The sequence below is a fragment of the Nycticebus coucang genome, chromosome 20 (genome assembly GCF_027406575.1).
Source record: "Nycticebus coucang isolate mNycCou1 chromosome 20, mNycCou1.pri, whole genome shotgun sequence".
Taxonomy (NCBI): domain Eukaryota; kingdom Metazoa; phylum Chordata; class Mammalia; order Primates; family Lorisidae; genus Nycticebus; species Nycticebus coucang.
In genome coordinates, this window is record NC_069799.1 from 2,084,342 (window position 1) to 2,217,972 (window position 133,631).

Sequence of the window (133,631 nt, forward strand, 5' to 3'; positions counted from 1 at the left end):
CAAATAATTACAATCATTATGAAAAAGCAAAGTAAATCTAAATCAGGTTTTATATTTACTGACAGGAAGTGCCCTAATGGCCCACTCTGTGCTTCTTCCTTTCTCCGATTTGCAAAGGTCTCCCTGCACCAGCTGCAGAATGCAAAATCACAGGCAGCAAATATACAGAGATAGTTTATGAGAGCACTGATTTGAGTGTGCAATCAAATCAAACTGCTTGCACCCTATAAATTATGTTTTGTCTTCCCTCCCAACTGTTTCCAGAACTAGGGTCCCTAATTCCAAAATCAACCTCTGGCTTCCTCCCAAGGTCTGTTGAGCTGTTGCTTCAGGCAATAAGCGATGACTATGCTCAGCAAAGTGCCAGATCAGGTGTTGATAGTGGACTCTGTCCAGGCCCGAGAACTTTCATCCTTTAGACTGGAGAGTTTTCTCTGAGAGAAGGGTTCGAATCCCAGAAGTCTGAACACTGCCACCCGGTACTTCTTGGACATTATGTTGTAGAGAATGGGGTTGATGGCAGCACTGAGGTAGAAGAGGACAAAGGACACGAGGTTGCAGTACTGGCTGATCTGAGCAATCTCCAGGGAGCCCGGCTCAAAGGATTTGGAGAATAAATACCGCCCTACATGGAAGGGCAGCCAGCAGAGGATGAATGCAAACACCACTACAGCTAAAAGGACAATGGGAGACAGGTAGTCAGTTCAAGAAACGTTAGAGCAAATCACATTCTATTTTTAAGAGTTAGGTTTGTTTTGATTAAGTAGCATGGCTATTTACTTCAGAGAAACACTGCTTTCACCTACATTTTAACAAAGAATGATTCTGTGTGGACCAATAGTTCATCAATTTTTACTGAGCTTCCCAGCCATTTCTATTTAAGAACTATTTGAGTGATTTTGAGATTGAGTTGACATACTTACTCAACTGACTAGACTATTTGTTCACAACCACTTTCTGTGTGTTAAGATGCAACACAGACATGGGAGGCAAAGTGGCTGCATGCAACCAGAGCTGTGTATCAGAACTTTTGTATTTTTTAAAAAATCATGCAGATTCCTTGGATGTAATAAAGATTCACTAAATTCAAATCAGGACTTTTTCTTTTCTTTTCTTTTTTTTAAGTTTCACAGAGGACTGAATATGTGGTCAGGATTAAGGAGCACTGGGTGGATGATTGTCTGCCACCTACAGTAGACATATGTAAGGTCGAGAAGGCCACTGCACCGACTAACACTGTCATCCACCCAAGTCTTCATTTTGCATATGCAAGATAATTTTTCAAGACTTTTAAATTTTTACACTAAGGTTTTAAAATTCAGAAATCAAAGGAACAATAAAAAAAATATTTTATTCCTCATACCACTTTGGTAATCTCCTTCCAAGTGTCAAAGGATAAGCAAAATAACATTGATGTTGAGACACCAATGAGAAAAATAATGGCTTAAAAATAAAACTGGTGAAAATTATTCCACTTGTCCTTAAAAATAAGTTGCATAGTAGCAATTTAACTGCCATAGTCACAATGTGAGTGTCATAGATGAGAGCTTATAGTCCCCTGGAGGTCATTAGCAGGTTCACAATCTGTGAGTCACATGAGAGTCACAGTCTAGAAAATAAAATCTGACATTCCTTGAATAAACTATATCACTTTAATACACAGGAACCAGGAATTATAAAATTGCAAATATGAAATTATCCTGGAATGACTCCTAAGAAACATTAAATATACTGAATATAAGTATTGACTATAATATCCAAATAATAAAACACACAGACCCTGGCTCTGGAAAAGTGAGTAGAAGTGGTATTTTGCTTTGATGTGAACACATTTTGTATTACTTCACTTGTAGCAAACATACACTTAAAGAAGCTGAATTTGTGCAGTAAATATTCAGCCCACTGCAGTAGTGACGTTGCACCCAGACGTACCTGAAGGGCCATTTGGGACGAGGGGTACTAAGCCTCATCGGTTTCCACAAAGTCTCCTTCTCTCTTGTTGGAGCCTTTCTTGTCCTACCTATCCTTAGACTACCCTACAGGTGATCATGAAAACAAATAAAGAGCCCCCATTGGTTTGTCAGGACCTCTTACAAAGCTGTATGAACAGTGGCAGTGTAAACAGAATTGATGCGATTGTCTGAAAAAAAAATGCGGAGCAGAAAACAAATCACAATATTGAAAGAATAAATCAGCTCTAACAGAATTACCCAGATTGACCTTATCTTTGGTTACATTTACCACTGAATATTTTCTAGAATGCTTGCTTGTTTTCATGAACTTAGATATCCACAGATTCTATTCGAGGCGGGAAGCTTAACCTCACATTTAACAAAGAGTACAGTACACTTTTAGGAAATTTCTCAGTTGTGAAGCAAATGTGCAGGGTGATGTAAAATTCATTTTAGGGAAATAAAAAGGTGGGGGCATTTTTCCACGAAAGAGAGAAAAGAGACGGAAAGAGAGACACAAACAGCAAAAACGGAGCCAGGACCGCGACCGAGGCGGCGGGGGTGGAGGACGCCGGCGGCGGAGCCCGGGGACCGTACCTACCCAGCATCTTCACCGTCTGCGTGTGGCTCTTGTCCCGGGACGAGACGCCCACCGCCGCGCCGCCGCGCCGCTGCCACAGCTTCCTGCCGATGAGACCGTAGAGGACCGTGAGGCAGAAGACGGGCAGAAAGAAGAAGACGCTGGACACCCACACCATGGCGGCGAGCAGCCCCGAGTGCACCGCGAACTCGGTGGGGCGGCACTCACTGGTGTCGCGGGGGTCGGTGCCGTTCTCGTGCTCCACGCCCACCAGCACGAAGATGGGCCCGGCGCTGCAGCAGGCCACGGCCCAGATGACCAGGAGGATGACTCGCACCCGGCCCTTGGTGACCACCACTTTGGCCCGCAGCGGGAAGCAGATGGCGAAGTAGCGCTCGACGCTCAGCGCGGTAATGGTGAGCACCGTGGCGTAGGTGCAGCTCTCGCTGACGAACTGGAAGAGTTTGCAGAGCAGGGCGCCGAAGTTCCAGGGCCGGTACTGCCAGAGGCGGACGAGGTCAAGGGGCATGCAGAGGAAGATGAGCAGGTCGGAGAAGGCCATGCTGGATAGGTAGAGGTTGGTGGTGGTGCGCAGCTCGCGGAAGCGCGACACCACCAGCATGGTCAGCAGGTTGCCGGCGATGCCCACTACGGACAGCGCCACGCAGGTAGCCGTGACGCCCGCCAGCACCGGCGCGGGGAAGAGCGACAGCGACTCTCCCGCCAGCGAGTCGTTACCGAGGGGACCGTCCCAGCCTCGGTCCGCGATCGTGAGGTTGGGCCCCGACTCCTCGTTCGGCGTCGCGTTCCGCATGCTGCTCAACTAACCTGCTCCAGCTGCGCCTGGAGCCCAGATCCCGGTGGTCCCCGAAGAGGTCTCCTTACGCACCAGGCAGTGAGAGGGAGGAGCCGGCGTGGGCGCAGGATGGAGGCTAGGAGAAGAGAAAGCGAAGAGAGAAGGTGGGATGTGGAGACAGGGACTGGTGGTAAGAGGATGACAGAATGACCCCCAGCTCTCTCTGGCACCTCCCCTTTCCTCAGCCCTTTCGCCCCCAAGGCTCTCTTTCTCAACCCCGCCTCTCGCAGGCGCCCACACATCACCTGTCACCGAGTAAGCACGCTGGCCAGCCCTGCTTTCCCCGCACGTCCCGGCTCCAGCCCCACCTCGTACTTCCCACCGCGCCCTGGAGCGCAGTGACAGCGAAGATCTGAGAGGCAGTGTTCTGAGCCGTGGGCACCCGAGGGCTAGCGCGGTCGGAAAGCAGGTCACAGCAGGGTAGGGGTGGGGACAGTGGCGGCGGCGGGGCAGGACCCCGTCAGCGCTGGGACCTCAATTCTTCCTGCACAGGGGGAGAGAGCGCGAGCGTGCGGATCTCCACTTGGGAAGGGCCACCCTTCCTGGACCAGGAAGGACCTCAGAGAAGGGCGGTGAGCGCCAGGCCGGAACCTCAGGCAGTCCCAGAGCCGATGGCTAGTCGGTTCAGAGCCGCCGCCACTCGTCCGAACTGGGAGCTCAAAGCCCAGAGCCCGCGCCCCCGCGGCTGCACTCCGAGAGCGTAGCGGCAGGATGCCGGAGTCAACCCCGTCCCGCCTTCCAGGGCCGCCCAGGAGGTGCTGCCTCCCGACCCAAACCTGAAAGGTGGGGGCGGGAGGGGCGCAGGGGCGGGGTGGAGGTGTGCGGAGCTGGCGGGTTCGCAGTAGCCGTCCTGTGAGGCGTGATTGAGAAAGATCAGTCATTTCGTGGCTGTATCCCTTTGATCAAGGTCTTCAACGTTCGGAGCTTTAGTTCTTTTTCTTGGAATTGGGCAGATGTTGTGTGGATCACTAGGAGTGGACGTCCAGTGTCGGGGACACAACGAACACTCGGTGAATAAATACCGGACGTGCTGTTGAGAGCGGGAGCTGCGGGAACCAGTCGGAGGCCGCGCCTACACTGGTGCGGTGACGCTCCTTGGACAAGGCCTCTGCGTCTCCTGCCCAGAGCTGAGAATCGGCACCCGAAGACCCAGACCCGCGGTCGCCTGCCAGCTCACATGCCCGCGGTCCCCCTCTGGCCCGCCAATGCTGCGGCTGCCCCAGAAGTGAGTTCAGCACCGCGGTCAGCGCCAAGTCCCTAGCGCGGCGACTCAGCTGCGGGTCTGCACCCGGCGCAGCTCTTTCAGCTGGCGCTGCTGACCCTCAGTTCTCCTGCTCCTCGCGCGCCCTAGCGATGCTCCTCCGAAGTCCAGACTGCGTCAGGCACCGCCTGACCGCGCCTGCTGGGCGCACTGTCCCTGGCTTCCACCGGAGTTCCCGCACTCGAGTTTGTACGTGCCTCTAGCTGGAGGTTTGGACCTAAGTTGTTCATGTTTAAAAGTCCACGGAGACCTAAGCCTGATGTACGCACATGTGCGTGACAGATTCCTCACGGTGAGAGACCGAATGAGGAAAGTTTAGTGTGGGCAACTTACTCTGAACACGCTACATCGTGGCTTGGTACCACTGGTGTGTTACACACCCTGGCTCAAATTAAAAATAAATTCAGATTACTATTTTAATCATAAAACTAAGTCAAACCACCAATTACTAAAACAAGTTTTGTTTTAAAAAAAATCCATAATTTGCCTTTATTACTCTTTGCCCTACATTAATAATGGATTTATGTGTGTGAATAGAAAATGAGAGAAAATAGACCATGATAAATAAAATACTATTGGGAACTATTGTCTAAGAATAAGAATCAAGAAATGTTGTGGGCTGTCTTTCCAGTCTACTCAGCACTAAAGCTATGACTGACATGAAAAAAAGTGGGAGAAAAACACTCAAAACTATTGTAATACGATCTTGTAACGTTAGCTAAGATGGCCCTCTAACTCGTTCAAGCATTTTCTAAAATAGAGACAAATCTGTATTGTGTGATCAAGAAGAAACAGAGGCCATTCTTGAAATCAATCTGTTTATTCACAACATATAATATTACATAATATTGTATATCAAATTATTTTTACCATGTGGTAGGCATTAGGAACAACAAAATAAATACAACTCAGACAGAGCTCGTATTTATAAACCAATAGTCTGGAGAGAAAAATACTGTTAAGCAATTTCAGTACAGTATTGACAGATGTGTTTAAAGGGACACATATAATGAGCTTTACTGGAATGTAAAGTATCATAAACTAGTAGAGGTTTTAGGAAAGGCTTCTCAGAGTAAACACCTTCTGAACTGGATCTTGAAAAAGTTGAGTTGTCAAAAGAAGCAAAACTTGCTCAACTTTTCAGACAAGGAATACAAAAACATGTAGGAGTGAAAAAACCCAGTATGCCTTTTCCTACAAATGATGTAGGGAGTATATTCTCATGGATTTTTATGTAGGCAATCAATGATGGCTACTTTTTTTTAAGACAGAGTCTCACTCTGTTGCCCAAGCTAGAGTGCTGTGGTGTCAGCCTACCTCACAGCAACCTCAAACTCCTGAATTCCAGTGATCCTCCTGCCTCAGCCTCTGGAATAGCTGGGACTACATTTTTCTATTTTTGGTAGAGATGGGGCTTTGCTCTTGCTCAAGCTGATCTTGAACTCCTAATTTGAGGGACCTTCCTGCCTGGGCCTCCCAGAGTGCTGGGATTACAGGCATGAGCCAATGCGCCCAGACTATTTTCTTTTAGATACTAAATTGTCCCATCTTTGGCCAATGGGATCCCCTTCAATCTGGCTCTAGAGTCTTTTAGACATGATTCAGAATTTGAAAACTTCCTCATTGTACTTTATGGCACAATGAGAGGCTCCAAGCTCACCTTGTAAATTCCTTCTCCACCTGGGGGCAGCTATCACTCCAAGAATCCCTGAGACTGGGGAATAGCATGTAGAGACCTAATTTGAGGCCACAGTAGTGATTATTGCCCCTGGAACATTATGGACTAGGTCCTAGCTCCTTTATGTGGGAAGACCTAAGCTATCTATTGTTTAAATCAAGAGATGACGCTGATAAAGTTAGACACATCAGATACACCCTGAGCAGATATCAAAATTAATATCACCACTATGATACCCTGGGAAAGGCACAGTGTCACTTCTATAGTAGTCTAGATAGGAACGCCTAGCCTCAATCTAATGGCAAGGAAACATCAGACAAACTCAAAATGAGGAATAGTTTATTTTAAAAGTTCTTAAAGGTCAATGCTATATAAGACAAAGAAAGACTGAGAAAATGTTCCAGACTAAAGGAAACAAAAGAGACTTAACAACTAAATGTAATTCCTGATTGTAGGCTTGATTCTAACCTGGAGGTAACACAGCTGCCATAGAGGACATGACAGGCCAGTGGACATTGTTAGGATATAGAGTAGATTAGGCTTGTTGTGCAGTAGTGCTGGCGGCTTTTACGTTTGGTCTTCGAAGCCGGCAGCCGCAGGTTGTGCTGAGGTGTTGTTAGGAAGCCCTGTCAGCGAGCTCTTAGGAGCTCGAAACCTTCATCACGCCTCCGACACGCCGAGAACAAAAATGGTTGAAGCAGACCGCTCAGGAAAGCTCTTCATTGGTGGGCTTAATACAGAAACAAATGAAAAAGCTCTTGAAGCGGTATTTGGCAAATATGGACGAATAGTGGAAGTGCTCTTAATGAAAGACAGAGAAACCAACAAATCCAGAGGATTTGCTTTTATTACTTTTGAAAGCCCAGCAGACGCAAAGGATGCAGCCACAGAATGAATGGAAAGTCTTTAGATGGAAAAGCCATCAGAGTGGAACAAGCTACAAAACCATCATTTGAAAGTGGTGGACGTGGACCACGTCCACCTCCAAGAAGCAGAGGCCCTCCGAGAGGTCTTAGGGGTGGAAGAGGAGGAAATGGAGGAACCAGGGGACCTCCCTCTCGGGGAGGGCACATGGATGATAGTGGCTATTCTATGAATTTTAACATGAGTTCTTCCAGGGGACCACTCCAGTAAAAAGAGGACCACCACCAGGAAGTGGGGGTCCTCCTCCTAAAAGATCTGCCCCTTCAGGACCAGTTCGCAGTAGCAGTGGAATGGGAGGAAGAGCTCCTGTATCACGTGGAAGAGACAGTTACGGAGGCCCACCTCGAAGAGAACCCCTGCCCTCTCGTAGAGATGTTTATTTGTCCCCAAGAGATGATGGATAGTCTACTAAAGACAGCTATTCAAGCAGAGACTACCCAAGTTCTCGAGATACAAGAGATTATGCACCACCACCAAGAGATTATACTTATCGTGATTATGGTCATTCCAGTTCACGTGATGACTATCCATCAAGAGGCTACAGTGATAGAGATGGATACGGTCGTGATCGTGACTATTCAGATCATACAAGTGGAGGTTCCTACAGAGATTCATATGAGTGTTATGGTAATTCACATAGTGCTCCTCCACCTACAGGAAGGCCCCCGCCATCTGATGGGGGAAGCAGTCACTATGATGACTACAGCAGCTCACGTGACGGATATGGTGGAAGTCGAGACAGTTACTCAAGCAGCCGAAGTGATCTCTACTCAAGTGATGGTGATCGGGTTGGCAGACAAGAAAGAGGGCTTCCCCCTTCTACGGAAAGGGGGTACCCTCCTCCACGTGATTCCAACAGCAGTTCAAGCCGCGGAGCACCAAGAGGTCGTGGCTGTGGAGGAAGTCGATCTGATAGAGGGGGAGGCAGAAGCAGATACTAGAAAGAAACAAAACTTTGGACCAAAAATCCCTGTTCAAAGAAACAAACAAAAAGTGGAAACTACTGTCATAACTACCCAAGGACTACTAAAAGAAAAAATTGTGTTACATTTTTTAAATTTCCTGTTAAGTTCCTCTACATAATTTTTATGTTCTTGTGAGGAAAAAAGTAAAACATGTTTAATTTTATTTGATTTTGACATTGCTTTCAATAAGCAAATGTTAAATGTGTAAGACTTAAGTTGTTGTTCTAGTGTTGTAATTTTCCAAGTAAAAGTGTCCCTAAAGGCCACTTCCTGATTTTTTTCCCCAGTAAATGAGGCAAGCAATTCTAAGATCTTCCACAAATATCTAGTCATCTAAAATGGAGAGATGAATCGTTCTGCCTATACAAACAAGCTAGCTGTTAGAGGGTGGTTGGGGTACACTACTCTTAGAATTTCAGGGTGTCTTCAAACTGAAATCTCAATGTTCTCAGTATGAAAAGCCTGAGATCAGATGCCTATGTAAGGAAAGTACTATTCACCCAGTAAACCTAAAAAACAAATGCATAATGCTGGCCATATTTTGCCTTTCTGACATTTCCTTGGGAATCTGCAAGAACCTCCCTTTTCCCCTCCCCCAGTAAGACCATTTAAGTGTGTGTTAAACAACTACAGAATACTAAATAAAAAGTTTGGCCATAACAAAAAAAAAAAAAAAGAGTAGATTAGATAGAAGTATTGAATCAGTGCTAAGTTTATTGATGTCAATGATATTCTTACTCTTAGACACACCCAACCATGGCTTATGCAACTTACTGTCAACTATTTCAGAAAAAAAAATGTGTAGATAAATAGAGCAAATAATAAAGTAAATAAGGCAAAATGTTAATAGTAAAAATGTCTGGGAAATGGCGGCGCCTGTGGCTCAGGGAGTAGGGCGCCGGCCCCATATGCAGAGGGTGGCGGGTTCAAACCCAGCCCCGGCCAAACTGCAACAACAACAATACAATAGCCGGGCGTTGTGGTGGGCGCCTGTAGTCCCAGCTGTTCGCGAGGCTGAGGCAAGAGAATCGTGTAAGCCCAAGAGTTAGAGGTTGCTGTGAGCTGTGTGACGCCACAGCACTCTACCCGAGGGTGGTACAGTGAGACTCTGTCTCTACAAAAAAAAAAAAATCTGGGAAAATGGTAAAATGATTTTCTACATTATTCTTGCAAATTTTCAGTAAGTTTAAAATTATTAATAAAAAATTTAAAATGTATTAAGTTTATACAGACACTCTCAATTTAATTTACAATTATTTAACTTCTTTGACTTTATATTTGTATTGAACATCTTGGTTTCTAAAAATATAAACATAATTATTTTATAATATTCTCTAAATAATTTTAAAGTAGCAACATCAGCATCAACACTAATAATAAAATTGACAAATAAAGTTTGAGATTTTTTGTAGTTTTCTTTCATCCTTACAATATATCCCACTGTGTTTGTACAACTATTGTGTTCTAAAAATTACTTGAAATAATTGCTTTTCTGCATATTGTTGTTACCAGTTATTTCTTTCTTTTTTTTTTTTTTATTGTTGGGGATTCATTGAGGGTACAATAAGCCAGGTTACACTGATTGCAATTGTTAGGTAAAGTCCCTCTTGCAATCATGTCTTGCCCCCATAAAGTGTGACACACACCAAGGCCCCACCCACCTCCCTCCTTCCCTCTTTCTGTTCCCCCCCATAACCATAATTGTCATTAATTGTCCTCATATCAAAATTGAGTACATAGGATTCATGCTTCTCCATTCTTGTGATGCTTTACTAAGAATAATGTCTTCCACATCCATCCAGGTCAATACGAAGGATGTAAAGTCTCCATTTTTTTTTAATGGCTGAATAGTATTCCATGGTATACATATACCACAGCTTGTTAATCCATTCCTGGGTTGGTGGGCATTTAGGCTGTTTCCACATTTTGGCGATTGTAAATTGAGCTGCAATAAACAGTCTAGTACAAGTGTCCTTATGATAAAAGGATTTTTTTCCTTCTGGGTAGATGCCCAGTAATGGGATTGCAGGATCAAATGGGAGGTATAGCTTGAGTGCTTTGAGGTTTCTCCACACTTCCTTCCAGAAAGGTTGTACTAGTTTGCAATCCCACCAGCAGTGTAAAAGTGTTCCCTTCTCTCCACATCGACGCCAGCATCTGCAGTTTTGAGATTTTGTGATGTGGGCCATTTTCACTGGGGTTAGATGATATCTCAGGGTTGTTTTGATTTGCATATCTCTAATATATAGAGATGATGAACATTTTTTCATGTGTTTGTTAGCCATTCGTCTGTCGTCTTTAGAGAAAGTTCTATTCATGTCTCTTGCCCATTGATATATGGGATTGTTGGCTTTTTTCATTTGGATTAATTTGAGTTCTCTATAGATCCTAGTTATCAAGCTTTTGTCTGATTGAGAACATGCGAATATCCTTTCCCATTGTGTAGGTTGTCTCTTTGCTTTGGTTATTGTCTCCTTAGCTGTACAGAAGCTCTTCAGTTTAACGAAGTCCCATTTGTTTATTTTTGTTGTTGTTGCAATTGCCATGGCAGTCTTCTTCATGAAGTCTTTCCCCAGGCCAATATCTTCCAGTGTTTTTCCTATGCTTTCTTGGAGGATTTTTATTGTTTCATGCCTTAAATTTAAGTCCTTTATCCATCTTGAATCCATTTTTGTGAGTGGGGAAAGGTGTGGGTCCAGTTTCAGTCTTTTACATGTAGACATCCAGTTCTCCCAACACCATTTATTGAATAGGGAGTCTTTCCCCCAAGGTATGTTCTTGTTTGGTTTATCAAAGATTAGGTGGTTGTAAAATGTTAGTTTCATTTCTTGGTTTTCAATTCGATTCCAAGTGTCTATGTCTCTGTTTTTGTGCCAGTACCATGCTGTCTTGAGCACTATGGCTTTGTAGTACAGACTAAAATCTGGTATGCTGACGCCTCTCTTTTTGTTACAGAGAACTGCCTTAGCTATACGGGGTTTTTTCCGGTTTCATACAAAACACAGAATCATTTTTTCCAAATCTTGAAAGTACGATGTTGGTATTTTGATAGGAATGGCATAGGTAGATTGCTTTGGGAAGTATAGACATTTTAACAATGTTGATTCTTCCCATCCATGAGCATGGTATGTTCTTCCATTTGTTAATATCCTCTGCTATTTCCTTTCTGAGGATTTCATAGTTTTCTTTATAGAGGTCCTTCACCTCCTTCGTTAGGTATATTCCTAGGTATTTCATTTTCTTTGAGACTATGGTGAAGGGAGTTGTGTCCTTAATTAGCTTCTCATCTTGACTGTTATTGGTGTATACAAAGGCTACTGACTTGTGGACATTGATTATATATCCTGAAACATGACTGTATTTTTTGATGACTTCTAGGAGTCTTGTGGTTGAGTCTTTGGGGTTCTCTAAGTATAAGATCATGTCGTCAGCACAGAGGGAGAGTTTGACCTCCTCTGCTCCCATTTGGATTCCCTTTATTTCCTTGTCTTGCCTAATTGTATTGGCTAGAACTTCCAGCACTACGTTGAATAGTAAAGGTGACAGAGGACAACCTTGTCTGGTTCCAGTTCTAAGAGGAAAAGCTTTCAGTTTTACTCCATTCAGTAAAATATTGGCTGTGGGTTTGTCATAGATAGCTTCGATCAGTTTTAGAAATGTGCCACCTATGCCTATACTCTTCAGTGTTCTAATTAGAAAAGGATGCTGGATTTTATCAAATGCTTTTTCTGCATCTATTGAGAGGATCATGTGATCTTTATTTTTGCCTCTGTTAATATGGTGAATAACGTTTATAGACTTGCGTATGTTAAACCAGCCTTGCATCCCTGGGATGAAGCCTACTTGATCATGATGAATGACTTTTTTGATGATAAGCTGTAATCCATTGCCTAGGATTTTGTTGAGAATTTTTGCGTCTATATTCATGAGTGAGATTGGTCTGAAATTCTCCTTTTTGTTTGGGTCTTTTCCTGGTTTTGGTATCAGGGTGATGTTTGCTTCATAGAATGTGTTGGGAAAGATTCCTTCTTCCTGAATTTTTTGGAACAATTTCTGCAGTACAGGAATAAGCTCTTCCTTGAAGGTTTGATAGAATTCTGGAGTGAAGCCATCTGGACCAGGGCATTTTTTGGTTGGAAGATTTTTTATTGTTTCTTTGATCTCAGTGCTTGAAATTGGTCTGTTCAGGAGCTCTGTTTCTTCCTGGCTGAGTCTAGGGAGAGGGTGTGATTCCAAATATTGATCCATTTCCTTCACATTGTCAAATTTCTGGGCATAGAGTTTCTGGTAGTATTCAGAGATGATCTCTTGTATCTCTGTGGGATCAGTTGTTATTTCCCCTTTATCATTTCTGATTGAGGTTACTAGAGATTTCACTTTTCTATTCCTCGTTAGTCTGGCCAATGGTTTATCTATTTTATTTATTTTTTCAAAAAACCAACTCCTTGTTTCATTAATTTTCTGAATGATTCTTTTGTTTTCAATTTCATTGATCTCTGATTTGATTTTGGATATTTCTTTTCTTCTACTGAGTTTAGGCTTAGATTGTTCTTCTTTCCCCAATTCCATAAGATCTCTTGTGAGATTGTTGATGTGCTCTCTTTCTGTTTTTCGAATGTAGGCATCTAAAGCGATGAATTTTCCTCTCAAAACTGCTTTTGCAGTATCCCACAGGTTTTGGTAGCTTGTGTCTTCATTGTTGTTATGCTCAAGGAAGTTAATGATTTCCTGTTTTTTTTTCTTCCTTCACCCATCTGTTATTCAACAGAAGATTGTTTAGTTTCCATGCCTTTGGGTGGGGTCGAGCATTTTTGTTAGAGTTGAGTTCCACCTTTAGTGCCTTATGGTCTGAGAAGATACAAGGTAAAATTTCAATTCTTTTGATTCTGTTGATAATTGTTTTGTGTCCCAGGATATGATCAATTTTGGAGAATGTTCCATGGGGTGATGAGAAGAATGTATATTCTTTATCTTTGGGATGGAGTGTTCTATATGCGTCTATCAAGCACAGTTGTTCTAGGGTCTCATTTAAGTCTCTTATATCCTTGTTTAATTTCTGTTTAGAGGATCTGTCCAGCTCTGTAAGAGGAGTGTTAAGGTCCCCTGTTATTATGGTATTATCAGTTATCATATTGCTCAGACTAAGGTCTGTTTCAAGAATCTGGGAGCATTTAAATTGGGTGCATAGATATTTAGAATTAAAATGTCTTCTTGTTGTATTTTTCCCTTGACCAATATAAAGTGACCATCTTTGTCTTTTTTGACTTTAGTTGCTTTAAATCCACATGTATCTGAAAATAAGATTGCAACTCCTCTTTTCTTCTGAATTCCATTTGCCTGAAAAATTGTCTTCCAACCCTTGACTCGGAGCTTTAATTTGTCTTTTGAAGCCAGGTGTGTTTCTTGCAGACAGCAAATGGATGGCTTGTGTTTTTTAATCCAGTCAACCAATCTATGTCTCTTCAGTGGGGAATTCAAGCCATTAACATTTATGGAGATAATTGAGAAGTGTGGTAGTATTCTATTCGTCTTATTTTGTGAGAGTCCATTGCTTAGTTTTATCTTTTGCATCAGTGTGGAGGTTTGGTTCTGTCCTTTAATTTCTGAGTTCTTACTTTGCTGCTGATCCATTGTGGTGGTCAGTGTGCAGAACAGGTTGAAGTATTTCCTGTAGAGCTGGTCTTGTTGTGGTGAATTTCCTCAATGTTTGTATATCCGTAAATGATTTGATTTCTCCGTCAATTTTGAAGCTTAGCTTAGCAGGGTACAGAATTCTGGGCTGGAAATTGTTCTGTTTAAGTAGATTAAAGGTAGATGACCATTGTCTTCTTGCTTGGAAAGTTTCATTAGAGAAGTCTGCGGTCACTCTGATGGATTTGCCCCGTAGGTCAACTGGCGCTTACTCCTGGCAGCTTGCAGAATCTTTTCTTTTGTCTTGACTTTGGACAGGTTCATCACAATGTGTCTTGGAGAAGCTCGGTTAGAGTTGAGGCAACCTGGGGTCCGATAGCCCTCTGAAAGCAGTGTGTCAGAATCTTTGGTGATATTTGGGAAATTTTCTTTTATAATATTCTCTAGTATGGCTTCCATTCCTCTGGGGCATTCTTTTTCCCCTTCTGGGATTCCTATAACTCGTATGTTGGAACACTTCATAAGGTCCCATAATTCTGATAGTGAACATTTTGCTTTCTCTCTCTTCTTTTCTGCCTCTTTTACTATCTGAGTTATCTCAAGAACTTTGTCTTCTATCTCTGAAATTCTTTCTTCTGCATGAAGTATCTAACCTGTTCTGATACTTTCCATTGCATCTTTAAGTTCCCTAATTTACTTCTTCAGTTCCTTCAGCTCTGCTATATCCTTTCTATATTCTTCATATCATTCATCTCTGATTTGATTCTGTTTTGGATTTCCTTTTGGTTATTTTCCACTTTATTAGCAGTTTCCTTCATTGTTTCCATCATTTCTTTCATTGTTTTCATCATGTGTATTCTAAATTCCCTTTCTTTCATTCCTAACATTTCTTTATTGGTGAAATCCTCTGCAGTAGCTACCTCATGGTCCCTTGGAAGGGTTGTTCTGGACTGGTTCTTCATGTTGCCTGGAGTTTTCTGCTGATTCTTCCTCATGAGTGATTTCTTTTATCTATTTCCTTGCCCTAATTTTCCTTTCACTTCCTCTTGCTCTTTAAGTTCCCGTGCCTGTGGACTAAGGTTTCGATGAGTCCTTTTTGTATAGGACCAGAAGGATGAGAAGGTTGAAAAGGAAGAAGGGATGAAATAAAGAAGGAAATAATGAAAAAAAATATATAGAAAGGAGAGGGGGTGGGTAAAAGGGAATATTGACAAAAAGAAGAGATGCACAGAAAGAGGGAGACACAGCAGTATAGGTTTACAGTAGGGTACTTTGACACAACCTTAAAAAACCCCAACCTCTGGGGGTGCCCAGTTGGGTGGTTCCCTTGAGGTCATCAACTCTTTGCTACCCTGATCAGACACAGTACCCCACCTCCACCAATTAGAGAGGAAAGACAAAAATGCTATAAATCAAACCAAACCAAACAAACAGAAAACTTTACAGGATAAAATTTCGTGAAAAACCAAATGATAGGGGTAAAAACACTAGCAAAAATGAAGTTCTAGTTATTGAAAAAGGCAGCAATGTGAAATAGTATTTATACTAGAAAAATGGAGAAAGAAAAGAAAAAATCTGTACGGAAAATGTTGAAATTAAAAAACAAAACAACAACAACATCAAAATAAACAAACAACTAAAAACAAAGCAGTATATATATCTTGTTGACTATTGTCTGGGCAACAGGTGGTCTTCTGGGGTATGAGATGTTAATTACAATGCTCATACGACTGGAGGCCTCTGCTGATTTCTCAACCCCCACAGGGTAGACACCCTAAGTCTCTCTTCAGCCCTCTTAAAAGGCACTTTAAGCTTCTAAACTTGCTAAGCAGAAGCTTTCCCAGCAACGTGCTTGTCGCTGGAATCACTGGTGCAGTGGCTATCCACTTACCCAGTGTGCCAAAACCGGTCTCACTCTGCCCCTGAGGGTTAGGGCTGTAAGGTGGCTCAGACCCCACCTTTAGGCTGCTCAGTCACTAGGTTACTAGTTCCCACCTGATCCTTGTTCTGCAACCCCTAGGGCGGACCTTGTTTGGGGCAGTTCTCTCACAATGGCTCCTTGAGGCCCACAGCCAGACACTATTAGCTCCATCTGTCCAGCTCAGTAGTTCAGTTTGGGGTCCCAGACAATGCCCAAAGTTCTTCACACTCCTGCTCAAGCTCTCCCCAAGGCAGTTCAACTGAGTGCCAAAAACACCAAAACAGTTCACAGGTAAGGCCTTTCCGGTTTGCAGTCTCACTGCTACTGCACTTACAGCTGTCAGTGGGATTAGACTGATTGAACACATGCGATTACTTGCCAGTTTTCCACTGTTTTTTGTCCTCCTCTTGGGGTCCAGAAGTCTCTTGCTAACTCCCTGTATTCTCAAAGGGATGATTATAGGCAGATCCCACCAGCCAGGGATGCCTGGAGTCTTATCTCCCCAGACTCATGGTGCCCAGATGCAAGCAAGCTGTTACTCGGCTGCCATCTTGCTCTCCTGTTGAGTGGTGCTGTGCAGATCCTAGGTAAGATAAGGGGCCCTGAGATGGGCAAGGCCAGTCTGGAGGTCCTGTGTTACCTTTTTAACTTAACATTATACCCTGAGATTCTCTCATACAGATATTCTTTTTTTACGATTTTTTACTACTCCATCTAGAGAAAGTTCATAGTTTCCATTATGGAGGTATACCTCAGTTTCATTCAACCAATGTCTGTTGACGGGTATTTGTGTGTCTTAAAAATCTTTTGCTCTCATAAAAAGTGCTATATATGCAATTATATAAAATACATGTGTATTACAAAATAATATAAAAATAGTTAAATAAAAGAAGAAATGGCACTTGGCAGTATATGATTCATTGAATGGCACAAATAAAGCATGGAGAATTGGTTGAGTGCTAAGTCTGGGTTCTAAAGATACATTTATAAATTCAGTATAAATTAACAGATGTAGCATTACACATATTCATATTCAATCAAGGGGTAGAAGTATCTGTAAGTTTGTTATATATAGCCACATTCCTCTCCAGGGAGTTGTTTCAAATTGTATCTCTACTAGTAACATATGAGAGTGCCTGATTTACCCAAACTTCTACAACACAGTGTTGTCAATTTCTGAATTTTTGCCAATTTATATTCTGTTGAAATTTTGGGGGGAGTTTAATTTTATTTATTTATTATCTTTTATTAAATCATAACTTTGTACATCAATGCATTCATGGGGTTCAGTGTACTGCTTTGATATACAATGTGAAATGCTTACATTGAACTAAGTAACACATCCATCACATTTATACTCATTTCTTAATCATTTTGAAATGTACCATTGTATCATTTTGAAATGTATTAAGTGAGATCCCCCAATATAACCTCCCTTGTCCCATATCAGCCCTCCTCTCCCCTCTCTTTCCTCTTCCCTTCTACTTTCTGGACTGTAGTTATGTTTTGCCATTCATATGAGTGTGTAGGTGATTATACATTGATTTCATCATAATATTAAGTATTGGATACTTTTCTTTCCATTCTTGAAATATTTTACTAAATAGAATATTTTCCAGCTCCATCCAGGTAAACATAAAAGATGTGAAGTCTCCATCCTTTCTTATGGCTGTATAGTATTCCATGATGTACATGTACTATAATTTGTTAATCCATTCATGGGTCAATGGGCACTTGGGCTGTTTCCATGTCTTGACTATTATGAATTGAACTGAAATAAACATTCTGGTGCAAATGTCTTTGTTGCAAAATGATTTTTGATCATCTGTGTATATACCTAGTAGAGGAACTGCAGTATCAAACAGTATGTCTACTTTTAGTTCCTTGAGTATTCTCCAGATTTCTTTCCAAAAAGGTCATATTAGCTTGCATTCCCACCAGCAGTGTAGAAGTGTTCTCTTCTCTCTGCATCCACACCAACATCTGTAGTTTTAGGATTTTGTGATGTGAGCTAATCTTACTGGAGTTAGATGATATCTTAAAATGGTTTTGATTTGTATTTCTCTGATGATTAAAGATGATGAGCATTTTTTCATGTGTCTGTAGGCCATGCAGTTGTCTTCTTCAGAGAAGCTTCTGTTCAAGTCTCTTGCCTACAAAGAAATGGGGTTATTGGGGCTATTTTTCTTTTCTTATTCATATGTTTGAGTTCCCTGTAGATTCTAGTTTCAGACCTTTGTCAGAAGCATAACCTGCAAAAATCTTCTCCCATTCTGAAGGTTGTCTGCTTCCTTTACTTACTGTGTTCTTGGCTCTGGAAAAGCTTTTTAGTTTGATCAGATCCCAGTAATGGATTTTTAGTGTTGCTTCAATTGTCTGGGGGGGTTGTCATAAAATATTCTCCCAGGCCAATTACTTCAAGTGTTTTCCCTGAACTCTCTTCTAGTATTTTTTAGTTTCATGTCTTAAGTTTAAATCATTTATCCAGTGAGAATCAACTTTTGTTAATGGTGAAAGGTGGGGGGTCTAGTTTCAGTCTTCTACAGGTCACCATCCTGTTCACCTAGCACAATTTGTTAAATAGGGAGTCTTTCCCCTACTGAATATTTTTGGTAGGCTTGTCAAAGATCAAATGACCATAAGTAGCTGGGTTCATCTCTTGGTTCTCTATTAAGTGCCATAAATCTACCTCTCTGGTTTTGTGCCAGTACCATGCTGTTTTGATCACTATAGATTTATAGTATAGCCTAAATTCTGATAGCTTGGTTCCTCCTGATTTGTTTTTATTTCTGCATAATGTATTGGCTATTCAAGGTTTTTTCTGATTCCATATAAAATGAAGTACTGGGCGGCACCTGTGGCTCGAGGAGTAGGGCGCCGGTCCCATATGCCAGAGGTGGCGAGTTCAAACCCAGCCCTGGCCAAAAACCAAGAAAAAAAAATGAAGTACTATTTTTTCAAGTTCTTTAAAGTATGACAATGGTGCTTTAATAGGGATTGCATTAAATCTGTAGATTGCATTGGGTACTATGGACATTTTAACAATGTTGATTCTTCCCAGCCATGAACATGGTATGTTCTTCCATTTGTTAACATATTCAGCTATTTCTTTTCTCAGAGTTTCAAAGTTCTCTTTATATAGAGATCTTTCACATCTTTTGTTAGGTAAATTCCCAGATATTTCATCTTCTTTCATACTAATGTAAAAGGAGTAGAGTCCTTGACTATATTTTCAGCTTGACTATTGTTGGCATATATAAAAGCTACTCTACTGATTTGTAAGTATTGATTTTATATCCTGAGATGCTGCTGTATTCATGATCACTTCTAAGAGTTTTGAAGTTCAGTCCCTTGGATTTTCTAGGTATAGGATCATATCATCCATGAAGAATGAGAGCTTAATCTCCTCTGACCCTATTTGGATACCCTAGATTGCCTTCTCTTGCCTGATTGTGATGGCTAAGATTTCCCTTACTATGTTGAATATCAGTGGAGACAATGGGCATACTTGCCTCATTCCTGATCTGAGTGGAAATGCTTTCAATTTTACTCCATTCAATATGATATTGGTTGTGAGTTTGCTGTATCTTAAACTGACTTCTATCAGGTTAAGAAATGTCCCTTCTATGGCCATTTTCTTAAGTGTTCTGATCATGAAAGGATGCTGAGTATTATGAAAAGCTTTCTCTGCATCAATTGAGAGAATCATATGGTCTTTGTTTCTTATTTTATTGATGTGATGTATTATATTTATAAATTTGCATATGTTGAACCAACCCTGTAACCCTGGAATAAAGCCAACTTGATTGTGGTGTATAAGTTTTTTGATGTGATGTTGAATTCTGTTTGCTAAGATCTTATTGAATATTTTTCATCCATATTCATTAATGATATTGGTCTATAGTTTTCTCTCTTTGTTGGATCCTTTCCTGGTTTGGGGATCAGGGTGATATTTGCTTCATAGAATGTGTTGGGAAGTATTTCTTCTTTTTCTATGCTTTGGAAAAGGTTGTATAATATAGGTACTAGTTCCTCTTGAAAGGTTTGATCGAATTCTGATGTGAAGCCATCTGGTGCCAGACTGTCCTTTTTGGGGGAGATTTTGTATTGTTGATGCTATTTCAGTGATTGATACAAGTATATTGAAGATTTCTAGTTCATGGGTTGAGTCTAGGAAGGTGGTGTGCTTCCAGGTATTGATCCATTTCCATCAAATTTTCATATTTCTGGGCATAGATATTTCTATAGCAATCATGGAAGATTTTTTGAATTTCTGAGTGGTCTGTTGTTATTTCTCCTTTATCATTTCTGATAAACAATATTAGAGATTTTACTTTTCTGTTTCTGGTTAGGTTGGCCAAAGTTTTATCAATTCTATTAATCTTTTCAAAAAATCCAACTTTTTTTATTCTTTGATTCTTTTTTATTTACTTATTTATTTTTGAGCCAGAGCCTTAAGTTGTCACCCTGGGTAGAGTGCTGTGGTGTCAAGCTCACAGTGACCTCCAAATCCTGGGCTTAAGCAATTCTCTTGCCTCAGCCTCCCAAGTATCTGGGACTATAGGTGCCTGCTACAATGCCCAGCTATTTTTTTGGTTGTAGTTGTCATTATTGTTTGGCAGGCCCAGGCTATATTCGAACCCACCAGCTTTGGTGTATGTGGCTGGTGCCTTAGCCACTTGAACTACAGGCGCTAAGCCTATTTGTTGATGTTCTGAATGACTCTTTTGTTTTCAATTTCATTGAATTATGTTCTCATTTTTGTTATTACTTTCTTCTGCTGGGTTTGGGGTTGGAATGTTCTTCCTTTTACATTTGCTTGAGATGATCCATTAAGTTTTTTGCTTCCTCTCTTTCTGTTTTCTTGATGAAGGCTTCCAATGCTATAAATTTCCCTCTTAGGACTGCCTTTGCAGTATCCCACAGGTTTTTATAATTTGTGTCTTCATTGTCACTTTATTCCAAAAATTTGGTGATTTCCTTCTTAATCTTGTCTTTGACCCAGCTATCATTCAGCCTAAGATTAGTTTCCATGACTTTGTTTGAGTATGAAGATTCCTGTTGCTGTTGAGTTCAACTTTTATTCCATGGTGGTCTGAGAAGATACAGGAATAATTTCTATTCTTTTAAATTTCCTATGGTTAGACGTGTGTCCAAGAATATGATCTATTTTGGAGGATGATCCATGGGCTGATATGAATACGTTTTATTAGGATGAAATGTTCTGTAAAGGTCTGTAAAGTCCATTTGTTCCAGGGTCAGGTTTAAGTCTAATATTTCTTTGTTTAGTTTTTTCTTGGAGTATCTATCCAAAACTGTCAGAGGGGTGTTAAAATCTCTAACAATTATAGTGGAGGAAGATATCAAGTTGTTCATATCCATTAGGGTTTGCTTTATAAATTGAGGAGCATTCTGGTAGGGTGCATAAATGTTAATTATCAGAATCTCTTTATGTTGGGTGTTTCCCTTGACATATATTATCTTTCTTTATCTTTGTTGGTTTAAAGCCAATTGTATCTGAAAATAAAATTGCAGTGCCTGATTTTTTCTGATTTCCATTTTCCTGTGTTATAGAGTTCATCCCTTCACCCTGAGTCTATTTTTATCCTTTAAGGTATGATGAGATTCTTGTATACAGCAGACATCTTGTCTGAGTTTATGTATCCAGTTAGCCAGCCTTTGTCTCTTTGGAGGACAATTTAAACCATTCACATTTATTGAGTGGATTGATAAGCCTGGTTGTGTTTGGGGTGTCATTATTTTCAGATGTTTAGTGGACATTTTTAATCCTTTCACCACTGTGGAAGTTGGGTTTTATTCAAAAATTTCTGAGTGAGTTTACTTTGGAGGTAGAGCATTGTACTGGTCATTGTGGAGGACAGGTCTGAGAATATACTGGAGAGCTGGTTTAGTGATGGAAATTTTTTTCAACATGTCTATGTCATTAAAGTACTTGATTTCTCCATCATAAATGAAACAGTTTATTGGATACAAGATCCTGCAGGGGCTGGAAGTTGTTTTGTTTTAGAGATTGAAGATTGATCACCATTCTTTTCTGGCTTGAAATGTTTCGGCTGAGAGATCTGCAGTCATTCTGATATTTCTCCCTTTGCGGGTGATGCGTTTCTTATATCTGGATGCTTGCAGAATTTTCTCCTTCATCTTGGCAAAGTTAATCACAATGTCTCAAGATTGAGTCTTGCTGGGGTTCTAAAACTGTCTACTATCTAAAGTTCTGTATCTCTTGCAATGCTTGGGAAATTCTTCTCCAAGATCTCTTGGAGGAGAGCATCTGTACCTTTAGGACCATCCTCTTCTCCTTGGGGAATTCCTATATGATGAATGTTTAACCTTTTGGATTGATCCCACAACTCTCTCAGGGAATGATTAGTTTTTGCTCTCCATTTGTCTGCCTCTTTGAACATTTGGGAATGTTCAAAAGCTTTGTCTTCAGTTTCAGAGATCCTTTCTTCTGCCTCATCAACTCTATTACCGAGGGATTCTATTGTATTTCAGAGCTCCTCAACTAACTTTTTCATTTCCTTGAGCCCTGCTATCTCCTTTATCATTATTTCAATATCCTTGGTGACTTTGTCTTTGAATTCATTCATTTCTTAAGATAATCTTTGGAATTAAATTTGTATTTTTTCCTTCCATTCCATTTATCTTATTTACTATCCATATTCTGAATTTGATTTCTGACATTGCTGCCATTTGTGAATGCATGGCATCTTCATTTGTATCTCCTTTGTCATTCCTTGGGAGGGTTGATCTACTCTGACTATTCATGTTGCCAGAGTTCTTCTGTTGGGTCTCCACCATGTTTATTTTCCATTGTTTGGAAGGGTGGGATTGAATTGGGGTTCCCAGGTAGTAGAGATAGCCCCTTACCAAAGCGCTACACTTTGTAATTGTGACTTATCTCCTACAACCTTACAAAAGGCCCCTTTCAGAGTTTTGGCCAGATACTCTGAGGACCTACTTGGTGAGATAGCACAAGCTAGCTCTGTTTTGATATCAGCCAACCTCTACCCTATCCTATGAAGCCATGGCATTAGGTTTAAATCTCAGCTATGAAGAGATACAAACAGCTGTGGTGCTCAGCCCCCACACTTCAGTTCTTTTCCACTATAGAACTTTGAAGGTCAACCTTCGAATGTCCCCGACTGGACAACCCCAGATACGAGTTCTAATCAAATTGTCTCCGGCAGTGCAAACCTTGCTCAACAGAAAGTGATTCAAGAATCTCCAACAGCACAATTCGAGCCAGGGGTCCACACCCCCACCCAGTATGGACACCACTCAGTCCATACTGTTGACCACTTCTCTGGTCACAGGCCCAGTGGAGCCAGGGGCCCATTGGTCTCAGTCCAGACCCTGCTAGCCTCTGCTTTCCAGATCAGCTGGAGTCAGGAGACCATGCCCCTGCTTGCCAGTCTCAGCCCACTGCCTGATAAGCCTCTGTTCACAGGCTCTGTTGGAGTCAGGGCTCAACACCTTACCCACAGGTCTTAGTTCTCACCCAGTAAGCCTCTGCTCAAGGGTTCTATTTGAGTCAGGGGACCACGCCCTTGGCCTCAGGTCTCTGTCCATGCCTAGTAAGCCTCTGCTCACAGGCCCAGCGGGGGTTGGGGACCTGCCCTGCCTGCCAAACCCAGTGCACACAGGGCAACGACTCTTCCACTGTGGGTGTGCCATCAGAGCTGGGGGTTCTGCACCACATCCCACCAGACACAGCACAAACTGAGGGTCAACACCAGCACTGGCCAGGTATAGTCATAACTAGGGGACTGTTCTCTTCCCACTGAGCATCCCTTTTTCCCCCACATCCTCTTTCTTTTCTGTTAGTCACAAATTCCATCCTGATGGTTGGTGGTCCACTCTCTGGCCAGATCTCTCAGGAAAAGACCAAACACTCTCCGCTCTGAAGGGGGCAGAACTTCAGACCGCATGTGAGGAGGGAAGGGGGAATGGGAGTTTGGACTTGTGGGAAAAAAATATCTGTTCAATTTTATGCATTGCTGGGTGGTGTCTAGGTTCATAAGTGGGACCTCCCTGGAGAAAGAGATCTCGTGTTTAGCAGCTTTCTCCAGTGAGGTAATGAAAGGTTTTTTTGTTGCCTGCTTGTTTGCAGATAGCCTGTAGCAAGCCTCCTCTTGGGTGAATGGTCTCCTGTCCTCTTGTCAATAGGCTTTGTACCTCTAATTTGTTTTCTTGAATGCTTTTCCTTGGAGTTACAGCTTGTCAAACTTCTTTCTTGGCTCAGCTCCCCACCTTTGGCTTCATAGAATCAGATGCCTCCAGATTTTCTCCGTCTGGTCAGAAGCCTATGCAGAGGGTTGCTAACAGTCGGTCACCTTCCCAGAATTCTCTCACAGTGTACTTTTAATTTGCACTCTTTTGTTTTAAGTGAGATCAAGTATCTTTTCATATGTTTAATTTGCTTTTCTTTTTAGGTGACTACTATGGCTTTAGCCTATTTTATATTTCCTCATTGTTTTGCTCTTTAAGATTGACTTTTAGAAACTTTTGACTTGGGGATATATACCTTTGAAATAATGTAAGTTGAAAATGTTTTCTCAAGTTATTTATTTGCCTTTTCAATTTTGTTTGTTTGTTGTTTTCTTTTTGACATGCAGAACTTTTAAATGTGTCATCAATTTTTTTTGATATTTTTATTATTGCTTCTGGATTTGAGTCTTTTTTTTATTTTATTAAATCATAGCTGTGATCATAGCTGTGATCGTGGGGCACCATACACTAGTTTCATAGACCGTTTGTCTCATTTTCATCGCACTGGTTAACATAGCCTTCCTGGCATTTTCTTAGTTATTGTGCTAAGACATTTACATTCCACATTTACTAAGTTTCACATATACCCTTGTAAGCTGCAGTGCAGGTGTAATCCCACCAATCCCCCTCCCTCTGCCCACCTCCACCATCCCTCCCCTCCCTTTCCCTCTTCTCCCTATTCTTAGGTTGTAACTGGGTTATAGCTTTCAAGTGAAAGCCATAAATTAGTTTCATAGTAGGAATGAGTACATTGGATACTTTTACTTCCATTCCTGAGATACTTTACTAAGAAGAATATGTTCCAGCTCCATCCATGTAAACATGAAAGAGGTAAAGTCTCCATCTTTCTTTAAGGCTGCATAATATTCCATGGTTTACATATACCATGATTTATTAATCCATTCATGGATCGATGGGCACTTGAGCTTTTTCCATGACTTAGCAATTATGAATTGGGCTGCAATAAACATTCTGGTACAAATATCTTTGTGATAATGTGTTTTTTGGTCTTCTGGGTTTATGCCTAGGAAAGGAATTATAGGATTGAATGGCAAATCTATTTTTAGATCTCTAAGTGTTCTCCATATCTCTTTCCAAAAGGAATGTATCAATTTGCAGTCCCACCAGCAGTGTAGAAGTGTTCCCTTTTCGTCACATCCATGCCAACATCTCTGGTCTTGGGATTTTGTGATATAGGCTAATCTTACTGGATTTGCATTTCTCTGATGATTAAAGATGATGAGCTTTTTTTCATATGTCTGTAGGCTGCATACCTGTCTTCTTCAGAGAAGTTCCTCTTCAAATCCCTTGCCCAGCCCACGGTGAGATCACTTGTTCTCTTCTTGCTTATACATTTGAGTTCTTTATGGATTCTGGTTATTAACTTTTGTCAGAAACATAACCTGCAAATATCTTCTCCCATTCTGAGGGCTGATTGCTTCCTTTACTTACTGTGTTCTTTGCTGTGCAGAAGCTTTTTAGTTTCATCAGGTAGTGCATTTTTGAAGCTGCTTCAATTGCCCAGGGGGTCCTCCTCATAAAATACTCCCAGACCGATTTCTTCAAGGGTTTTCCCTGCACTGTCCTCTAGTATCTTTATAGTTTCATGTCTTAAGTTTAAATGTTTGATCCAGTGAGAGTCCACCTTAGTTAATGGTGAAAGGTGTGGGTCCAGTTTCAGTCTTCTGCAGGTTGCCAGCCAGTTCACCCAGCACCATTTGTTAAATAGGGAATCTTTTCCCCACTGAATGTTTTTAACTGACTTATCAAATATTAAATAACCGTAAGTAGCTGGATTCATCTCTTAGTTCTCTTTTCTGTTCCAGACATCTACTTCTCTGTTTTTGTGCCAGTACCATGCTGTTTTGATCACTATCGATTTGTAGTATAGTCTGAGGTCTGGTAGCGTGACTCCTCCTGCTTTGATTTTATTTCTGAGTAATGTCTTGGCTATTCGAGGTTTTTTCTGATTCCATATAAAACGAAGTATTGTTTTTTCAAGATCTTTAAAGTATGACACTGGAGCTTTTATGGGGATTGCATTAAAATTCTATATTCCTTTGGGTAGTATGGAAATTTTAACAATGTTGATTCTTCCCAGCCATTTGCATGGTATGTTTTTCCATTTGTTAACATTTTCAGCTATTTCTTTTCTTAGAGTTTCATAGTTCTCTTTATAGAGATCTTTCACATCCTTTGTTAGATAAACTCCCAAATATTTGATCTTCTTTGGCACTACTGTGAATGGGATAGAGTCCTTAACTGTTTTTTCAACTTGACTATTGTTGGTATATATAAAGGCTACTGATTTATGAATGTTGATTTTGTAACCTGAGATGCTGCTGTATTCCTTGATCACTTCTAAGAGTTTTGTAGTAGAGTCCCTAGTGTTTTCCAGATACACAATCATATCATGCGCAAAGAGCAACAGTTTGGTCTCTTCTGACCCTATATGGATATCCTTGATTCCCTTTTCTTCCCTAATGGCAGTGGCTAAAACTTCCATTACAATGTTAAAGAGAAATGGAGACAATGGGTAGCCTTGTCTGGTTCCTGATCTGAGTGGAAATGATTCCAATTTAACTCCATTCAATATGATATTGACTGTGGGTTTGCTGTAGATGGTCTCTATCAGTTTAAGAAATGTCCCTTCTATACCAATTTTCTTAAGTGTTCTGATCATGAAGGGATGCTGGATATTATCAAAAGCTTTTTCTGCATCGATTGAGAGAATCATATGGCCTTTGTGTTTTAATTTGTTTATGTGCTAAATTATACTTATAGATTTACTGATATTGAACCAGCCTTGAGACCCTGGGATAAAACCGACTATGTCATGATGTATAATTTGTTTGCTGTGTTGCTGGATTCTGTTTTTTAGGATCTTGTTGAATATTTTTGCATCTGTATTCATTAGTGATATTGGTTTATAATTTTCTTTTCTTGTTGGGTCTTTTCCTGGTTTGGGGATCAGGGTGATGTTTGATTCATAGAACGTGTTGGGTAGTCTTCTTTCTTTTTCTACCTTTTGAGTAGAAACAGGTTGAGAAACATAGGTACTAATTCCTCTTTAAATGTTTGGTAGAATTCTGACATGTAACCATCTGGTCCCGGGCTTTTCTTTTTAGGAAGGTTTTGTATGGTTGATGCTATTTCAGAACTTGATATGGACCTGTTCAACATTTCCACTTGATTCTGGCTAAGTTTTGGAAGGTGACGAGCTTCCACATATTGGTCAATTTCCTTCAGATTTTCATATTTCTGAGAATACAGTTTCTTGTAATATTCATTAAGGACTTTTTGGATTTCTGAGGAGTCTGTTGTTATTTTGTCTTTGTTGTTTCTGATTGATGAGATTAGAGATTTTACTCTTTTTTTCCTGATTAGGTTGGCCAAAGGTTTATCTATTTTATTGACCTTTTCAAAAAACCAACTTCTTGATTTATTGATCTGTTGTATAATTCTTTTGTTTTCAATTACATTTAATTCTGCTCTAATTTTCGTTATTTCTTTTCTTCTACTGGGTTTGGGGTTGGAATGTTCTTCCTTTTCCAGTTGCTTGAGATGTCCCATTAAGTTGTTAACTTCCTCTCTTTCCTTCTCTTGAGGAAGGCTTGCAGTGCTATAAATTTCCCTCTTAGGACTGCCTTTGTGGTGTCCCACAGGTTCTGATAGTTCATGTCTTCATTGTCATTTTGTTCCAAAAATTTGGCAATTTCCTTCCTGATCTCATCTCTGACCCAGCTATCATTCAGCATAAGGTTATTTAACTTCCATGTTTTTGTATGAGTATGCAGATTCCTGTTGTAACTGAGCTCAACTTTTATTCCATGGTGGTCTGAGAATATGCAAGGAATAATTTCTATTCCTTTAAATTACTGAGATTAGACTTGTGACCTAAGATGTGATCGATTTTGGAGTAAGTTCCATGGGCTGATGAGAAATATGTGCATTCAGTTTTGTTGGAATAAATGTTCTATAGATGTCTGCTAAATCCAAATGTTGGGTTTAAATCTAAAATTTCTTTGCTCAGCTTCGTATTGGAGTATCGATCCAACACTGCCAAACGAGTATTGAAATCTCCAACTATTATGGAGTTGGAGGAAATCAAGTTGCTCATGTCAGTTAGAGTTTCTTTTATAAATTGAGGTGGATTCTGGTTGGGTGTATAGATATTAATAATTGAAATCTCATCATATTGAGTATTACCCTTAACAAATATGAAGTGACCATTCTTATCCTACCTTACTTTTGTTGGTTTAAAGCCTATCATATCTGCAAATAAAATTGCAACACCTGCTTTTTTCTGATTACCATTTGCCTGAAATATGGATGACCATACTTTCACCCTGAGTCTATATTTGTATTTTAAATTAAGATGTGATTCTTGTATGCAACAAATATCTAGTCTGAATTTTTGTATCCAGTTAGCTATCCTTTGCCTCTTTAGAGGACAGTTTAAGCCGTTCACATTAATGGAGAGTATTGATAAGTCTGGTAAAATTTGGTGTATCGAGTTTTTCAAAAGTCCAGTGGACATGTTTAATCCTTTCACCAGTGTGGAAGTTGGAGTTTGATCAAAAATTTCTGAGTGAGTTTACTTTAGTGGTAGAGAATTGGGTTGTTCATTATGGAGGATAGGTCTGAGGATACCCTGAAGAGCTTGTTTGGTTATAGCAAATTTCTTCAACATATGAATGTCATTAAAGTATTTAATGTCTCCATCATAAATGAAACTCAGTTTACCTGGATACAAGATCTGGGGTTGAAAGTTATTTTGCTTTAGTAGATTAAAAGTCAATGACCACCCTTTTCTGGCTTGAAAAGTTTCAGCAGAGAGATCTGCAGTCATTATAATATTTTTCCCTTTGTAGGCAATGGCTTTCTTCCATCTGGCTGCTTTGAGAATTTTCTCCTTCATATTAACTTTAGTGAAGTTAATTATGATATGTCTGGGGAATGTCTTATTGGGGTTGAGTCATGCTGGGGTTCTGAATTCTGTCTGCTACCTGAATTTCAGAATCTCTTGGCATGTCTGGAAAATTCTCTTTCCTAATTTCATGGAAAGGGCCTCTGTGCCTAGCGAGGCCATTTCATCGGTTCAGGGATGCCAATGCGTCAGATATTAGCCTTCTTCAAAATATCCCAGAGCTCTCTGAGAGAATGATCTGTTTTTGCAGGTTACCAGAGTTTTTCCGCTGATTCTGCCCTATGATTGTTTTACTCCATTTGATTTTTCCCTTGGAGCTATGTCAAGGACCCATACAGTGCTGTGACCTGAGAAACTGGGGCCCTGTTTGGTGTGGTGGGGCTAAGTGGTTCTGTCTTGTTTTCAGCTGGTTTCTGTTTGACCCTAGTGAAACAGTTACTCTGGGTTGAAGTCTCAGCTGTGGAGAAATACCAGCAATTAAGTCACCCGCCCACCACAGGCAGCAATCGGAAAAGGAAAATCAAACCTTCCTACAACCACACACCCTGGGCACCACCTGAATAGTCCTCAGGCAATTGGCTCAGTTCAAAAGGTCCAAATCAATTGTCTCAGTCTGCGCCTGTCTTGGGTGGGAGAGTTTAAGAGGTCTCTGGGAACTGGATTACAGGAGTCTGATGACTACTCTGATATGGCTTGCTCCAGTGCTGTGGGGAATCAGGAGGAGCCACCTAGCAAATAGATCAGTTTGGGAAGGTTGATGCCTCCTTCCCCACCTTGCAGCTCTGTCACACCCAGTCGCTGCTAGTCCCGCAGGGCTGTGACCCAGTCAGTTGTATGCAGTGAGCAGATACTCCAGAGGTTTGCACCTGCCTAAATCACAGAGAAGTCTGTATCTGCTCGTCCAGGCTGCTGCTCTCTGCCTCTATCCAGCAGGGGGTCATGAGGCCTGTCAACCTCGGGCACTTGATGGAGGCTGTGGGTGTTCACTCAGTTCCAGTCCCACCCTTAGTTTATGTTACTGGCTGAACAGAACAACCCTGTGGGAGTTTGTTTCTGACCCTGCTAAATTCCTCTGCACAGGAGAGGCTGATTTGAGTTCCCAGAACCTGTTCCTCAGGCCCTTTCTTTACTTTTGCAGGTTTGTATTCACAGCATGATTAGTTGCCAGCTGTAGCCTCTTCGCCTTCTTTGTCTATAGGCTGATGATCCCCTGAGGGCCGGGTGCATCTTAGGCTCAGTAAATCAGTCCTCTGGATCAGCCCCACCCTGGGAGTTTCCCGGCTCTGCGTGTGCATTTTCTAGTCCCGGAGTTCCACCCAGGCCAGTACTGCCTCAGGAAAACCCTTTACTCACGGGGCCTGTGTTTCAGTCCCAGGTCTGTACCTTGGTAGTTGCCATCTGAGAAGATGCCCGGCCTCATCTGGTTGCCCAGGGAGACAGGAGGAGAGGCTATGGGATATCGGGTAGTGGGCCTTCTTATTGCTAAAGACCGCTGCTGCTCTGCACCTCGGGGCACCGTTGGTCAATCGTGATTCCCTCTTAGCTGACCATCGTCTCCTCACTCATGTGTTATAGAATCAGCACTGTCCAGCTGCTGTCCAGGTCCTTGTCTACATCTCTCAGAAATCACTCAAGAATCTGGAATCCTGGTGGCAGGCCTCCAGACCTCAGAGTGGGAGTGGAAGGGAGTGCTGGGAGCTCAGAGTTGCAGGTTGTAACTCCAAACTCATTGAGAGCAAATGAGCAAATAAACAGATACAAAGGCTACCAGACACATGAGCCCATAGATACAGAAACAGACGGAGACACATAGACATACAGACAACACCCACATAAAAACAACTGCAATAAAAATAGTGATAATCATAAAATAATTGAAAAAAAAAGAAAAAAGTGATGTTCATAGAAAAGTTAAAAGAAAAGAAAGGAGAAATTAAAAATAGAAAAAATAGAAATAAAAAACATATCTATATAAAAAGTAATAATAAAAAATTAACAAAAGCTCCTCCAAGAAAATGGTGAGGAAAAAACAGAACAAAAAAAAAAAGAAAAAGAAAAAGAGAAAAGAAAAAAAGGCACCAACCACAAAAATATATTCTTGTATGTAGAAATATACATCTATATGTATGATGTAGGGATCAACTTTTGTAGGAATATATTCATACTGCAATATACTTTCTGGACACCCAGTGTCACTGTGAGTGGTTTCCAGGCTTATACCTGATTCATAGTTTATACTGTTACCATGGTAACCACCTTCCATGGCCGATTGCTATTTTGGAGTTTCTGTAAAAGTTTGTCACCTAAGTATTGTGAAACCTCAGCTGTTCTGCTCCAGACAGCACTCGCGACCGACCTTCCCACTCAGTGCAGGAGTTCACGCTTCTCAAATCTTTCCACTCTGCTCCCAGGTTCTCCTACAAATTGGCAACTGCAATTGGCTGTGGGGGAGAGTGCTGCTGGTTTCGCATGGTTGCTGGCGGGTCCGTGGCTGGAGAGTCCCGCAACTGTAGCCAGTTCTGCAGCTGGAGCGCTCGGGGACCTTATTCTGAGTTTTATGTTTCAGAGTTTCCCTTTTGAATTGGGACCGGCTAGTTTGCTGTGTAGCCTGAACCACCAACCCCTTCCAACATTCTCCGCCAGGAATGCTCTGGTCTATTCAGGTCTGGGGGATGGTGCCTGCCCTTTTGGGTAGTTCAAAATGTCTGTTTCAGGCTACAGTTTTTTCCCCCAGAGATAAGAACTACTTAAGCAAAAAGCTCCTCTTAGAGGCCCTTTGGATATCCTTGGCTTCCCCAATTTTTGACAATCTCCTGAGTGAAATCTCTACCTCGGACAAGATGGCTGACTGAAGACAGCTTTCCACAGACGCTTCCGCCCAGTAGGAGAGTTAAAGGACAAAAATTCAGCAAGTAACCTTGTGGATTTGAGCCGCACTAAGAGAGAAGGTTGAAGAATGCACGTCAACCATGCTGAGGTGAGCTGCGACCACAAGGATACAAACAAAAGGTACAAAATCCATCACCAAGTGGACAGGAGTCCCCTCCCCCATGAGAATGGCTCAGAGTACCCCACAAACAATCGGGAAGAGTTTGAAGGTCCTCCCACTACACTCCATGGGAGACACCCTCTAAAAACTGGACCTACCTCCCATACTAGGGTGCCACGGCGTCCTCCTGCCAGGCATAAAACTGTATAAACTGTATATAGTCTCTACCTGGAATTCTGAGCTCCCAGTGCTCCCTTTTACTCACACTGAGGTCTGGAGGCCAGTCCCGGTTGGTAGAGAGGGGACTGCACTGGAGGGACACTTCCCTGAGGCACAGTGTGACAGCCATCTTTTAGTGACAATACAGCCAGGCATAAAACTGTGTAAAGCTGTGTGTATTCTCTGCCCGCAACACCAGGCTCCCAGCACTCCCCGCCCTCCCCTCTGCTCTCGCTCCAAGGTCTGGAGGCCTCTCCCCCAGGGGTCCAGACTCTTGGGCGATTGCTCGAGGGGTGTAGACAGTACTGGGATGCAACCAGTTTGTGCAGACTCTGGGGTATGGGAGCGGAGAGAGTACAGTTGGCTGGAAGGGAGCTACACTGGAGCAGTGGTTGCCTCAGCCATAAAACAGCAGGCCTCATTTGCTAGCAATACGGCTCACTACCAAATATTCTGAAGCCACACCCCCTGTCTCCCTGGGCAACCAGAGACTCTGAGTATAGGATTTGCCTGAGGAACTCCAACTTGCAAACCGGGGAAACTCCCAGGGCGGGGCTGACCCAGAGGTCCGCTTTACTAAACCTAAGATGCACCTGGCCCTCAGGGGATCGTCAGCCTATAGACAATACAAGAGCAAACACAAGCTGATTTGGAACTCAATTCAGCTCCTTCTGCAGGGGAACGACAGAGTTGGTCTGTTCTATTCTGTCAGTAACATTAATCAGGGGTGAGACTGGACCTGAGTGAAAAACCCCCAACCTTCGTCAAGTGCCCGAGGTTGTCAGGACTCACCTCCTCCTGCTAGAAAGAGGCAGAGTGCAGCGGCCTGGCAGACTTCCTTGTGATTCAGGCAGGTGCAAACTCCTGGAATACCGATTCACTACAGGCAACTGGGTCAGACAATTGCAGGGCTATCAGTGACTGGGTGTGACAGTGGTGCAAGGTGGAGAAGGAGGCAGCAACCTTCACAGACTGATCTATTGGCTGGGTGGCTCCTCCTGACTCCATGCAGCACTGGAGCAAGCCACACCAGAGTAGTCACCAGACACCTGTGATCCAGTTCCCAGGGACCTCTTAAACTCTCTCACCCGAGACAGGTGCAGACTGAGACAATTGATTTGGACTTTTTGAACTGAACCAATCACCTGAGGACAAATCAGGTGGTGCCCTGGTTGCACGGTGGTAGGAAGGTTTGAACTTTCTTTTCCAATTGTTTACCAGTGGGGGTGTGGGGTGACTTAATTGCTAATATTTCTCCACAGCTGAGACTTCAATCCAGAGTATCTGTTTCACTAGGGTGGAACAGAAATCAGCTGAAAACAAGACAGAACCACTTAGCCCCACCACACCAGACAGGGCCCCAGTTTCTCAGGCCACAACACTGTACAGGCCCTCAACGAAGCCTCGGGGAAAAAATAAGAGGGAGTAAAACAACCATGGGGCAGAATCAGTGGAAAAACTCTGGTAACATGAATAACCAGAATAGATCAACCCCCCCAAGGAACGACATGTCAGATGCAATTGAAGATCCCATTCATAAACAACTGACTGAGATGTCAGAAATTGAATTCAGAATTTGGATTGCAGACAAGATTAACAAAGTGGAATTAGGAATTTGAGGAGAAATTCAAAAGTTGTCTCAAGAATTTAAAGAATTTAAAGACAAAACCACCAAAGACTTAGACACACTGAAGCAAGAATTTGCAGCCCTCAAAGATATGAAAAATACAGTAGAATCCCTCAGCAACAAAATGGAGCAAGCAGAAGAAAGGATTTCTGACATCGAAGATAAAGCCTTTGAACGCTCCCAAACTCTCAAAGAGGAAGAGAAATGGAGAGCAAAAACGGATCACTCTCTCAGAGAGCTCTGGTATAATTCAAAGAAGGCAAAGATCTGAACCATAGGAGTTCCAGAAACAGATGAAGTGGCCTCGCTGGGCACAGAGGCCCTTCTGCATGAAATTATGAAAGAGAATTTTCCAGACATGCCTAGAGATTCTGAAATTCAGATAGCGGACAGCTTCAGAACCCTAGCACGACTCAACCCCAATAAGACATTCCCAAGGCATATCATAATTAACTTCACTAAAGTTAATATGAAGGAGAAAATCCTCAAAGCTGCCAGGAGAGAGAAAACCATTACCTTCAAAGTGAAGAATATTAGAATGACTGCAGATCTCTCTGCTGAAACTTTTCAAGCCAGAAAAGGGTGGTCACCAACTTTTAATCCCCTAAAGCAAAATAACTTTCAACCCCGGATCTTGTATCCCGCTAAACTGAGTTTCATTTATGATGGAGAAATTAAATACTTTAATGACATTCATATGTTGAAGAAATTTGCCATAACCAAACCAGCTCTTCAGGATATTCTCAGACCTAGCCTCCATAATGAACAACCCAATCCTATACCACAAAAGTAAACTCACTCAGAAACTTTGGATCAAACTCCAATTTCCACACCGGTGAAAGGATTAAAAATGCCCACTGGACTTTTGAAAAACTCAATACCCAAAACTTCACCAGACTTATCAATATTCTCCATTAATGTGAACGGCTTAAACTGTCCTCTAAAGAGGCATAGGTTAGCTGACTGGATACAAAAACTCAGGCCAGATATCTATTGCAGACAAGAGTCAAATCTTAACTTATAAGACAAATACAGACTCAGGGTGAAAGGATCGTCATCCATATTTCAGGCAAATGGTAATCAGAAAAAAGCAGGTGTTGCAATTTTATTTGCAGATACAATAGGCTTTAAACCAACAAAAGTAAGGAAGGACAAGAATGGTCACTTCATATTTGTTAAGGGTAATACTCAATATGATGATATCTCAATGATTAATATCTATGCACCCAACCAGAATACACATCAGTTTATAAGAGAAACTCTAACTGACATGAGCACCTTCATTTCCTCCAGCTCCATAATAGTCGGAGATTTCAACACTCCTTTGGCAGTGTTGGATCGATCCTCCAACAAGAAGCTGAGCAAAGAAATCTTAGATTTCAACCTAACCATCCAACATTTGGATTTAGCAGACATCTACAGAACATTTCATCCCAACAAAACTGAATACACATAGTTCTCATCAGCCCATGGAACTTGCTCCAATCGATCACATCTTAGGTCACAAGTCTAACCTCAGTACATTTAAAGGAATAGAAATTATTCCATGCATCTTCTCAGACTACCATGGAATAAAACTTGAGCTGAGTAACAACAGGAATCTGCATACCAATACAAAAAGATAGAAGTTAAATAACCTTATGCTGCATGATAGCTGGGTCAGAGATGATATTATGAAAGAAATCGCCAACTTTTTGGAACAAAACAACAATGAAGACACGAACTATCAGAACCTCTGGGACACCGCAAAGGTGGTTCTAAGAAGGAAAATTATACCACTGCAAGCCTTCCTCAAGAGAACGGAAAGAGATGAAATTAACAATTTAATGGCACATCTCAAGCAACTGAAAAAGGAATAACATTCCAACCCCAAACCCAGTAGAAGAAAAGAAATAACCAAAATTAGAGCAGAATTAAATGAAATTGAAAACAAAAGAATAATACAACAGATCAATAAATCAAAAAGCTGGTTTTTAGAAAAGGTCAATACAATAGATAAACCTTTGGCCAACCTAATCAGGAAAAAAAGAGTAAAATCTCTAATCTCATCAATCAGAAACAACAAAGACAAAATAACAACAGACTCCTCAGAAATAAAAAAATCCTTAATGAATATTACAAGAAACTGTATTCTTAGAAATATGAAAATCTGAAGGAAATTGACCAATACTTGGAAGCACATCACCTTCCAGGACTTAGCCAGATTCAAGTGGAAATGTTGAACAGGCCCATATCAAGTTCTGAAATAGCATCAACCATACAAAACCTCCCTAAAAAGAAAAGCCCGGGAACAGATGGTTTCACGTCAGAATTCTACCAAACCTTTAAAGAGGAATTAGTACCTATATTACTCAACCTGTTCCAAAAGGTAGAAAAAGAAGGAAGACTACCTAGCACGTTCTATGAATCAAACATCACCCTGATCCCCAAACCAGGAAAAGACCCAACAAGAAAAGAAAATGATAGACCGATATCACTAGTGAATATAGATGCAAAAATATTCAACAAGATCCTAACAAACAGAATCCAGCAACACATCAAACAAATTATACATCATGACCAAGTTGGTTTTATCCCAGGGTCTCAGGGATGGTTCAATATACGTAAATCTATAAATGTAATCCAGCACATAAACAAATTAAAAAACAAAGACCATATGATTCTCTCAATTGATGCAGAAAAAGCTTTTGATAATATCCAGCATCCCTTCATGATCAGAACACTTAAGAAAATCGGTATAGAAGGACATTTCTTAAATTGATAGAGGCCATCTACAGCAAACCCACAGCCAATATCATATTGAATGGAGTTAAAAATTGGAATCATTTCCACTCAGATCAGGAACCAGACAAGGCTGCCCATTGTCTCCATTGCTTTTTAACATTGTAATGGAAGTTTTAGCCACTGCAATTAGGGAAGAAAAGGCGATCAAGGGTATCCATATAGGGTCAGAAGAGATCAAACTTTTGCTCTTCGCAGATGATATGATTATATATCTGGAAAACATTAGGGACTCTACTACAAAACTCTTAGAAATGATCAAGGAATACAGCAGCATCTCAGGTTACAAAATCAACGTTCATAAATCGGTAACCTTTATATATACCAACAATAGTCAAGTTGAAAAAACAGTTAAGGACTCTATCCCATTCACAGTAGTGCCAAAGAAGATGAAATATTTGGGAATTCATCTAACAAAGGACATGAAAGATCTCTATAAAGAGAACTATGAAACTCTAAGAAAAGAAATAGCTGAAAATATTAACAAATGGAAAAAATACCATGCTCCTGGCTGGGAAGAATCAACATTTTTAAAATGTCTACACTACCCAAAGCAATATATAATTTCAATGCAATCCCTATTAAAGCTCCACTGTTATATTTTAAAGATCTTGAAAAAAAATGCTTTGGTTTATATGGAATCAGAAAAAACCTGAATAGCCAAGACATTACTCAGAAATAAAAACAAAGCAGGAGGAATTACGCTACCAGACCTCAGACTATACTACAAATCGATAGTGATCAAAACAGCATGGTATTGGCACAAAAACAGAGAAGTAGATGTCTGGAACAGAATAGAGAACCAAGAGATGAACCCAGCTACTTACTGTTATTTAATCTTTGACAAGCCAGTTAAAAACATTCAGTGGGGAAAAGATTCCCTATTTAATAAATGGTGCTGGGTGAACTGGCTGGCAGCCTGTAGAAGACTGAAACTGGACCCACACCTTTCACAATTAACTAAGATAGACTCTCACTGGATCAAAGATTTAAACTGAAAACATGAAACTATAATGATACTAGAGGACAGTGCAGGGAAAACCCTCAAAGAAATAGGTCTGGGGGAGTATTTTATGAAGAGGACCCCCCGGGCAATTGAAGCAGCTTCAAAAATACACTACTGGGACTTGATCAAACTAAAAAGCTTCTGCACAGCCAAGAACACAGTAAGTAAAGCAAGCAAACAGCCCTCAGAATGGGAGAAGATATTTGCAGGTTATGTCTCCGACAAAGGTTTAATAACCAGAATCCACAGAGAACTCAAACACATTAGCAAGAATAGAACAAGGGATCCCATTGCAGGCTGAGCAAGGGATTTGAAGAGAAACCTCTCTGAAGAAGACAGGCATGTGGCCTTCAGACATATGAAAAAATGCTCATCATCTTTAATCATCAGAGAAATGCAAATCAAAACTACTTTGAGATATCATTTAACTCCAATGAGACTAGCCTACATCACAAAATCCCAAGACCAGAGATGTTGGTGCAGATGTGGAGAAAAGGGAACACTTTTGCACTGCTGGTGGGAATGCAAATTAATACATTCCTTTTGGAAAGAGATATGGAGAACACTTAGAGATCTAAAAATAGATCTGCCATTCAATCCTGTAATCCCTCTACTGGGCATATACCCAGAAGACCAAAAATCACATCATAACAAAGATATTTGTACCAGAATATTTATTGCAGCCCAATTCATAATTGCTAAGTCAAGGAAGAAGCCCAAGTGCCCATCGATCCACGAATGGATTAATAAATTGTGGTATATGTACACCATGGAATATTATGCAGCCTTAAAGAAAGATGGAGATTTTACCTCTTCCATGTTTACATGGATGGAGGTGGAGCATATCCTTCTTGGTAAAGTATCTCAAGAACGGAAGAAAAAGTACCCAATGTACTTAGCCCTACTATGAAACTAATTTAGGGTTTTCACATGAAAGCTATAACCCAGTTACAACCTAAGAATAGGAGGAAGGGGGAAAGGGAGGGGAGGGAGGGGGGAAGTGGGTAGAGGGAAGGGGATTGTTGGGATTACACCAGCGGTGCATCTTACAAGGGTATATGTGAAACTTGGTAAATGGTCTGTGAAGCTAGTGAATGAGGCCCCATGAATATATCAATGTACACAGCTATGATTTAATAAACAAATAAATAAACAAATAAAATATCTGTTTCCTGGGTGGGATCCCTTCCCTTCAATTTTCCATCAGGTTGCCCAGCTCCCTGTTGTTTTGAGTGGCATTTCTTTCGGATCCCTCCCTCAGTTTAGGAATAAATATTTGTCAATTGGATTTTGTCAGCATTTGCAAGCTGCTGTCCTCCGTAAGGGAGGGGCCTGCAGGCCAGCAAGGCCAAGCAGAGAAGAATCTCCACAACGGAGTCTGTGGTTTTAAATTACCCCTCATATATAGCAATCCGCTGAGCATCTCCAGCTGTCCATCCACACCAATAATCCACACACGGGGAAGGTCTAGACCCCTTTTCCTCTCACCTGATGGCCTGGGAGAGGTGGGCTATGTGTCCATCCTGTCCGACATCATGGTCTGCCTCCTGGAGTCATATTTTTAAAGGCTTTACTCATTGCCTCGTTACTCATGAGGTAATTTTGATTTTATTCTATTATTTTATTTATTTATTTATTTATTTATTTATTTATTTATTTATTTTTGAGACAGAGTCTTACACTATTGCCCAGGCTAGAGTGCTGTGGCATCAGCCTAGCTCACAGCAACCTCGGACTCCTGGGCTCAAGCAATCCTCTTGCCTCAGCCTCCTGAATAGCTGGGACCACAAGCACCTGCCACAATGCAATGGAGGTCTCGTTCTTCCTCAGGCTGGTTTTAAACCCTGAGCTCAAGGGATCCACCCATGTTGGCCTCTCAGAGTGCTAGGATTAAAGGTGTGAGCCATTGCACTCATCCTGGTTCAATAATTTTTTAACATTTATGTTTCTGAATCCATTTACAATTCATCTTGAAACACAAAGTGATGAAATGATCCAATTTTATCTTTTTCCAAATAGTTATCCAGTTGTTTCAACATGATTTATTCAAAAGTTCACCTTTTGAAATGACTCTTTTGTCTTTGTATTAAATTTCTCAGCACTTGAGCGTGCCGTAGCAGCTGTCCATGCTGTCTGTGTGCAGCTCAATGAATTTATATTGCTGTGCACAATTTCTTCTTTTATTTTATTTACCTTTTTATGGTTAAATCGTAGCTGTGTACATTAATGCAATCAAGGGGTACACTGTGCTGGTTTCATATACAATCTGAAATATTCTCATCAAACTGTTCAACGTAGCCTTCTTGGCATTTTCTTAGTTATTGTATGTAGACATTTGTATTCTGCCTTTAGTAAGTTTCACCTGTACCCATTCTAAGATGCACCATGGATGTGGCCCCACCCATTATATTCCCTCCACCCTAACCATCCCACTCCCTTCCCCTTCCTTGGCCCTTTCCTCATAGTCTTGTGCTATAGTTGGGTTATAGCCTTCATGTGAAAGCTATAATTTAGCTTCATAGTAGGGCTGAGTACATTGGATACTTCTTCTTCAATTCCCGAGATACTTTGCTAAGAAGAATATGTTCCAGCTCCATCCATGTAAACATGAATGAGGTAAAGTCTCCATCTTTCTTCAAGGCTGCATAATATTCCATGGTATACTTGTACCACAATTTGCTTGTCCATTCGTGGGTTGATGGGCACTTGGGCTTCTTCCATGACTTAGCATGAATTGGGCTGCAATAAATATTCTGGTACAGATGTCTTTGTTATATTGTGATTTTTGGTCTTCTGGGTGTAAACCTAGTAAAGGAATTATAGGATCGAATGGCAGGCCTATTTTTAGGTCTCTAAGTATTCTCCAAACATCCTTCCAGAAGGAACGTATTAGTGTGCATTTCCACCAGCAGTGTAGAAGTGTGCCCTTTTCTCCACATCCACGCCAACATCTCTGGTTTGGGGATTTTGTTATGTGGGCTACTCTTACTGGAGTTAGGTGATATCTCAAAGCAGTTTTGATTTGCATTTCTCTGATGATTAAGGATGATGAGCTTTTTTGTGTGTCTGTAGATCATGCGTCTGTCTTCTTTAGAGAAGTTTCTCTTCAAGTCCCTTGCCCACCCTGAGATGAGATCACATGTTCTTTTCTTGCTAATCCATTTGAATTCTCTGTGGATTCTGGTTATTAGACCTTTATTGGAGGTATAACCTGCAAATATTTTCTCCCATTCTGAGAGCTGTCTGCTTGCTTTACTTACTATGTTCTTGGCTGTGCAGAAGCTTTTTAGTTTGATCAGGTCCCAGTAGTGTATTTTTGCTACTGCTTCAATTACCTGGGGAGTCCTCCTCATAAAATATTCACCCAGGCTGATTCCTTCAAGAGTTTTCCCTGCACTTTCTTCAAGTATTTTTATAGTTTCATGTCTTAAGTTTAAATCTTTTATCCAGGGAGAGTCTATTTTAGTTAATGGTGAAAGGTGTGGGTCCAGTTTCAATCTTCTACAGGTTGCCAGCCAGTTCAAATAGGGAATCTTTTCCCCACTGAATGTTTTTAATTAGCTTGTCAAAGATGACATAATGGTGAGTAGCTGGATTCATCTCTTGGTTCTCTATTCTGTTCTGGACATCGACTTCTGTGTTTTTTGGCCAATACCATGCTGTTTAGATCACTATCAATTTATACTACAGTCTCAGGTCTGGTAGCGTGATACCTCCTGCTGTGTTTTCATTGGTGAATAATGTTTTTGCTATTCGAGGTTTTTTCTGGTTCCATATAAAACAAAGTATTATTTTTTCAAGATCTCTAAAATATGGCAATGGAGCTTTAATAGGAATTGCATTAAAATTATATATTGCTTTGGGTAGTATAGACATTTTAACAATGTTGATTCTTCCCAGCCATGAGCATGGTATGTTTTTCCATTTGTTAATGTCTTCAGCTATTTCTTTTCTTAAAGTTTCAGAGTTCTCTTTGTAGAGATCTTTCACATCCTTTGTTATGTATACTCCCAAATATTTCATCTTCTTTGGCACTACTGTGAATGGAATAGAGTCCTTGACTGTTTTCTTGGCTTGGTTATTGTTGGTATATATAAAGGCTACAGATTTATAGGTATTGATTTTGTAGCCTGAGACATTGCTGTATTCCTTGATCACTTCTAAAAGTTTTGTAGTAGAATCCCTAGTGTTTTCCAGATATACGATCAGATCATCTGCGAAGAGTGAAAGTATGATCTCTTCTGACCCAATGCGGATACCCTTGATTGCCTTTTCTTCCCTAATTGCAATGGCTAAAACTTCCATTACAATGTTAAAGAGCAATGGAGACAATGGGCAACCTTGCCTGGTTCCTGATCTAAGTGGAAATTATTTCAATTTAACTCCATTCAATACGATATTGACTGTAGGTTTGCTGTAGATGGCCTCTATTAGTTTAAGAAATGTCCCTTCTATGCCAATTTTATTAAGTGTTCTGATCATGAAGGGATACTGGATATTATCAAAAGCTTTTTCTGCATCAATTGAGAGAATCATATGATCCTTATTTTTTAGTTTGTTTATGTGCTGAATTACATTTATAGATTTACGTATATTGAACCAGCCTTGAGAGCCTGTGATAAATTCCACTTGGTTGTGGTGTATAATTTGTTTGATGTGTTGTTGGATTCTGTTTGTTAGGATCTTATTGAGTATTTTGGCATCAATATTCATTAGTGATATTGGTCTATAATTTTCTTTTCTTGTTGGGTCTTTCCCTGGTTTGGAGATCAAGGTGATTTTTGCTTCATAGAATGTGTTGGGTAATATTACTTATTTTTCTATATTTTGGAAGAGGTTTAGTAATATAAGTACTAGTTCTTCTTTAAAGGTTTGGTAGAATTCTGACGTAAAGCCATCTGGTCCTGGGCTTTTCTATTTAGGGAGATTTTGTATAGTTGATGCTATTTCAGAACTTGATATAGGCCTGTTCAACATTTCCACTTCATTCTGGCTAAGTCTTGGTAGGTGGCGTACTTCCAGGTATTGGTCAATTTCTTGCAGATTTTCATATTTCTGAGAGTAGAGTTTCTTGTAGTATTCGTTAAGGATTTTTTTAATTTCTGAGGGGTCTGTTGTTATTTCATCGTTACCATTTCTGATTGATGAAATTAGATTTTTTACTCTTTTTTTTTCCTGGTTAGGTTAGCCAAAGGTTTATCTATTTTACTGATCTTTTCAAAAAACCTACTTTTGGATTTATTGATCTGTTGTATAATTCTTTTGTTTTCAATTTCATTTAATTCTGCTCTGATTTTCGTTATTTCTTTTCTTCTGCTGGGTTTGGGGTTGGAGTGTTCTTCCTTCTCCAGTTGCTTGAGATGTCCCATTAAGTTATTAACTTCCTCTCTTTCCATTTTCTTGAGCAAGGCTTGCAGTGCTATAAATTTCCCTCTTAGGACTGCCTTTGAAGTATCCCAGAGATTCTGGTAATTCGTGTCTTGATTGTTGTTTTGTTCCAAAAATTTGGTGATTTCCTTCTTAATCTCTTCTATAACCCATCTACCCTTCAGCATAATGTTGTTTAGCTTCCATGTTTTTGTATGGGTATGCAGGTTCCTGTTGTTATTGAGTTCAACTTTTATTCCATGATGGTCTGAGAAGATGCAAGGAATAATTTCTATTTTTTAAAATTTGCTGAGGTTAAATTTGTGGCCTGGGATGTGGTTGATTTTGGAGTATGTTCCGTGGGCTGATGAGAAGAATGTGTATTCAGTTTTGTTGGGATGAAACGTACTGTAGATATCTGTTAAGTCCAGATGTGGAATAGTTATGTTTATGTCTAAAATTTCTTTGCTTAGCTTCTTTCTGGAGGATCTATCCAGCACTGCTAAAGGGGTGTTAAAATCTCCAACTACTATGGAACTGGAGGAAATCAGGTTGCTTATGTCTGTTAGAGTTTCTCTTATAAATTGAGGTGCATTCTGGTTGGGTGCATAAATATTAGTAATTGAAATCTCATCATGTTGAGTATTACCTTTAACAAATATGAAGTTTCCATCCTTATCCTTCCTTATTTTGGTTGGTTTAAAGCCTATTGCATCTGCGAATATGATTGCAAAGCCTGCTTTTTTCTACTTTCCATTTGCCTGTAGTATAGATGACCATCCCTTCACCTTGGGTCTACATTTGTCTTTTAATGTAAGATGCGATTCTTGTATGCAGAAGATATCTGGCTTGAGTTTTTGTATCCAATCAGCCAACCTTTGCCTCTTTAGAGGACAATTTAAACCATTCACATTAATTGACAATATTGATAAGCCTTTCGAGAGTCCGGTGGTCATTTTTAATCCTTTTGCAACTGTGGAAGTTGGAATTTGATCAAAATTTTCTGGGTGAGTTTACTTTTGTGGTGGAGGATGACACTGGTCTTTACGGAGGACAGGTCTGAGAGTATCCTGGAGAGCTGGTTTAGTTATGGCAAATTTCTTCAACATGTGAATGTCATTGCAGTATTTAATTTCTCCATCATAAATGAAACTCAGTTTAGCTGGGTACAGTATCCTGGGTTGAAAGTTACTTTGTTTTAGGAGATTAAAGGTCGATGGCCATCCTCTTCTAGCTTGAAAACTTTCAGCAGAGAGATATGCAGTTATTCTAATATTCTTGCCCATATAAGTGATGGTTTTCTTTCATCTGGCTGCTTTCAGAATTTTCTCCTTCATATTAGCTTTAGTGAAATAGATTATAATGTATCTGGGGGATGTCTTATTTGGGTTGAGTCGTGCTGGAGTTCTGAAACTATCTGCTATCTGAATTTCAGAATCTCTTGGCATGTCTGGAAAGTTCTCCTTCATAATCTCATGGAGAAGAGACTGTGTGCCTTGTGAAGCTACTTCATCACTTTCGGAGATCCCTCTGAGACAAATATTGGTTTTCTTTGAATTATCCCAGAGCTGTCTGAGAGAGTGATCTGTTTTTTGCCCTCCATTTCTCTTCCTCTTTGAGAGTTTTGGAGTGTTTGAAAGCTTTGTCTTCAATGTCAGAAATCTTTTCTTCTGCTTGTTCCATTCTATTACTGAGGGATTCTACTATGTCTCTCAGATCTTTGAGCACTGCAACTTCCTGTCTCAATGTGTCAAAATCTTTGGTCATTTGGTCTTTGAATTCGTTGAATTCTTGAGATATCTTTTGGTTTACTGCTTGGAATTCTAATTCAATCTTATTTGCTATCCAGATTCTGAATTTGATTTCTGACATCTCAGCTATTTGTTTGTGCATGGGATCTTGTGCTGTGTCTGCCCCATTGATCCTTGGGGGAGTTGATCTATTCTGATTATTCATATTGCCAGAGTTTTTCTGTTGATTTCACCTCATGATTGTTTTTCACCGTTGCCTCTGGCCATCCTCAGAGTTGGGGAGGTGTCTCTCCAAGATTAGGCCCCAGCGGGATCACTCTATTGTTGCTGGATCTTTGTAGGGAATGACCCTGTGTAGTTCTTCTGGGGCTGTCCCAGCCAGGGAGTTCTGGTTGTGGAAGCAGCTCCGGAGTGTGACAAACCCGGATCCAGCAACAGGGCGGGAGGTGGTGCACATGGTTCTGGGGGTGCCTGGTGCCCAGTGACTTTGGCACAGAGAGCCCAAGGCTCCAGCAGTCTCTGGCCAGGAGAAGGGCTCTGCACAGAGTCAGGGAGGGCTCCAGAGGGCACGCAGCTACCAGAGTCCCTGGCCAGACGAGCGGGCCTGTGTGGAGGCAGGGAGGGTACAGCAGGGAGGATGTAGGGTTGCCTGGCTCCCACAGTTCCTGGTCAGGCTATGTGGTGGCCAGTAATCAAACACTTTATCTGGCTCTTATAAGATACAACTGCTCTTTCGAAACATCAAACTGAACAGAACTGTTAATGCAAGTATACATAGTACAAGTTTGCAAACTGAATTTCTCCACTGGTTTTGTTCCAATATAGAGAACCTTTAAGTCATACAAAAGGCAGCCTTAAACAAGCTTGGACACTATGAGTTGTGTCTCTGGTAAAAGTCAAAGTATACTTTTTATCTTGTTGATTAAATATAATCTTTCTATTCATGCTTGAAGAGGGCGGAGTGCAGCCCCAACTTTCCATAAATGATTTTTTTTTATTAAATCATAGCTGTGTACATTAATGTGATCATGGGGCACCATACACTAGTTTCATAGACAGTTTGACACATTTTCATCACACTGGTTAACATAGCCTTCCTGGCATTTTCTTAGTTATTGTGCTAAGACATTTACATTCCACATTTACTAAGTTTCACATATACCCTTGTAAGATGCACCACAGGTGTAATAAATGATTTTGTTTAGGATATTTCAATAGACCAGGGAAAGGAGGAGAAAATCCTCCATCTCTTCATATAATGTGACTGGATGCTTCAGTAGAAATTGTTGTATGACTTTTTTTCCATCTTAAAGGTTGTAAAGAATTCTGAGTGTGCACAAAGCCTTTAGTGCTCCAATCTATGACACTTCCATAGGCAGTATTAGCAACTAAAAATGTACTTCCACCTTTACATTTCGTCCAATGCACTCATTCACTTACTTGTGAAAAGCTGTGCATCTAACAAACAGGTAACTCAGGAGAAGCCAAAAAATCATTAAGTTTTGTTTCTTTAATAGGAAGGGCTGCTAAAAGATATAATTTTATCAAGGAGATTTACTGGGATTATAGTTTTTGCTTATCCAAACTTGAAACTGAAAAATTAAGCAATGGGACTGACTGCCAAAGCAAATGACTGGTCCACTGACACTAGTATTATAATTTAAAAGTGTCATTCCTTCCTCATTAGGTTTTACAGGACCACGAGTGTCATAAAGTCCAGGAAGTCAGCTGGATTCAGTAACATAAATTGGTACACTTGGTTCAAACCAATTGACTCCCCTCAGTAGAGAGGATTTGGGATATATGTCCAATATTCATATGATTGAGCACTTACCTGAGTGGTAAGGAGTGAGATTATAGCCAGAAATAAAGTAGGTGTGGTCATGGGTTGTTTATTCTGAGCCACCAAATCCTCTGCTTGATGACAAAACTTCTTCACCTGGCCCCAGGTCATCTCTGGAGCATTCAGAGTATGGGGCAGCACCGTCTTAGTTTTCTTGGTTCATTGGTTTAGGATCATTTGTGCAAATGGTTCACTCAGAGCCTGTGGATTCATCTCCTGGGGATGTGGTCTTTTCTGTGCCATCCCTCAGTTTCAAAGCTTTGTCAAGGACCCAAAAGTTTGATGAGACTGTTGAGATATAAGCATATCCTCTACCCCATGCAACACCTGAGTGGGGATCCATTTATTTGTTTTTTACATCTTTATAAAAAACTGGCTGATTAAGAGGTTCTGTTGTTATTTTTATCCAATGCTTCTGGGCTGGTGTTTTATTATTGTCATCCATGTTCAACAAATTTAAAGTAAATAGAGCAGAGTGAAGTTTATTTCTAGGTGTATTATTATACTGTTCTCCTTTTTCTTTTTGTTTAAGTAACATATTTTTTAGAGCATGATTATGTCTTTCAATTACAGCTTGACCAGTGCTATTGCCAGGGAGTCCAGTAATGTGTTTAATGCTATATAATTGGAAAAAAGCTTGACATTTATTAGAAACATATGCAGAACCATTATCTGTTTTAATTGAATGGGGGTTTCCCATAATTGCAAAAGCTTCGAGGAGATAAGAAATAACAGCATCTGCTTGCTCAGAAGTAAATGCAGATGCCCAAGAAAAATGAGAATGTGTGTCTATGGAATGATGGACATATTTAAGACAGCCAAATTCTGGAACTTGAGTAACATCTATTTGCCAAAGTTGATTAGCTTGTAGGCCTCTTGGATTAACCCCAGAGGATAAAGGTGGCATTATTAAAGGTTGACAAGTGGGGCAAGAGTGAACAATAGCTCTTGCTGTATGCCATATAATACCATGTTGCACTTTTAAAGATTGACCATTATTATAATGTAAAGAATGTTCCAAATTAGCAGTTTGTCTGCTCCAATTAAATGATCAATAGCAGCATTATCTTTAGAGAGTGGTCCAGGCAAATTAGAATGAGATCTTATATAAGTAATATACAAAGGTTGCTCACGAGAGCAAGTGACCTGTTGCAATGTAAAAAATAAAGTAATTAATTTTGATTCACTCCAAAGGAGTGTAACTGTTTCTATATGTTGCATCACATAGGCAGAATATTGTGAATCTGTAACCATGTTTAAAGCAATGTTATAAAAATCAGTTAAAAGTAATAAAATAGCAAATAATTCAGCTTTTTGTATAGATTGATAAGGAGATTGCTGGGTCTTAAAATTATGAGGTCCTAAGTAACCAGAAACACCCATTTTATTAGCATCCGTGTAAAAAGTGGGAGCATTAACTATAGGTTCTTGTTTAACAATTCAAGGTAAAATCCAAGAAGTGTTCTTTAAAAATTGTAAACGTTTATCCATGGGATAATGATTATCAATTTCACCTATGATTGGCAGAAAGGTAGGTAAGTTATTTATCTGTTGATTAGTTAAAGGGACAACAATTTTATCAGGATCCCATCCTGCTAATTGTTGTAATCTAAAATGACCTTTTAAAATTATAAATGATATTTTTTGTATGTATGTTTTCATTTTCTTTGTTGCTTTGTGTGGAAGAAAACACCATTTTACAAAGGCTTCTTTTTGTGCTAACAATCCAGTAGTTGAATGTTTAGAAGGAAAAACAAAGTAAAATATGAAAAATCAGTGATTCTATCAAGCTGAGCTTCTCGTATATGCTTTTCTAACCATTTTAATTCTTTCTCAGCTTCCTTTGTAAGTTGCCTTGAGCTATGCAAGGCAGGATCACCTTCTAACAAGGAAAATAAATGAGTTAAAGTATAAGTAGGTATTCCTAATATAGGTCTAATCCAATTTATATCTTCTAATAATTTTTGAAAATCATTAAGTATTTTTAAGATGTTTTGTCTTATTTGGATTTTTTGAGGAATTATATGCTGAGCTGATAATTTATATTCTAAATAATTTCATGGTTCTTGTGTTTGAACCTTTTCTGGGGCAACATGAAGACCAAAATTAGCAAGATATTGACAAGCTTTAGAGTACATTTTTTGTAACTCATTATTTAAAGAATGAGATATCATCCATATAATGCAAACAAATTTCTTCTGGGAACTCTTTGTGTACTAAATCCAAAAGTTGCTGTACAAATAATTGACAAAGAGTAGGGCTATTTAACATGCCCTGAGGTAAAATCTTCCACTGATAATGCTGAGCAGGCTAAGCATTATTCAAAGATGGAACAGTAAATGCAAAACACTCACCATCTTTGGGATACAAAAGAATATTTTTAAAATAATCTTTTAAATCTACTATGATAATAGGATAATTTTTTGAAATTAGCAATGGGTTTGAAATTCCTGGTTGTAAAGCTGAGCATTGACTTTTCTTAAGTCAATATGTGCCATCTGCCAGATTTTTTCTTAATTACAAAGAATTCCAAGGACTAGTAGATAATTGAATATGATTTTGTTGTATTTGTTCTTTGACAAGAATATGAAGTGCATCTAGTTTTTCTAGAGGTAGGGGCCACTGCTCAATCCATATGGGTTTGTCTGATTTCCATTGTAAAGGTAGGGCGAAGCGCTGTGCAGTGGTCCCTATGGAAAATTCTCTGAAGAGAGGGAAATCTCAAACTAGCTTGGTCACCAGTTTGTCTTGTCACCTCACCCTTAAGAGGAGAGGTGTTTACTGTGGAATCAAAGCCCATATTAAACATTATGTTTTTTGCTGCTGGGGAAATCATGGGAATAGATAACATAGCTCTCCATTGTTGAAGCAAATCTCTTCCCCATAAGGTTAAGGCAATGGGAGTGACATACGGTTGAAACTGAGCTGATTGTTTTTCAGGTACAAAACAATTTAAAATATGTATACTTTGTTCAATATCTGTCATTGTTCCTAGTCCTACAAAGGTGGTTTCAATCCTTTGCTTAGTCCATTTCTTTGGCCACATATGTGAAGCAATAATAGAGACATCAGCTCCAGTATCTACAAGTCCGTTACGGACAGTGTCATCAGGAAAAGTTACAAAACACTGAGGTCGGGGGGCGGAGCAAGATGGCAGCCGAGTAACAGCTTCCTTGCATCTGGGCACCGTGAGTCTCGGGAGATAGGACTCCAGGCATCTCTGGCTGGTGGGAACTGCCTATCATCACTCCTATGAGGATACAGGGAGTCAGCGAGAGACTTCTGGACCCCAAGAGGAGGACTAAAACAGTGGAAAACCGGCAAGTGGTCGCGTGTGTTCAATCCGTCTAAACCCGCCCACAACTTCCACAGGCACAAGAACTTAAAGAGCAAGAGGAAGTGAAAGGAAAATTAGAGCAAGGAAACAGATAAAAGAAATCACTCATGAGGAAGAATCAGCAGAAAACTACAGGCAACATGAAGAACCAGTCTAGAACAACCCCACCAAGGGACAATGAGGTAGCTACTGCAGATGATTCCACCAGTATAGAAATGTTAGGAATGACAGAAAGGGAATTTAGAATACACATGTTGAAAACAATGAAAGAAATGATGGAAACAATGAAGGAAATTGCTAATAAAGTGGAAAATAACCAAAAGGAAATCCAAAAACAGAATCAAATAAGAGATGAACGATATGAAGAATATAAAAAGGATATAGCAGACCTGAAGGAACTGAAACAGTCAATTAGGGAACTTAAAGATACAATGGAAAGTATCAGCAACAGGTTAGACCATGCAGAAGAAAGAATTTCAGAGGTAGAAGACAAAGTTCTTGAGATAACTCAGACAGTAAAAGAGGCAGAAAAGAAGAGAGAGAAAGCAGAACGTTCACTGTCAGAATTATGGGACTTTATGAAGCGTTCCAACATACGAGTTATAGGAATTCCAGAAGGGGAAGAAGAATGCCCCACAGGAATGGAAGCCATACTAGAGAATATTATAAAAGAAAATTTCCCAAACATCACCAAAGAGTCTGACACACTGCTTTCAGAGGGCTATCGGACCCCAGGTTGCCTCAACTCTAACCGAGCTTCTCCAAGACACATTGTGATGAACCTGTCCAAAGTCAAGACAAAAGAAAAGATTCTGCAAGCTGCCAGGAGTAAGCACCAGTTGACCTACAGGGGCAAATCCATCAGAGTTACCGCAGACTTCTCTAATGAAACTTTCCAAGCAAGAAGACAATGGTCATCTACCTTTAACCTACTTAAACAGAACAATTTTCAGCCCAGAATTCTGTACCCTGCTAAGCTAAGCTTCAGAATTGACGGAGAAATCAAATCATTTACGGATATACAAACATTGAGGAAATTCGCCACAACAAGACCAGCTCTACAGGAAATACTTCAACCTGTTCTGCACACTGACCACCACAATGGATCAGCAGCAAAGTAAGAACTCAGAAATCAAAGGACAAAACCTAACCTCCACACTGATGCAAAACATAAAACTAAGCAATGGACTCTCACCAAATAAGACGAATAGAATACTACCACACTTCTCAATTATCTCAATAAATGTTAATGGCTTGAATTCCCCACTGAAGAGACATAGATTGGCTGACTGGATTAAAAAACACAAGCCATCCATTTGCTGTCTGCAAGAAACACACCTGGCCTCAAAAGACAAATTAAAGCTCCAAGTCAAGGGTTGGAAGACAATTTTTCAGGCAAACGGAATTCAGAAGAAAAGAGGAGTTGCAATCTTATTTTCAGATACATGTGGATTTAAAGCAACTAAAGTCAAAAAAGACAAAGATGGTCACTTTATATTGGTCAAGGGAAAACTACAACAAGAAGACATTTCCATTCTAAATATTTATGCACCCAATTTAAATGCTCCCAGATTCTTGAAGCAGACCTTACTCAGTCTGAGCAATATGATATCTGATAATACCATCATAACAGGGGACTTTAACACACCTCTTACAGAGCTGGACAGGTCCTCTAAACAGAAATTAAACAAAGATGTAAGAGATTTAAATGAGACCCTAGAACAACTATGCTTGATAGATGCATATAGAACACTCCACCCCAAAGATAAAGAATATACATTCTTCTCATCACCCCATGGAACATTCTCCAAAATTGATCATATCCTGGGACACAAAACAAATATCAACAGAATCAAAAGAATTGAAATTTTACCTTGTATCTTTTCAGACCATAAGGCACTAAAGGTGGAACTCAACTCTAACAAAAATGCTCAAGCCCACCCAAAGGCATGGAAATTAAACAATCTTCTGTTGAATAACAGATGGGTGAAGGAAGAAATAAAACAGGAAATCATTAACTTCCTTGAGCATAACAACAATGAAGACACAAGCTACCAAAACCTGTGGGATACTGCAAAAGCAGTTTTGAGAGGAAAATTCATCGCTTTAGATGCCTACATTCGAAAAACAGAAAGAGAGCACATCAGCAATCTCACAAGAGATCTTATGGAATTGGAAAAAGAAGAACAATCTAAGCCTAAACTCAGTAGAAAAAAAGAAATATCCAAAATCAAATCAGAGATCAATGAAATTGAAAACAAAAGAATCATTCAGAAAATTAATGAAACAAGGAGTTGGTTTTTTGAAAAAATAAATAAAATAGATAAACCATTAGCCAGACTAACTAGAAATAGAAAAGTAAAATCTCTAGTAACCTCAATCAGAAACGATAAAGGGGAAATAACAACTGATCCCACAGAGATACAAGAGATCATCTCTGAATACTACCAGAAACTCTATGCCCAGAAATTTGACAATGTGAAGGAAATGGATCAATATTTAGAATCACACCCTCTCCCTAGACTTAGCCAGGAAGAAATAGACCTCCTGAACAGACCAATTTCAAGCACTGAGATCAAAGAAACAATAAAAAAGCTTCCAACTAAAAAATGCCCTAGTCCAGATGGCTTCACTCCAGAATTCTATCAAACCTTCAAGGAAGAGCTTATTCCTGTACTGCAGAAATTATTCCAAAAAACTGAGGAAGAAGGAATCTTCCCCAACACATTCTATGAAGCAAACATCACCCTGATACCAAAACCAGGAAAAGACCCAAACAAAAAGGAGAATTTCAGACCAATCTCACTCATGAATATAGACGCAAAAATTCTCAACAAAATCCTAGCCAATAGATTACAGCTTGTCATCAAAAAAGTCATTCATCATGATCAAGTAGGCTTCATCCCAGGGATGCAAGGCTGGTTTAACATACGCAAGTCTATAAACGTTATCCACCATATTAACAGAGGCAAAAATAAAGATCACATGATCCTCTCAATAGATGCAGAAAAAGAATTTGATAAAATCCAGCATCCTTTTCTAATTAGAACTCTGAAGAGTATAGGCATAGGTGGCACATTTCTAAAACTGATTGAAGCTATCTATGACAAACCCACAGCCAATATTTTACTGAATGGAGTAAAACTGAAAGCTTTTCCTCTTAGAACTGGAACCAGACAAGGTTGTCCTCTGTCACCTTTACTATTCAACGTAGTGCTGGAAGTTCTAGCCAATACAATTAGGCAAGACAAGGAAATAAAGGGAATCCAAATGGGAGCAGAGGAGGTCAAACTCTCCCTCTTTGCTGACGACATGATCTTAGACTTAGAGAACCCCAAAGACTCAACCACAAGACTCCTAGAAGTCATCAAAAAATACAGTAATGTTTCAGGATATAAAATCAATGTCCACAAGTCAGTAGCCTTTGTACACACCAATAACAGTCAAGATGAGAAGCTAATTAAGGACACAACTCCCTTCACCATAGTTTCAAAGAAAATGAAATACCTAGGAATATACCTAACGAAGGAGGTGAAGGACCTCTATAAAGAAAACTATGAAATCCTCAGAACGGAAAGAGCAGAGGATATTAACAAATGGAAGAACATACCATGCTCATGGATGGGAAGAATCAACATTGTTAAAATGTCTATACTTCCCAAAGCTATCTACCTATTCAATGCCATTCCTATCAAAGTACCTACATCGTACTTTCAAGATTTGGGAAAAATGATTCTGCGTTTTGTATGGAACCGGAAAAAACCCCGTATAGCTAAGGCAGTTCTTAGTAACAAAAATAAAGCTGGGGGCGTCAGCATACCAGATTTTAGTCTGTACTACAAAGCCATAGTGGTCAAGACAGCATGGTACTGGCACAAAAACAGAGACATAGACACTTGGAATCGAATTGAAAACCAAGAAATGAAACTAACATCTTACAACCACCTAATCTTTGATAAACCAAACAAGAACTTACCTTGGGGGAAAGACTCCCTATTCAATAAATGGTGTTGGGAGAACTGGATGTCTACATGTAAAAGACTGAAACTGGACCCACACCTTTCCCCACTCACAAAAATTGATTCAAGATGGATAAAGGACTTAAATTTAAGGCATGAAACAATAAAAATCCTCAAAGAAAGCATAGGAAAAACACTGGAAGATATTGGCCTGGGGGAAGACTTCATGAAGAAGACCGCCATGGCAATTGCAACAACATCAAAAATAAACAAATGGGACTTCATTAAACTGAAAAGCTTCTGTACAGCTAAGGACACAATAACCAAAGCAAAGAGACAACCTACACAATGGGAAAGGATATTTGCATATTTTCAATCAGACAAAAGCTTGATAACCAGGATCTATAGAGAACTCAAATTAATCCACATGAAAAAAGCCAACAATCCCTTATATCAATGGGCAAGAGACATGAATAGAACTTTCTCTAAAGACGAGAGACGAATGGCTAACAAACACATGAAAAAATGTTCATCATCTCTATATATTAGAGAAATGCAAATCAAAACAACCCTGAGATATCATCTAACCCCAGTGAGAATGGCCCACATCACAAAATCTCAAAACTGCAGATGTTGGCGTGGATGTGGAGAGAAGGGAACACTTTTACACTGCTGGTGGGACTGCAAACTAGTACAACCTTTCTGGAAGGAAGTATGGAGAAACCTCAAAGCACTCAAGCTAGACCTCCCATTTGATCCTGCAATCCCATTACTGGGCATCTACCCAGAAGGAAAAAAATCCTTTTATCATAAGGACACTTGTACTAGACTGTTTATGGCAGCTCAATTTACCATTGCCAAAATGTGGAAACAGCCTAAAAGCCCACCAACCCAGGAATGGATTAACAAGCTGTGGTATATGTATACCATGGAATACTATTCAGCTATTAAAAAAAATGGAGACTTTACATCCTTCGTATTAACCTGGATGGAAGTGGAAGACATTATTCTTAGTAAAGCATCACAAAAATGGAGAAGCATGAATCCTATGTACTCAATCTTGATATGAGGACAATTAATGACAATTAAGTTTATGGGGGGGGAAGCAGAAAGAGGGATGGAGGGAGGAGGGTGGGGCCTTAGTGTGTGTCACACTTTATGGGGGCAAGACATGATTGCAAGAGGGACTTTACCTAACAATTGCAATCAGTGTAACCTGGCTTATTGTACCCTCAATGAATCCCCAACAATAAAAAAAAAAAAAAAAAAAAAAAAAAACACTGAGGTCGATTATCATTTATGAAGGCATGCCAAGAAACTTGTTTTTCTGTACTTCCAAATTCACCTTCTCTTTATAGGAGCTGCTTTGCCCTTATGATATGGGAGAATTAATAACTGAGCAACACGCTATCCAGCTTCTATAATAGATTTAGCAGCAGAAGCCATTATTTGAATTTCACCCTCAAAATCAGTATCTATTATTCCAACATGAATTTGTAATCCTTGTAATGTCAAGCTACTACACCCTAATAGTAGACCTACTGTATTTATTGGAATAGGGCCATAAACACCAGTATGCAATTTTATAGGTAAGGTATTTGCCATAACAGTCACTGTTTCGTTCATTGGCAAATCCAAGGCCACACTATTGTGCGTAGCATAGAATAAATCTTGCACTGAGAGCTTTAATTGTTTTGAATTAGAGCATGGGCTTGGCCATTGCTCACTGGAAACTGTTGAGCAAGAGAGCCTTGTGTTGTTTATCTGCGGGCCCTGGGTCGGGCCCGTTAAAAGGAGTTTCACTGATTTTGTAAGGGAGGGAGAATATTTCCATCTTTATCTTTAATAGATTTACATTCATTTGTCTAACGCTTTCCTTTTCTATATCTATGACACAAACCTGGAGGACTAAAGCACTTTGCATTTGTATTTGCCTTATTTTTCCTGCAATCTTTGTAAACATGACCACAAATGTTTTCACAATTGTAACACTTTGTTTTAGTAGAAGTGGCTGCACCTTTAAAAGCAGCTGCCAATAAATTAGTCTGAAAGGTTCCAGAGCCAACATCTCTGCAGGCTGGTATATAAGGGTCTAAAGTAGCATTTTCCTGTATCTTTATTCCTGCCAAAGCCTTTTTATAGTCAACATTAGCATTTCCATATGCAAATAAAAGCAAAAGCATATTCTGTGTCTCTGAACCATTAACTGTTCTTTGAACGGCTGATTGCAAGCAGGCTAAAAAATCAGTATAGGGTTCATTAGGTCCTTGAATGATTTTTGTAAAAAATTTTCTTATCTCCCCTTGTTCGTCTAATCTTTGCCATGCCATATAACAAATTTCTTGAATTTGTGCCAGTCGTTCATTAGTATAATTACACAGTGCTCTCACATCAGAATGTAATTCTATTCCTATTAGTTGTTCAAAATCAAACGTGGGTGGATTTAAAGCTCAATTACTGTGAGCCTGTTTTTGAGTCTCCTCTCTCCACCAAGATTTGAATTATAAGTACTGACCAGGTGACTATGTGGTTTGAGCCAAGGTGTCCCACTCTACAGGAATCAATAAATGGTCTTCACATATGATTTTAAAACTCTTTGCACATATGGAGAATTAGGTCCACAAACACTAATAGCATCTTTTAAAAGTTTCAAAATTTTCATATCAACTTGAAAATGTGCAACATCCATAGTACCATCATCATTAGGAGTTCTGACTATTGGAAAGACAAATGAAATAGGCATCAGTGTGGAGATAGGAAAATTCTGAGCATTTTTAGAATTTGGTTCAGTTTCATGTAAAATATTATACTTATCATGCCCTAATGGGAAATTAAATACCATTCCCACTCGGGTATTTGGGAGAAGAGGGAGCTGCCAGCTCAGGAGCAGCCGGAGGAAGCAGTGGAGCAGAAGGCAAAGGAGTTGGAGCCGTGGGCACAACCAGAGTAAGCGGTTTTGTGGCTAAAGCTGAAAATGCCCCAGCGTTCTTTTTGGACAAAGGACTATGTTGATGAGAACTCATAATTCGACAATAATGTTCTAAAAGATGTTGAACCTTAGCCATATTATCATCAGACTCATTTGCCTCCATAGTCTCTGATTCAGTTTCAGAGGAGCTGCTATAGCTATTTGAAAGCAGTATCTCTTCATAAGTGGGCACTTCCTCAGTTCTGGCAGCCTGTTCTTGGAGAACTTTTAAAGTCCCAGGCTCTGTTTTTTGTTTTGTACCTGAACTAGATTGTAATGGCTGTAAGGCCAAAGGACCAGATTAAAAGCTGTTCAGACATCTGATTCAATGTGTCTTTGATGGGCTCTTCGCAGAGCCTTCCCTACATCCCTTCAAACCTTTAAATTTAATTTATTTTTCTTTTCAGGAGTAAACCAATAACTTTGCAGCTTAGGTGCTGCAAAGTTTTCCTCTTTACAGAGGTACCTGTATTCCACAGTAAAGTTTTCAAGAGCGTAACCTACTGTTCTTCCAAAGAGGGAAATTTTCCACAACTCCACTTCTATTCCCAAGACTCTCGCATACTACTGTGTGGAACAATTCCTCTTGGTTCCAGCCGTACCCAGTCTTACCTTAAGGGAATCTCGGGAAGTCTGGCACCCTGCTCACTGCTCCAGACTGAGACTCGGCCACAAGGCCCCGGTGTAAATTTGAGTGGTATATGTTAGCTCATTTAATTCCTGCAACACCAGTAAGTAGATAAGAACTGACCTCATTTTACAAGTGAGGAAATTGAGGCTCAGACATGTACAATGTTTTCCCCAGATTTTAAGTGGTAGATGAGTTTCTAACACAGATCTGAAACCAAATTTATGCAAGTCCATTGCACAAGACTGCCTGTTTTCCAAGAGATCGTATTAAGGACTTTGTTTTCGGTTAGGGGCACACCTGTGTTTGCACAGGCACAGGCTGTGTTTGCAGCGTGCTGGTAATGCTCCTGCTAACCCTGTCGTGTTTTTCCCAAAATTTCCCAGATTACTTTGAAATGCTTGTCTTGCTGTGCTTCTGTTCTGGTGCATTCCATCCTAGCAGCAGTTCAACACTCCAACCACGGAATTAGGCACACCTAAGGTTAAGATCTGAATCGTTTAGCCTCCTGTTCTGTGACTTCCGTTTCTTCACCTATAAAGCAATGGTTATCCCCCTCCCTCTGCCATGAGATTTTGGGGGGACTAAGCGAGCATGCAAGCAAGAGCACCAATTCCAGAATAGAGCATGTGCCCTAAGTGTCTCCTCCACCCAGTCCACGTTATCATTAGTATATCGCTGGAGTCCAAGGTGACCCGAGCCAGAAGGCTGCCCGGCTGCAGGCAGCACACCCAGCACACTTCAGTGTCCTGGTGGAAGCTCCCTGGGGCCGGCTCCTCCCCTGCAGTGCACAGTCACAGGGGCGCTGCAGGCCTGGTATTCCTTCCTACCTTGGTCTCTCGTCTGTGCCCTCCAGGAGCCAGGGGCTTGGGAGACAAAGGAGGTGGGCTGCAGGTTGGCAGGTAGCATGAGCTTGCAAGGAAGGGAAAATCTACAAAAAGCGAAGCAGCAGGTGCAGAAGCCAAACTCTCAGCTTCATGATGTTTCCCGAGGATGCCTTCTCCTCACTTCCCAGAGCTGTTGGGAGCAAACTGAATATAATAAGTTGGATAAAATTCTTAATGCAGAAAGGTAACTTTTTAAGAAAGATCATGATAAATCTTAAAAAAAAAAAAACTCTTGAATGTATATTTTGTTAATATGAAGGTTTTATACATCGATTTGCCTTAAAACAGGCAATAATTGTTTCCATTTTAAATAGGTCATTTCTACTTTTGACATAGATATGACTTTCCAGGAGGGCTTAAGAGCAAAGAGGAATCTGAAGTTGAACTCAGCATAAAGGCAAGTAAAATGAGGTTATAATACAGTACCAGAAGTTTTTTTTTTTTAATTGTTGGGGATTCATTGAGGGTACAATAAGCCAGGTTACACTGATTGCAATTGTTAGGCCAAGTCCCTCTTGCAATCATGTCTTGCCCCCATAAAGTGTGACACACACCAAGGCTACAGTACCAGAAGTTTAAAAAAATTTTTCTTTCTTTTTTTTCCCCCAAAGCACTCTATTAGGCCGGCGTCAGGCTCACACCTGTAATGCCAGCACTCTGGGCCGTCTGGGCGGGGTGGGGGTGGGGCGAGGATCTCTTGAGCTCAGGAGTTCGAGACCAAAACAGCTTATTATGTGCTTAGAATTTCCAGGCAGCATCTCAGCCCTACACAAACATTAATCATTTCCTCACAACCCCTCACAAGGTGGGTTTAATTATTGTCCCTGTGTATATGAATAAGTCTTGGAGACACAGGGAGACTAGACAGAAGTACTGGAAGCCATTGGTGGGAAGAACTCAATTAGGGCACATTTTGACATAATGCTCTGAGTATCTCCTCTGCAGTTCTGATTACTTAATAGTCCAATATAAGCCAATCCTCTTCACTTTTGTTTTAATCAAATAAAGAATTCAAATTTTATTCTTTCTCTTTACTTTGGGCTTTGAGGAAAATAAGGGAATGTTGCCACCTGGTGGCTGCTGGAGGTGTGGACAGCAAAGAGACCCCTTTCTGGTCTCAAGGAGAGAAGGGGTCTGCCCCCCTCTCACACCTGCCCAGGCAACTCACCTCTCCAACAGCTGAGCTGACCTTGTCTCAACCGCAATTGGCTTTAAAAATCCTGATAAAAAATGGAATAGCAGTTTTCCCTCTATTCTTCGAGTGAGGTTTTGATGGGACACAATCCAGCCACAATAGGCCAGGGCTCTCCTGACCTTAGTTCTTTTTCACAAAGATGGGTGTTCACGTCCTCTAAGAAGGGATTCACAGTTGGTCAGAATTTCTAAAATATTATGACAGTTATTTTCAAGTCACAGCTGATTTCTGTATCTTAGGCTTTAATTTCTAAAGCAGAGGAAGTAACATGGAGGTGTCATCCCTTGTTAAAACAATTCATGGAACTAAGCTGGGGAACAATGGCAGGTTGTATACATATTTCCCCCACTGAAGTTCCCACTTGTGGCCCTTTACTAGTTTTATAAAGGGCAATTTCAATAGCATTATTTGTAGTGATAAAAGTAATTTGTAGGTCAAAGTAAGGCTTTTTGCCTTATAGGTGAAATAGAAGTCCACTGAAGGTTTTGAGCAAAGGAATGACATGATTTAGATTTTAGCAGGAGCCATCTGGCTGAGACTTGACCAGACAGGGCAAAAGCAGTGAGACCAGTTGAAGGTATTGTAAAAATCCAGGTGAGAGATGGTAGTGGCTCTGACCAGTGTGATGGTAATGGAAAGGGTGAGGGGTGGTTTAATTCTGGGCATATTTTGAAGTTAGAGCCAAGAGGATTTGCAAATTGATCAGATTTGGGGTACGAGATAAAGGGGGAAGTACAGGATGATGCCAAGGTTTTGCCAAAGCAACTGGAAGGGTGAAATTGTCATGAAATAAGATGGGGAAACTGGAACAGATTTTAGAGGCAAAACCAGGAGCTTATTTATTTATTTATTTTAAATCAAATCATAGCTGTGTACATTAATGCATTTATGGGGTATAGTATGCTGATTTTATATACAATTTGGAGTGCTTACATGAAACTGGTTAAAATATCCTTCACCTCACTCACTTAATTGTTGTTAAGACATTTATACGCTGCTGTTAATAGATTTGACACGTACTCTTGCAATATGCACCATAGGTGAGGTCCCACCAATTACCCTCCCTCCACCAGGCTTCCCCCCTCTCCCCTCTCCCCCCTCCCCTCCTCTTTCCTCCTTTCTGGGCTATAGTCGTATTTTATCATTCATATGAAAGTGTGGGTGATTATATATTGGTTTTGTAATAGTACTGAGTACATTGGATACTTTCTTTCATTCTTGAGATACTTTACTAAGAAGAATATGTTCCAGCTCCATCCACATAAACATAAAAGAGGTAACTTGACCAGAGGGAGAAAAACTGGATAGAATCAGACTCTATGAAGCCAAAGGTGGGGAGCTGAGTCAAGAAAGAAGTGAGGCAAACTGTGACTCTAATGAAGAGCATTCAAGAAAACAAATTATAGGTACAAAGCCTATCAACAGGAGATCCTTCCCCCAAGCAGGAGGACCACCGCAGGCTCTACGCTTGCACAGGGAACAAGAGACCTCTCATTTTACCTCACTGGAGAGAGCTGCTAAACACCAGGTCTCTGTCTCCAAGGAGGTCCCACTTATGAACCTAGACACTATCCCACCAGGTGTAAAATTGAACAAATATTTCCACCCACAATTCCAAACTCCCAGTCCACCCTCTCCCCCTCACATGGTGATATGAAGTTCTGCTATCTGCAGAGTGAAGAGTGTTTGGTCTTTTCATGAGATATCTGGGCATAGAGTGGACCCTGAACATCAGTACAGAATCTGTGACCTCTGGGGAAGAAAAAGGTCATGGGAAGAAAGGGACAATTGGGAGGAGGAGGAACAGTCTCTTGGTTATGACTTTGCCCAGCCAGTGGTGGTGTTGACCCTTGGTTCAGACTGTTTCTGGTGGGAGAGAGTGCAGAATCCCCATCTCTGACAGCATCCACAAGAGGGAGAGTGGTTGCCCTGTGAGGACCGAGTTTTGCAGGCAGGGCTGGTCCCTGGACCCAGCTGGGCCAGTGAGCAGAGGCTTGCCAGGGGTGGAGTAAGCACTGAGGACAAGGACATGGTCCCCAGACTCCAACAGAACCCACAAGCACAGGCTTGCCAGGTGTGGACTGAGACCAGTAGGTGGGGTGTGGTCTCCTGACTCTAATAGAGCTGGCAAACAGAGACTTGCCTGGTGTAGTCGGAGACCAGTGTGTGGGGGTGTGGCCCCCTGACTCCAGTTGGGCTGGTGAGCAGAGGCTTGCCAGGTGTGGACTGAGACCTGCAGGCAGAGGTGTGGTCCTCAGCTCCAACTGGGCTGACTAGCAGAGAAGAGGACACCTGTGTGGACTGAGTCTGGCAGGCGGGAACATGGAACCCTGGCTCCAATTGTGCTGTTGGAGACCTTTGTATCCCTCTCTGTTGAGTAGGGTTTGTACTGCCTGAGACAATTTGATTGGAACTCGTGTCTAGGGCTGTCCACCCAGGGACACTTGAGGTTGACCTTTGAAGTTCTATAGTGGAAAAGAACTGAAGGGTGGGGAATGGTGCTGCAGCTGTTGGTATCTCTCCATAGCTGAGATTTAAACCTAACACCATGGCTTCTTAGGATAGGGTAGAAGTTGTCTGATGTAAAAACAGAGCTAGCTTGCGCTATCTCACCAAGTAGATCTAACCAAACAGGCCAAAACTCTGAAAGGGGCCTTTGTAAGGTTGTAGGGGATAAGCCATAATTACAAAGCCTAGCGCTTTGGTAAGGGGCTGATTATCTCTACTACCTGGAAACTCCAATTCAGTCTCCCCCTACCAGTTGTAATAACCAAACAGTGGAAAATAAACATGGTGTGGAACCAACAAAAGCTGTTTATTCATGTTGCCATTCATGTTGCCAGTAGATCAACGCCCCCCCCAAGATGACAAAGAAGATACAACTGAAGATGCCATGCATAGACAAATGGCAGCAATGTCAGAAATGAAATTCAGAATATGGATGGAAAATAAGATGAATAGAATGGAAGAAAAGATAGAAATTGAAACCCAAAGAGTAGTTCTAAAGTTGTCTCAAGAAATTAACAAATTCAAAGACAAAGTCACCAAAAATATGGACACAATGAGAAAAGAGATAGCAGAGCTCAAGGAAATGAAAAAGTTATTCTAGGAGCTCTGAAATAGAGTAGAATCCCTCAGTAATAGAGTGGCACAGGCCAAAGAAAGGATCTCTGAAATTGAAGACAAAGCTTTTTTTTTTTTTTTTGAGACAGAGTCTCAAGCTGTCACCCTGGGTAGAGTGCTGTGGCATCACAGCTCACAGCAACCTGAAATTCCTGGGTTCAAGCAGTTCTCCTGCCTCCACCTCCCAAGTAGTTGGAACTATAGGTGCCTGTCACAATGACCAGCTATTTTTTTTTTTTGGTTGCAGCCATCATTGTTGTTTGGTGGGCCTGGGCTGGATTCGAACCCTCCAGCTCAGGTGTATGTGGCTGGTGCCTTAACCACTTGAGCCACAGGCACCGAGCTGAAGACATAGCTTTTGAACATTCCTAACTGCTCAAAGAGACAGACAAATGGAGAGCAAAAACTGATCATTCCCTGAAAGAGTTTTGGTTCCACTCCAAAAGATCAAACATTCATCTTATAGGAATTCCTGAAGGAGAAGAGGATGGTCCTAAAGGTACAGATGCTCTGCTCCAAGAGATTATGGAGGAAAAATTCCCAAGCATTGCAAGAGATACAGAAATCCAGATAGTAGACAGTTCCAGAACCCCAGCAAGACTCAATCCAAATAAAGCATCTCCTAGACACATTGTGATTAACTTTGCCAAAGCTAAGATGAAGGAGAAAATTTTTCAAGCAGCCAAAGATAAGAAAAGCATCACTTACAAAGGGAGAAATATCAGAATGACTGCAGATTTCTCAGTCGAAACATTTCAAGCCAAAAGTGAATGGTCATCGACCTTCAATCTCCTAAAACAAAACAACTAAACTGAGCTAATCCAGCTAAACTGCATTTCATTTCTGATGAAGAAATCAAGTACTTTAACGACATAGACATGTTGAAGAAATTTGCCATAATGAAACCAACTCTTTACGATATTCTCAGACTCATCCTCCACAATGACCAGCACAATGCTCTACCATCAAAATAAACTCACTCAGAAATTTTTTTTTTTTTATTGTTGGGGATTCATTGAGGGTACAATGAGCCAGGTTACACTGATTGCAATTGTTAGGTAAAGTCCCTCTTGCAATCATGTCTTGCCCCCATAAAGTGTGACACACACCAAGGCCCCACCCACCTCCCTCCTTCCCTCTTTCTGTTTCCCCCCCATAACCATAATTGTCATTAATTGTCCTCATATCACAATTGAGTACATAGGATTCATGCTTCTCCATTCTTGTGATGCTTTACTAAGAATAATGTCTTCCACGTCCATCCAGGTTAATACGAAGGATGTAAAGTCTCCATTTTTTTTAATGGCTGAATAGTATTCCATGGTATACATATACCACAGCTTGTTAATCCATTCCTGGGTTGGTGGGCATTTAGGCTGTTTCCACATTTTGGCGATTGTAAATTGAGCTGCAATAAACAGTCTAGTACAAGTGTCCTTGTGATAAAAGGATTTCTTTCCTTCTGGGTAGATGCCCAGTAATGGGATGGCAGGATCAAATGGGAGGTCTAGCTTGAGTGCTTTGAGGTTTCTCCATACTTCCTTCCAGAAAGGTTGTACTAGTTTGCAGTCCCACCAGCAGTGTAAAGGTATTCCCTTCTCTCCACATCCACGCCAGCATCTGCAGTTTTGAGATTTTGTGATGTGGGCCATTTTCACTGGGGTTAGATGATATCTCAGGGTTGTTTTGATTTGCATTTCTCTAATATATAGAGATGATGAACATTTTTTCATGTGTTTGTTAGCCATTCGTCTGTCGTCTTTAGAGAAAGTTCTATTCATGTCTCTTGCCCATTGATATAAGGGATTGTTGGCTTTTTTCATGTGGATTAATTTGAGTTCTCTATAGATCCTAGTTATCAAGCTTTTGTCTGATTGAAAATATGCAAATATCCTTTCCCATTGTGTAGGTTGTCTCTTTGCTTTGGTTATTGTCTCCTTAGCTGTACAGAAGCTTTTCAGTTTCATGAAGTCCCATTTGTTTATTTTTGTTGTTGTTGCAATTGCCATGGCAGTCTTCTTCATGAAGTCTTTCCCCAGGCCAATATCTTCCAGTGTTTTTCCTATGCTTTCTTGGAGGATTTTTATTGTTTCATGCCTTAAATTTAAGTCCTTTATCCATCTTGAATCCATTTTTGTGAGTGGGGAAAGGTGTGGGTCCAGTTTCAGTCTTTTACATGTAGACATCCAGTTCTCCCAACACCATTTATTGAATAGGGAGTCTTTCCCCCAAGGTATGTTCTTGTTTGGTTTATCAAAGATTAGGTGGTTGTAAAATGTTAGTTTCATTTCTTGGTTTTCAATTCGATTCCAAGTGTCTATGTCTCTGTTTTTGTGCCAGTACCATGCTGTCTTGAGCACTATGGCTTTGTAGTACAGACTAAAATCTGGTATGCTGACGCCTCTCTTTTTGTTACAGAGAACTGCCTTAGCTATACGGGGTTTTTTCCGGTTCCATACAAAACACAGAATCATTTTTTCCAAATCTTGAAAGTACGATGTTGGTATTTTGATAGGAATGGCATAGGTAGATTGCTTTGGGAAGTATAGACATTTTAACAATGTTGATTCTTCCCATCCATGAGCATGGTATGTTCTTCCATTTGTTAATATCCTCTGCTATTTCCTTTCTGAGGATTTCATAGTTTTCTTTATAGAGGTCCTTCACCTCCTTCGTTAGGTATATTCCTAGGTATTTCATTTTCTTTGAGACTATGGTGAAGGGAGTTGTGTCCTTAATTAGCTTCTCATCTTGACTGTTATTGGTGTACACAAAGGCTACTGACTTGTGGACATTGATTTTTATATCCTGAAACATTACTGTATTTTTTGATGACTTCTAGGAGTCTTGTGGTTGAGTCTTTAGGGTTCTCTAAGTATAAGATCATGTCGTCAGCAAAGAGGGAGAGTTTGACCTCCTCTGCTCCCATTTGGATTCCCTTTATTTCCTTGTCTTGCCTAATTGTATTGGCTAGAACTTCCAGCACTACGTTGAATAGTAAAGGTGACAGAGGACAACCTTGTCTGGTTCCAGTGCTAAGAGGAAAAGCTTTCAGTTTTACTCCATTCAGTAAAATATTGGCTGTGGGTTTGTCATAGATAGCTTCAATCAGTTTTAGAAATGTGCCACCTATGCCTATACTCTTCAGTGTTCTAATTAGAAAAGGATGCTGGATTTTATCAAATTCTTTTTCTGCATCTATTGAGAGGATCATGTGATCTTTATTTTTGCCTCTGTTAATATGGTGGATAACGTTTATAGACTTGCGTATGTTAAACCAGCCTTGCATCCCTGGGATGAAGCCTACTTGATCATGATGAATGACTTTTTTGATGACAAGCTGTAATCTATTGGCTAGGATTTTGTTGAGAATTTTTGCGTCTATATTCATGAGTGAGATTGGTCTGAAATTCTCCTTTTTGTTTGGGTCTTTTCCTGGTTTTGGTATCAGGGTGATGTTTGCTTCATAGAATGTGTTGGGGAAGATTCCTTCTTCCTGAATTTTTTGGAATAATTTCTGCAGTACAGGAATAAGCTCTTCCTTGAAGGTTTGATAGAATTCTGGAGTGAAGCCATCTGGACCAGGGCATTTTTTGGTTGGAAGATTTTTTATTGTTTCTTTGATCTCAGTGCTTGAAATTGGTCTGTTCAGGAGCTCTGTTTCTTCCTGGCTGAGTCTAGGGAGAGGGTGTGATTCCAAATATTGATCCATTTCTTTCACATTATCAAATTTCTGGGCATAGTCACTCAGAAATTTTTGAACAAAACCAAACTTCCACATTGGTGAAAGGATTAAAAAAACATCCACTGGACTTCCAAAAAACATGACACCCAAAACACTACCAAGATTATCAATCATCTCAATTAATGTGAGTGGTTTGAATTGCCCCCTAAAGGGGCATATGTTGGCTGACTGGATACATAAACTCAGACCAGATATCTGCTGTATACAAGAATCTCATTTTGCCTTAAAGGATAAAAATAGACTCAGTGTGGGGTGGTGACTGTAGCTCAGTCGGTAGGGCACTGGCCCCATATACCAAGGGTGGCAGGTTCAAACCTGGCCCCGGCCAAACTGCAACCAAAAAAATAGCTGGGCATTGTGGCAGGTGCCTGTAGTACCAGCTACTTGGGAGGCTGAGGCAAGAGAATTGCTTAAGCCCAGGAGTTGGAGGTTGCTGTGAGCTGTGTGAGGCCATGGCAGTCTACCGAGGGCCACAAAGTGAGACTCTGTCTCTACAAAAAAAAAATAGACTCAGTGTGAAGGGACGGACATCTATAATACAGGCAAATGGAAATGAGAAAAAGCAGGAGTTGCAATTTTATTTGTAAATACAATTGGCTTTAAACCAACAAAGATAAAGAAAGAGAAGGATGGTCGCCACATATTTGTCAGGGAAAACACCCCAAAGTGGAGGGAATTTTATAATTAACATTTATGTACCCTACCTTAATTATAAAAGAAACCCTAATAGAGATGAACAACTTCATATCTTCCTGCACTATAATATTGGGGATTTTAACACCCTTTGGCACTGTTGAATAGAGCCTCCAAGAAAAAACTAAACAAATAAATATTGGACTCAAATTGACCCTAAACAAATGGACTTAATAGATCTCTACAGATCGTTTCATCCTAATAAAACTGATTATACATTCTTCTGATCAGCCCATGGGTCATCCTCCAAAATTGATTATATCTTAGGACACAAGTCTAACCTCAGCAAATTTAAAAGAATAGAAATTATTCCTTGTATCTTCTCAGACCACCATGGAATAAAAGTTGAACTCAACATCAACAGGAATCTTCATACTCAAACAAAGTCATGGAAACTAAATAATCTTAGGCTGAATGATAGCTGGGTCAAAGACAAGATTAAAAAAGAAATCACCAAATTTTTGGAATAAAATGATAATGAAGACACAAATTATCAAAATCTGTGGGATACTGCAAAGGCAGTCCTTAGAGGGAAATTTATAGCATTGGAAGCCTTCATCAAGAAAAAGGAAACAGAGGAAGCCAACAACTTAATGGATCATCTCAAGGAAGAACATTCTAACCCCAAAGCCAGCAGAAGAAAAGAAATAACCAAAATTAAAGCAGAATTAAATGAAATTGAAAACAAAAGAATCATTCAGAATATCAATGAATAAAAAAGTTAGTTTTTTGAAAAGATTAATAAAATTGATAAACCTTTGGCTAACCTAACCAGAAACAGAATAGTAAAATCTCTAATATTGTCTATCAAAAACAATAAAGGAGAAATAACAACAAACACCTCAGGCATTCAAACAATCCTCAATGATTACTACAAAAATCTCTATTCCCAGAAATATGAAAATCTGAAGGAAATGGACCAATACCTGGAAGTACGCCACCTTCTTAGACTCAATCAGAAAGAATTAAAAATTTTGAATAGACCTATACCAATCGCTGAAATAGTACCAACTATCGAAATCTCCCAAAAAACAAAATTTCACTACCAGATGGCTTCACATCCAAATTCTATCAAACCTTCAAGAGGAACTAGTATGTATATTATACGACCTTTTCCAACGCATAGACAAAGAAGGAATACTTACGAACACATTCCATAAAACAAGTATCACCCTCGTCCCCAATCCAGGAAAGGATACAACAAAGAGAGAAAATTATAGAACAAAAACATTAATGAATATCGATGCAAAAATATCAATAAGATCTTAGCAAACAGAATTCAACAACACATCAAAAAAATTGTGCACCAAAATCAAGTTGGTTTTATTCCAGGGTTACAGGATTGGTTCAATACATGCAAATCTATAAATATAATACATAACATCAATAAAATAAAAAACAAAGACCATATGATTTTTCTCAACTGATGCAGAAAAAGCTTTTGATAATAATATCTAGCATCTTTTCATGATCAGAACACTTAAGAATATAGGCATAGAAGGGACATTCTTATAGTGATAGAGGTCAGTTTAAGATACAGTAAACCCACAGCCAATATCATATTGAATGGAATAAAATTAAAAACATTTCCACTCAGATCTGGAACTAAAAAAGGATGCCCATTGTCTCCACTTCTATTCAACATAGTAATGGAAGTCTTAGCCATCACAATCAGGCAAGAGAAGGTGATCAAGTACATCCAAATAGGGTCAGAAGAGATCAAACTCTCACTCTTCACAGATGATATAATCCTATACATGGAAAATCCAAGGGACTCAAAAACAAAACTCTTACAAGTGATCAAGGAATACAGCAGTTTCTCAGAATAGAAAATCAATACTTTACACAACAGTAGCTTTTATATATGCCAACAACAGTCAACCTGAAAATACAGTCAAGGACTCTATTCCTTTTACAGTACCATCAAAGAAGATGAAATATCTGGGAATTTACCTAACAAAGGATGTGAAAATTCTATAAAGAGATAGAATTCTTTCTATAATTCTATAAAGAGAATTACGAAACTCTGAGAAAAAAATAGCTGAAGATGTTAACAAATGGAAAACATTCGGGAAGAATCAAGATTATAAGAATGTCCATAGTACCCAAAACAATCTACAAATTTAATGCAATCCCTATTAAAGCACCATTGTCAACTTTAAAGAGCTTGAGAAAATAGTGCTTTGTTTTATATGGAATCAGAAAAAAACTCAAATAGCCGAGACATTACTCAGAAATAAAAACAAATCAGGAGGTATCATGTTACCAGACTTCCGGCTAGCCTATAAATCTATAGTGATCAAAATGGCATGGTACTGGCACAAAAACAGATAGATTTATGGAGCAGAATAGAGAACCAAGAGATGAACCAAGCTACTCATTGTCATTTGACCTTTGATAAGTTTATCAAAAACATTCAGTGGGGGAAAGACTCCCTATTTAACAAATGGTGCTAGGTGAAGTGGCTGGAAACCTATAGAAGTCTGAAACTAGACTACCACCTTTCACTATTAACAAAAATTGATTCTCACTGGAAAAAGGATTTAAACTTAAGACATGAAACTATAAAAATACTAGAAGAGAGTGAAAGTAAAACACTTGAAGAAATCAGTCTCAGAGAATATTTTATGAGGAGGACCTCGTTGACAATTGAAGTAACACCAAAAATCCATTATTGGGATCTGATCAAAGTAAAAGACTTCTGCACAGCCAAGAACACAGTAAATAAAGCAAATAGACAACCTTCATAATGGGAGAATATTTTTGCAGGTTATGCTTCTGAAAAAGGTTTGATAACTAGAATCTACAGAGAACTCAAAGTAGTCAATAGTAAGGAACAAATAACCCCATTTCATTGTGGGTAAGAGACTTGAACAAAAACTTCTCTGAATAAGACAGGCACATGACCTACAAACACATGAAAAAGTGCTCATAATCTTTAATCATGAGAGAAATGTAAATCAAAATCACTTTGAGATATCATCTAACTCCAGTAAGATTACCCCCCATCACAAAATCCCAAAACTACACATGTTGGCATAGATGCAGAGAGAAGGGAACACTTCTGCACTGCTGGTGGGAATGGAAACCTATATATTCCTTTTGGAAAGAAGTTTGGAGACTAATTAAGGAACTAAAAGCAGACCAATACCTCTACAAGGTACATACCCAGATGATCAAAAAATATTTTACAACAAAGACATTTGCACCAGAATGTTTATTGCAGCCCAATTCATAGTTGCCAACACATGGAAACAGCCCATGAATGGATTAACAAATTGGGATATATGTACACCATGGCATACTATGCAATCATAAAAAAGATGAAGACTTCACATCTTTTATGTTTACCTGGATGGAGCTGGAACATATTCTTCTTAGTAAAGTATTTCAAGAATGGGGGGGAAAGTATCCAATGTACTCAATACAACTATGAAATAAATATATAATCACCTACACATTCATACAAATGGTAAAATATAAATATAGTCCAGAAAGTAGAAAGGAAGAGGAGAGAGAGGAGAGGGTGGAGGGAGGTAGAGGGAGGGTATTTAGAGGGAACTCACCTAATGTATATGATGCAATGGTACACTTCAAAACTATTACAAAAAGAGTATAGTTGTGATGGATGTGTTAATCAGTTCATTGTAAGCATTTCACATTGTATATCATATCAGTACATTGAACCCCCAAAATGCATTAATGTACACAGTTATGATTTAATAAAATAAATAAATAAATAATAAAACATAATTCTAAAAGTAAGTCAGGGAAAATATAAGTAAAAAGGTAGTAAAAATGCTTAAAAAAAGTGGATAAAAATAAGAACAGGAACTTTTCAAAGGATCATAGTCCAATGGCCAAAAAACACCAAGAAAAATGCTTAAATCTCTAATCATCAGGGAAATATAAATTAAAACCACCACAATGAGATATCATCTACATCCAAAGAGAAAATAGCACTTATCAAAAAGGCAGAAAACAACAAATGCTGGTATGGATGTGGAGACAAAGGAAACCTTATTCGCTCTCGCTGGGATTAAAAACTAGTACAACTTCTAGGCTCAGCACCTGTAGGTCAGTTAGGGTGCTGGCCACACACACCTGGGCTGGTGGGTTCAAACCCAGCCCTGGCCTGCTAAACAACAATGACAACTACAACAAAAAAATAGCTGAGCATTTTGGTGGCTGCCTGTAGTCCCAGCTACTTGGGAAACCAAGGCAAGAGAATCACTTAAGCCCAAGAGTTTGAGGTTTCTGTGAGCTGTGATGCCATTGCACTCTATTGCACTCTGCTGAGGGCGTCATAGTGAGACTGTCTCAAAAAAAAAAAAAGGCTCGGTGCCTGTGGTTCAAGTACCTTAGGCGCCAGCCACATACACCTGAGCTGGTGGGTTCAAATCCAGCCTAGGCCCACCAAACAACTACGACGGCTACAACAAAAAATAGCCAGGCATTGTGTCAGTTGCCTGTAGTCCCAGCTACTTGGGAGGTGAAGGCAGGAGAACCACTTGAGCCCAGGTGTTGGAGGTTGCTGTGAGCTGTGATGCCACAGCACTCTACCCAGGGCCACAGCTTGAGACTCTGTCTCAAAAAAAGAAAAAACTGTACAACTTCTATGGAAAGTTACATGAAGATATGGAGGTACCCCAGAGAACTTAAGGTAAACTTACTATTTGATGCAGCAATACCACACTTAGGTATTTACCCAAAGGAGAAAAATCATTTTGTTAAAAAGACAGTTTCAATCTGAAAGTTTATAGCACCATAATTCACAACTGGAAAGATGTGGAAACAACCCAAGTGCCCACCAATATATCAGTGTATAAATAAAATGTGATATATGTATTCCATAGAGTAGAAATAGTTCATTTTAAAAACGGTGATCTACTATGTTTTTTAACAACCTGGGTGGAACTGGAGGCCATTCTATGTGATGTATCACAGAATGGGAAAAACACCACACGTACTTAATTCTAAATTGCAACTAGTAGATCAATACTTAATGTGCACATCTGGAACTAAAACTCAACATAAATCAGGTAGGTGGGAGGGGAAACAGGGGTTGAGTAAATTCACACTTAACTGATCCAATGCACACATTCTAGGGGAAGGACACACTTATAACTTTGACTTAAAATGTATAAAAGCAAATTATGTAAGTAAATGATGTGTACCCCTATGATATTCTGAAATAATAAATAAAATATAGCCTAAAAAAAGAGGTAAAGTCTCCATCTTTTTAATGGCTATATAATATTCCATGGTATACATAGTCCACAGTTTGTTAATCCATTCATGGGTCGATGGGCACTTGGGCTGCTTCCATGGCTTGGTAATTATGAATTGGGCTGCAATAAACATTCTGATGCAAATATCATTGTCATAAAAGGATTTTTAGTCATCTGGATATATGAGTAGTGGAATTGCAGGATCAAAGGGCACATCTACTTTTTGTTCCCTCATTGTTCTCCAAACTTCGTTCCAAAAGGAACATATTAGCTTGCATTCCCACCAGCAGTGCAGAAGTGTTCCCTTCTCTCCACATCCATGCCAACATGTGTAATTTGGGAATTTTGTGATGTGGGCTACTCTAACTGGAGTTAGATGATATCTCAAAGTGGTTTTGATTTGCATTTCTCTGATGATTAAAGATGATGAGCATTTTTTCATGTGTCTGTAGGCCATGCCCCTGTCTTCTTCAGAGAAGCTTCTGTTCAAGTCTCTTGCCTACAATGAAATGGGATCACTTGTTCTTTTCTTATTAATTAGTTTAAGTTTTCTATGGATTCTAGTTATCAAACCTTTGTCAGAAACATAACCTACAAACACCTTCTCTCATTCTGAGGGTTGGTTGTTTGCTTTATTTACTGTGTTCCTGGCTGTGCAGAAAATTTTTAGTTTGATCATATCCCAGTAATATATTTTTGGTGTTGCTTCAATTGTCAGGTGGTCCTCCTCATAAAATATTCTCCCAGGCCAGTTACTTCAAGTGTTTTCCCTGCACTCTCTCCAAATATCTTTATAGTTTTATGTCTTAAGTTTAAATCTTTTCTCCAGTAAGAATTAATTTTTGTTAATGGTGAAAGGTGAGGGCCCAGTTTCAGTCTTCTACAAGTCACCAGCCACTTCACCTAGCACCATTTGTTAAATAGGGAATCTTTTCCCCAATTTATATTTTTGATAGGCTTATCAAAGATCAAATGATGGTAAGTGGCTGGGTTCATCTCTTGGTTCTCTCTTCTATACCATAAATCTGCCTCTCTGTTTTTGTGCCAGGACCATGCCATTTTGATCACTATAGATTTATAGTATAGCCTAAAGTCTGATAGCTTGATTCCTCCTGATTTGTTTTTATTTCTGAGTAATGTTTTGGCTATTTGAGTTTTTTTTTCTGATTTCATATAAAACAAAGCACTATTTTTCCAGATCTTCAAAAGTATGATAATGGTGCTTTAATAGGGATTGAATTGAATTTGTAGATTGCTTTGGGTAAGATGAACATTTCAACATTGCTGATTCTTTCCAGTCATGAGCATGGTATACTTTTCCATTTGTTAACAACTTCAGCTATTTTTTTCTCAGAGTTTTGTAATTCTCCTTGTAGAGATCTTTCACATCCTTTGTCAGGTAAATTCCCAGATATTTCATCTTCTTTGGCACTACTGTAAAAGGAATAGAGTCCTTGACTATATTTTCAGGTTGACTGTTGTTGGCATATATAAAAGCTACTGATTTGTAAGTATTGATTTTGTATCCTGAGACCCTGCTGTATTTCTTGATTACTTCTAAGAGTTTTGTATTTGAGTCCCTGGGGTTTTCCAGGTATAAGATCATATCATCTGTGAAGAGTGAGAGGTTGATCTCCTCTGAACCCATTTGCACAAACTTGATCACCTTCTCTTGCCTGATTGTGATGGCTAAGACTTCCATTACTATGTTGAATAGCAGTGGAGACAATGGGAATCCTTGTCTGAATGGAAATGTTTTCAGTTTTATTCCATTCTATATGAAATTGCCTGTGGGTTTCCTGTAGATGGCCTCTATCAGTTTAAGAAATGACAAGTCAAAGCCAATTTTCTTAAGTGTTTGGATCATGAAAGGATGCTGGATATTACCAAAAGTTTTTTTCTGCATCAATTGAGAGAATCATATGGTCTTTGCTTTTTTTATTTTGTTTATGTGATGTATTATATGTATAGATTCACGTATGTTGAACTACCCTTGTAACCCTGGAATAAATGAGAGGGATGTTAGCCTTCTTCAAATTATCCCAGAGCTCTCTGAGAGAATGAGCAATTTTTGCTCTCCATTTCTCTTCCTCTTTGAGAGTTTTGGAGCGTTCAAAGGCTTTGTCTTCAATGTCAGAAATCCTTTCTTCTGCTTGCTCCACTCTGTTACTGAGAGATTCTACTGTATTTTTCAGATCTTTGAGGGCTGCAAATTCTTGCTTCAGTGCATCAAAATCTTTGGTGGTTTTGTCTTTAAATTTGTTAAATTCTTGAGACAACTTTTGAATTTCTCCTTGAATTTCTAATTCCGACTTTTGAATTGCTCCTCAAATTTCTGATTCCAAATTTTCCTCCATTCTATCAATCTTGTTTGCAATCCAAATTCTGAATTTTATTCTGACATCTCAGCCAGCTGTTTATGAATGGGATCTTCAGTTAAATCTGCCATATCTTCCCTTGGTGGGGGGGGAGGGGTGATCTATTCTGGTTATTCATGTTAACAGAGTTTTTCCGCTGATTCCACCCCAACTTGGTCATGGTGTATAATTCTTTTGATGTGCTGTTGAATTCTGTTTGCCAGGATCTTATTGCAAAATTTTTCATCAATATTCATTACTGATATTGGTCTATAATTTTCTCTCTTTGTTGGGTCTTTTCCTGGTTTGGGGATCAGGGTGATATTTGCTTCATAGAATATATAGGGAAATATTCCTTCTTTTTCTGTTTTGGAAAAGTTTATGTAATATAGGTATTAGTTCTTCTTTAAAGGTTTGATAGAATTCTGATGTAAAGCCATCTGGTCGTGGACTTTTCTTTTGGGGGAGATTTCGTATAGTTGATACTATTTCAGTGGTTGATATAGGTCAATTCAACATTTCCAATTCTTTCTGGTTGAGTCTAGGAAGGTGGCATGCTTCCAGGTATTAGTCTATTTCTTCCAGATTATCATATTTCTGAGAAAAGAGTATTTTGCAGGACCATTAAGGACTTTTTTTAAATTTCTGAGGTGTCTGCTGTTATTTCTCCTTTTTAATTTCTGATTGATGATATTAGGGATTTTACTTTTCTGTTTCTGATTAGGTTAGTCAATGGTTTATCAATTTTGTTAATATTTTCAAAAAACCAACTTTTTTATAACCTTTTATTTATAGAATTATAAATTACAAACTTATTTTGCTTAATCCTTTCAATTATCATATGAAGCAGGCTGGTTTTACAGGCAAGAATAGAAACACTGTTCCCATATTTAGCATAAAACAAGAGTGGGGATTTCAGCCTTGGCTTCCATGCTAACCACTGCTGTTTTTCTGATTTTGTGATACATCATTTTAAAGTAATCTAACTTACAACACTTTAAAATACAACACTAACATCTATAACATCTATTTCTGGCAGGTTAACTCTGAAGACAATCAACCTAATTAATTACCTCATAACCTGGCACATTTGAAGGCACTGTTATTACCTCTAACGTGACATCACAGCTATGTTTGAGGGCCCATGAGCCAAAACTGTAGCAAAGCTGATCTGAAAGGACCAGGAACACAATGGCCAAGCATACTTCCAAGTTTTACCTAGGTCTGGCATGTCCTCACTAACTGCTCAGATGGCAAGCTGAGGCACCAAGTGAAGGCCTGCTTAGGACTAGATGCTAATGAAAAATACAAGCAATATCAGACAGACATCTTTGAGGATTAGCATCCTTTGGAGCCCTGTTTCTGGTCATTACCAGCATGACAAAGGGCAATACCTTTGGAGTCTTGAATATGCAAGGAAAAGGTTAATTAAGCTGTCTGCAAGGTCCCTAAAAAGCCAATTTGCCCTAATTTCAGCCATGCCAAACCAAGAGAATGGTTATTTCCTTCCTGATCTCATTTTTTAGGAGAGAGCTGATCATTAGGGAAAACAGGAAATTCCATCCTGAAGTCTGGGGATGGGGGGGTGCGGTTGAATGGTGCATTTCCCAGAGTTGAGGATGCCGGAGGAAATACAATCTGCCACTGTGAAGGAAAGAAGCTATCTTGGTCAGCTTTGGTCTTCCACAGGACAATGGAACCAGTGAATAGTAAGATTAGGGCTTGGGTGACAAATCCTAGTAAAAGCAAGACTTTCTTGTGTGCAGTACAAAGGTCCACAATGAGAAGAGTCTTATGACAATCCTTAAAATTGTAAGCAAAATTTTGTGTGCATGAGTGTACCTGGCAAAGGGGGTCCTTTGTTGTCAAACCCTGAACTAGTGAAAAGGAATAAACCAGATATAGGTTAGGATACAAAAGCTACCAGATTAACACAGCCAGCCACATCTGAGCATTGTCAAAGCCATCATTGAAAACTTGGAACATGGATTCACAGAAGAGACAACTGGGCACTTGCTTTTGCACTCTTCTTCCTAAACATATGTCAAGTGTTTTCAAAACAAAGCCCAGTAAATACCCAGATTCAAGTATGCCCCAGAGCTTGGTCTATTGTTGCAGGAATCTTAGGGATCCTTATGTCCATGTTTGGATCATTCATTCACCAAAATTAAACCCCATGATACAAGATCTGACAGAGCAGGACTCCTTTCTCCATGGCATGTGCTAAATTCAGAGGTGGCAGTAGCTGAAGTGGAAAACACTGGAATTTTTCCTTGGGAGTGGACTGTGATGAGAGGTTCCTGACACAAGCATAACCTACTGTATTTTCCCTGACCCTTCCCTTTGTTTTTGAAGACAGAGCAGAAATCATCTTCTCTGAAGATATTTGGTAATAATTCCAAAACCCAAAAATACATGCTTCCAGTACACCGTGCTTTCAGGTATTCGGGGACTAGTTCAGCTGGTGGATGAGCTGATCGATGCGCTCACCCCAATAGCCAGGTGAGCCGATCTCTTTGAAGAAGCCCACTTTATTCTTGGTAGCATGATGGGCCACTGAGAGTTGGAAAGGACGTAAAAACCTTGAGATCTCCTGGAAATATTTCCCCGGGAAGGCAATTTCATGAATGAGGTCTTCCAAGCAAATGACACCAAACCTCCCTAGGTGCTCCTCTATGACTGTGTTATCTGTCAGAGGAATGGTCTTATTCTTGACCTTGGCTTGTCCACGTTTCAAGATGAGTTCCTGGACAGATTTCAGATTTGGAAATCCCCAGGTCACATAAGGTTCCACTATACATAGCATTTTCAGACTCTGAGGGGTGACTCTAACAAAGACACCACTGAAAATTTTCTTTAGGCGAAGTCTTGTAATTGTCTTGTGCACCAGTAAACTCACTCCATTAATCCTTTGGATGCATACAACAAAGGCTAGGGAATGTTTATCCGGTAATTCCAAGGCATAAGGTTTTACTTCTAGTCACCTGACACACACTGTGTCACGCTGCTGTTGGCTGTCGCCAGGAATCATGCAGAAATGATTCTAGTCACTTAAACCTGAGCTCTTTTCCTTTCCTCTGCTCCTTCTTTGCCAAAAGTGCCTGCTTTGCCTGGGCGGCTTTGAGGCTTGATAAGCCTTCCTCTTTTTCAGTAGATTTTCTGGGACCAAATGTATCTTTTTTCTTTCCTCACACTTCACCATCTTTCCAGCGTTCCACTACTGATCATGGGCCAAAACCAACTTTTTGATTTGTCGATCTTCTGAATGATGCTTTTGTTTTCAATTTCATTTAATTCTGCTCTCATTTTGATTATTTCTTTTCTTCTTCTGGGTTTGTGGTTGAAATGTTCTTCCTTTTCTGGTTGTTTGAGATGACCCAGTAAGTTGTTGACTTCCTCTCTTTCCATTCTCTTGATGAGGGCTTGCAATGCTATAGAATTTTCCTCTTAGGACTGCCTTTGCAGTATCCCACAGGTTTTGATAATTCATGTCTTCATTGTCACTTTGTTCCACAAATTTTGTAATTTCTTTCTTAATTTCATCTTTGACCCAGCTATCATTCAGCATAAGATTATTTAATTTCCATGACTTCTTTTGAGTGTGAAGATTCCTGTTGTTGTTGAGTTCAATTTTTACTCCATGATAGTCTGAGAAGATACAAGAAATAATTTCTATTCTTTTAAATTTTCTAAGGTTAGACTTGTGACCTAAGATGTGATCAATTTTGGAGGGTGTTCCATGGGCTGATGAGAAGAATTTGTACTCAGCGTTATAGGATGAAATGTTCTGTAGATGTCTGTTAATTCTATTTATTTAGAGTCAAGTTTAAGTCCAATATTTATTGATTTATTTTTTCTTGGAGGATCTATCCAATAATGCCAGACACTGCACTATTATAGTGCAGGAAGATATCAAATTGTTCATATCTGTTAGGGTTTCCTTTATAAATTGCATATATGTTTGTGGAGAGTGGGCTATGAGACTTGCAGGGCCCTCACAGCCTGGGGAACATTCAGAGAATGAACCCCCAACTGCTTCTCCTCCATTCCCCAAACAGCCATATTCCTTTCTTCATGCTCCCTTCTACCAGAAGTCACGTAGCTCTTTCTTTGTCCAGTTAACTATGCAGAGACCTTTGTGATCTTTGCCTTCCTACTTCTTATAATATGTTAATGAAGTAATGAAGCTAACTAGAAACTACTAAGTCACATAGATCTTCCTTTGTTTTGTCAACTATGCTGAGATCCTTGAGATCTTGCCCATCTTACTTCTTGTCATATGTTAATAAAGTTGAGTAGAAACCATTAATCTGATAATTTGTCTGTATTAAAGTCATTTATATTTTCCAACTGTATTGTAAGATCAAAACTATGTCTTTTGTTTATGCTATTTTCCCATATTGTCTGTGGTACTTCCCTGTAGAGAACCCTGTACAGATACTATAAAATAAAGCTGATTTTTGTGCTTTGGTTCTGGCTGCAGCCATCAGTTTGGCCAGCCCTCACAATCTCATCCTCTGTTTCCATGTCTTCTCTTGTAACATATTTTTCTCATTCCCCACCCATTCCACTCTGGTTCACTCCTCTTTGCCATGCTGGTTCGCGACATATGTTAATAATTGAAATCTCTTCATACTGAGTGTTTTCCTTGAAAAATACATAGTGATGATTCTTATCTTTCTTTACCATTTTTGGTTTAAAGCCTATTACATCTGCAAATAAGATTGCAACCCATGCTTTTTTCTCATTTCCATTTGCCTGAAATACAGATGTCCATCTGTTCACCCTCAGTCTATTTTTATCCTTTAAGATAAGATGAGATTCTTGTATGCAACAGATATCTGGCCTGAGTTTTGTAACCAGTCAGCCAACCTGTGCCTCTTTAGAGGACAATTTAAGCCATTCACATTAATTGAGAGTTTAATAAGCATGGTAGTGTTTTGGTTGCCATGTTTTTCAAGTGTCCACTGGATATTTTTGATCCTTTCACCATTATGGATGTTAGTTTTTGTTCGTGGTTTTCTGGGTGAGTTTACGTTGGTGGTAGACCATTAAGCTGATCATTCTGGAGGATGGATCTGAGAATATCCTGGAGAGCTGGTTTAGTTATGGCAAATTTCTTCAACATGTGTATGTAGACAGGTAAAGTATTTGATTTCTCCATCACAAATGAAATTCAGTTTATCTGGATACAGGACGCTGGGCTGAAAGTTGTTTTGTTTTAGGAGATTGAAGGTTGATGGCCATCCTCTTCTGGCTTGAAAAGTTTCAGCTGAGAGATCTGTAGTCATTCCAATATTCTTCTCCATATATGTTATACTTTTCTTATGTCTGGCTGCTTGCAGAATTTTCTCCATCTTAACTTTGGCAAAGTTACTTACAGTGAATGCTTTATTTGGACTGAGTTGTGCTGGGGTTCTGAAACTGTCTGCTATCTGAATTTCTGTATCCCTTGCCATACTTGGAAATTCTCCTCCATTATATCTTGGAGTACAGCACCAGTGCCTTTATGATCATCCTCTTCTCCTTCAGGAATTCCTATAAGATGAGTGTTTGTTCTTTTGGGGTGGTACCACAACTCTCTCAGAAAGTGATTCATTTTTGCTCTCCACTTCTCTGCTGCTTTCAGCATTTGAGAGCATTCACCAGCTTTGTCTTCAATTTCAGAGATCCTCTCTTCTGACTGCTCCACTCTATTCATAAGGGTTTCTACTGTATTACCATGTTCCTTGAATAACTTTCTCATTTCTTTGAGGTCTGCAATTTCTTTTTGCTTTGTGTCTAAGTCCTTGGAGATTTTTGTCTTTGAATTCATTGATTTCTTGAGACAACTTTTGAACTACTCCTTGAATTTCTAATTACAACTTTACTTCCATTCTATTAATCTTGTTTGCCATCCATATTCTGAATTCTATTTCTGATATTTCAGCCATTTGTTTATGAATGGCATCTTCTGTTGTATCTCCTTTGTCATTCCCTGGGGGGAGTTGATCTACTCTGATTATTCATGTAGCCAGAGATTTTCTGCTGGTTCCTCCCCATGATTATTTTTCACAGTTTGACTAAAGAAGCTGGTAAGGTGAGATTGGATTGAGGGCTCTAGGAGTTGTAGTTAACTAGCCCTTTACCAAAGAGCTGGGACTGGTGACTCTTTCCCCTGCAGCTTTACAAACACGGCTTTTCCCCTACAGCTTTACAAACATCCCTTTCAGTCCTGCAGCCTGAGACTCTGGGGACCTGATTGATGTGATGGAGCTAGTTGGCTCTGTCTTGTATTCAGCCAGCCTCTATTCAATCCTAGTGAATCAGCACTTTGGGGCTTAAATCTCAGCTGGGGTGAAATGCAAGCAACTAAGACACCATGCCCCCCACCATTGACAACTGGATTAGGACAATCAGTCCCTCCCACAAAGACACACCAGGGCTCAACCTTGGAGGATCCCTGGGCGGCTGGCCCAGGTCAAGAGTTCCAAACAATTGTCCCAAGCACCACAATCATTGTTCAAGTGGGAGAGTTCAGAAGGTCTCCAGCAACCCAACAGCAGGGGTTCACTGGCAGCTCAAGTGTGACTCACTCGAGTGCTCAGTGGAGACAGAAAGGCCTGCCCAGCAAAAGAGTTAGTCCAGGGGTGTTGGAACCTCCTTCCCCACCTTGCACCTCAGCCTCTAGTAACCCCCATGGGGCTGTGGCCCAGTTCCCTCCAAAGAGCAAATGCACCAGGCATTCAAGACTTCAATGCCTCCTCAGCCAGGCTGTCACCCTCTGCCATCAGCAGGCAGGGAGAGCTTAAGCCTGACTCCCGAAGGTGCTCATTGGAAACTGGGGAATGTTCCTCTTGAATCTGTTCCAAGCCAGGGGTTGCTGTCACAGCACATGTTTTTCTCCCTCAGAGACCACGCCTCTGCCCAAGCTGCACTCCTCTTCTAGTACCACTGTAGAGCAATGCCTAGCTCCCTCTTGTGGTCTACAGAATTGGGGAAGTGTGTCTCCAAAATTTGACACCAGCAGGAGAGCAAGCATGCCACTATCAGCACCTCTGCTAGGTACTTATGTGGCACCAGGTCAGTCCCCCTCTCCCTGCTTCTCTCCACTTCTACTTGAGTCACAGTTTCAGCATAGCTGTGCTGCAGCCCATGGAATACCTGGCCCTAGAAAGGAACCTTCAGACACACTGGCTCTACAGGGAGTAGGCTTCCAGACTGCAATGCGAGGTGAGAAGTGTGGACTAGGAGTTCAGAATAGCAGGTAAAATATTTGTTCATCTTTTATGCCAAGCAAAAGAATGGCCCCTCACAGTGGAATCTTTCTGGAGAAGGAGTCCCGGCCTTCAGTGGCTCTCTCCTGTGGGGTGAAACAAGAGGTCTTCTGTTCACTTCTCATATGTAGACATCATACAGTGAGCCACTCTCTTGGAGGAGGGGATGGACTCTCTTCCTCTTTGGGATTGGTTTTGTACCTGAAATTTGCTTCCTTGGAGTCACAGCTTGCCTCAGCAGGGATGACGTGCAGTTATCAATAGCTCTCAGCTCAGCTCCTAACATTCATCTTTATTAGGTTCATTCTGACCATTATCTCTCCTACTGGACAGGAGCTTCTGTTGAAAGATGGCTCCAGTTGGCCATTTTATCTCTCCCACCATTTATTTATTTTTTATTTTATTTACTTATTTATTTATTTATTTTTGAGACAGATTCTCACTTTGTAGCCCTCGGTAGTGTGCAGTGGTGTCACAGCTCACAGCAACCTCAAATTCTTGGGCTTAAGGGATTCTCATGCTTCAGCCTCCCAAGTGGCTGGGACTACAGGCACCCACCACAATGCCTGGCTATTTTTAGAGACGAGGTCTCTCTCTGGTTCACACTGGTCTCAGGCAATCCACCTGCCTTGGCCTCCCAGAGTGTTAGGATTACAGGCGTGAGCCACTTCACCCAATAGGAGCTTATTTTTAAACATAGTAACTTTGAGAAACTGATAGAAACACAAGTTTAAGTGTAGAGCAGATGGTAGGATGAGTGTGGAGTTCAGATGTCTGGGATGGAAATATAAAGTTGGGATTCATCAGCAATGACAAGAAGCCAGATGAGGTTACTTAGTGAATGAAAGCAGAGAAGGCAAGAGAAGAGATTCAAGGCCAGAGCCCTGGGCTACTCCACCCTACGAGGAAGATGTGTGGGCATAAAACACCAAGATAGACTGAGGAACAATATGCAGAGAGGGAGTGGAAACCCAAGACTGTGTCCAGGATACTAGAAAAGAAGGTATTCTAAGGGAGGAGAAACCAACAGGGCTGAAAGTTGCTGATAGGAGAGGATTAAGAATTGATTGTTGTATTAACAAATGCAGAAGTCATTGGTCACATTACCTTTTGCCAGTCACATGTGTTCCAAATATTTTCTTCCATCTTGTGGCTTTTAGTACTATCATAATAGCAGCCATGTGGACCTCCTAATATCCTCCAGTACCCAATTTCCTCTTCATCTGTCTTTGTAGCTGCTTTATTTGTTTTCAACAACAGAGTTATTTAGTCCACCACACTCTTAGAAGTAGAAATACCACTGGTGATATCTAAATTTCAAAGTCTGAAGCAAAGAAATACATTTTTTTTTTAATTTCAGGTTAATATAAGGTTACAAATATGTAACCTGTAAACAACCAGGTTACATATTTGCATATATTAGATAGAATCCCTCTTGTAGTTGAAATACTTTTTTAATTTTTGCAACAAAGTCTCATTCTTTTACCCAGGCTGCTGTGCAGTGGCATAATCATAGCTCCCTGCAAATTCCTGGACTCAAGGATCCTTCCCACCTTAGCCTCCTAAGTAGGTGGGAATATAGGCATTTGCCACCATGCTCAAGAAATTTTTTAAAAGTTTTTTTGTAGAGAAGGGGGTCTTTGTGCACCTCTTTGTCTTTGTGCAGTCTCTTTGTGCACCTGGTCACAAAGAGAAAAACATTTTAATCCATATTTTGAGTTTCTGATTTCAGTTATCATATAATATCATTCATTTAAAAAAAAAAAAAACAACCTGTATTTGACAATTGTGGGAAGATGGCATGTGCCCAAAGGGAGAGATACTGGACTGAAGTGAATGGAAGAATGAATGAAGAAAGAATGTGAAGAACTCCACACTGAGAGGACTGTGTGAGGTACATAATCACCCAGGCTGAATCAAACAGCAGAAATAAGAAAGTGGAAGAAAAATAACAGGTATGAGCCCAGCTCCCAGAGGAAGGGAGACCCCTCCCCCCCAAAGGAGCTCTGTCATGGGCAACCAGCCCCCCAGCAAACAGGTTTCAAAAGCCGGCTCATCTTATCCCCCAGGAGAGCAGTTGCTAAGTCCCAGTCCTTCATTTTGAGGTCCCACCCCTGAGGCCCCATTCTGTCTGGCACAAAAGACCAAATATTTTTCCTGCAATCCTGAGCACCCAGATCGCCCTTCCCCTACACTAGTTGCTGGAAGGACTTCCTCCTCCCTATAGTGTCCGAAGTGTTTGACAAGCTCACTGGGAAGCTGAAGAAGTTTGCCGGTGGCCAACCTGCAGCTGAGAACATAGCACAGCATAAGCTTTGGCAAGGAGAAGGTGAACTACCCATTTCCTGCTCCTCAGGAATTCTCAGGCAGGTCTGTTTTCTGCCCTCCAGGACAACTTCTGATCTCCATTGGGTGGGCAGGGCCAGTGCTTAAATGATTTTGACTTTTGACTGAATATTGGATTTCTGGCCTTCCCCAGGTGAGGCTCTCTGAGCTCAATTGGGTGGGTGGGGCCAGGGTTTAAGTGACTTTGGACTGAACTTTGGACCTCTGACCTCCACCAAGTGGGGCTCTCTGAGCTCAATTGAGTGGGCAGGGCAGAGGTTTAAGCGACTTTGGACTGAACTTTGGATTAGCACTCTCCACTGGGTGGATGCTCCCTGAGTTCAGTTGGGTGGGCTGTGCCTGGTGCCTGAGTGACTGACTCTTATCTGAACTTTAGACCCGCACCCCCCCACCTGGCAGCAACCCCCTGAGCTTGACTGGGCAGCCGGTGCCCAGTGCCTAAGTGACTTTGAATTCTGGACCTACACTGTCCACAGAGGCGCAGCCCTCAGCTGGATGGGTCCAGCCAATAAGCATCTCTTCTGAACTCTGGGCCAGCGCTGCCTCATGAGATTGTTTTGGTGAGCAGAGCCAGTGCTGGCAGAGCAGCTTTGACTGGAAATACCTACTGATTCTTGTCCCCCTGGAAACACTGTTAGGGGCTATGGATTCACCACTATCTGCCTTTGTTAGTGCAGGGGTGCCCCTGCAATGGTAAGGAGTGGACTCATCAAGGACAATGTATCAATTCAACTAAAAAAGTATAATTAACATGTTAAAAAAAGAGAAAAAAAGGAAGAAGTCAAAAATACTCATGAGGAGGAATCAACAGAACTCTGGCAACATGAAAAATAAGAGCAAATCAACACCTCCTGGGGACATCAAAGAAAATACATCAGAAAATTCTATCCACAGAGAAATAGCTGAAATGTCAGAAATAGAATTTAGAATATTGATGGCAAATAAGACAATTGGAATAGAGGAAAAGTTGGAAAGAGAGAACCAAAAAATAGTTCAGAAGTTGTCTCAAGAAATTAATGAATTCAAAGACAAAGTCATCAAGGATATGGACATAATGAGGAAAGATATAGCAGAACTTAAGGAATTGAAAAAGGCATTTAAGGAGCTTCAAAATATAATAGACTAAAAAAAAAAATTTTTTTTTAAATCCAAACTGGCTAAGCACCTGTAGCTCAAGTGGCTAAGCCACCAGCCACATACACCAGAGCTGGGGGCGGGCAGGGGGTTGATTCAAGCCCAGGCCTGCCACACAACAATGACAACTACAACCAAAAAATAGCCGGGCCTTGTGGTGGGTGCCTGTAGTCCCAACTACTTGGAAGGCTGAGGCAAGAGAATCACTTAAGCCCAGGAGTTGGAGGTTGCTGTGAGCTGTGATGCCAAGTCACTCTACCCAGGGTGAAAGCTTGAGGCTCTGTCTCAAAAAAAAAAAAAAAGCCAAACTGACAAACAAAAAATGTAATAAGACCAGGCGCAGTGGCATGAGGGGGGGAGGCTGAGGTGAGGTGGGCAGATCTCCAGAGTTCACAGGTTAGAAACCAGCCTGAGCTCGAGTAAGAACCTGTCTCTAAAAAAAGCTGGATGCTGTGGTGGGCACCTGTAGTCCCAGCCACTTTGGAGGCTGAGGCAAGAAAATTGCTTGAGCTTAAGAGTCTGAGGTTGCTATGAGCTATGACACCATGGCACATTACTGGGGGCAGGAAAGTAAGACTCTGCATCAAAAACAAAAAAATAAACAAACAAATATAAAAAACCCAAAATACAGTAGAGTCCCTCAGAAATAAAGTTTATCAGTGTGAAAAAGAATCTCAGATAAAGAAGACAAAACTTTTGAACTATCCCATGCATTCAAAGAGGCAGAAAAATGGAGAAAAAGAACAGAATATTCCCTGTTCTTTTACCTAAAATGAAAGTGGAAACATTACCACTTCCATTTCTGATTTTAGCTATTTACATTTTCTTACTTTTTTCCTTAGTCAATCTCACTAAAAGTCTGTCAATTTTTAAATTTTTTTCAAATAATCAACTCTTGGAGAGTTATGGGATCATTCCAAGAAATAAAACATCGTATTATAGGGATTCCTGAAGGAGAAGAGGTTGGTCCCAAAGGCACAAATTCTCTGCCCTAAGACATTATGGCAGAGAATTTCCCAAGTATTGCAAGAGACACAGAAATTCAGATAGTAGATAGTTTCAGAACCCCAGCATGACTCAATCCAAACAAAGCATCTCCTAGACTCATTGCAATTAATTTTTTCAATGTTAATATGAAGGAAAAACTTCTGTAAGCAGCCAGGCATAAGAAAAGTATTACTTACAAAGGGAAAAAGTATAAGAATGACTGCAGATCTTTCAGCCAAAACTTTCCAAGCCAGAAAAGGATGGTCATTGAGCTTCAACCTTCTTAAACAAAACAATTTCCAGCCCAGGATTCTATACCCTGCTAAACTGAGTTTCATTTGTGATGGAGAAATCAAATACTTCACTGACATCCACATGCTAAAATGAAAGTGGAAACATTACCACTTCCATTTCTGATTTTAGGTATTTACATTTTCTTACTTTTTTCCTTAGTCAATCTCACTAAATGTCTGTCAATTTTTAAATTTTTTTCAAATAATCAACTCTTGGTTTAATCAGTTCTACCTATTGTTTTCCTATTTCATTCATCTTTAATTTTTATTATTTCCTTTATTCTGCTAGCTTTAGGTTTAGTTTGCATTTCTTTTCTGAGTTTTTCAGGATGTAAACTTTAACTATTGATTTGATATCTTTCTCTTTTTTTAATGTAGGCACTACAGCTATTTACATATGTAACCACTATTTTTGTTGCATCCAGTAAGTTTTGTTATGTTTTATTTTTACTATAATACATATCAAAGTATTGCCTAATTTCTCTTATATTTCTTCTTTAATCCATTGGATATGAGTGAATTTTCTTTTTCTAGCTTCATTTCATGTGGTAGGAGAAGATATTTTGTATTATTTAAATTTATAAAATTTTCTTGCATCTTGTTTTATAGCCTAAAATATGGTTATCCTGCAGATTGTCTCTTGCGCTCTTGAGGGGAACACATAATCTGCCATTGCTGCTGGAGCGCTCCCTATATAAATGTTAGGCTGAGCTGGTTAATGGTGCTGCTGAAGTCCTCTATGTCCTTAATGACCTTTAGTTTGGGTGTTACATTCACTATTGAAAATGAGGCACTGGAGTCTCCAGTTTACTGTATAAAGCTGTGTTTAAGGCAATCCATAAGCACATGCACAGTGTCACTAGCTAAGGGAAGCACAAAAACACAGCCAAGAAATATCTAACCTGGTAAAGACAAATCTCTCTCTATCCATCCATCCATTCAAACAATACCTATCTATTGCACATCCAGGAAGGAGAAAGGGAATTAATTAAAAGCAGGAGAGAGAGAAGTTGGGAGAAGAAAGAGGAAGACAATTCCATGCTGCTTTCTATTTCAAAGTACACTTTGGTTTCCATTTTTCCAGAAAATGGAGCCCCCAGATCCTTAATAAAGAAGGTTTTTCTTGTTGTATAACCTCTGGTTTCATGACTTAAAATATTTTCAATGACAATTTTAGATATCATTATCATACCTTCTCACTGATGTGGGAACATAACAACCTTGTAAAAGGCAATCAGACAGTAATTCAGCTGTATGTATTACATTTGACTTGGTAAAATATTCATAAAATCCAAGACCAACTGAGTGTAAGTCTTTTCTCTAAGGTTTGCTCCAGGAGCTACACTTACAAAACAGATTAAATTGTCGTTTTTCTTTGCTGACTTTTTTTCCTTTTTCTTTTTCTTTTCTTTTCTCTTCTCCTTCTTCCATTTCTTCTTTTCTTGCAGCACCTATACTTGAATTAGTAACTCCACTCCACATGTAGGGTAATAGCATCACATTTTGGTCACTGGCTTAAAGCATATCCTGTAAGTCTTCAAAAGGAGTTGACTCCCAGAGTGCTCCACAGTTGGGTCTTCCATTAGCCACTGAACTCTTACAGGCAACCTTCTGGATGGTGAGAGACATGGTGACATCACATGATGTTGCCTTGATCTTTACTTTTGACATGTGCCTTTGGCAGAGGCAGTTCTGGGTGAGAGGCCATAAAGGTGAACTGAAGTCACTACTCATTCTCAAATGTCTTGCTCCTATCCCTCTAATGGTGATTTACAGTCCTGTCATCCAAAATGTGCTCCATGTGAAAGGTAAGTGTTGGTGAGGATGTGAAGAAGACAGAATGCTTGTACACTGTGGGTGGAATATAACTTAGAACAGTCATTATGGGAAACAGTGTGAAGGGTCCCTGCAAAGCCAAAAATAGAACTACCATATGATCCAGCAATCCCAGTACTGGGTATTAGTATTTCAAATACCCAGAAGACTTGAAATCAGTACATTGAAGAGATGTCTACACCCCATGTTCATTGCAGCACCATTCACAATAGCCAAGTTATGGAAGTGTCCCTCAACAGCTAAATGGATAAAGAAAATGTAGTATATATACACAAGGGGATACTAGTCAGCCTTCAGAGATTCTTTCATTTTTTACAACAAAGGTGGAATTGGGTAAGTGCAAGAAGCCAGGCACAGAAAGACAAATACTGCACATCTCTGCAATATATGGGCCTAAGGTGAAGGAACTCGGAGATGCAGAGCAGGGTGATGGCTGCCAGAAGCTGGAGGGTGAGGGGTGGGGAGAAGATGGGAAAGGTACATGGCTCCAGTTAGAGAGGAGGAATTAGTATTTTCTGAGATATATTGCATAGCATGATGACTACAGCTAATAATATTGTACCTTTTTAAATTCTTGACAGTAAACTTCAAATGTTCTCACCACAAAAAAAAAAAATGTTTTCTAGGTGGTGCATATATTGAATAGCTTTATTTACTTACTCTACATTGTACTGATAAATCATAATATCACTTTGTGCCCCACGAATATATACAAGTATAATTTGTCAATTTACAACTTTTAAAAATGTCCTCTGTGAACCCGCTGTCTCAATATCATCAGGTAACTTGTTAGATATGCAAGTTCTCAGACCACAACCCAAACGTACTGGACCAAAAACTTTAGGGCTGGGTTCTAGAGATCTGTGTTTAAACAATCCATGGTTCTGATACACCCTAAAGTTTGAGGACCAATTTTGGTTTTAGTGCGTTAAAGAGAAATGTGTCCACCTGGAGGTGCAGTAACAGTTCCACTAATTTGAAAGGTCAGAACCTCGTCATTTCTTGTTTTCTTCATGCTTTTGGTGAATACGACTTTTTATTTTTTTAAGGCAAGATGTAACTTAAAACTAAGATCACAAAACAGTTAATATAGTTAATAAACACTGAATTTCCACACAATAACATGTACATTTTGTAAACTGAATTAAAATTATACATTCAACATAACTCAACAAATAAGACACAGAATAAATTTTTTTTTTGAAAAAATATGGGCAAAACACCGTATGTTCACAGGTGAAGTGGAAATTGAAGGCAAAAGAGAGTTATGATGTAGGGAATAGGATTGAAGCTGTCATTGTCCTTGCTTGTGGTGACATGTCACCTGAGGACATAGAGGATTAGGTGTTGGAGGGTCAATTTCAAGACCTGATAAATATCCCTTTCTTATCATTTTGATGTTGCTATATTTCTTCCTCTGAGGAAGTGAGGTTTGATACCTTTGGATGAAAAAAAGTTGCAAAATGGAGCCCTGCTCTTAGCTGATCCTTCTTATCTTTATTTTCATCTTGTATGATTACAAAAGAGACATTGAGCTATTCTTAAAAGAAAGGACTTTGTCATATTGCCATCATGGTCCTGGACATTATTTACTCTTGTGTCCACATTGCCACGAATCCTTTCAAATCAGCGACAGCTGCTGATCTGGGCAGCGGCTCTTTGGGCTTGCTGTCAGTAACCTCTTATTCAGGTTGGTATTGTTCATCCAGACTCAGAAGTCTGGTAGTTGTTCTTCAGCCTGAGATTCCCAAAGATATTTTTATCTGTTTGGGCAAATACTGTTTCCTTTGCAAGGGTGGGTATCCTCAGTGTAGTGTCCAATATCTATGTATAAAAGCTTTTGAAATTAATTACATTGTGGGCTTGGCTTCTTTCAGGGTGTGACCCTTTGCTACCATGCCTTGTGCTGCTAATATCCAAAAAGCATATTCCCTGGATTGTTCCTGATCCTGCTGTTTGAAATATCTACATGTAGTTCTGACATTAATGACAATTGTGTTTAGAATGGAATTTGAGGATTTTTCCCAGATTATGATTTCTTTAACTACTGAACTGAGTTTTATAAATACATGAATATTAAGAGATGACCTATGTTAGTTTGTGGATTAAAAACCAAAATGCTTCAAAACAAGATAAGGGAATCATTTTGTGGATAGTGCATGAGTTATGCACAAATTAATACTAAAGAATGTTCAAACATTTGACTATTTTTTCTAGAAAAAAATGTGAATTAACAAAACCAACACAGAGAGGGTGGAGCAAGACGGTGGCCGAGTAACAGCTTCCCTGCAACTGGGCACGGTGAGTCTGGGGAGATAAGACTCCAGGCATCTCTGGCTGGTGGGCTTTGCCTATAATCATCCCTTTCAGGATACAGGGAGTCAGCAAGGGACTTCTGGACCCCAAGAGGAGGACAAAAACAGTGGAAAACTGGCAAGTGGTTGCGTGTGTTCAATTGCCCTAATCCCGCTGGCAACCATACATACAAGCAGCAGTGAGACTGCAAACCAGAAAGGCCTTACCTGTGAACTGTTTTGGTGTTTTTGGACTTGGCACTCAGTTGAACTGCCTTGGGAAGAGCTTGAGTAGGAGTGTGGAGAACTTTGGGCATTGTCTAGGGTCCCAGACTGAGCCACTGAGCCAGACGGAGCTAATAGTGCTCGGCTGTGGGCCGCAGGAAGCCATTGTGAGAGAACTTCCCCAGCAAGTTCTGCTCTCAGGGTCGCAGAGCAAGGATTGGGCGGGAGCTAGTGACCTAGTGACTGAGAAGCCTAAAGGTGGGGACTGAGCTGCCTTACAGCCTTAACCCTCAGGGGCAGAGTGAGACCAGTTTTGGCACACTGGAGCCTTGAGCTGCTGCCCTGGGTAGAGTGTCGTGGTGTCACAGCTCATAGCAACCTCAAACTCCTGGGTTTGGTGCTGCCCAGACCTCCATAAGAGCTGTGCTGTGACCCCTGACCCGCAACCCACGCCCACCGGGCCACCACATAGCCTGACCAGGAACTGTGGGAGCCAGGCAACCCTACATCCTCCCTTCTGTACCCTCCCTGCCTCCACACAGGCCCGCTCATCTGGCCAGGGACTCTGGTAGCCGCGTGCCCTCTGGAGCCCTCCCTGACTCTGTGCAGAGCCCTTCTCCTGGCCAGAGACTGCTGGAGCCTTGGGCTCTCTGTGCCAAAGTCACTGGGCACCAGGCACTCCCAGAACCATGCGCACCACCTCCCGCCCTGTTGCTGGATCCAGGTGTGTCGCACTCCGGAGCTGCTTCCACAACCAGAACTCCCTGGCTGGGGCAGCCCCAAAGGAACTACACAGGGTCACTCCCTACAAAGATCCAGCAATAATAGAGTGATCATGCTGGGGTCTAATCTTGGAGAGACACCTCACCAACTCTGAGGATGGCCAGAGGCAATGGTGAAAAACAATCATGAGGTGAAATCAACAGAAAAACTCTGGCAATATGAATAATCAGAGTAGATCAACTCCCCCCAAGGATCAATGGGGCAGACACAGCACAAGATCCCAAGCACACACAAATAGCTGTGATGTCAGAAATTGAATTCAGAATCTGGATAGCAAATAAGATCGAATTAGAATTCCAAGCAGTAAACCAAAAGATATTTCAAGAATTCAACGAATTCAAAGACCAAATGACCAAAGATTTTGGCACATTGAGACAAGAAGTTGCAGCCCTCAAAGATTGGAGAAACACAGTAGAATCGCTCAGTAACAGAAGGGACAAGGTAGAAGAAAGTATTTCTGACATTGAAGACAAAGCTTTCAAATGCTCCCAAACTCTCAAAGAGGAAGAGAAATGGAGGGCAAAAACAGATCACTCTCTCAGAGAGCTCTGGGATAATTCAAAGAAAACCAATTCGTCTTATAGAAATCCCCAAAAGCGATGAAGTGGCTTCAAAAGACACAGAGTCTCTTCTCCATGAGATTATGAAGGAGAACTTTCCAGACATACCAAGAGATTCTGAAATTCAGATAGCAGACAGTTTCAGAACTCCAGTACAACTCAACCCGAACAAGACATCCCCCAGACACATCATAATCAATTTCACTAAAGTTAATATGAAGGAGAAAATTCTGAAAGCAGCCAGATGAAAGAAAACCATCACCTACAAGAGCAAGAATATTAGAATAACTGCAGATCTCTCTGCTGAAACTTTTTAAGCTAGAAGAGGATGGTCATCAACTTTTAATCTCCTAAAACAAAATAACTTTCAACCCAGGATCCTGTACCCAGCTAAACTGAGTTTCATTTAAGACGGAGAAATTAAATACTTCAATGACATTCACATGTTGAAGAAATTTGCCATAACTAAACCAGCTCTCCAGGATATTCTCAGACCTATACACTCCTCCATAAGGACCAGCGTAATCCTCCACCACAAAAGTAAACCCACCCAGAAAATTTTGATCAAATACCAACTTCCACAGTTGCAAAAGGATTAAAAATGTCCACCAGACTCTTGAAAGGCTTATCGATATTCTCAATTAATGTGAATGGTTTAAATTGTCCTCTAAAGAGGCACAGGTTGGCTGATTGGATACAAAAACTCAAGCCAGTTATCTGCTGCATACAAGAATCGCATGTTACATTAAAAGACAAATATAGACTTAAGGTGAAGGGGTGGTCATCTATACTCCAGGCAAATGGAAAGCAGAAAAAAGCAGGCATTGCAATCCTATTCACAGATGCAATAGGCTTGAAACCAACCGAAATAAGGAAGGATAAGGATGGACACTTCATATTTGTTAAAGGTAATACTCAAAATGATGAGATTTCAATTATTAATATTTATGCACCCAACTAGAACGCACCTCAATTTATAGGAGAAACTCTAACAGACATGAGCAACTTGATTTTCCTCCAGTTCCATAGTAGTTGGAGGCTTTAACACCCCTTTAGCAGTGCTGGATAGATCCTCCAGAAAGAAGCTAAGCAAAGAAATTTTAGATTTAAACTTAGCCATTCAACATCTGGACTTAACACATATACAGAATGTTTTATCTTCTTCAATTTATAAAGGAAACCCTAACAGATATGAACAATTTGATATCTGTGCTTTAGTGTATTACCTCTAATGAAGTTAACACAAGATACCACAGTTTTCATAACAGAATCTCACTTCAGTGATTAACTACACAGCACTTATTTGTGGATGAGGCAGTGTATTGCTATTGGATAAAGATGGTTATGTTTGTCCATCTCTTGGTTAATGCGAGCAGTTACTCCTTTCTTAGACCCCACCACGCTAGGAGCACCATCAGTTGTCACATTGGCTAGTTTTGCCCAGTCCAGCTCCAAATTATTCACAGTTTGGCAAACCTTTTCATAAATATCCTCTCCTATAGTTGTTCCTTTGATGCTTTGCAGGGCAGCAAGCTCTTCTGTGACTTTGAAATAGTCAAAGAATAAAAATTAGAAGTTGTACAGAATAAAAATTAGAAGTTGTACAGAATCATGAACATCATTACTTTTGTCAAGTGCCAAAGAAAAATAGGAAAGGTTTTTTGTGGAGTTTTACAAATGCTGATGCAAACTGTCTCCCATTTCTTCAATCCTTCATGTAATTGAGGGTCCTGAAAGACTCACTGTACTAAATAAATCGGCCTTCTCCGGACATATCTCTTTGGCAACAGAAAGAAGGCATTCTTTAACAAATTCTCCCTCCACAAATGGTCTGCCAGTGCACACTATTATCTTGGCAACTTGAAAACTTGCTCACAGTCATGAAGTATTTTGCTGTTTCTGCTTCACAAAAGTATTTTGCTGAGTTGTCAATGTATATTTCAGTTTTAATATTTTATCTTTTCTCACTTCTCCGACCAAACTATCATATTTATCTTTATGTTGAGTTTGATAATGTCAACACAAATTGTATTCTTTGAACAAAGACGCTATATTCTGGCATATCAAACACAGAGCTCTTTCTTGTACTGCATGAAAAAGTCATCATAAGTCCACTGTTCTTTGAATATCCTACACTCCTAGTCAATTTTTCTCTTTCTTGATATCATTGTTTCCTAGGGATTCCAAATTGCTATTAGTAAAATACCAATATATATATACAGTGCTCCAAAAATATACCAGCAATAACTTTGCCCACACAGGGACATATAGACTGCACTGCCCATCAATGCAGTCTGATCAGTGCCCATCAATGCAGCCTTGCCAGTCCACATCATTTCAGCCTCGCCAGTGCCCATATAGTGGAACTCCACTTTTACCTCAGGCTCACACTGGTGTGGTGCAGGAGTAGGCACCATTACAGAGCCAGTTCCTCCACCACCTTTCCAGTTCACACTAACCTGTGCGAACCGAACTGTGATCTGTGAACTCGCACAGGAATCTGATTGCATGGGTGAAAAGGCCCATGCGATCAGATTCCACTGCAGAAAAAAAGAAGGCATGTATGCCTTTTTTCTTCCAAATCTAATGCGAGTTCAGCCATACAAGCATATGGCTGAACTCACACTGCTCAGAGATTGCAACAGTATGAACTGGGGCTTACACAGCACACAACATACAACATCATACACAACGGAATAGCAATCAGAATATAAATGCACTTAATGGCAATTAAATTGGGTTTTCTACTCCTCGGCTGTCTGCAGAGCCAGATTAAGTTCCCATGGGGCCCTCGGCAGATTACTAGTTTGGGGCCCCCATGCGATAACACTGAGCACTGACCATTTGCATTAACACTGACCACTAACCATTTGTGATAACACTGACTGCTGACAATTTGCAGTTATACTGAGCGCTAACAATTTGCATTAACACTGAGCACTTATAATTATCATAATCACTGAACACTGACAATTTGCATTAGCACTGAGCACTGACTATTTGCCTTATCACTGTGATGCAACCCCCCCAGAAACTACCCCCAACCAACTAATCAACTTAAAAAAAAGGCTTTCTTAACTTCAAAAAAGGGCCCTTTTAACTTCAAAAAAAGGTTCCCCTATCTGCAAAAAAAGACCTCCTAACTTCAGAAAAAAGGCCCCCCTTAACTGTAAAAAAAAAAAAAGGCACTACTAACTGTAAAAAAAAAAAATCCTAATTTGTTCTTACCTCAGTCCTTAGGCAGCAGCAGCAGGCTCTGCACAGGCAACCTGGTGATTCCTCTGATTACACCAGAGACTGAGATGAGGAGTCGAGAGACAGAGAGAAGGAGGAGTGGGGAGAGACAGAGAGAAGGAGCAGAGTTGGAGAGTAGGAGGGGAATTGGAGAGTGTGGGGCACATGCCACACATGCGCACTGCAGCCCAGACAGTGGGTTGCTAAGCAGGACGGCAATAACACCCTGCGGAGAGAGACAGAGAGAAGGAACAGAGTTGGAGAGTTGGCACACATTCCACACATGCGTACTGCAGCCCAGGTGGGACAAGTCGGCTACTAAGCAGGATAGGCAGCTGTGGCAAAAACACCCGGCAGTTCAGATAAATGTCCTCGGTGGGCCGCATGTGGCCCATGGGCTGTAGTTTGAGGACCCCTGCTGTAGAAGATTGAAACTGGACCCACACCTTTCACCATTAACTATGACTCTCACTGGATAAAAGATTTAAACTTAAGACATGAAACTATAAAAATGCTTAAAGAAAGTACAAGGAAAACTCTTGAAGGAATCGGCCTGAGTGAATATTTTATGAGGAGGACTCCCCAGGCAATTGAAGCAGTATCAAAAATACATTACTGGGACCTGATCAAACTAAAAAGCTTCTGCACAGCCAAGAACATTGTAAGTAAAGCAAGCAGACAACCCTCAGAATGGGAGAAAATATTTTCAGGTTGTATCTCCGATAAAGGTCTAATAACCAGAATCCACAGAGAACTCAAATGTATTAGCAAGAAAAGAACATGTGATCCCATCTCAGGGTGGGCAAGGGACTTGAAAACTTCTCTAAAGAAGAGAGACGCACGATCTACAAACACATGAAAAAAAGCTCATCATCCTTAATCATCAGAGAAATGCAAATCAAAACTACTTTGAGATATCACCTAACCCCAATAAGAGTAGCCCACATAACAAAATCCCCAAACCAGAGATGTTGGCATGGATGTGGAGAAAAGGGCACACTTCTTGTTTTTTTTTTTTTTTGGCCGAGGCTGGGTTTGAACCCACCACCTCCGGCATATGGGACCAGCGCCCTACTCCTTGAGCCACAGGCGCCGCCCAAAGGGCACACTTCTACACTGCTGGTGGAAATGCACACTAATACGTTCCTTCTGGAAGGATGTTTGGAGAATACTTAGAGACCTAAAAATAGACCTGCCATTCGATCCTATAATTCCCTTACTAAGTTTATACCCAGAAGACCAAAAATCACAATATAACAAAGACATCTGTACCAGAATGTTTATTGCAGCCCAATTCATAATTGCTAAGTCATGGAAGAAGCCCAAGTGCCCATCAACCCACGAATGGACTAACAAATTGTGGTACATGTATACCATGGAATATTATTCAGCCTTAAAGAAAGATGGAGACTTTACCTCTTTCATGTCTACATGGATGGAGCTTGAACATAATCTTCTTAGCAAAGTATCTCTGGAATGGAAGAAAAAGTATTCAATGTACTCAGCCCTACTATGAAGCTAAATTATAGCTTTCACATGAAGGCTATAACCCAAACCCAACTATAGCACAAGACTATGAGGAAAGGGCCAAGGAAGGGGAAGGGAGGGGGGACGTTAGGGTGGATGGAGGGTAATGGGTGCATCTTAGAATGGGTACAGGCGAAACTTACTAAAGGCAGAATACAAATGTCTACATACAATAACTAAGAAAATGCCATGAAGGCTATGTTGAACAGTTTCATGAGAATATTTCAGATTGTATATGAAACCAGCACATTGCACCCCTTGATTGCACTAATGTACACAGCTATGATTTAACAATAAAAAAAAACCCCAACACAGAAAGAAATAGAAAATGTGAGTATATTTGTAATCATCAAAGAAATTCAGTCAGTTATTAAAATTCAGCTTTTCCCTAAAAAGAAAAACTCCCTGTCATATTTTATGAAGTTAGGGTAACCTTGTCACCAAAACTGGGTAAAGACACTATGAGGAAGAAAAATTTTAAGATAATCTCATTTATAAGCATATAAGTAAAATTCCTAAGTAAAATAATAGCAAACTAGATTCACTGACATATGTGATAAAGAACATACTGTAACCAATTAAGGTTTGTCCCAGGATAATAAGAATGATTTACTATTAGAAAATCTATTAATGCAACCCTATTTCAATAAATCCAGACAAAGCATTTAATAACCTAGTCATATTAAAACTCTTAGGAAACGAGGAATGATAAGTAATTTCCTTAGTCTAGTAAATTTTTATGTACCAAAAACTTACTTGCCCCTCAACATTTTAGAAAACCATCTAAAACAGGGATGTTTGAGAAATGGTCACAGTGCAAGGAGAAAAGAAGACCACTCATAACAGCACCTCATAGACCACTCATAACAGAAGAAGGATGTCAGGTAAAAACTAAAATCTAAATAAAATATGAACTTTCCTTAATAATAATCTATCAATTTATTAAATGGTTTATTCTTTGTGACAGATGCACCATACTAATATAAATATTAACAACAGGGAAAGTGGATGTGGGATACGAGAGGAGCTCTTCCTGGGATGGCCAACCTTTTTTTTCTTCTGTTGCTTGTCAGAAGAGTAAGAGTTGTTTTGGGCCACACATTAAATTCACAAACACTAACAAAAGCTGATTAGCAAAAAAAAAAAAAATCCTCACAAAATCAGCACACAGCCTGTGGGCCACGGATTGGACACCCCTGCCTGCACTATCTTCACAACTTTTCTGTAAATATAATCTATATGTACTCTTTTGCCTCTTGTGATAGTTTCAGACTTAAAGTCTATTTTATTTCAGATTAGTATAACTACTCTAGTTCCTTTTTGGTCACTATTTGCATAGAATATCTTTTTCTGTCCTTTCAGTTTCAACCTATGTATGATCCTAGATCTAACACAATTCTCTGACAGGTAATTATATGACTGAATCATGCTTTTTTTTTTTTTTTTTTAACCCTTCTGCCAATCTATGCCTTTTGATTATGGAGTTTAATCCATTTATATTTAAAGTAATTTTCTGATAGGAAAGTTTTGACATTTGCCATTTGATATTTGTTTCTGTGTGTCTTACAGCTTCTTTTACCAGTTTCCTCTGTGACTGCCTTCCTTTGTGTTTAGTTGATTTTTTATAAGGACACATTTTGAGTTTCTTATCATTTTGCTTCAGGTATATTTCATAAATATTTTTCTTTTTGGTTACAATGGAGATTACTTATAACATCCCCAAAATTTAAACAATTATTTGTTTTTAATTGATACTAATTTAACTTTATTTTCATACAAAAAATATTTCTTTACAGCTCTGTCCCCCTCTACTTTATGTTATAGTCACAAATTACACTTTTACATATTGTTTATATGTATTTATTAACATAGATGCTTAATTATTTAATGAATTCATGTTTTAAGTACTATAGAAAATAAAAATGAAGTTTATAAATAACATTTCAATAATTCTGGTCTTTATATTTTGCCATGCATTTTCTTTTACTGAAAAACTTTATGTCTTCATAAGTCTTTGAGTAAGAGAGTTTGGCAAGGTTTATGGGTACAGATCAATATAATAATAATAATAACTAGCAATTTTTTGCATTTATTGCTTACCAGGCACTGTGTTAAGAACCTTCAGTGCAAATTCTATTAATCTTCACATCGAGGGTGAAGATACTTCTGTATTTACCCCATTCTATACAGTTAGAAACTGAGGCATAGAGAGTTTACTAATCTATCCAAGTAAGTAGCAATTTGAACTCTATAATTATGTTATATTGCCTGTCAGAATTAAGATCTATTCCCCACATCAACTACTTTAAAATGGAATTAAAAGAAAGAGATAGATCCCATTTACAATATCAAAAGTAACCAAATAAACATGACCTTACTGAAGATCATTCAAGATGGTCTAAATAAATGGAGCAAAATTGTCATGTTTGGGAAGTATCAAACTAGATGTCTAACACATGGAAATTATCCCAAATTTAATCCATCAATCCAATACAATTCAATCAAAATCTCTAAAAAATTGTGTGTGTATGTGCACATATGTGTGTGCACACACAACTTCCAGGCAGTTTCCATATTCACAGGGAAAACTGAGAGATAAGAATGGCTCAGGTTATTTTGAAACACAGAACTAAAGAAGGGGAACATACAGCCCTGGTATCAAGACTTGTAGTAAAGTGACAGTAATTAAAACCAGATGATATGACTGACCACTGAATGGGGAACAAAATGTGGTATATGCATAAAATAGAATAGTAATCAGCTTAAAAAGAAAGAAAATTCTGGCACATGCCATGACACAGATGAACATCACGCTAAATGAAAAAAGCCAGACCTGAAAGGACAGATATCACAAAGTTCCACTGGTTTGAGGTACCTGGACCCAAAAGGACAGATATTACAAAATTCCTTTGGCATGAGGTACCTAAGTTAGTTAAATGTATAGAGAATTTAAGTAGAATGGTGGTTACCTGGGGCTAAGCAAAGGAAGTGGTGAGGGGTGATTGCTGAGTGCATTCAGCATCTAGGTTGGCATGGTGAAGACTTTCTGGAGATGAATGGTGGTGATGGCTGCATAACAAGGTCAGTGTATGTAATGCCACTGAATTGCACACTCAAAAAGAATTGAAATTAGAAATTTATGTCATTATATTTTAGCACAATTTATAAAAATGAATGGTATAGTGCAAGAATGAACTAGATCAATTGGGAGAAAAATGAACACAGAAGCATAACTGTGGGAGTTTGGTATACAATGGAAGTGACATGAAAATCAGCAAGGGAAGGGAGGACTAGCCAATAAACAGCACTGGACAGCTGGCCATTTATATGGTGAGAGGTAAAATCAGATCCCTGTATCACATCACATACGAATTGAATTGCAGTTGAATGGCACCATCAAACTATGAAGGCCAAACTTTAAAGCTTTTGGGGAAAATGCATGTGATGCCTGTGTGATGCATGGTGGAAGAGTTCTCCTGAGCAAGGTATGAAATGATGCATTAGCTTCCTAGGGCTATTGGAGCAAAATATCACACGCTAGACAGCTTTCAACTGCAGAAAATTATTCTGTCCCATTTCTGGAGCCCAGAAGTCTGAAACCAAGGTGTTGGCAGAGCCATGCTTCCTCCGAGACTCTGAGAGAGGTCGACCATTCCTTGTTTCTCACTAACCTCACTTCTCTGTGTTACTTGATTTGCAGGTGCAACATTCCAGTCTCTGCATCTGCTGTCACTACTGCTCTCTCTGTGTGTCTCTATAGCCAGATTTCCCTTTTCTGCTAAGGACAGGACTATGTTGCATTAAGGGTGCAATATAGTCCTGGGTCAGTAGAGGCACCCAACTCAACTATGACTGCACCTTAACTAGTGACATTGCAATGATGCCATTTCCACCTTGAGGTAGTGCTGGAGAGTAGGACTTTCACATACCTTTTCTGGGGATACCCCGAACAAAAGCATTAGCCATAACAAAAAGGATCTATACTTTTGATCACACGAAATAAAAAGGAGCAACTTATTTCTTTCTTCTGTAACATGTGTCAGATGAAATATATCACGAGAAAAGGTAAGTCCTTTCCTCCATTTTTAGTAATCTTGAGAATGTAAAACAAATGGGAACACTGAAACAAAAATTACATACATAAGCATATGTCATTGTATTGAAAAAGTAATGAATACTTCAAAATTTTAGTATAAAAATTGATTCTCTTTCCCAGCCCCAAGCTATATGGTATCAAAAATGTCTCTTTTCTTTTTCTTTGAGTCATAAATCTTGCATTTAAAGAAGATTTAAAAGGTCTTCTCCACTTTGAACTTTTAAAATTCTTTGAGATTATTTTGCTGTACGGGGCAAGGTAAAAAATATTTCTCTATGTTTTCCATCTGGTTATATATTCATTCATTCATTCATTCATTCATTCATTCATGTAGTTACCCACATATTCACAAAAATATATACAGTATCACAATGAGTACCCACACACAGTACCCACATAAAATATATTTGGATATTATTCTATGTACTGGAGCTGCAGGTATGAACAAGATAAACTGCTCACTGCTATCATGACAATTGTACAGTTCACCCTCATACACTTGGGTTCCACATCCACAGATTCGAAGAACTATGATTCAAAAATATGTGAAAAAATATAAATAACAATACAAAATAAAAAATAATAAAATTTATGGCAGCGCCTGTGGCTCAAGGAGTAGGGTGCAGGCCTCATATACTGGGGATGGGTTTGAGCCTGACCCCAGCCAAAAACTGCAAAATAAAAAAATAAAAATTAAAAAACAACATACATTTATTTGTATAGCATTTACATTACATTTGGTATTATAAATAATCTAGAGGTGATTTAAAGCATATGAGAAGATGTGTGTATGTTATATGCAGATACAACATCATTCTGTATAAGGGACTTGTGCATCAGTGGATTTGGGTGCGGAGAGGAGTTTCTGGAACCTGTAGATACAAAAAAGAGATGACTGTGTTCTAGTGAGAGGAGAGAGGCTTTCAAAATAGCATAACATTGATGTGTTGTATAATCCTTTTGTTTTCAGTTTCATTTAATTCTGCCCCAATTTTGGTTATTTCTTTCCTTCTGCTGGGTTTGGGATTGGAATGTTCTTCCTTTTCCAGTTGCTTGAGGTGTCCCATTTCCGTTCTCTTAAGGAAGACTTGCAGCACTATAAATTTCCTCCTTCAGACAGCCTTTGTGGTATCCCAGAGGTTCTGGTAATTCGTGTCTTCACTATTGTTTTGTTCCAAAAATTTGGTAATTTCCTTCTTAATCTCTGCACTGCTGGTGGGAATGCAAACTAATACGTTCCTTTTGGGAAAATGTTTGGAGATCACTTAGGGATTTAAAAATAGACCTGCCATTTGATCCTTCAATTCCTCTACTAGGTATATATCCAGAAGACCAAAAATCACTTTATAACAAAGATATTTGCACAAGACTGTTTATTGCAGCCCAATTCATAATTGCTAAGTCATGGAAGAAGCCCAAGTGCCCATCGACCCATGTATGGATTAACAAATTGTGGTATATGTACACCAGGGTATATTATGCAGCCTTAAAAAAGATGGAGACTTTACCTCTTTCATGTTTACATGGATGGAGCTAGAACATATTCTTCTTAGCAAAGTATCTCAAGAATGAAAGAAAAAGTATCCAATTTACTCAGCCCTACTATGAAACCAATTTATAAACACCCACACTTCCATATGAAAGCTATAACCCAACTACAGCCCAAGGTGAAAGGAAAAGAGGAGGGGGAGGAGTGGGGAGGGGGAGGGATGGGTAGAGGGAAGGTAATTGGTGGAACCATACCTATGGTGCATTTTACAAGGGTACATGTTAAATCTACTAAGGGTAGAATATAAATATCTTAACACAATAACTAAGAAAATGGGGTGAAGGCTATGTTAACCAGTTTCATGAAAGTATTTCAAATTGTATATAAAACCAGCACATTGTATCCCATAATTGCATTAATGTACACAGCTATGATTTAATAAAAAAATTAAAAAATAAAGTATATTTTAAGGAGGAAAATAGCATAACAAATACATCAATTCTGTGATTGATTGGTGTTATGGAAACAGTAAGTAGGAGGAGTCAGAAGTCCTAAGTGTCTGTAGTATGTGTATGTTACAAATTTAAATCAGCCTTTTTGAAAAAGACCTATTTCATTAGGCCATATTCAAATGTACATTTGAGCATCCAAGCAAGGAGAATAAATTATGCTGTGTTTAGAAGTGGCAATTTGAGCAGATTAGACAGATGTTCCAATTTATCCCCCAACTGTAATTAGTTTAAATGGTGAAATGAAAAGTTTTATGTCATGATTTTGGGAGATAAGAGCAATTAATGTTCTTTATGCAGGGTCAAAGTAAATGATGCAAACTTGGAAAAATGGGAAATTGTAGTTAAATATACCTTGATTTGTAAAATACAGGGTCTTACAACTAAGTTGGCAAACTCATCCTAGAAAAAGTCCTGAATACCTCATTGCTGAATATCACTAGAATCACCTTCAAAGTTCTATCCTAGGGAAGCTATACGTCATCACCTAGCCCCTAGCCCACCCTCCAAAGTCACTTTTTAAATTTTTTTATTATTGTTTCAAGTTAATTTGAGGGTACAAAGAATTAGGTTATAAGGTTTGCATTTGTTAGGTAGAGACACTCTTACCTCCAAAGTAATTTTGGAACTCATTCTCTGGAATGGCCATCAGAGGTGCTGTTGCAGCAGGTCTCACAGTCGGTTTATGAACTGGCCACCATACGCTTACACTAGCAGCACTGTGTAAACAGCTCAGTAAGGTTTCACAACCTTGGAGTAGTGGCTCTCACAGCTGTCTTCCTGTCAACATGTGTCAGTGCCTTGCTGAGTGGCACTCAGCCCTGTTGTTTCAGGTCTTTTTGTGCCTTACTACAATAGCTCTGATGGCCATTCCAGAAAAAGAGCTCCAGGATTGCTTTGAAGGGTGGTCTAGGTGCTGGCATCAGTGGGTAGCTTCCCAAGGGGAGGACTTAGAAGGTTAACATAGTGATATGCAGCAGTGAGGTATGTAGCACTTTTTCTGGGATGAGTTCATGAACTTAATTATCAGATCTCATATTCATTATAAAATTTTACAAAATATTTGCAAAATATTTTCTATGCATTGGCCACCTCTTTTTACACACACACACAGTCTTCTCTCCTACTCATGGCAAACATGTTCCAAAATACCTGTGTTACACGATTTTTCCCATGTATGACGACCCTGTACAGTATACCAGATGACCCTGTACAGTGTACCAGGTGACCTCTGCAGTATACCAGTTGACTCTGTACAGTATACCAAATTACCCTGTACAGTGTACCAGGTGACCTGTGCAATATACCAGTTGACTCTGTACAGTATACCAGATGACCCTGTACAGTGTACCAGGTGACCTGTGCAGTATACCAGTTGACTCTGTACAGTATTCTAGATGACCCTGTACAGTGTACCAGGTGACCTGTGCAGTATACCAGTTGACTCTGTATAGTATTCCAGATGACCCTGTACAGCATACCAGATGACCTGTATAGTATACAAGGTGACATTTGACAGCACAGAGTGGGGGAGGGGTTATCTGGCTCTTTCTTGCTGATTTGCCTGTGTTAGTGGTTTCTACTGTCCCACCCCTTCTGTTGACATGAGACCAAATTCCTTGATTTGTAATCAGCTGACTATTCATTATAGAGTCCTTTATTAAAAATATCTTCAGTGCTTTTGGCCAGCTTTTTTTTTTTTTTAAATGATAGCACTGGTTCTGAGTTCTGGATGTTGGATCAGCTCAGGGGAGATGTAGGATAATATTTAGAAATAAACATATCCTACATCAAGCACACAAAGTGAACTCAGTGTGAGTTTAATATGGCTTGTTATTTTTCCAGAGGCTTAAGGGACCTGGGCCCCCCTGGGACACACACAGAGTTGGCTTGCCTGGAGTTAAAAATTCCACAAGCCCATTCTCTGAAGCTGTGTACCCCGTGAAGCCTGACATCAAAGGGCATGCCGCCCTTCCTCAGAGATATGGGCCAGAGGGTTGACATATGTTAACAACATATTGTAGAGGTCTATAGGTGCTCTGCCCTGAGGAAAAGACAGTCATTACTTCATACTGAGTAAACTGAGTGAACGCTCGAAGATACTCTTCCATTAACTCTGTTCCCCTGTGGCTACTTTCTTCTTTGTGATCTTTATTTAGATACCTGCTCGGAGATTAGTCAGTGTCTAGAAGAAGATGTTCACTGCAAAAGTGATTGTGTTGATATGGTAACAGGATATTTCCTTTCAAGTTAATTTCAGATAGTAAAATGAGGTAATGGTGAAACTAACAGATGATAGATTAAGTGTGTATGTGGTATAAAATCAAAACCCTGAATAAAGAATTTCATTACATGCCATCCCATCCCGTGTAGTCTGTTTCTTGACTTAATAATTACAGAAGCGAGTTTACACCCATGGCAAAGCTGCTGTTCGTTTGCGTCTCTGGGCACGCAACAGGAGAGGTCCTGGTTCTGTTAGGAGAAAAGGCCTGTGTGTCCCCATCACCCAGCTCCTGCCCACAGACCTGCTTTCTATCCCTGACCAGACCCCTCATGCCTGGCTACTACCATTAGAGGAATCAGGGCCTTTGGGCCCAAAGAGAAATATTTGGAGTATACAGGGCCCTGGGGATCTGGGGGACATGCTAGCTGCTATAGCACTGATTCCTCCCCCAGAGGCCTCAAAGAGCCTCCTCCTCCCCCACAGCCTGGCCTCCACTCCAGGGCACCACTCCAGTTAGGGCTCCAGCAGCCAGGGAGCAGAAGGGCAAGCACCTCGCAGGAGCTGGCAGGCCCCAAGTCCTTGCTACAGGCTCCCTAGGAGCAGAGAGGACTGATCTGCTTTGTCTCCTGCTCCTCAAGTATCAAATCAAGGAGCTGATCACCAAGGAAGAAATCCAAGATTACAAAGCTCACTTCCCTGGGATCTTCAAGGAAGCCTCCGATTGCTTGCAGGATGTCTTTAGTGTCAACATGAAAGAAGTGGATCCCATTAATCACTGCTACTCCCTTGTCACTTTTGTGGGCTTCAGATACCAGGAGGAGCTGAATGAAGAGCACAGCCTGCCCAAGGTCTGCCTCCCGACAATCATGCTGGGTGTGCTGTTCATCAAAGCACCCACTCCACAGAGGAGGTCATCTGGGAAGCTCCGGGTGTCATAGAGGTGTATCCTGGCAACAAGCACTTCATCTGTGGGGATACCCAGAAGCTCATCACCTCCAACTGGGAGCAGGAGAAACACCTGGAGTATTGGCAGGTGCCCACAGAGATCCTGTGTGCTGTGAGTCTCTGTGGGGTCTGAGGACCCATGCAGAAACCACCAAGATGAAAGTCCTGCAGTATGTGGCCACATCTATAGGTGCAATCCCAGATCCTCCCCACAACTGTATGAAGAGGCTTTGAGAGTCTCAAATGTGGGAGCCTGAAGTGGAGTTGCAGCCAGGGCCATTTGGGGGATGCTAAGCCAGAGCCAGGGCTAATGCAAGTTGTCCAGGCACATCAAGTAGCTTATATTGCTTGCTGTGAAATGACTTATATTCTTTTCTCGGTGTTTGAAGACAGCAGTCTGCATTCTTAGTAATTTAGGGCTAGGGTGCACTGGGGTAACTAACAGTGTGTAAATTTTGTGTTTTTGTTCCATAAAATTTTGTGTCTTTGTTCTATAAAATTTTGGAAATTTATCTTTGTTTCCTCTTGGTAATTTCTGAATATCGTTTATTTTAATAGAAGATTTATTTAAATTACGTACCTAAGTATATGAGTATTGTTGATCACCATGTATTTTTGCTTATCCATTTCATGAGTAAGAGTTTGCTATTTTGTTCTACATATTGGGAAACTTTCCATCCTGTTTTGTCATTTGGAAAAAGATGCTAAAGATGCAAAAAGACATTGGAACAGGAAGTTTCTTGGAAATGTGAAAGAATGTAGAAGAAAATTGATGGGTTTAAAAAATAAAGAAATAAAAATAAAAGGTAGTTAATCCTTGAAAAAAATGATAGCACTCTGAGTGGAATTTCCCACCATATCCAGCATATCCAGGTGTATGAGATTATCCTGCAAGTTTTGCACAAAACAGACTCACTTTCACATTGTATTCATTTGATAGAGAGCTACCCCAGAAGACCATGATCTTTTAGTGATGCCCCTTTCTCTTCTTGAGAATGCTGCCTCTTATGGCAACCTGGAAGCTACCCCTGAAAGACTATTTAAGAACTGTTTCTCTTTCTTCTAGAATCTTTGCAAGGAGTAGATGATGAAGACAAGGTATTAATCACTGCATGAATGTTTAGAAGCTGAGAACCTTCGAGATCTCTGCTAGTAAACTGATATGAAGTAGAGCCCTGAAAAATTATTCAGAGATTCCATTTCTTTGGAATAAGAGGATCACTTTCAGAGATATTAAAAAGGTGTGTATTGGGGAGTTTTTCTGGCCAAGGCTGTTCCATTTGGGTTGCATTTCTGGGGTCAGATCTGTTGTGATATCTTCATGGTGCGAGCACTTAGCCAACTAAAAAGGCTCCAAAAAAACTGGCTTCTTGTTCCATGTCTACCAATTCCTCATTAGTTACAGAAACAAAAATTCTGTCATGTTGCTTAAGCTCAAATATTCCCCCTTGGTAGATGGAATAGAGTCCATACTCTGAATCTTTAGACCAGCAGCTATTTCTAGCGCTTTTCATCAGCAGTATAGGGTCAGGATAACTCGTGTATTTGTAAATATATTGTACCATCTGTTTGTTTTTCCTTCTGTTCTCTTCTTTTGGAACTGTTCCTATAACTTCCTCAGCTTCCTGAAATCGAAAGTATGTTTGGGAATAGATGTAGTAAAACCCTGTTTCTTGGATGACCAGCTCTCCATTCCTCAAGAGCACACTGTTCAGGAATGAAAATCCTTTCCTCGATGACTCCCAGGAGTTTATTTTCTGGCCCAAAACTTTTTCATTTTGGGAGCCTGGATAAAGATTAGAGAAAAAGATTAACATAAAAGGGAGTTTGTAGCTAATCAAGGAATTTCCTAGCAGCTCTACCTAGCAATCTTTATTCCTTCATGGACCTTCTGTCCTGAACCCCTTCCTCCCATCGTGCACTGGGAACTCAAAGGGACAGTCTAGAAGGAAAGTGGAGAAATGTATCTGCTTCTATTTCTAGAAGGCTAGCTGTGATGATGCCACCACTGGGGACTTCTTGTTACCCCTCTGGGACTCTTTGGGTCCCTCCTTGGGGAGGGGTCCCTCCTTTTGGGGTCCCCAAAATATGATTTTCCTTTAACTTTGGGTCCATCTCCATGATTGGTGCAAATTTTGGCTTTTCAAGAGCTTCAATAAACTATCGTATTTGTTGACAAATAGCAAACAGTAACATTACAATAATTATCTCACTTGTAGAAAGAACATATCAATCATTTATAAACCATCATCTCAGGAATACCAGGGAGGCAACTGCCCAGAAAACAGAACAAAACAAAACAAACAAGCTCCCCCCCTAAAATTTCTTAATTTATATCTGAAATTTTTTAACTGAGATAAAACTCATCACAATAAAGCTGACTTTACTGAGTACTTACAAAAACCCAGACATTTTATATATATTACTCTTAGTCTTGACTGTTTATGAGTTAAGAATTATCTCTACTTTGCATATTAAGAAATTTAAGCTTGATTGGGTTAAACAATTTGCTGAAGCATACATAATTTGCTGAAAATTAAGTTCATGAATGTATCCTAAAAAAAGTACTGTATACATGTATCACCTCATTGCTGAATATCCCTATGGTCATCATTATAGTCTTCTCCTTCAGAAGCTGTGCACTGATGCCAGTGCCTTGTCCACCCTTCAAAGCAATTTTACAGCTCTTTTTATGGAATGGCCATCAGAGCAGCTGTTGCCCCAGGTGGGACAGTAAAGTTGGCAAACTTTCTACTGTGTGCTTATGTTGGCAGCACTGTACAAACAACTCAGTAAGATTTCATAACCTTTGTATATCAGGGTCTTACAGCTGTATTCATGTTGACACAAGGTGGGGTCTTGCTGAGTAGTGTTGACTACTATTGTTGTGTGTTTGTGTGCTGTACAATGACAGCTCTGATGGTCATTCCTAAAGAAGAGTTCCAAAATTGCTTTGAAAGGTGGAGTAGGTGCTGACATTGGTGCATAGCTTCCCAAGGGAGTACTGAGAAGGTGACCATAGTGATACTCAGCAATGAGGTACATATATATAGCACTTTTTCTTTTCTTTTTCTTGTCTTTTTTTTTTTTTTTGAGACAGAGTCTCACTATATCTTCCTCAGCCTCAAACTCTTGGGCTTAAGTGATTCTTTTGCCTCAGTCTCCCAAGTCACTGGGACGGACTACAGGCGCCCACCACAATGCCTGGCTATTTTTTGTTATTATAGTTGTCATTATTGTCTTTTTAGCAGGCCAGGGCTGGGTTTGAACCTGCCAGCTCTGGTGTATGTGGCTGGCACCCTAGCCACTGAGCTACAGGCACCGAGCCTATGTAGCACTTTTTCTACGATGAGTTCATGAACTTAACTGTCAGACCCAATAAATACCATTAGGAGTGTCCAGTAATTCACAGTGAAAGTAAATGATTCAGAACCTTTGAAAAGAACAAAGATTTGATGGAAGTGAAAAGAAGGAAAGTGTGAGATGACAGAAGTAAGAGAGAGAGAGAGAGAAATTCCTTTAAAGAAGAAGAAAAAAGCAAAACTGGGAGGCTGAGGACCTCAAAGTCAAAATTCTCTCACTATGTAATTTTCTTGAGGCCGGTTATGCCATGGCAGTAATTGAACTATTCATCTGTAATCTTGCTTCTGAAATCAATGTGAGGCCTTAGTCAGGCGCAGCAGCTCACTGTAATCCCAGCACTCTGGGAGGCCTGTGGGTGGACTATTGGAGCTCAGGACTTGAAGACCAGTCTGAGCAAGAGTGAGACCCTGTCTCTACTAAAAATAGAAAAATTAGCTGGATGTGATGGTGCACCCCCATAGTCTCAGCTACTCCGGTAGGCTGAGGCAGGAGAATAGCTTGAGCCCAGGAGTGTGATATTGCTGTGAGCTGTGATGATGCCACCACACTCTACCCAGGGCGACAGAGCAAGAGTCTATCTCAAAACAAAACAACAACAACGAAACAACCAATCTGAGACCTGATTATCACTGAGTATTTTGTAGACAGCCATATAAACATTCAGGTAAATGTAAAAATAATAAATTATTTGAAACAATTGTTCCACTGTTTTCCTTTAAGACACTTACCTAACATAGACAGCGTGTTGCTTCTTCGTCTGTTCCCAGTTATGTGAGCTGCAACTCTCTGAGAATGTCTTTGCCCTACTCGGGGAGGAATACTTCGTTGTCTTTCTAAAAGAGAAATGACAACCATCCGCATTTGTCAAGGCTAGTTCTCAAGGACACTGATGTTTGCAGCTGTTGTCAGTAAGGCACTATAGACACTCTGGGCTTCTAAAATTGATTCTACAGATTTTAATAAAAAATAGCCTACGTGTTAGTATGATAATCAGCCTACTTCAGCTTATGTTTAATTTGAAAAGTGCTTTAGATGGGGGAGAATAAGCAGTAACATGGATTATAATTTAATAGCATCTCAAAGATAAGGTCCAAATCGAACAGGACAAAGTGAAGATTCTGGCCCCTGTTGCCCATTATAATAACTTCAGACTTGTAATCCTCTTTATGAGTGATTTAACATGAGCAAATAACCACAAACCGGTAAATTTTCACTTTGAGTTATGGTTAGAAGCAATTTAGTAGTACCAGCTCTGTCATCTCAGTTACCTTTTCCTCTCTGCTGGCTGCCACTGGTTCTCAGGGAGCAGCAGTAACAACAATTGTCCATAGATACTGCAACCCCCTCTCACACTAAATAGTCAAGGAATGGACATAGAGGCCATGACACCCAGTACACCAGCATGTAAATTGCTGATTTACTGGATTATAATAAAAGGATATTAACATTTATTGCCCACAATTCAAAGTATTTTGTGGCAAGCCTGAACAAAATTCATATTTGACAAACTGTTCTCTTTTAAAAATCAGCTTAAAATTCCCAAGAGAGTTACATTCTTTCATCAGCCAAGTATTGCCAGAGATGAGGCACTGTACTACCCCTACAGGGCTACAAAGAGCAATCACTGATTCCACCGACTGAGCCCACACGGGACTTAGAGGCTTCTACAGAAGACAGGAATTAGACAATGAAAATTTATTAGTGAAAACAGAAACAGTGACAGGTGTTCAGAGTGGGGAAAGATTCCCATTTGTTGGAGAACTGAGGTCACAGGAGGGTTTGTGGGGGAGCTGGTGCTGAAGCTCACTTATTTCCTTACTCCAACCAACCAAAATGCCATCACATTTGGGCCAGGAAATTTTCTACAGGTAAGGGAAAAGAATTATAAACAAGAAAATGTTTGAGTGCACAAGGATAAACAACTGAACAAGGTGAGGTGGGCAGGTTGGTGCCTATAGGGATAGAGAAAGGAGCTCCAGAGAGCTGGAGCCGAGCCCCGAGGCAGGGTGCTCAAAGCTCTCCTGCCCTCAGACCTGGGAGGAGTTCATTTTAAGTTTCAGGCTTGAATGGGGAGCCAAACTGTAAGATCTGAAAGTTAGGATAAGAGATTTGCACATCGTGGTTGTGGGAAGACTGAGAGGTTTTGTTTAGGAAAGCGGAGAGATGCCATGCTGTGCTTCAGCCAACCTACATTGCAGGACAGCCTGAAGGGCGGGAAGCTGGCAGGCCAGTTACCAGACTATCACAATCAGGACTGAGAACTGGGGCTTTAATCTAGGCTGGTAGCAAAGGACACTGAAAAGAGGTGAAAAAATTCCACAGGGGAGGAATGAACAGGCAACAAGAATCTCTTCCTTCTATCTGGTGTTCGTTGTTACTTATGCAGATGAGGGGGCATTTATATGACACCAAAGACCAAGGCAGGATGGGCACAAATAGTCAATTACATCTTAGCCTTGGAATGCTCAGCTTTCAAGGTCTGTTTACCTTTAACCTTCACTGTTAAATAACTCATAATGACTGCTTTTAAATATTCAGTAACTGAATCCAATTATAAAAATCGTGAATTTGAGGTCATTGCAAGAATATGAACAGGAAAGCCTAAATTCAAAAGCAAATTTTAAAGAGAGGAAATTTCCTATTGGCTATAGCAAACAACTCTCAGAAAGGAAACTTGAAAATATATAAATTTGAATATCACGAATACACCTTGCTATACAGAGTTGTACACGATTTTTCTACCTTGCTGGGACAAATAAAAAGAAATATTCTTCTACCACTGAAAACAGTAGTACATCTACTGCAGACCATGCCTCTGGTGTGCTTCCTGCCAGCAGGTGGCGAGCTTCCACATTCTGACTGCTAATTTTATCTTCAGGGAGATGAATACTTAGACCCCTGAACAGATACTGTCTTTCATGTTTTTAAAACATGTTTAATAAAAGAAAATGGTGATTGTCAAGTGATAACAAAGTTTGGGGGTTTTTTTGAGACAGAGTCTCACTATGTCACCCTCAGTAGAGTGCTGTGGTGTCACAGCTCATAGCAACCTCAAACTCTTGGGGTTACGAGATTCTCTTGCCTCAACCTCCCAAGTAGCTGTGACTATGGGTGCCCGCCCCACGCCTGGCAATTTTTGTGTGTGTGTGTAGTTATCATTGTTGTTTAGCAGGCCCCAGCTGGGTTCGAACCTGCTAGCCTCAGCATATGTGGCCGGTGCCATAACCTCTGTGCTACGGGTGCTGAGCTGATGACAAAGTTTAAAAAACTGTTTCTTCTCTGCCAAGATGTTGTGCTCCGGGGCTATAAGTTTCTGGCATAAGTATTCAGGCCCGTATGGCCGTTAACATAGGAAAATGGGGATACATGGTGAGCCAAAGGCGAAGTAGCAAATTTAATTTAGTCATTTCATTCACTTATTCATTTATTACTTCCAAAAATACATATGAGGAATTTTCTGAGTAGAGAGAGAAGTGGCACAACATGGTGAAAGCACTAATTATACCAAACTGTGCACTTTAAAGTCATTCATTGCATATTATGTGAATTTTACCTCAACGACAAAAATACACACACTGTATTGTGTGTGTATAGACTGAAGGTGGTGTGGGTAAGGGCTGGGGTCACCGGGATGGAAACTACTGGGATTGAGGCACAGTCAGGTGCCGAGTACAGAGGGCAAAAGAAAGACAAGTTCTTGTCTTTGTGGACCTTTAATCTAGCAGGGAAGCAGGCAGCACGCAGATAAAAACCCAGCATAATTACAGGAAACGGATGAGATGAGTATGATAACAGCAGCAGAGGTCAGGGCTCTCACTCAAGTTCCCAGAAGAGGCCATGATGAGGGGGGAGTGAAGGGTGAGGGGGGCCAGCAGGATGGCTGCGGGAGCCAGCCTAGGCAACCGCGTGCAGGATGTGGGTCCAGAGGCCAGAGACACAGGCTGAGGACAGTGGATGAATGGAAAGACCGTTGGGGAAGGGATGATGGAGCAAAGGGCCTTTCTGTAAAGCAAGACCTGGAGGCCAGTGGTGGCCAGAAGAAAAAAAGATGGGTAATTGTGCTTTATTTACAAGGCATTCGAAGGTTAAAAAAAAAAAAAAAGTAAGTGAGGAAATTGAATTGAAAGGAAAATTTATGTGGGAAAAACCAAATTAAGTTGAAATGAAATTCTGATTATAGGTGGGGCACATATTTGGTTCTGAGCTTTCTAGCTGCCAGAGCAAAGAAGGAAACAGGCAGCAAGTGGCTTGTGAGAGCCGGATGCAGGGAGGGGATCAGCCAAGAGAACGGATTTAAATAAAAACAACAAAAACACTACCTGGAACTGTAGGGATGGTTTCCTCATAGGTTTTCAAAATCATCTGCAAATAGTATTGAATAAAGCTCGTTAATTTCCCTAAAAATGGAGACTGACTATGTAATGCCTAAGGCTTCTTTTGCTGATTTCTAACAGGAAATTTCTGTATATACTATCAATTAGGGAAGCTTCAAGTTGGTCAAGCGCAGAGTTTATAAGGGGTGAGCGAGAGCTGGGTAAATTCGGAGAAGGCTGGCCCTACGTGACCACCGCGGACTGTCCTCTGCCTGGGCACGTTCTGCTCCTGGAGGGAGCCCCTGAAAGGCCAGACCTGCAGGTGCACGGAGGGCGGGTGCCACCTGCCGTGTCAGGTCAGCCTGTGGTCCCCGGGCCTCCGGTGCGTGAGGTTCGTGGGACAGAGCCCGGGTTCCAGGGCGCACCTTCTCTCCGTCATGACGCTGCCCATCGTGTAAAACCAGTTTCCAAGAATGTGCCGGGCCATTTTCAACATAAAGGTAGTTTACCAAGTTCCCGAGTCTATGCCAAACACCCTTTTCATACTACCAGACAGGGAATACCGGCACCAGAGGGCGGCCAGCTCACTTCCCACCAAACAGGCAGGTCAGGATCCTGCTCCAGTCCAGCGTCCAGCTCCGACACCCTCTGCTCAGCCCTGTCCAGCGCCGGCTGGACCCCCTGCGCTCCTCTCCCTCCGCGGGACAGGCCAGCTGGGCCGCCCGAGTCAGAAGCCCGGGCTTCTCCCTCTGCTTCAGGCCCTGAGCCGGGCTGATGGGACGGCCCTGGGGTGGGGGAGGAGAGGCCTCCCGCTCCCTCTCTTCTTCCTGTCTCTCTGGGTGGCTCTCTTTCTCACCCTTATTCTTTCTCTCATTCTGGAACAAAAAGGAATGAAGGAAGGAGGAGACACAAGAGGAAAGAGAGAGAGGTCGGTCCTGCTGTGTGGGAGGCAGTGGCTGCGAGCAGGGCCGCCGGCGTGGTCTGTCCATCACCGGGTCGTGCAGCCGTGCTGGGTCACTTGCCTCGCCCCTACTTCTATTCTTCAACTACTTAAAAATCTGTAGGCCGGCGCCGTGGCTTACGCTTGTAATCCCAGCACTCTGGGAGGCCGAGGCGGGTGGATCCCTTGAGCTCACGCGTTCAAGACCAGTCTGAGTAAGAGCGAGACCCACTACCCCCACCCCCGCCTCTACTAAAAGTAGAAAAATAGGCAGGCTTTGAGATGCACACCTGTAGTCCCAGCTACTTGGGAGGCGGAGGCCGGTGGATCACTTTAGCCCAGGAGTGTGAGGTTGCTGTGAGCTGTGTGGAGGCCACTGCACTCTACCCAGGGCGCCAGAGTGAGACTCTGTCTCAAAATAAGTAAGTACGTAAATAAATAAATAAAATGAACACATATATATGAAGACAACAGTGATTCCTTCCTCACAGAGCTGTCATGATGATGAAATGGGCGTAGGATAGTCACTGGCGATAGTCCGTTCAACTAATAGGCTTGAAAAGATAAACAGGGAGCTCTTCTCTGCACATGTCCGCCCATCTGCTCCCATTCTCCCCAGCTCCGTGCTACCTACTAGCAGAGCATGAGAACAGGAGGTGGCAAGAGCAGCAGCGAAGAGACAGTAAAATCTGTCCTCACTGCTTCTTTCGCCTACCCACTCCCACCTCAGCATCCAGGCTCCTCCTGGGTCTCCAGAGCTCCACCCTGGTTTGAGTCCCTCTCCCCACTGGGCACCACCACCACCCCATGTCCACTCCAGAACTTTAGAGTTCCATTTCTCATCTGAGCTTGTCCTGGTCCTCACTCCCTGAACAATGACTGTCATTTGGGGAGGTGGAGTCACAGCTGCTCCGGAGCTTGCTTGTGGTGAGCGGCCAGCTTGACTCTGCGTCCAGGGTGGTGCATAGCAGGGGTTTCTGGGACTCCTAGATGCACATCTGCTTTCACTGTCAGCAGAAACAACCTCATAGCTGATTCCTGGGCTCTACTTTAAGGACTAGAACTAGGAAATTCATAGAACTAGGAAAAGGTAACACAGCAGGTCCTGGCTGAGCCCTTGGCCCCAGGCAGCCTCCTCAGCTAGTCTAAACTTTGATATTCCATCATAGAGACTGAGGCACAGTGGGGGACACAAGTTCAATGTCATAGAGCAGTAAATGGTGTGTGTAATTTTTGTTTCTTTCAGAAGACAAAGAATGTCAAATAATGATGTGTGGGGGTGGGGAGGAGAGGGCTATTTTTGTTTGTTTGTTTGCCCAGAGACAGAGTCTCACTCTGCTGTGAGAGCAGTGGCGTGATGATAGCTCACTGTACCCTCAAACTCCTGGGTTCAAGCGATTCTCCTGCCTCTGCCTCCTGAGTAGCTGGGACTACAGGCACGTGCCACCAAGCCTGACTAATGTTTTCAAAAACTTTTGTTTTGGTAGGGGCGAGGTCTTGCTGTGTTGTTGTCCAGGCTGGTCTCAAACTCCTAGATTCAAATGATCCTCCCACCTTGACTTCTCAAAGTGCTGGGATTACGGATGTGAACCACTATGCTTGGCTGTGATGTTTTATAACTTTCCCACTGTGCTGATTTCTGGAATTAAATACAGTAGAACCTCTGTAAGTTGACACCCCCCCCCCCCAAGGGACTGTAACAAACTGGTTAACGTACAAAAGTGGTCAACATAAGGAACTAGGCCTACTGCACTGATATGTACATGTGGTACAGGTCTGGTCTGTGAAAATTAGGTCAATTAAAGGAAGTGGTCAGTTATGGAGGTTCTACTGTAAATATTTATTTTTGTATGCATACAGAGTTGAAGAAAGAGGAAAGGAAAAGGGAAGAAAGATACTAAGAAATTAAAGATGATGACACCTTAAATTATAGTCAATAAATGATAAATTTTAGAAAAATTTGTTTATGAACGTTGCTTAATCTGTAGCACAGACATGTTAACTAATGACAGTTATTTTACTGAGTGTGGTTAACTAATTTTACTCTTAGCAATGTGACTTAGGTCAGATTAAGTTTCTGCTCTTGAACTGTTTCTTTTTTTATGAGATGGCATTTAATTAATAATATTTGCCCTCTCTATGTGAAAAGGTCAGATGAGAATGCAGCTATGTATGCAAATATTCTGTAAATAATGAAGCTCTATTTATACCATCATTGTTTGAGGACATACTAGGGGAACTCCCACCATAGGGGGAGGTTGTGTTCTAGACATGTTCATAATTCTATTCTTTGGTGCTCAGCTTCAGTTTTTCTGGAGGAACAATGTCACACTACTGGTTAGTGGAAAACACTCTGGGCCTCAGTTTCCCTGCGCCTGCTGGTGAGGCCCCTACCTTTCTAACAAGCCACCTGACGCGCCAGCAGGGGCTGTTCATACTCTCTTCATCGCCAGGGTCCCAGGAGCTGTCATCTTCCTTCAGGAAACAAGCGATGCTGCCCTTGTACTTGTCCTGCATCTGGGTTGAGACGGAATGGAAGGCAATGTTATGCAGGTGCTTTCACTTTTTTTTTTTTAGAAACAGAGTCTCATTTTGTCGCCCTCGTAGAGTGCCATGGCATCGTAGCTCACTGCAACCTCCAGCTCTTGGGCTTAGGCAATTCTCTTGCCTCAGCCTCCCGAGTAGCTAGGATTACAGTTACCCGCCACAATGCCCAGCTATTTTTTGTTGTTGTTGTTGCAGTTTGGCTGGGGCTGGGTTCGAACCTGCCACCCTCAGTATATGGAGCCAGCGTCCTACTCACTGAGCCACAGACGCCCCCCAGGTGCTTTAACTTTTGTTTAATCGGGAAGTTAGAACAACTGATGACAAGTTAAGGAAATTTTGGTGGTTTAGATAAGTTCATGCTTGAAATAAAAGTAAACATGCTGTCTCTTGTCTGCCTCCTAATTCTGATTTAAAGTGGACATTTAGGGAGCGGTCAAATCATTGTCAGTAGTCTTCGTCAACAAGCCCTTGCTCCATGCCATCCATATACAGACACTCCCCAAACTCTTCAGGCTGATAATTATTAATCAGAGAAAGCACACAAGTCCACACAAGGACAGAGGTTTGTTTTCTTTCCATTTGTGTGTGTGTGTGTACAAGTGGGATTGGAGAGATGTTATTTTCCTGTAAAAATCTGAGTTGCCCTTCTCTAGGGGAAATAAGTAGGAAGTTGCCACTTTTGTCTGTTCTTTGAACTTAGAATGCTGCAAAGCTTGAAAGTAGAATCAAGTTTAGCTATGGTCAACTCCTTCCTATAGAAAAATAATCTCATTTTGGGGCGGCACCTGTGACTCAAGGGGATAGGGCACCAGCCCCATATGCCAGAGGTGGTGGGTTCAAACCCAGCCCCGGCCAGAAACTGCAAAAAAAAAAGAAAGAAAAAGAATCTCATTTTTAGTCAGCATAGCTTTCTAAGAGAACCCAGCCAGAATCACATGGCACTGTGTGCAGCAACGTAACCCTTGGATGTTTGATCAAAGTCCTTGAACATGTGAAGTACAAACCTGAGTTAATGAATTCCTGCGCACTCTGACACAGAACATTTATTTTAAAGCAATGTTTCTTTATTTTCTTTCTTCCTCTTTTAAATCATAAGAGAGAAACATTCTCCTAGTAGTTGGGGTGAAGCTGGGGCCACCTGAGTCCAGAAGTCCCTGGTAGGGGAGCCAGGCACCCCTTGCCCCTACCCACCCGCTGTGCTCTGTAGCAAATTCTGGTTGTATTCCAATTGCTTGGGAGCTGGAAAACCTTTCCAAGGAAGACATCTGGTCACATGCGGGTCAGAAGTGTAAGAGAATGGCCAGAAAACTGCAGGGCAGGATGAGCTGGGAGACAGGAAGATCCGGAATGAGGTTCAGGCCTAAGGGTGGTTCCAGGAAGAGCTAGCGTTTCCTTGTCCCTGCCTAAGCCCAGCCAGTTAAAGTTTTCTCCAGTCAGGCCTTGGTTTGGTTAAAAGGAACTTGAAACTTGTTTGGGCAATAAGGTGTGCGTGACAAAGAAAGGAGGGAGAAGCCAGAAGCTGTCCCAGCAGGCCAGGCTGAGAGCAGAGAATCTAGCTAGACTCACAGCTGCCTGGTGGTGGTGTTGGGGGGGTGGGGCGAGGGTGACAGCGCGGAGGCGGCACCAGAGCAGTGTGGCCATCCCAAATACTTACTGCTGGCTGGGGATTTTCCAGAAACACTTGCAGGAAGTAGGCAAGGGAGCTTTGAAAATCATAGCTCAGTAATTGCCCCAAAGGTAACATGCCCTACAAACACTCAGGGTACACAGGTGACCTGGGAAACGTGTGCACGTAAAGACCACTTTGCTAAAAGTAAAAAAACTCCAAAAACGAAGGAAAAAACAAAATCAAAAATGACCACTGAAGCACCCATAACCTCACCTTGTGGTCAACCTCTGCATGGCCTCCCTTGTCGGCAGGGCGACAGCAGATTGTGTGTGTACACTTTGTGTATGGTTCTCACAAGACCTTGGCACGGTCTTCGAATCTGTGTGGAAGTCACATATCATTAGCGTAGGTAGTTTTATGATATTCACTGTTGAAAATTTATAAAATATAGAGGATAAAATTATATAAAATAAAAAGGACAAAGAATACCCATGATCCTACCATCTAGAGATCTCAACTGCCATTTTGGTGCTTTACTTTCCAGACTTTTTAGGTATAAATATTAATTCTGAACAATAAAAACCCAGAGAGGAAACCCCAACCACCCTCCATGCTCTCACATATTTCTTATCATGTCTGGTAGTTTCTTCTATAAACGTTGGCCAGTGCTGATGACTAGAGCCCTGGCGAGTTGGGGAGAGGGCAGTGGTCAGTCCAGGGATGACTAATGATGGTTAGTGTGGTGTGTCTCTTTCCTCCCCATCCTTTCCACTTCAAAGTACAGGTTTCCTGCAGCTCATGGAAGGCTGGGGCTACTCTCTAGCCAACACCTGGTGTGGGTAGAGGGCTGTACATACTATTTTCGTTTGCATCTGGAAAGAAGGATAGCTTCATGTCGGGACTTTTGGTTCAGTTCTTAAAGCTCTGGGTTCTGAAAAGTGGATTTCCACAGTCACTGCTCTGAGCGGGGTCACAAATATAGCAGTCATCTAGGTCAGGGCCACCCATTCCTTGGTGGAGTTGAGCTCAGCAGGGCAGACTCCTTTGGGGGCCCAGAGACTTCACTGTGGCAACACTGACCATCTCTGATGCACAGACACTAGTTTCTGACAATCATTTTCTGCAAACCACGAATAGCACTAAGGATCCCTTATGGAGACCTGTGAGGAGGGTCCCTTCTCCTTTTGTCTTCCCATGTATGATGCCACAATGACAGGCCATTCCCTTGTCAAAAGCTAACTCAGAGGGACAGACTTCCGAGGCTCACCTTGTATTTATTGCTCATGTCCTCAGGCTTATTTGTGTGGGTCCCATCCAGTATTAAGGGGCCTTCCTTAACCCGTGCTCACCACAGACTTACTAAACTTTTTGCAAATTTTTACCAGCTGAAGTGGAATCGGTGATTGGTTTCAGGAAATTAATATTTATGTTGAATACGTTTTTCCAAACTATCCACAGATACCCAACGTGATTCAGATTTATTTTCCCTTGGGAAAATTTCTGATGAAGAAAGTGACACATTCAAGAGACTGTTCAATAGGAACTGCAACGGCTGCAATTTATTGAGCATCTACTTAATGCCTGGGTTCAAAAACCACATTTACTCTCCACAGGCTTTTCCTTTTACTAGTTCTGTAATCTTGAACAAATCACTTAACTTCCCTGAGCCTTTGCTCATCTATAAAATGGGGTAATTACACTTTATAGAATTGTTATGAGAATGAAACAGGGCAGTACTTTTCAAAGTTCCCAGGACATAGGAGTCCCCAATATTCTCCCCCTTTCCAGCACTCTCAGTGAGTCTTCTGCATGTTCATACATACATGTATACATCTGTAAATGCGCAATTAAGAAAAATGTATGCAAGTGGGGCGATGTTAAGCTTTGTTTGAATTTTCCATTTTTATAGCAGAACTTTTAAAAACTTCATTATATATATTAGAAGCCAAAAACTGAGTTATTGTCAGCAATTTGACATTCATAGTTCTCGAAGTTTTAGTTAAGAAAATCATAAATTTTGGATTGGCGCCCATAGCTCAGTGGTTAGGGCACCATCCACATACACTGGGGCTGACAGGTTGGAACCTGGCCTGGGCCTACTAAACAACAATGACAACTACAACAACAACAACAACAACAACAAAATAGCCAGGCATTGTGGCAGGTGCCTGTAGTCCCAGCTATTCGAGAGGCTGAAATAAGAGAATTGCTTGAGCCCAAGAGTTTGGGGTTGCTGGGAGCTGTGACACCATGGCACTCTACACAGGATGACAAAGTGGGACTCTGTCTCAAAAGAGAAAAAAGAAAATCATAAATTTAAATGGCACTAAGGTGGTTTTTTCCCCTCTGTCAGACATAACCCAGATTAACACCTGAACTATCCATGGGTGTAGAGTGGCAGTCTTACTTTCAATTATTTTATCGTGAACAGTAAAATGCTGACTCTTCCGGATCACAGATACTAGCTGTGACCCACGGAACAGGCAGAATGCCAGTTACTAGCTGTGTCCACGGAACAGACAGAATGCCAATCTCTCTTGTCCTCACTTGTTTTCAACAGAGGACTGCCACAGATTTAAAGCAAATCCATCAGAGACCTGGTTCACCCCAACTCGTGCTCAGCCTTGGAGGAAAGGGAGCCTGAATTCCAAGCCTTGCTTCTGATTTCTGCTCCCATGCATATTATTCTACCCCCGACTTTTGAAAATCTGACTTGTCTATTTGAAGGCTTTCAACCTAAAAATTAATATATTTTTTTAAAAGGCATGGGAGGGAGATGCTGGCCTTGGTTAAAGGCCCTGAAGTCTGAGGATAGGCAAATGGTGCCCACAGAGCACTGCTGTCTACCCAGGGCCTGGGTCTCCACCTCCCAGGGTGTCAGACGCCCAGGTTAGTTACACCTGGGGCACAACAAACTCCACCCTCACTGCCCACAGGCTAGTGGTGCTTCATTCAACAAGCCTTTAGTGAATACATATTAAGTGTCAGTGGTCTGGGCCACAACCTGCACCTCAAAGGTAAAACATGCTGCAGTGAGCAAAGGCAGACACAGCCCCTGCCCTGATGTAGCTGCCCTTATCCTCAAGAGCTTGAGAGTCAAGAATTGTAAGACATTTAGCAGAAAGCACTCGCAAATGGTTGCAACCGATAATATTATAAAATACATACACTTTTAAAAATAAACGAAAAAGCTTCCAAGAATTCATGAGTCAAGAATTGTAAAATATTTAGCAGAAAGCACTCACAAATGGTTGCAATTAATAATATTATAAAATACATATACTTTTAAAAACAAACAAAAAAGGCCCTCTGGAGTTTTGTTTTCTGCACCTGCTGGAAATAGCACTGGGTTTGCACAATCGTCACAGAGTCCCCAGCAATTACACACTAGCAGTCAGAGCCCACCGCCAGAGAAAGGGAGCATTTTCTTCCACAGCCAAGTCTTGGAGGAAGAGCAAGCTGAGAGGCAGAGGAGAGGCAGGGAAGCTGACAGCCTCAGAGCTCCTCCGGCACTGACCTGCTTCAGCTCGTTAGTGAAGTACATGTAGGTAACAGCCACACAGAGGGCCTGCAGCAGCACAGTGAAGATCAGGATCAGAGCACAGGTCTGCCCTGCACTGGGGCTCCCGAGGGCCTGAGTCATGGCCATGGGCAGTGGTGCTGTGAGCTGGCTATCCAGGCAGCTGGTTATGGGAGCCCTTATTTCTTTTTACTGCCAACATGAAAATGAAACTGAACAGTTGCTGTTGTTAATTCAGTGCCTGAAAAATACCAGGAAGTCTGCCTGGGTCCACACCCAGCCCGGGGCTGCGTCTGCCCTGACCTCTTAACTCTCTCTGCTGATTCTCTACCCTCTCCAGCACTCTCTTTGCAGGACTGTGCACACAAGTGTACCTATATAAATATGCAAGTAAAAAAGCCGTGTGCAAGTGGGGAGATGTTAGGTTTTACTTGAAATTTACATTTTTATAGCAGAATTTTTTTATTTTTTTGGCTGGGGGCCAGGTTTGAACCTGCCACCTCCAGTATATGGGCCCAGCACCCTACTCCTTGAGCCACAGGCACCGCCCCTTTATAGCAGAATTTTAACAGAAGTTCAATTATATATACAGGCAACCTCATGAGACAACTGAGAAAAGTTACTTCTCCCCTAAAATTAGACTAATATGCAACACGTGCACATTGCTGAGGCCCAGACAGCTGCCAGGGCACAAGTCCTGCTTTCTAAATTGTAAGAGAATTTCTTAGACTTGAAACTTCCAACCTTGGTTTTTCTCATGCTACTGTGAGGTATGGGAAGAGGGTTGGGGTGGAAATGGATGAAGGAGAGGAGAAATATCCCTCCGAGCAACAGTCTTGGTGCACAGCCCTGCTCTGAATGTCAGGTGTCAATACTGATCCCTTCTTCCTCTTTGCAAGCCTCTGACACAAATTCTAATCTCCTCCCCCATCTGCACCCTTTCCAAGGTAATGCACCTATTTGTCAGGCTGGAGGAAGGAAGAAGTTGGCACACTTAGAAAGGCAAAGGAGGAAAACACACTGATGTTTTTCAAACTGTTAACCCCGTCACAGCATCTCATTGTTACCATTCCTCTTTCACAGACAGGAAAGAAGGCTCAGGGGAGTTCATTTGCCTGCCCAGGGTCACAGAGTTCGTTACCCTGGGATTTAAGACCGCTCCCCAGACACCCTGGCTGTTAGGTACCTAAGCTGCTTTTCACTCCAGGGAAAACAGAAGCTGTTGCCACCACTAATACTCGTGAACATTTGTAAAATTTTTTTAAATTTCTTTTGTATATAAGGATTAAATTACAAGAGCTATAATCTTCAGAGCATTTGTAAGTTGGGGATAGATGCCTTGTGTCAGTTAAGAGGACTCAACTGGCAGCAGTTGGCCATCTTTATTCTAGGAACTCAGTTGTCCCAACACCCATGAGACTTCTAGCCTGAACCAGCAGCCATCGAGTGGCGGCGTGTGGATGGATGGGCAGAAGGCCCAACACGTATCCGGTTTTACATCTAGTATGATACAGAGGAGGAACAGTAAACGATTGGAGAAATATAGAAAACTCTTTGCCACAACATAATGTGGCTACAACAGCAACTGGCTAGAGACATTTACCTGGAAGAAAATTGATGGGAATCTTAGTGTTCTATAACCCTGACAAAGTCAGTTACCCTTTGGTGCTTTAGTTTCTTGAGCAGTCAAGCCATAGTTTTACATCTAGGGTGGTTAGGGTTAGGGTTAGAGTGTCCAATCACTTTGGTTCTGTCATTGTCTGGTCATTCAAAGGTAATAGAAATTCATTTCTTTACTGGAAGGGAGTGTATCAGAGACCGCTTCTGGGGAGTTTTCAATAGCTGTGAAACAATGACACCATCGCCAGGTATTGGCAAACACTATTTGTGTTTTTGTTTTTTTTTTTTTTGGTGGAGAAGAAATACGGATAGGCAGGTATAAATTGATATGGTACATTTCGTTATTGTTCCCAATTCTTCATATCTCCCTCTATTCATACCCTTTGTCACGTGGCTTTGCAGTTCATCTCAAAGTGTAAAAGAGGGTCTGACCATTAAGTTGGTGAACTCATCCTAGAAAAAGTGCTACATATCTTACTGACGAATATCAGTATAGTCACCTTTGAAGTGCTCCCCTTGGGAAGCTGTGCACTGACACACAGTGCATAGTCCACCCTTCAAAGCAATTCTGGAACTCTTTCTTTGGGATGACCATCAAAGCTGTCATATGGTACACAAAAATAATGAATGGCACTCAGCAAGACAATACCACAGATTGACCCAAGCATAGCTGTGAGACACTTATATACCAAGGTTATAAACCTTACTGAGTTGTTTGTACAGTGTTGCCAATATAAGCACTTAGTGGGACATTCTAGAACTTAATTGTCAGACCTCATACAATGACAGCTATGATAGCCATACCAGAAAAAGAGTTCCAAAATCAATTTGAGGGGCGTACCAGGTGCTGATGGCATCAGTGCATAGCTTCCCAAGGGGAGTACTTCACAGGCGACTGTAGCGACATTCAGCAATGAGGTATATAGCACTTTTGTAGGATGAGTTTGCAAACTTAATTGTCAGAGCTCATCCATAGGGCATACGTATTTCCCTGCTTCACTGATGTTGAGTTTGCTCATGTGATTTGGTCACAGGGGATCCCAATGGACCTAACATAAGAAGGCTGGAGTTAAAATTACACAATTGGTCTTGCCCAACTCTGCTGTTTTCATAAGAAAACAAGCCCTGGGTAGTCGAAGGGGAATAACAGGTCAGTGGAGCTTATCTAGACCCAATCTACATTATGCAGCCAAGGTCAGCTGAACACAACATAGATTGGCTGATTACCAGGCAACCCACAGACAAGTGAGCAAGAATTAATAATATAAATAGTTGTTGCTTGAATCCACGGAGTTGTTGGTCTCAGGGGCAATAAATAAGTGAAGGTCTGGGACTGGGGTTCATTTAAATATGTGCAGCTTCAACTACCAGAGAACACTACTTAGGGTGACTTCACCAAAATTTCAAATGGTATTTTAATGTCAAGCCACTAAAGACAATTCAGATGAACAGAAACAGAAAAAGTACTCTTTCGAATGCATATTAGGTAGTTCAAATCTCCGTGGGAGCTGTGGTTGCCAGAAACCTAGATTTGGAGTTGTGATACAGGAAACATCAACATCTGCCCACAAAGTCATTCTGGTAGCAATGTAACTGTCGCCACCACAGGACACACACATCAGAGCTGTCCCGCAGATACCGCCCACACTGGACATCAGATGCTGCTCTGAGAATCAGTGATATTGGCCAAACCCTCCAGAACAGAATCTGCCCAGCACCTCCTGGCGCGTCGTGGTTTGGGAAGCTTCTGTTTCCTGTGCATGCCGTGCATCTGATTGCAGAGCTGGGCCGTGGCGTAGCCTGGCTTCATGGAGAGACAAGAAGGTGGGCTCTGGTTTATGAGGTGGGGTATCCCAGCATAGGAAGGAGGCTGTATGCTGATCAACCAAAGCAAAGATAGATGCCCACTTCAAACCACACAGGAAGTTATCCGCTCACTTCCATGCACGTCTAGACCAGGGCAGGCCTGATTCTGGAAATCAGTGTCACCCAGAGTCAGGTCTTTCCTGCTCACACTCTTCTTCTTTAGGTTGGCTTTGTCTTAAGACTACTCACCTTAAAGTAAACACCAGTGGAATCTGGGGGCTGTATGCTTCCTGTCCACACCTGAAAGTGAGGAAGACCACTTCCCCTGCACGCCCTCAGCCCTCATCTTTTGTTATCAATTACAGTAAAATGTAAAGGATTTCAGTACGAGAGTTGTTTTAGAGTTATCCAGAGAATCAGCGCCATTTGTGTGTCAGGGAAGAGAGAGAAGAAAGAGGAGAAAGAGATTTATTTTGAGGGAATTGAATCATACATTGTAGAGCAAGTCTGAATTCTGCAGGGCAGGCTGGAGACAGGGAAGAGCCAACACGGCAGCTCCAGTCCCAAGGCCAAGGCTGGCTGCTGGCAGGTTCCTTCTGGCTTTATGAGGAAACTTATTTTATAATAGGCCAGTTGATACAAACCAGAGGTAAATTCCTACACGTACGATATGTTGTTTCATTTAAAGTTGAAACTGTGTGGCGGGCGCCTGTAGTCCCAGCTACCTGGGAGGCTGAGGCAAGAGAATCGCTTAAGCCCAGGAGTTGGAGGTTGCTGTGAGCTGTGTGAGGCCACGGCACTCTACCGAGGGCCATAAAGTGAAACTCTGTCTCTACAAAAAAAATAAATAAATAAATAAAAAGAAAATAAATAAATTTTGCATTAAAAAAAAAATAAAGTTGAAACTGAAGTTTCCTCATTTGTATGAAAGTGTGGGTGATTATATACTGACAACACAATGTACCCCATAAATGCATTAATGTACACAGTTATGATTTAATATCCAAGAACCCGTGGATGATATTAAATGAGGACTTACTGTATGAATGTGTGTATATGTAAATATGTCTATATGTACACAAACATAGAAACACACACATTCTGAATATAAGTCCTTCGTCAGAAATCTTTACAGCAAGTAATTTTCCAGGTCTGTGAGTAGACTAGTTCCTTTGAACTATTTATACTATGAATGTTATTTAGCTCTCCATTTATTTGTTTTTGTTTTTGTTTTTTGTAGAGACAGAGTCTCACTTTATTGACCTTGGTAGAGTGCTGTGACATCACAGCTCACAGCAACCTCCAACTCCTGGGCTTAGGCGATTCTCTTGCTACAGTCTCCCAAGTAGCTGGGACTACAGGCGCCCGGCTATTTTTTTGTTGCAGTTTGGCCGGGCTGGGTTTGAACCTGCCACCCGCAGTATATGGGGCCGGCGCCCTACTCAATGAGCCATAGGCACTGCCCCATAGCTCTCCATTTATTTCTGTTTATAACATTTCTTTTCTGCAATGTTTTCTTACTAAAAGTTAGAAATCTTGCTCATCTTTTGTTAAGTTTATCCCTACATATTTTTATGCTGTTAGATATATTTAATTTCAATTTCTTTTTAATTTAACATTTTATTCAACATATTTTATCCAAAATATAATATCAACATACAAACGATATGAAAATTGTATTGAGATATTTATATCCTTATGTTCATAGTGAGTCTTTAAAATCCAGTTTGTATTTGACCCTTACAGTTCATAATTCGGACTCACCAAGTGTTGCATAGTTATGTGGCTGGAAGCTATTATATTGGACCATAGTTTTTACCTCTACTCTCCAAATCTGCTTGTTTCAATCTCTTTACACCCCACTGAAGAGAGAGGGATTCCCACTCTAGGTGATAAGAGATAGCCACACACTACAACATTAGCAGATGAGATCACCAGGACAGTGTTAGTCATCTCTGCTCACAGAGCACACAGGTGCACAGGGGATTCCATGTGGGGCAGAGTGAGCTACCAAAGGCCGTTGGAGGCAGGTCTATAGAGCCAAGAGAGCGAGGTGTCCCCTAGTCCTCACAAAATTTTTTGCAGAAAAGCAGAGACTGCTCTTGGACCATTTGATCAAGTTGACCTCTGGCTGGAAGGCCTTATCCACAGGAACAGAGTGGGAGAGGGACTTGTGGTCAGGCCATTCAAAGTCCTCCATTCATTTCAATATCTGGCAGTTTAAATACAGTAATATAATTAATATGTAATATTGCACATCACATGTTAAAGCTGTGGCTTTAAAGTTATGGTCCATTATTTAACTTCCAATAGTAGTTTTTAAAATTCTTTAGGACTTTATACATCAACTATCATGTTGTTCACAAAGATAGCTTTACTTCTTACTTTTCACCTTTCTGCCTTGTATTTTATTTTCTTGTGTTATTATATTATTATATATATATATATTTTTTTGAGACAGAGTCTCACTATGTCACCCTCAGTAGAGTGCCGCGGCATCTACTGAAAATATTGTAAATAAAAAATGCACTTAATAAACCTAAACTACCAGACATCATAGCTTAATCTAACTTCCCTTAACTGTACTCAGCATACTTAAATTAGTCTACCGTTGGGAAGAATCACAGAACACAAAGCCTATTTTATAATAAAGTGTACTTTACCCTGTGCCACAGGGCATTGAGGTCCTTTCTTTTTTTGTTTTTTCAATTTCCTTCTTTCTAGTCCAGTTTGCATATTTTTCACTGACTTGAGGATTCTCAAGTTCACAGAATCTTTCTTTTGCAATATCTAAGTTTCTATAATTTCCATTTGATGAACATTTGATTTCAATGTTATTTGTTTTATTTCAGGGATTTCCATTTACTCCTTTTGAAGAATTTTATGCCTCTTCCGAAATTTCTCATTTGTTCACTAATTATATCCATATGTCCCCCTAATTTACAAATATATTTTTAATAGTTTTAAAGTTCTTTTTAAAAAAAAATTTTTTTTTGAGACAGTCTCACTTTGTTGCCCTCAGTGGAGTACTGTGGCATCATAGTTCACAGCAACCTCAAACTCTAGGGCTTAAGCAATTCTCTTGCCTCAGCCTTCTAAGTAGCTGGGACTATAGGGACCCGCCAACAATACCCGGCTAGTTTATAGAGATGGGGTCTTGCTCTTGCTCAGGCTGGTCTTGAACCTGTGACCTCAGGCAATCCACCAGCCTCAGCCTCCCAAGTGCTGGGATTACAGGCATGAGCCACCACCCCTGGCAGTTTTAAAGTTCTTATTCACTAATTCCAACATCTAAGTGAGTGGTTCTCAACCTGTGGGTTGCAACCCCTTTTAACTGTATTAAAGGGTAGCGGCATTAGGAAGGTTGAGAACCACTGATCTAAGTCATCAACAGCTTTTGTTTAATGTTTAACTTCATTTTAAATTTGACATGTCACATTTTCCTGTTTCTTCACATTCTATTATAGTAATTTTTAGTAATAGACCAGGTGTTATAAATAATACATTGTATAAACAGGGGATTACGTAATCTTCCTCTTAAGTGTGTTGATCTTTTTTCAGGCAAGCCATTACAATCCCAGGTGCATTGCTTTGATCCTATGGAGGCTTGATTTTAGGGTTTGCCACAGCAAGACTGTGTTATGTTTCTCTTTAGTTCTTGGGCATAGCTGTTAGTCCTGATTCTTAAACTCAAAACCTTGCCCTTCTTAGAACAAAGAACATTAATCAGCAAGGAGAAATCATTCCTTTGGCCAAGGGTTAGCTTCCTCTGAGGCAGGGTACTGCATGGGGTTGTGGGGAACAGGGATAAATAACTAACAAAATCAGAATTTGGCCAGAAAAAAAAGAGAGGGTTTTGTTGTTGTTTGGTTTTTCAAGATAAGAAAGAACAGAAGAGAGAAGGATGACCAGACCAGAGGTTCTCAACTCAAACTTCCAATTTTTTTTTTTTTTTTGAGACAGACTGTCACTATGTCACCCTCGGTAGAGTGCCATGGTATCACAGCTCACAGCAACCTCAAACTCTTGGGCTTAAGTGATTCTCTTGCCTCAGTCTCCCAAGTAGCTGGGACTATAGGTGCCCGTCGCAACACCCGGCTATTTTTTTGTTGCAGTTGTCATTGCTGTTTAGTAGGCCCAGGGGCAGGTTCAAACCCTCCAGCTGCAGTGTATGTGGCTGGCGCACTCGTCACTGAGCTGCAGGCGCTGAGCCTAAGTTACCAATTAAACTTCAGTATCTGAGGTCTGAAAATTCTCCAGAAGAATCAGATACATGGGTCACTATGGAAGTTTTGAGATGGACCAAGTTATGGTCCATTATTTAACTTCCAAGAAACATAGTTGACAGCATTCTTTCTGATTCACCTGTGCAAGTTTCAACTTTCTCAGCTTATTGGTGTTGCTAGGAGGGCTTCATTTGTTTCCATCCATGTGGATTTTAAGTTTCTTGATTTTTGTGTATCTCAGAACTTTTGTAATGACCCATGTATAAAATACTATGTAAGTATTACCAGATTTGAGTATGAATAAAAATACCCATGTGGAACTTGTTTAAAATGAAAATTCCTGGGCTCACCCCTAGTAATTCAAATGTAGTAAGTGAGGAATCTTTTTAAGAAACAGACTTGGTGGCTATGAGTTAGAATCTTTTTAAATAGGAGAAGCCTTTTTCTAAGGAACCATGAATTTCGTTTGTGTAGACATGTACTCTAGGACCCCTTGCGCTGTCATTCTCTGGGGCCTGCAGCCAGGCTGCTGGCGGGGCCGCGTCACGGGAGGAAACACAGCCGACCTGCAGCAGTGGAAGGGCACACAGGGCCACCACAGAGGGCAGCGGGTGTGTACAAAGTGGGCCCACATGAGACACAAAGGAGAAACAGGGTCCGCTAGACACTGAGGGCATCTGAGACAGTTCACAGGGCAGTGACAGAGCGTGTGAGGACATCCACATGTGACTCTGGAAGGCACGCAGGGCCAGGCAAGATGTGGGAAGGGCATTGAGGAATGTGTCCATGAGAGACCAAAGGGCAATACGTGTCCACCAGGGTCTCCAAAGGGGCACCTGTGTACCCTGTGACTGTAAAGGAGGTCTGGCAGCCAGGAGGTGAGGGCCTGCCTCAGAGATGCTGACTGACCATGTGTGCCAGGGAGGGAATGAAGAGTGGGTGTGAGCTATCAACACAGTGCCCACTCAGCGTCCCCAAGTGCGTGAGCTCCTGACGGGAGGACCCTTACTACACACACCATGGCATCATTGGGACCTATCATGGTGGCTGGCACATAGTATGCACTCAATAAACAAGGTGACTAAATAATTTGCTTCCCAACTAAGTTGCTTTTGGTAGTAAAGGGAGGTGCTGCCAATACTGTGCTGGGATAACAGCGGTGATGTAGGACTATTCTTGGAAAACTGAGAAGTATGGGTCCCTGCCAATAATTCTTGGATAAATATGAGGGTAGATGAATGAGCAGATTTCAAGTGGAAATAATAACTGAAAACACCTACAGCTAACACCAATTGGTATTTCAGTGAAGAAGAAAGGCCTCCTCCAAGGTGACAAAGCTGTGACATTGAGGGTAGAGGCAACTGCAGACTGTGTGAAAAGCGGTTATGTGACCTCTGACGGGAACACCACAGTGGGGACGTCTGGGGCACTTACCCTGTAGTGCAGGTGGGCATGACACACTCTGTTTCCAATAAGACTTGCTACACTGTGATGGTTGTGGGGAGGGTGTGATGGAGATGGGACAGGACGCGACACAGCTCTGGCCAGCCTTTGAGGCCATCACGATTGGTTAGGGTGAAGCTCAGTCCTCTGGGCAGTCCTCATTAGCTCTGTTGGTGGTGTGAGGCCTCCTCTGTGCACAGTTGAGTTGTAACGAGAACAGAAAGGAAAGGCCCCCGGGTAGGTACTGCCTGGCTCCTCCTGAGCCCAGCTGCATCCTAACTCCTCTGTCAGGCAGGGATTCTATCATCCACATGTCTGTAGGAATAGGCCTGAGGGTGCCAGTGAGATCAGAGTGAAGTGTCCTCCCTTTCTCCAAGCCTGTGCCATCAGCTTCCACCTCGGTGGTCAGAGGGGCAGCAGGGTGCCTGGTATTCATAATATTCCGCATTCGCATTTCCCCAAAATACTTTTGACCAGCGATTCAGTTTAAGGGGACATACTTGTCAGTCTAAATTTAATGAAATAAGAATGTAACAGCATAAAACATGTATACACGAATATGCACAATTGAGCAATAACGATAAAGTCACTGGATCCATTCCCAGCAGGGGCTCTTTTCCTGGAAAAACTCACCTCCTTTCATATAGAGCAGGTGTTTTGCCAAAAGATAGGAGAGATTATTCCTTGGTATAAGTCAGTCTTCTGGGAATTAGGTGTTTTTCTATAATGCCACATGAAGTGGCTGAGTAGGGTGGAAGAGAGGCAGGTCCCTTGCTATGCAGGACATGACTCTTCTAATGTTTGTGCTGACAGCTCTCTGGGATGATTGATTAGCTCCTTTTGGAGACAGGCAAATTATCCCTAGAGGCACAGCTGTGTGTTACTAAAAATAACCCATATTACTGTGTGCTTACTAGGTGCCAGGCACGGCCTCTAAACCCTGTGTCAATGTTGTGACTTTAACTGTCACAACAACTTTGTATGGTAAGTCTCCTTACCCTCTTTTTTTTTTTTTTGTAGAGACAGAGTCTCACTTTATGGCCCTCGGTAGAGTGCCGTGGCCTCACACAGCTCACAGCAACCTCCAACTCCTGGGCTCAAGCGATTCTCTTGCCTCAGCCTCCCGAGTAGCTGGGACTACAGGCGCCCGCCACAACGCCCGGCTATTTTTTTCTTGCAGTTGGGCCGGGGCCGCGTTTGAACCCGCCACCCTCGGCACATGGGGCCGGCGCCCCACCGACTGAACCACAGGCGCCGCCCCACGCCCGGCTATTTTTTGGTTGCAAAAAATATGGAACGCTTCACGAATTTGCGTGTCATCCTTGCGCAGGGGCCATGCTAATCTTCTCTGTATCGTTCCAATTTTAGTATATGTGCTGCCCAAGCGAGCACCTTACCCTCATTTTTATTAGTGAGGAAAAGTAATGTAATTGTCCCATGACATACAACCAAAAATGGGTGGCATCAGCGCTCCAGGCTGTGTAACTCAGAGCCGGTAGTACTCAGTGGAGCAGCAGTGGGCAGGGGCCTGTTCCCCACGCAGGCTCAGGCCAGGGGCTCCTGCAGCAGCGCCCGCATTTTGACGAGGTCTTGGTGAGTCACTCGCACAGGTAAGTCCCCAGCTCTGGCCTACTGTCCCCTTTCTGACCCTAGCAAGCTGGGCAAGGCATTTAACCTCTCTGAACCTCTGCCTCTTGTCTGTAAAACAGGTATAATAACGCCGACTTGGTAGACTGGTTGTGATGGGCACAGGAAAGGATTTGGGAGGAGCGTGGTGCTTGCTGAAGTGAGCCATGGTCAGTGCAAGGGT

The 133,631-nt window shown here is 40.9% G+C and overlaps 2 protein-coding genes, 1 non-coding gene and 2 pseudogenes across 4 annotated transcripts; 1 reads left to right on the forward strand and 4 right to left on the reverse strand.

Moving 5' to 3' along the window:
* Nucleotides 1-320: 320 nt before the first annotated feature.
* Nucleotides 321-98,655, reverse strand: GHSR (growth hormone secretagogue receptor). Its single transcript, XM_053572815.1, has 3 exons — nt 97,061-98,655; nt 2,554-3,464; nt 321-673 (listed from the first exon to the last, which is right to left on the reverse strand). The coding sequence occupies exons 2-3, from the start codon at nt 3,344-3,346 to the stop codon at nt 369-371; spliced, it is 1,098 nt and encodes a 365-aa protein (XP_053428790.1). The 5' UTR covers nt 3,347-3,464; nt 97,061-98,655; the 3' UTR covers nt 321-368.
* Nucleotides 6,442-8,244, forward strand: LOC128572758 (RNA-binding motif protein, X chromosome-like; annotated as a pseudogene).
* LOC128572761 (60S ribosomal protein L7-like 1) lies at nt 76,941-77,898 on the reverse strand (annotated as a pseudogene).
* Nucleotides 98,656-106,458: 7,803 nt separating the features above from the next.
* TNFSF10 (TNF superfamily member 10) lies at nt 106,459-122,997 on the reverse strand. 2 transcript variants are annotated; one of them, XM_053572816.1, is made up of 5 exons: nt 122,724-122,974; nt 117,445-117,567; nt 114,117-114,159; nt 110,526-110,630; nt 106,459-108,220 (listed from the first exon to the last, which is right to left on the reverse strand). In XM_053572816.1, exons 1-5 carry the CDS (start codon nt 122,853-122,855, stop codon nt 107,769-107,771), a joined length of 855 nt encoding a protein of 284 aa, XP_053428791.1. In that variant the 5' UTR covers nt 122,856-122,974; the 3' UTR covers nt 106,459-107,768. The 2 variants fall into 2 exon arrangements, with proteins under 2 accessions (XP_053428791.1, XP_053428792.1); XM_053572817.1 differs by lacking the exons at nt 106,459-108,220; nt 110,526-110,630; nt 114,117-114,159; nt 117,445-117,567 and adding an exon at nt 120,077-120,345 and having other exon boundaries at nt 122,724-122,997.
* A 10,109-nt stretch (nt 122,998-133,106) lies between these two features.
* LOC128573275 (U6 spliceosomal RNA) lies at nt 133,107-133,213 on the reverse strand. Its single transcript, XR_008376418.1, has one exon. It is a non-coding gene; the product is annotated as a U6 spliceosomal RNA (small nuclear RNA).
* Between the last annotated feature and the right edge of the window lie 418 nt (nt 133,214-133,631).

Bases quoted from the DNA above. Each gene is read 5' to 3' on its own strand.
- GHSR (XM_053572815.1), bottom strand. From the start codon at position 3,346: ATGCGGAACGCGACGCCGAACGAGGAGTCGGGGCCCAACCTCACGATC. The intron at 674-2,553 runs GTAGGTACGGTC...TTGTCCTTTTAG, and splicing joins GCAGACGGTGAAGATGCTGG to CTGTAGTGGTGTTTGCATTC.
- TNFSF10 (XM_053572816.1), bottom strand. From the start codon at position 122,855: ATGGCCATGACTCAGGCCCTCGGGAGCCCCAGTGCAGGGCAGACCTGT. The intron at 114,160-117,444 runs GTAGGGGCCTCA...TACTATTTGCAG, and splicing joins TCAGGTGGCTTGTTAGAAAG to ATGATTTTGAAAACCTATGA. The intron at 110,631-114,116 runs GTAGTGTTTTTG...TTTCTCTTTTAG, and splicing joins AACCATCCCTACAGTTCCAG to AAAGACAACGAAGTATTCCT.